Source organism: Zalophus californianus, chromosome 7, assembly GCF_009762305.2.
Source record: "Zalophus californianus isolate mZalCal1 chromosome 7, mZalCal1.pri.v2, whole genome shotgun sequence".
Classification (NCBI taxonomy): domain Eukaryota; kingdom Metazoa; phylum Chordata; class Mammalia; order Carnivora; family Otariidae; genus Zalophus; species Zalophus californianus.
In genome coordinates this window covers 40,360,302-40,504,480 of record NC_045601.1, presented here as the reverse complement: position 1 = coordinate 40,504,480, position 144,179 = coordinate 40,360,302, and the positions used below count along the sequence as shown (strand labels likewise).

At 36.5% G+C, this 144,179-nt stretch overlaps 2 protein-coding genes across 2 annotated transcripts; one reads left to right on the top strand and one right to left on the bottom strand.

Annotated features, from left to right (window-relative positions):
* Positions 1–52,272: 52,272 nt before the first annotated feature.
* LOC113927866 (translation initiation factor IF-2-like) lies at positions 52,273–53,460 on the bottom strand. The gene is made up of 2 exons (XM_027604036.1): positions 53,373–53,460; positions 52,273–52,872 (listed from the first exon to the last, which is right to left on the bottom strand). The coding sequence occupies exon 2, from the start codon at positions 52,813–52,815 to the stop codon at positions 52,273–52,275; it is 543 nt and encodes a 180-aa protein (XP_027459837.1). The 5' UTR covers positions 52,816–52,872; positions 53,373–53,460.
* Positions 52,722–121,623, top strand: CLVS2 (clavesin 2). The gene is made up of 6 exons (XM_027602874.1): positions 52,722–52,845; positions 53,332–54,257; positions 65,196–65,370; positions 100,373–100,483; positions 106,667–106,887; positions 113,962–121,623. Exons 2-6 carry the CDS (start codon positions 53,869–53,871, stop codon positions 114,047–114,049), a joined length of 984 nt encoding a protein of 327 aa, XP_027458675.1. The 5' UTR covers positions 52,722–52,845; positions 53,332–53,868; the 3' UTR covers positions 114,050–121,623.
* Positions 121,624–144,179: the final 22,556 nt, after the last annotated feature.

The window sequence follows — 144,179 nt, the reverse complement described above, 5'->3', positions numbered from 1 at the left end:
AACCCTTACTACTAAAACCAAATACTAAATTGGAGCAATAATCTAGATAATTTTCACAATATGAAACAAAGGTGGCTCCCTCTGGCCCCCAGGATTATCTGCCTGGATAATAATTTTTAATCATTTCTGAATTGTCTTTTAATCATTTAATCATTGTCTGAATAACAGGCTGCCTGCCCCTCAAGGAACATGAGTTAGCAAGAGGTAGACAGTGCTGTGCGTTTATGTAAAAAGGAACCCTTGCAGAAATTTTGGAGAATTTTGTCCTTCTAATGACACTTACAGGATTGTACACATTATTTACTGCATATTAATTTTACATTGTTATATATTTCCTAGTATATGTGTGTCTACTAGATATTTAGACAGCTGAAACATAGGGACAAAAATGAAACATAGATAGTCTCCAACTCATAAATATATTACTTTCCCAAAGCTTAGGTGTAAATTAGTTGTTTAGGAACCACTAGAGCATTTTTCCATAGAAAATAACTGGCTGGCTAATTTCCTTTTTCCTTTTTACTCTATGAGAACATATTTAGTACTACATGCAGTTAAATAAAGTATGTTGCTATGTTTTTCTGGTTTCTGGAGTTGTGAGTCTTTTGTTGTTGTTCTAAGAAGAGGGAGTAGAAGAAACCAGAAACATTGGGGCTGGGTCTATGAGAAATTCCAAGTTTCCTTGTACTTCCCTCTGTCTCTTCCTCATTCAGCTGGGCCCCTGGGCTTCTCTGCTCAGGATGCTGAGCTGTCCTGGACTTCCCTCCAGGGTGCCACGCTCGCATGAGCCCTAAGCTCTCCCAAGTACTATTCCCTAAGTGACCTACACATTATTCTCTCAATTCTCTTTACTTTCAATCAAAAGCAAGCTGATGTATATAATTAACAGCAAGCACAAATCCAGATTTCTCACACATAAGGAGAACACAGATTTTTTTTAAAGTAGATTTTCCCCATGTTGACTTTATAATTCCTATCACAATATTATTTTTAAAATCTATAAACATATTACCCAGTATAAATTTTTTATACTTATTGGTTTTAATACAACTATAAATTATAACCATGAAACATTTATAAATCAAATATAAACAAAGCCAGAAAATTCAAATAACATCAATATTATATAATGTATGATCTTGGGCTGAAATTAAATAATTGATGTTGGGTTTAGTAGTAGAAAAATGTTATTGATATATTTTTTTAATTTCACTTATTAGCTTGATCCTTCAGATTTTTGAAGATGAGACCATTAATTGTGTCACTTATATTTTTGTTAGTTTTCCTTTTCAAAAGGAACTAGTGTTTTGTTTTGTTTTGTTTTTTACCATCAATCATTATTCTGAAGAGTCAATTCACTTAATAGTGTATCTCAAAATGAAACCCTAAAAATATTTTTATGTTTTAGGGGTAATCAGCTATTATTAGTTGACGTATTAATGGGCTATTAGAAGTTAGTACTTATAACAACAGAGGCTGTACAGTATATCTACTCTTATTGGGAAGGAGGAAGGGCTGCTGTGAAGAAAGTTCTTTTGAATTTGACCATTCTGTCCCACTATGAGTCATGCAATGACTCAATTCTTTCATCAACTTTGTTCTACTTGAGCAGTAGCGAAAGTCTGTTCAGATCTTTGATAGGGATTCCCATTTCGCTCAGGAACTGTCAAGTACTTATAAGTATCTATGAGACCATTCACGATTTGCTCACCTTCTTCCACGTGTTACCCTTCTGACCCTAAGTCCCAATTTTCTTTCAAGACCTCTATGTTTCCTTTTTTCACTGTAGAATTTTACTGTCAGTCCTCTGCTATATTATGAGCTGCACAAAATCATGGATCATTGTTTTGTTCATTGATGTATTGCAATAAAGTAGTACCTGGAACATGTAGATACTCACTTTGTCAAATTAATAAAGGTAATGGACACAGTTTATTAACACATCTAGTGTTACCCCATTGCTAAAGGTAATATTTATTAACTCACCTGTTTACTTTCCCCCAAATCTAAGAATTTTTTTCTTCTTCCCAGTGTTATCTTTGAGATCTTGTGATTCAGGATTAAGCATATGGGCAGAAAGAGGACAAGAGAAGCAAAGGAAGATTGAAGAACAGAAAAAAATCACTTGCTACCCGAATGTGACAGGACTTCATGATAGCAGCAGGTAGGGAGTAGGCGCAAAAGTTTTGGAGACAAACTCAGGGTTAAAGAACAGGAGATAGGCAAAGATTGTTTTAAGAAGTGTTGCCATGAATTAAGATAGGGATTCTCTTTAAATTACTTTCAATGACTTGAGCTGGTAGGGAGTTTCTTTGAATTGTAAACTCCATCAGGATCCTTGCAGTGCCCCACCTCATATTCAGAGCATATATATATTTGTCCTTTTCTTAGACTAAATGGATAATGGATACAAATTTGTAAAACTCTGTTGTATTTGGTTATAAATTATTGAAAGTCAGGACTAAGTATAAAGGTGGGTATTTGAGTGACTATTCTAATTTTAAAAAATTATCAAGGAAATAAGGAAAAATTAGAAAAAACTTTTAAAAATACAGAACTAAAAAAATAAAAAAATTACAGAACTCTAAGAATATAATAATTCCTGAAAATGATAGATACCCTTTAATTTTACCAGGGAGAGTTTTTCAGAGAATGCAGGGTACTGTCTGGGGTGCCTCACCAGTTCAGAGAAAGCTCTCTACATTCCTTAAGGGTGATCAGGGACACCACCCCATTCTCCACACCTAACACCAACTTTGCTCTGTTCTTAACATAGGCATTTTCAAGGGCGTTTAGTTTCTAGAAACGTTGAACTCTTTAATGTCTCCTGCAAAGAGCTAATTCTATGCTTCATATCAGGCCCAGATGGAACATGTTATATTTGAGAAAGTGAATAATTCACTCAATAAAGCGCTTCCCTGAGTATTGTACATGGTTTAGAAAGTTCCTAATCTTAACTTTATTAAGTTAAGTTCAGGCATATTTCCTAGAACAGCATTCCAAGTAAAATGAATGATGGTAGAAATAGGTCTATTATGATGAAGTGATAAAACCTCAAGAATTAGCCTTAATATAGGTCAATGACGTGTCTTTCTGGGTGGCAAGCATTAACGGTGGCATCGCTGGCAAAAATCTCACCGTTACAGAAATTGTTGCTAACCTCATGGTCTCTTCTGCCCATCTGTTCTTTTGGCTTCTTCAACCTCCAATTCCCTAGTTGTATTTGTCTCTTTTCTGCTAATTTTTCAACTTGCTATACTTCATATTTTCTTAGGGGCAAACTTGCTAACACCCAAGTATCACATGTATATTATTCAGGTCCTTGGTACTACAAGATAATTGGTAATTTAAAAACCTTAGCACACTTTAGACATACATATATCATGATCCTTTTCACTAATGCAACTCTACTTTTTCATAGGCATCCTCATAGAAAATCTCGCACTGAGTAAAAACAACAGTTCTTTTTGCCTGCTTCTTATCATTTTACTTTTATATTGAACATATACTTTTATTTCATACTTATATTTACTTTTACACAAAATAAGAGCCATTACCAACCTAAAGAGATATTATAAACATGAAATACGTTTCCAATATAGGCAAAAATACATTTTAATACATATACCATATGACTTGGAATTCTATAACTTAGAGATGAAAAAATCCTGAGGGATTATTTGACCCAACCATTTACTTAATGATAGAATTTCCTCTACTCACAATACTTTTCTTGATAGATGACCACCTCACCTCTATATGAATACCTCTAACGAATAATTTTCTTGTAAATCACCTCATTCCACTTCAAAAGAGCACTGTTTGAAAGCCTTTTCTAACATAAACCTAGATCCATTTCATCATAATTCCTAATGATTAATTCCTGCAAATTCTCTTAGAGCTATGTTGAATAATTTGAATTTCTCAGTAATGTGATCACACTTCAATATTTGAAGACAGCTCACATTTCTAGATAAAGCAAAGGAAATATCAGGAAATGAAACAAGGAGTTACCTTATATTAATGGGTGGAAGGAAACAAAGGCACAAATTGACAGAACCAAAGAAAGGAAAGGAATGAGACTCAAAGCAAGACCAAAGGCATGAGATAACCTGACGCACTGGAACCAAAGAATATGTGGGAGTCCATAAGTTCACAGAATGACGCTTGACTTTTAGGAGGTGAAGCTGAATGGAGCTCTGCAGAGCTAATTGGGATGTCTAGGGAAAGCAGAATCATTTAGGTGGTTAGTGATTAGAATAGAGTGACCATAGAAAGGGCAAGCTGATGCTTTGGTAACGCAAGGTAGATCTGTCCAAAAAAAAGAGATGTTCAGTGATGGTAATCACTCCCCACAGGTCAAGGCAACTATATGATCACCTAGTGAGACCATCAGGAAGTGTTTCTTCCTCTTCTTAAAGCAGACATATGGGATGAGAAAGTGTCCTTATATAAATAAATATAATGCATTTGTATTGGGACTATAATGTCCTGTATTGATATTCATGGTTATCAAATACACACACACACACACACACACACACACACACACACACACACACACGGACTGCCAGCAGATTGAATAGAGTTTTCTTCTTTATCAAGAACACGTGGGCAAGTATATTTTGGTGATGTACACTCTTTGAGTCATAACTGAGGTGGGCAGGCAATGACGCAGATCATACCACTGTACGTCTATCTGTGTGACTGTTTTCACCTGAAGGTCTCTTCTCAAGAGCACCTTCTGTTCCCTTGATTTTGGTAGCCAGAAGTTTACTACCACTTGGGTCTTCTTAATCCCCAGAAGTAGGCTGAAGGCTAGAGGACACTGAAGACTTCTAATATAAAAAAGATCAGAAGTCCCTCAAGGACCTGGGATTACTTAATTTAGGTTATGCTTAGTAATAGGCGGTCTAGGTGTTTATGATAAACACTGGCCCCTGAGAAATATCCACATCCTAATCCCTGGAACTTGTAAATGTTACTTTCAATGGCAAAAAGGACTTTGCTAATATGATTAAGAATTTTGAGATTGGGAGCTTATTCTGGATCATCCTGGTGGGCCCTAAATGTAATTCTTTCTTATAAAAAGAATAAAAAAGATCAGAGCCAGTACTAGGAAATGTAAGGAATGAAGCCAGAGATCCAAGTGGTGTGGCCAAGAGAAAAGGAACACAGGCAGCCTCTACAAGTTGGAAGAGTCGAGAAAAAGATTCTCCCCTGGAACTTCCAGAAGAAACAAGCCTTTGCAACACCTTGATTTTAGCCTTGGAAGACTTATTTTGGATTTCTGACCTCCAGAACTATGAGAAAATAAATTTAAATGGTTGTAAGTCCCTAAGTTAATGGTAACTTGTTACAGCAGCACTAGGAATAAATACCAACACAGTATTTTGTATGTTTTCTATTGACTTAACTTCTTCCTATGATTCTAGGAGAAGAGCATTTGTTTCTACATCAGATGTTCCCAGGGTGCTGTGAGAAGAAGTAGTTTGGAGGACTATGCATTCAATCATACAATAGTACAGGAAACGAAATTCTATCAGTCAAGGTCCATTAGTTATAAGCATCACAAAGCAACTCTGACAGATTTAAGCAGAAAATGAATTTACTGAGAGGATATTGGGAACATTGTTGACTGTAGGATTTGAAAAATAAAAAGGACAGGAAATCCAGGCATCAGCTAAGACCTAAAATTTTAGTATTTCTGATGTGGAAAGTTTTCATTAGGCTTTTATTTTATTCATTTTCTTTCTGAACCCATCTTACACACTTGGTTTTGAGATAGTGTTTAGGTAAAATTTTAGCTTGGGTAATGAGACAATTACAATGATACAGTGAAATTAAATTACACTTGCATGTTTTGGTGGGGGGGAAGGGTGCTGCAAAGTCGCTTAGTGAATTCCATGACTCGTGTCTAATGAATTAAGTTACCATTGAAGACTACAGTACCTAAGAATATTTATACTAGGGTAAGGTATAGCTCATTCTTTGCCCTTCCTCCTTTCTCCTATATTCTTCGTAAAAAAAAGAAAAAAAAAAAGCCAGGCTATGCTGGTTTTATTTCTTCAACTAGCTCTAACCTCCCAGCCCATCTCTGAAAATTCCTCAGACTTTGGGGACTCAAGCCTCTATGTGTGTGTGTGTGTGTGTGTATGTGTGTGTGTGTATGTGTGTGTGTGTGTGTGTGTGTGTATTAGGGGGAGGGCTTGAGATTTCTTTTTTATTTTTTAAAACTTCGTAACTGGAAAATATAGCATACATGAACAATAGCATTGTTAAATGGCTCTACCCTTATGACCTAATCATCTCCCAAAGTCCCCACCTTCAAATACCATCACATTGAAGGTTAGGATTGTCCCTCTCCCCTCATGGGAGAGGGACACAAACATTTAATCTATAGCATACACACCCAGTCCATCAACAAAATATACTAAGCATCTACACATTTCTCATCATTTCTGCTCCTACAACCCTGTAACAAACCACCATCATCTTGCCTCTGGATTGATGGAATTACCTCTTAATTGGCTTCATTCTTTCCCATCCCTTTATACAACACAGTATAGCCAGAAGATCTCATTAGAAAGAATTTCAAACCACTCCTTGGTTGAAAACACTTCAACAGTTCCCATCTCATGCAGGGCAAATGCCAAAGTCCTTACAATGGTCTAGGAGGCCCTATTCAACATGCTACCCCATTATATCTTTGATTTTATTTCTTGCTATCTTTTCTTTGTATTGTACCTGCTGTACCTGTTGGCCTCTCTGCTGTTTTATGAACAGGCCCAAAGTGCTCCGACCATAGGGCTTTGTTATTAGAATATTTGCCCTTAAGGTAGCCTCATGATCCATCTCCTCAACTCTTTTGGGTCTTTGCACATTCCATCTTTCCAGTGAGATTCTTTCTTGACTTCCTATTTAAAATTGTACCTCCAGTTCTTAGTAGTCTCGGACTGTTTTTCCCAAAACTTCCTATAATCTTAATAAAATGTACAAACTCTTCTATCCAAGTAACCACTTCTTAAAAATAAAACTTCATTTATATAGTCAGTAAATAAACATCTACTGAATGCATACCATGTATTGTGTACTATGTTAGGCTCTGGATAAACTGAATTCATAAAATTTACTTCTTACCCTCCATCTTCTGGCATCACAATTTTTGGCTCAAACATTAGCAATATTATCACTATCATTTCATGGATGAAAAATTTAGACTTGGAGATTTTAAGTAATATTTACCAAAGTTCCCATGGTTATAAATATAGATGCAAGATTCAAATTCAGGCCTGAATCCTCAGAATCTACATCAGATTTTTATGGAAATCTTCAATGGTGTTAGATTTCCAGCTTTTCCGCCTGGTCGAGAATTATGTTCAATGGAGGCTTCTATAACTAGTTTGACTCCAAAAGTGACGAGAAAGATATTTTGTTAGATTGGTGTGTCTAAGAATCACAATGTAAATGTAAAGTTATGATTTTTTTTTTGTCTCAGATCTTGTATACAGGCAATTGCAAAAGAAGTTTCAACTATATTTCAACTACTGACAGCCTCCCTGGAATGAGTATATATATTATAGTTTTCCAAGTTGAAGTTTTCTTGGAAAGATAACTTTCAATTGTATGTGCAAGTTCTTTGGTTTCAAAAAGGTATCTTGTTACTATTATTTTTTAAGAGAGAGAGTGGGGAGGGGAGGGGAAAAGGGAGGGGAGAGAGAGAGAATCTTTTTTTTTTTTTTTTAAAGATTTTATTTATTTATTTGAGAGAGAGAATGAGAGACAGAGAGCATGAGAGGGAGGAGGGTGAGAAGGAGAAGCAGACTCTCTGCTGAGCAGGGAGCCCGATGTGGGACTCGATCCCGGGACTCCAGGATCATGACCTGAGCCGAAGGCAGTCGCTTAACCAACTGAGCCACCCAGGCGCCCGAGAGAGAGAATCTTAAGCAGGCTCCACACCCAGCATGGAGCCCAAAGCGGGGCTCAATCTCACGAGATCATGAGCCAAAATCAAGAGTCTGAAGCTTAATCGACTAAACCATCCAGGCGCCCCAGAAAGGTATCTTATTTTCTTACCATTAGTCTAGGAAGGATTTTAAGAAGAAATAACTCAACTCTATTATTCATCATTACCAACTTAGGCCAATTAGTTTATCATATTAGTTTCTGTTACTTAGGCAACCCAAGGAGAATGAAAGGACAGAGAGCTTTCAAATACTAACCAAAAAGCATTCTGAAATAACATAGGTTCTCCCATAATTTTGACATAAATGTGTGTTTGTGTAATTGGGTAGTAAAAAGATTAGGATCTATAGCATCTCAAAATTTTTTTTTTTCAATATTTTGACTTGGGCTTTGGGTCAAGCTTCTTTAGACTATAGTGTTTTTAATAGAAAGAAAATGTGCTCTTTCTTTTTGTAGCCCATAGCATTTACTTGTCTTCATTGTTTGCTCACCATGTCATTCTTAAGGTGGTTTTCCGTCCTTTCATATCTTTCTGGATCATCATTTCAAATGCAACAAATAAGTGTCCCTTCATTCTTGTTCAGAGACACAGACAAATACCCATCTGTTCCTTGAACTGTTCCAGGTACAGTGACCACCTACTGCTCTCCATCTGTCAGTTGAACATTTATCCATGGCATCTGTACTCCCTGTTCGTTCTACACTTGAAGACACTGACAATAGTTTTCTGCATCTCATTTTATGTTTGGTAAAATGCAGAATTTTCATTTACAAATAAAATATGAAACTATAGGACAGTGAATATAGTTTCCTAAGTTTCTGGGAAGGACAGTTCAAAAGAGGATTTCCAAAAATGGTTGCAGCACAATTGGCATGTTTAGCCTTTCAGAGTGAATTGTTTGGATGATGGCACTCATTGGATGTTTACTGTTCAGTAAGTTAAGCTTTAAAACAGTAACTCTTTCAATTTTATTATCACAACTCATAGAAGTAAATACTATAATGATAACTATGTTAGATAAACTTAAATAAAAGTAGGCATTTAATAACAAAAATTTAGTATTGTCCGCTCCCAATTTTAAGTAGCTCTTATTGTAACATTAAAAATGTTATTTAAGCAATATTCATATTTAAAATTTTGTCTCAAAATTTAAGTTAAATGAAAGTTAGGGGGAGTACCCTACAAATCATAGGGCATTTGACTACAGTTTTTAAGCTTTTAACAATATATTAAAATAATTCTATTTGTCTTTATAGTTGAAGTTAGTTAGAGATCTTTTAAAAATTATAAAATGTATCTTTACAGAAGGAGTTCATGAAATAAAGGGTCCCACAAAAATGGCAGAATACAAAGTCCCAGGCTTCATTGTCCACAGAAACACAATTTAACAATATATATGAACCAAATAACTTTATGAGAAGCCCAGAATCCAGTTTAAAAAGTTGCCATAGTTCAGATGAGTACAAAACTGAGAACAGCTACATTAAAATGGGTAAGAGTGATCTCTTCCTGCATCAACCTCTCCCCAACATGGCACATCTCGGTACTTGGGATAGAGAGAATAGAGCATGCCTCCAAAAGCCAAGTCTCCACCTCATTTCACCTGGAGAACTGATGGAATTAACGTAGTTCAGATGCCTCCATTCAGTTAAGAACAAAGAAAAAAGAGCAGGTAGCTTAGAGCGGCTGACATAGATCTGTGAGATTAAGAGAAGACATAGAACCTGGGGCGTCTTTCCCAGGAGGGAGGGTCTGGAGCACACCTCCACTAATCCTAACTTTTCAGTGCTTTGCCTGTGGGGATGGTTTCCGTTTCGCCTCCCCCAGAGCTGGACAGAAACTGCACAGTTTGGTAGGGTCAGCTAGGAACAAAGGAAAAGGACCCAGGTGGGGCGCCTGGGTGGCTCAGTTGGTTAGGCAACTGCCTTCGGCTCAGGTCATGATCCTGGAGTCCCGGGATCGAGCCCTGCATCGGGCTCCCTGCTCAGCAAGGAGTTTGCTTCTCCCTCTGACCCTCTTCCCTCTCGTGCTCTCTATCTCTCATTCTCTCTCGCTCAAATAAATAAATAAAATCTTAAAAAAAAAAAAAAGAAAGAAAGAAAAGGGCCAGGTGACTTGCTGCACCCAGCAGAGCTCTGTGAGATTGGGAGAAGGCACAGAATTTGAGGCTTCTCTCCACAGGGAAGGAAGGAGAAGAGTGGAATGAGTATGCCTCTCAATCCCAGCCCAGCAGAGCGGTCATACACTAGAGGGAGCAAGAGATTATGGGCTTCTGGGGGGGAAAAAAAGAAAAGAAAAAGGAACCCAGTAAATCCCCTTTAATTAGGTACATACACAAAAGAGCAGAGAGTATCTGTAGAAAAGATGGGAGGATCCCAGAGTCTCGGGTCGGCTGATCGGTGGAAGTAATTTTCTCTGGAAACTGGTTCATAAAAACGAGGAGAAGTGACTGTTCTTCAAAATGCAGGCACCAATGCCAAGCTACAGGGAACAGAAAAAAATGAGAAAAACATAACACAATCACAAGAACAGAATACATCTCCAGTAAATGACCCTGGAGATTTGGAGATCTATTCATTGCCTGACAGAGTTAAAAATAATTGTCTTAAAGAAGCTAAGTGAGTTATAAAACAAGTAGGCAACTAAATGAAATCAGGAAAATGATACATGAACAAAAGCAGAATATCAACAAATATTGAAACTATAAAAAAAAGGAACCATACAGAAGTTCTGGAGTTGAAAAATGTAATAATTGAACTGAAAAGTAAACTAGAGGGCTTCAATATTAAATATTATTCTAGATCATTAGAAGAAAGAATTAGTAAACTCAAAAGTCATTTGAAATTATCCAGCCAGAGAAGCAAAAAAAAAAAAAAAAAAAAAAAAAGAATGAAAAATGGTGAAGGAAGCATACAGGACTTTGAGACACCATCCAAAGAACCAATATATGCATTATAGAACTCTCAGAAAGAAAAAAGAGAGAGAAAAGGGGGCAGAAAGCTTATTTGAAAAAATAATGGAGAAAAATTCCCAAATCTTGGAAGGGAAATGGACATCCAGATTTGTGAAGCCCAAAAAGAACCCTGAACAGGATAATTTTAAATAAATATACCTGGATACACATTATAATCAAACTGTCACAAGTCAAAGACAAAGAGTTTTGAAAGCAGCAAAAGAAAAGTGACTTATTACATAAAAGAGAGCCCCCATAAGACTCAATGGATTCTCAAAAGAAACCTTGCAGGCTAGAAGACCATGGGATGCTATACTCAAAGTGGGATAAGAAAAAAAAAATACTGGCAAACAAGAATACTGCATCTGGAAAAACTGTCTTTCAAACATACAAGAAAGATGTTTTTTTTTTTTAAGATTTTATTTATTTATTCATGAGAGACAGAGAGAGAGAGGCAGAGGCAGAGGGAGAAGCAGGATCCCCGCAGAGTAGGGAGCCCCATGCGGGACTCGATCCCAGGACCCTGGGATCATGACCTGAGCTGAAGGCAGACGCTTAACTGACTGAGCCACCCAGGCATCCCCGAAAGATAAGTTTTACCCAGACAAACAAAAGCTGAAAGAATTCTTTAATACCAGACCTGTCATTCAAGAATTACTAAAGAGCTCTTTAAGTTGAAACAGTGGATGCTTAACAGCAACACAAATGCATATAAAAGTCTACAACTCACTGATAAAGGTAGATAGACAAATACAGAATACTAGAGTGCTGGAAAACTCTAAAGGTGGTATATAAATTATTTTTAATCTAGTATAAAAGTTAGAATACAGAAGTATTAAGAATAACTCTAACTACACAAACTTTTTAATAATTACACAATATAAAAAGATGTAAATGGGAAGGTCCAGAGGGAGAGGGAGAAGCAGACTCTGCAGGGACCCCACCCGATGTGGGGCTCAACCCAGGACTCCAGGACCATGACCTGAGCTGAAATCAGATGCTTAACTGACTGAGCCACCCACGCGCCCCTATAAGAGACTCACTTTAGATTTAAGGACACATATAGACTGAAAAAGAGGGGAATATGTACATGTATGTATACAGATATATATGTATATCAGACAAAATGACTCCAAACTGTCAAAGGGGATAAAGAAGGTCATTATATAATGATAAAGAGTCAATGCCCTGGAAGATACAGCATTATAAATACATATGCATCCGACATCAAAGCACCCAAAAAATGAAGCAAACATTGACAGAGCTGAAGGGAGAGACAGACAGCAATACAATAACAGTAGAAGGTTTCAATTCTCAAGTTTCAATAATAGGCAGAACATCCAGACAGATCAATCAGGACCCAGAGGACTTGGATGCTATAGACCAAAGGAGTGAGTATTTTGCTGTTTCAATTTTATGGCTCTCTGTCCTAGATATGCCCTTAGTTTTTGTTTTTTTTTAAATTTTTAATTGTTATGTTAATCACCATACATTACATCATTAGTTTTTGATGTAGTGTTCCATGATTTTTTGTTTGTGCATAACACCCAGTGCTCCATGCAGAATGTGCCCTCCTTAATACCCATCACCAGGCTAACCCATCCCCCCACCCCCCTCCCCCCTAGAACCCCCAGTCCGTTTCTCAGAGTCCATCGTCTCTCATGGTTCATCTCCCCCTCCAATTTACCCCCCTTCATTCTTCCCCACCTGCTATCTTTTTTTTTTCTTAACATATATTGCATTATTTGGTTCAGAGGTACAGATCTGTGATTCAACAGTCCTGCACAATTCACAGCGCTCACCATAGCACATACCCTCCCCAATGTCTATCACCCAGCCACCCCATCTCTCCCACCCCCCCGCCACTCCAGCAACCCTCAGTTTGTTTCCTGAGATTAAGAATTCCTCATATCAGTGAGGTCATGTGATACATGTCTTTCTCTGATTGACTTATTTCACTCAGCATAACACCCTCCAGTTCCATCCACGTCGTTGCAAATGGCAAGATCTCATTCCTTTTGATGGCTGCATAATATTCCATTGTGTATATATACCACATCTTCTTTATCCATTCATCTGTCGATGGACATCTTGGCTCTTTCCACAGTTTGGCTATTGTGGACATTGTTGCTATAAACATTGGGGTGCACGTACCCCTTCGGATCCCTACATTCGTATCTTTGTGGTAAATACCCAGTAGTGCAATTGCTGGATCGTATGGTAGCTCTATTTTCAACGGTTTGAGGAACCTCCATACTGCCCTTAGTTTTGTTTCCTGTTCTCTAATCTTGGTGAAGAAGAGGTAACCAACGTATAAATCATTCCAGTTCATATATTAATTGGCATACATCAATTACACCAATGCACAGATACACTTGAGAAGATGTTACTTACAAGAAGGGTGAAAGAGTACTTTTTCCATCATGTGGCTGGAAATGAAAGTTCCTAAAGCAAGGTTCTAAAAGGAATGAACTACTCTGTGTAGATTTTGCTGTCATTTTTTAAAGCTTGAAATGATCTCATTTATTTCTCCTTCATTTACTGTCACGTTCTACACTGCTCTCCATCTTTTACTGAAAAAGTTGATTCACACTCATGGTGGAAGTAAAGGGTATTATTAGGCATGTCAAATCTGGGTATACACAGTTCATCAGGGATTTTTGTTCCAAAGTCATTTACTTTATCAGAGTCAAATCAGAGAATTTATACCAAATGCTTCAATGTTAGGGCATAGATTATTCGATAAGAAACTCTACTGAACACACAACAGCCGGTGTCACAACATAAAAGACATCAGGAGTAAATACACAGTCAAATGGCACTGAGAAATGTCTTAAGTCTGCCTATGTTATGGAATTAAAAGGAAATTCTTTCTGTAATATTTCTTTTAGGCCTATGATTAAATTAGAACCCCAGGCATTTTAATTTGGTTTCAGTATCCTTCAAAATTTACTGTTATTTTTTAATTAAAAGTATATTTTTCCTTCAGGCCTTATCTTTAAGCACTAAGTAAATCCTTGTTACTTCTCCCAGAAATATTAAACTCAAATGAAAACATCTTTTTATTATGAAATCTACAAAAAAAAAAAACCTTTTTGTGGGCAGGTAATGGACACTGGCATACTTATAAATAAATTCTTTTTCTTTAAATTTCCTGTTTTCTGTAATAAATTTAAAGTCCAGATCAAGCTCTTAGTTGGCTGTGAAAGAGTAAGTCAACATTCCAGAAGATGAATCTGTTTCAGATTTGTATTCTTAAGCCCCCTTGGAAAAAGTTTTCAAGGCATAAAATACCAGCGAGGGCATTGCCTGAAGGATAAGGATTCATCCAGATATTGTATTTATTGTGTAAGAAATGAAGTTGTTGCACCGTCTTCCTCAATTTGTGATCTTTAATCTCAGCATTAAAGAAGACAGGTTTAAGTGGTTAAAAAAGTGGATTGAGGATAGTAAATGTCATCACACAGAAAACTGTAAATATAGTCTCAAACACTATGTATAAAAAAATCCATATCTGACTATTAATAATGCCTCCCCAAATGCCTTGTTAAAAGGCAACTTAATGAGTTTTAAGTCTTTTAACTGTTTCCCCTATGATTGTTTTTATATGTCTAAGGAATATCCTCATATTGATATGTTGTATGTTATCAATCTTATGTCTGATATTCTCATTTCTTGCTATGTTGGCTTATTTACACCATTTCATCCCCCTCCTTCATTTATTCATTCAAGAAATATTCACTGAGGCGTACTATGAATGAGGTCATGGGGATACAACTAATGAGACACATAGGGTCCCTATTATCAAAGAGCGTATGGTCCAGTGAGGAGAGGATTAGCATGTAAGTGAATTAATGAGAAAATTCAGATGTTAGTGAGTGAAATGAAGACAACACAGCATGGTAATGTTCAGGGAAAAAAGTGGTTGAAACCATAGTAGAGTTTTACATAGGCATGTCAGGGAAGGCTTTCTTGGTAAAAGGTCTTGGGTTAGGACCTGAGTGGAGAGGGATTCCCCTTAAGTCTGGGCAGCACATTACAGACTGTAGGGACAGCAAAGGCAAAGACCCTGTGGTGGGAATTTTCTATCAAGATTATAATTACCTATTCCATAAATTTTAGTATATTTCTATACTTAAATGATTGTTTTTGTACCATTTGGAGATAGCATATCTTCAGTTCTCAATATCTAGGGTAAGGATTTCAGTGTTTTCAAATTTCTTTTCCATCTTTTTCATTTTAGGGTCTGGGCAGCACATTACAGACTGTAGGGACAGCAAAGGCAAAGACCCTGTGGTGGGAATTTTCTATCAAGATTATAATTACCTATTCCATAAATTTTAGTATATTTCTATACTTAAATGATTGTTTTTGTACCATTTGGAGATAGCATATCTTCAGTTCTCAATATCTAGGGTAAGGATTTCAGTGTTTTCAAATTTCTTTTCCATCTTTTTCATTTTAGGGTCTGTCATTTAAACTTTTAAATTGTTAATGTTAATAATATCTGCAGTGTGCTCTGTAATCAAAATTAAGTCTTTCAGTTCTTCCATGAGTTAAGTCTAACATTCAAAAGAAAAGCTGTGCTTACATCACTGTGAATAGTAAGATCTTGTTCTTTACAGAACCAGGCATTTTCCATGAGCTTTTTTTTTTCTTGGGTGTACAGTTTTTTGCTTTCTAGCTAGTTTTTCTTGCCTTTTTTCCTGCGTACTATTTGGTGTCTCATATTTTTATTTTATTTTATTTATTTACTTTTTAAAAAAATATTTTATTTATTTATTTATTGAGAGAGAGAGAGAGAGAGAGAGAGAGAAAGAGAGAGAGAGCATGAGTGGGATGGGCAGAAGGAGAGGGAGAGAGAATCTTAAGTAGACTCCATGCTGAGTATGGAGCCTGACCTGGGGTTTGATCCCAGGACCCTGAGATCATGACCTGAGCTGAAACCTAGAGTCGGATGTTTAACTGACTGCTCCACTCAGGCACCCCTATTTTTTATTTCATTGTCAAGTGTTTTTTTTCTTCTATTTTGGTTTTTTAAATTTATTTAAATTCTAGTTAGTTAACACACAGTGTAATATTAGTTTCAGGTGTACAATAGAGTGATTCAACACTTACATGCATCACCCGATGCTCATCACAACAAGTGTACTCCTTAATCCCCATCACCTATTTAACACCCTCCCCTGGTAACCATCAGTTTGTTCTCTGTAGGTAAGAGTCTGTTTCTGGTATTTTTATTTTTTGATCTCCCTACCAATCAAGAATTCTATCAACTTCCTCTTTTCCCTAGAGGCTCTCTTCTGAATGTTTGTTGTCCTTGTTTGCTACCTAGACCTATTGCATAACTATTATTCTGAGATTTTCTTTATTTTCCATCCTTTACTCCACAATTTCCTGAATCCTATACCTTTATCTTGTATCAGTAGAATAATTTGAACAAGTAACAGGAAACCACACCCAGGTGACTTAAGTGATTATAGAAATAATCACTTGACACAAAATAAGGCCTGAGATTTGGTAATTCCATGGATGTCTACTTCAGCAATGAAATGAAAACAAGATTACAATTTACTTTCCATCTTCCTGCTCTGCCATCCTCAGCACATCTTTGTCCAACTCTCTTATTGCTGTCAGTGTGGCAACATGGTTGCCACAATTCTAAGCATCACATATAGGCCATGGACATATCCAGAGTTTCTTTTTATATTTCTCTATTTCAGGATTAAGAAAACCTTCCCTAGAAGCCATTATGCAGACTTCTGCTCTCATCTCACTCCTAAGCCAGTTATTGGCAAGGAAAATGGAATTGGTATGATGGTTTAAATAATCAAAATTTACCCATAAGGTAGGAGCTCAGATCACCATTCCAAGATCATCTGGAAGAGAGGTAGATGGCCTTCTGATCACCCCCGACCCCCACCCCCACCAAAAGCAGGAAGAACAGAAAGATTGGCTTTTGAAATGTGTCTGCTGCACTTTTTCGTGGCTGGCATCGTGGTTGATTGGACATTGCCTTAAATTATGTCCTAAAGAAAAGTGTGTGGATGTAAATTTTTTTGATTTCTGCGTGTGTGAAAATGTCTCAATTTTGTTGTCAAAAGGATTGATAATTGCCTCATTTTGGACTCCTAGAATGAAAAAGTGTTTCCTTAGATCTTTTTTTTTTTTTTTAAAAGGGATTGCACTATGTCTACCATGCTCTAGTGATGAGAATTTTCGTACACAACTTTGCAAGTGATCAACTTAATCCTCGGGAAGCTTTTAGGAAGTGCTCTTTGTTCTTGGTGTGCTACAGTTTCATAATCAGATGTCGTGTTTTGTTTTTTCTTTCAGTGCTGTCCACCTTTGTTATCCTACTTTCACTCTGGGATATTTGTTTTTTATTGCTTAAGTAATAACTTCCTCCCCCTTTTATCTTTATTGTTTCTTTCTAGAATTTCTAGTGATCACATGTTTGTGTTATGAATTGGTCTTTTTCATTTTTTTATCTTTCCTCTCACATTTTCACCTCTTTTTAATTGTTCTGGTTTCTGGGAGATAATCTCCATGTTATCATCTAATTCCTAGTTGAATTATTATTTCAGTCATTATATTTGTAAGTTTCATGAACCTTTTTTATTTATTCTCATTTTTTCTTTTCTCATTGTAGACAACCTTTTGTTTTAGTTATAGACACAGTATCTCCTCTAGCCTAAACTGCATTTATATTAAAGTCAACCTCTCTCATTATTTACTACTAATAGACAAGTAGTCTGAAAAGAAAGTTCAATGGCTCTATTTCTATACAGAGATATTGCCTTTATAAAGCTAGTACTCCTTAGCTGACAAGACTAATTCAGGCAGAGTGGAGAGTGTTGTATACAGGGTATACAACGGACAAACAGGATGTTGATTTTAAGGTGTGGTCTTGGGGACATCATCAAGATTTGCCATTGTCAACATTGCTAGGATGCTGGATTTGTGTTGAGAGTTCTTCTGGTTCTCTTTCCCATTCTGTATTGGCATTTCCCCAATTTTCTCCTCAAATTGGTTACTGCTGTCAAATTGCTTACTCTGAGACCCAACTTAGGCCTTTCATTCCCCAAAGTTCACCTAATTTACTTATTCTGTTCTTCTTTTATTAAATCTGCCAATCTGTAGCAAGAAACATATAAAAATTAACTGATTAATTCATGCATAGATGTGAATGATTGATAGTCCAAAGAGAGGTCTTGAAAACTTAATAATCTTTAATTGACATAATTGAGAAGGAAGAATATTTTTGAGAGCCTTTCCAGAACCTCTTTTTTTTTCTAGGCATACTCTCAGAAGCTCTGTCCCAGACACATTGAAACAGTACTCGGCAACTTAATGTCTTAATTCTGAAACAGCTTTATATTACCACAAGTAGTTTGTAAATGCATTCAGCTGCTCTAAATCTGTATATATATTACATAGACAATCATAGCCATCCTTTTTTTTTGAGTCAGAAGAGTATATTTGTCTTCTCATGTTTTTCAAGATCCAGATAGAATTATAGCTAATCTCTATACAATAAACTCTGCAGAGAGAAAGAGTTGACAAGAAGTTGTTATACCTGATATCTTTCCTTCTCAAAAGTATCTAACACCAGGGCTCCTGGGTGGTGCAGTTGGTTGGGCCTCTGACTCTTGGTTGCAGCTTGGGTCGTCGTCTCTGGGTCAGGTTTGGAGCCCTGCATTAGCTCCGTACTCAGTGCAGTCTGCTAGGGACTCTCTCTCCCCCTGCCTCTCTCCCCTGCCCTCTATCTCTCTAAAAATAAATAAATAAATCTTTAAAAAAAATCTAACATCATTTTGACTACAACTTGCAGTCCTCTCTAATACTGACTAAAGGAATCTATTAGCTAGATGATAAATGGGGGTGCTGCACTTTTGTCATGTACTGATGACTGACTTAGGAGTGCATTTTAGAAGCATATGCCTTGTTCAGTCTGTTTTTTGTAAACAACTTGCAATATATGGACCACAACTGCACTGAAGAAGTCATATAGCCAGAACAGAGCTACGTGAATAACATGATACATAAGTGCACAGACTCCAAAACTAAGGGGTTTCCTTTAGTTGAACGTGCCCTCAGTGTTCTCATTATCCTGGAACCTCAACATTTCCCAGTGTGGGAAATGGACTCAGGAATCTGTATCTGACAGTTGGAAACCTCTGTTATATTGATGCTGGACATGGTGCTTCAGTTGTCATATATTTTGTTAATCATCAGTGAAGTCTGGTTGCTGGATAAGACTTATGCTTTGGAACAGCCTATCTGATGTTCTCAGCCCTTGTGATTACACAGTCTGTGTATGTGCAGACATCTGCTATTTCTGGCGTCTTTAAAAGAAAAATGTATTCAGGCAAATGCACACATCCCCAACTGTATTTGAATATAAGCACAAAAGAGAGGAATTATTGTATAATTCAAAGAATAAGAACTTTGTAATTGGACTTAGGCTCAAATACCATTTTTGTGATTAACGAGTGTGTACATTGTAGCAAGCCTCTTACCTCTCTGAATGTCGGTTTCCTCATTAGCAAGAAGAGGACATACTAGTAATCTTATGGCAATTAAATGAGATAATTTATTGATGGTACTTTAGTCTCATCAGATAGTAGATTCTTAAAATGCTTAATTTTTTCCTTCTTTTTATTCCTCACAGGTTACACTTGGAAACCAGTCTTTTCTGGTATCGCTGTTATACCATCTCACACACTGGTATACACAAATATACCCAATTAGGCATATTCTGACATAAATGTATGCACTTAGATTTATTGGAGGGATTTGATGACCATAAATAATGATAATGAAATAGGTAGAAAGATAGGAAAAGAAAAGTTTCTTTAAAATGTGAGGATCAGTGATGCGCAGTGAAATCAAGTGTCAAAAGCTGAATATTAACTGAAGAATCAAGCTTTTCCATTACAATGCAGATGTCACTAGGTGTGTACTTTGAAATGATAGATCTAGGTTTTCTGTTTGGAATTATTTTTAACCATGCACTCTATCCATTTCCACACCTAACCCATTTGTAGTTTATATGTTAATGTCATGCCTCTGTCTATCACTGCATAACCTGGGACAACCCATTGCTTAGAACAGCCTTTTTGGTGCCTGTCATATAACTACAGAGTGGGAGGTTCTAAAATGAAGAAATCTGTTGGTTGCTGGTGACAATAATTAGGAAGTGTCAGCAAAAGATAGAAAGAGTATTTGTTATTGTGGTTATTGAAAGAGTATTAGTGTTATTGATGTTTCTGACAGAGTTGTCTTTTTTTTCTTTCTCCAAATTTTTATTTAAATTCCAGTTAGTTAAAATACAGTGTGATATTAGTTTCAGGTGTACAAGATGGTGACTGAACAATTCCATACAATGCTCAGTGCTCATCAAGACAAGTGCCCTCCTTAATTCCCATCACCCATTTAACCCATCTCCCCACCCACCTCCTCTCTGGTAACCATCAGTTTGTTCTCTATAGTTAAGTGTCTGTTTCTTGGTTTGCATCTCTTCCCCTCCGCCCACTGTTCATTTGCTTTGTTTTTTATTTGCTTTTTTTTTTAAAATTCCACATATGAGTGAAATCATATGGTATTTGTCTTTCTCTGACTGACTTATTTTGCTTAGCATAATACTTTTTAGCTCCATCTACATTGTTGCAAATGATAAGATTTCATTCTTTGAAAGTTTTGTCTTGACATCACTTCCAGAAAGATATGAACTTAAAAATCACAAGTATGTGTGGCATATGGTCTAGTGGTACAGGATACTTACAATTTCACATGTGTACATATTTTTAAATGCTTAATTATTTCCAATTATAATTTTAACTATAGTGTGCATTGAACTATTTCTGGTAACTCCTTTGCTAAGAAAACAAAACAACAAGAGTTTACATAACTTGATGAGGTACTGATTTTGACTGATATGGTGGGAATTCCCACTTGAGTTCAAACTACATTCTTATCTGGGAATCAGACATATATGGACATTTCTGGAGAACTGGTGGGACAATCATATGAAAGTTCAATTTTACAAATTGTAATTCATCCTAAGAAGAGGAAACAATGCATGAAAGAATTGACTTAGTATAAAAGCTTAAAGTAAGAGTGAATTCTGACCTATGGAACATCAGATTCCTATGGAACTTTGGCATTTTGAAGATAAGAGTGCAGCTCCTTTGGTGGAGACAAATTGAAGATTAGATATTTTAAGAGGAGACAAAGTGAAGGTCAGGTATTCTTAAGAGTACAAGAGAGACCTTTGGAGATCATGTCAACTTGGAAACACTTGTATAACAAAGCCCTGCATGGAGGCCAGTGAGCACAATCTGGAGTGGGATGATATGAATAATCCAGACCTTAGAAATGAATTTTAATTGGTTTTGTACGTGGAGGGAACTCAGGAGAGTACTGCTGGAAAGCAGAGGCTTTCTCCCAACACATCCACACAAACACATTCTCCAGGATCAATCCTTCCTACCCCTTTCTCAGCATTTGGAAATGATTTTATAGCTTTTCAGTCATTTTCAGATATTAAAAAATAAAACCAAGCGTAAATCAAAATTCTAATTTTACCTGCGATTTAATGCTTATCTCTTTTCCTTAGTTCTAGCTTATCCCAAGGCTTAAGAAGAGGGATGAGAAAGAGCGAGAGGGAGATTTGAGAGAGAACATGTAAGCAAATGCTTGAGGTGAGGTGACTAAGAAAGAACCACCCATGGATGCAAAAAAATTTCCCTTTAGTATGACAATAGGGTGTTTGAAAAAAAAAATAATCCAGACATTTCTGCTTAAATCATTAAAATGTAACAACTGAAATGTTTTATTCCTTCTCAAACCATTTCTCTTGTGGCATTGTGCAAAATGATTTAAATGAGTGATAATGAGAGCAGAAGGTTTTCACAGCATCCCAAATGTTTAGAATGTATATGTGAAAACATAAATAATACACCCTCACCCTGCAAAACTGAAGTGTGGAAAATGAGAGCCTGGAGTTGGTGGGTGGTGATACAGATTGAGGTTACCCTGGAGGGAAATAAGACAAGCTAATAAATATTTATGTTCTCAATAAATATGTGAAGAATTTCTACTATGGGTATATGGCTAAAATTGCTATACTGAACTAAAGTTAGAGGCAACAAGAAACAGAAACATCTGAATGTGAATGATATTCAGTTGGCAATAGCTATTTTACAAGCATCTAATTAGCATTCCTTCCAGAAAATAGAAATTAATGTTGATGTCATGATGCATACATATTTAAATGTTTGTGCTTTCCCTGTAAATGTTTGAATTAAAGTTATTTATTTTCCTGGTTTTAAAAATTATATGTAATAATGTCCATTATATACAATCAGGAAAAAAGTTTTAACAAAAAACTTGGGGGCACCTGGACGGCTCAGTCAGTTGAGCAACAGACTATTGATTTTGGCCCAGGCCACTAACTCAAGGTCGTGGGATGCAGACTCTTGTAGGGTTATGTGCTCAGCGCAGAGTCGGTTGGTCCTTCTCCCTTTGCTTCTCCCCCAACTTCTCTCTCTCAAATAAATAAATAAAGTCTTTAAAAAAATTTAAAAATTAACATCACCTGGATTCTACCTTTGAGAAATAACACATTTATAAATAGTGCTACAATAAAAATTCTTGCACATATACCTTAGGTGCTATTGTGGTCTGAATGTTTGTATCCCTCCCTCTCTCAGTTCATGTGTTGAAATCCAACACACCCAATGTGATGGTATTAGGAGGTGGCACCTTTAGTGCTTAGTCATGAAGGTGGATCTTCGTGAATAAGATTAGTATCCTTATAAAAAATACTCTATAGACCTTCTTAGCTCCATCTGCCAACTGAAAATACACAAGAAGCCCTCAGCCCGGAAGAGGGCCTTTATCCAGCCATGTTGGGCCTCTGATTTCAGATTTCCAGCCTCCAGACTGTGAGAAATAAATGTTGGTTGTTTATAAAGCACCCAGTCTGTGGTATTTTGTTATAACAGACTTAGACAGGTACATACAAGTTCATTATTGTTATATCTTTTGATGGAGTTGTACTTTTATTTTCATGTATTTCTTTATCTCTTCTAAAGCATTTTGCCTTATATTTTGTCTGAAATTAACATGCTACTTTGGCTTTCTTTTGGTTAATTTTTGCAAAATGTATTTTCTCCCATCATTTTATGTTCCATCTGTATGTATATGTATGTGTATATATGTGTGTGAGTGTTGTGGATGTTTCTTTTGTCAGTAGCATAGAGGTGGATTTCTTTCAAAAATCTGCCTTTGGCTCAGGTCATGATCCCAGGGTCCTGGGATCGAGCCCCACATCAGGCTCCCTGTTCAGTGGGAAGCCTGCTTCTCCCTCTCCCACTCCCCCTGCTTGTGTTCCTGCTCTCGCTGTCTCTCTGTCAAATAAATAAATAAAATCTTAAAAAAAAATACTAACCCAACAATCTGTTTTTTCAACAGGTGGATTTAAGCCATTTATATGTTTTGGAGCTAATGATTATAATTAATGGTTAATTATATGGATTTGTTTTTGCAACTTATTTTGTGTTTTCTGCTTTTCATATTTTCTTTTTTTCCCCTGCTTCCCTGCCTTCTGTTGGTTGTTTCTTTTTGTTCCTCTATTATTTTAGAAATTTCATTCAGTTCAACATGAATTTGGCATTTTATATGTATTATACTAAGTATATATTAACTAATCATTTCAAACAGCTCCATGAGTTATATACAGTTGGTATGCTCGTTTTATGGATAAGGGAAAATGAGTTTTAAAGAGATTAAATAGTTAACCTAAAGTCATGCAGTCAATAGTAAAAGGACCAGAATTCAACCCAGACATTTTTGCTCCAGAGTCTATTTATGCTCTTCCCAACCACTGAGCTAAATCAGGGCCATGGAGCAAAATACAGGGTTTTGGACAAGGTTGTGGGGAGGTCTCAATATCACATATCATGGTAGTAAATAACATGGTAAGAAAGGCTGATTCAGAAGGTCATATTTGAGCAGAGATTTGAAGGAGGCGAGGAAACAAGTCATACAGATATCTGGGGAAATAGAATTCTAGGTAGAAACAAGTACTAAACCTTGTGGTGGTAGCCACAAACAAGGAGTCCTTGTGTTGGTGGGCAAGCAAGGATTCAATGATGACAGCGGGCAAATAGAGGCTAGGTCCGAGAGCCTTACTGGTTACAGAAAAAACTTTTGTTGGAACACAGCCACACCCATTCATTTGTGTATTGTAGAACTAAACAGAGACTATATGGTCTCTTCAAAGCTTAAAATATGTACTATCTGGCCCTTTACAGAAAAAAATTGCCAACCTCTGTTCTACTCCACAATGGTTATTGAGTGAATGAATAAAACAACTAGATTTTGGTGCTTTATCATATAATTATATTATTATAGACAATAAATGTGTATTACATAATAAACATATATTAAATGTAAATAAGCCATGTATACATATACACATACAAATATATATGTAAATATAATACTACATGTATATTAGGCACAATTAAAAGTATGTTATATAATATAACATACTTTTATATATATAACATATATAAATAATATATAATTATGTAACTATATGCTACATAATTATATATAACTATATAATAATATATAACTCTAGCTCTATAAAACTCTCCCTATAAAATATATACACATACACATATATATATCCACAAATTTTATTCTCCTTTCTCAACTAAATTCTAAAGTAGGACCTATGCCTTATAATTTTTTTATTACTCTTTTCCCAATGTTACCTCCTTCTACAGTATTTATTTATTTATTTTTAAGATTTTATTTATTTTTTTGAGAGAGAGAGAGAGCGCGCGTGCACAAGCAGGGGGGAGGGGCAGAGGGAGGGGAAGGCTCCCCACTGAGCATGGAGCTTGATGTGGGGTTCAATCCCAGGACCCTGAGATCATGACCTGAGCCGAAGGCAGACACTTAACCACTGAGCCACCCAGGCACCCCTGGTGCTACAGGATTTAATAAATAGTTCAGTTGACATAAAATTGTTTAAGCTCTATTAATTCTTAACCTACCGACTTATTATAACCTTTTGCTCCTAAATTGAAGGCTTGTATTAGAGATCTAGAAGATAAGCATGAACAGCTATTTCCGTGCAAGGTAAGTACAAGATTCTTTGTAAATCATGATTAAGCAGTCTCAGAGTTAATGAACTTCTTAAAATGCCTTATTCACAAACAAAAGTTATACATTGGGAGGATTCAGCTGATACTCTCTATCAGACCTTTCTAGGTTAGGTTTGTATGCTTCCTTTCCACAGAGGTTTGGTCCATTTTAAAAGCTATGGACATTGATGGATTAGAAGGTAATATGATCAGTATTTGAAAGCATGCATTCCCAAACTGCGTGCTACATCGAAGCAGCTTAAGGAAGTGTAGCTCTTGTTTAAAAAGAAAATGTAGGTAGGAGAAATAAAAACAACTCTGTAGGAAGCTAAATCCATAAGTGAAGGGCAGTGATGTGCATTAAGTTGGAAAAAAATATCTTTGATAATATGTTCTGAGAGCAAAAATCTATAGTAGACTTATATTAAAGCTAGCTGTCTCTTCAATTACAATTTGTCACTAGCTGTGTGGAAGGTTTAAAGTATCATAAACACTGCCTGACAACACACAAAATTAAGACTCTTCCCTCTGTTAAAATGGGCACTATTTGTATCAATGTCACTTATCCAATGACTCTACAAACCATATAAACGATACAGTTCATAAAGGCACAAATCTTTCACAAGGGGGCATGAAATATTAAATGTTAATTGCATCAGCTTAAATCTGTTCTAGCTTATTACCTGCCATAGTGTCCATCTGATTGATGCTCCAAGGTCTCTATGAAAAGAGGTGGGAGTTTATATCAGGGTGGAAGTTACTGAACCAATTGATTCCTCAAACTACAAATGGGAATCTTCAGGGCCTCAAATCTCCCACTACTTTCACATTTTTGTAAATTATGTATATTTGGCTGACTACATCCCAGGGTTTAGTCCAGTGCCTACCATGTTAGTACATTTTCCTTTTTGCTCTTATGTAAAAACCGCTGCCCAAATAGAATCTGTCGAGTTTGCTGCAAGAACATTCTTTCTTCTCTTAGACTTGGAACACGAACTGTCAGCTTTAGATCCTCTACTACAATTTTTATAATATAATGAACAGTTCTCTCAGGCATGCAAACTTGAAATTTTGTAAAAAAAAACATGTGGGACTGAGGCATAGGGGTGGGAATTGACAAGGGATTTATACTAATCTTGTTCCTGGGAAAAAAAGAGAAAAAAAACCCACATTTTTTTTTTTCTGTCAGAGAAATTGTACTCTTTCCTTTTGGGAACCATGTGAGATTTGTTTTTATCTTAGCGAACAAGAAACGGAAAGCACTTTCCTTGATAAGTCCTTTGTATGTGGAGAAAGAAATACTGAGTTTCATTATACAAAAAATAAGAGGGTACTAATACTGAGAACTGAATGTGTGACACTGATAGAAGAATCTTTACAAACGTTATCACATTTAATCATGACAAGGACCTTATAGATCAGAGAACTGAGCTTTAGAGGTATTGACATTCTCTGATTCATCCCATATGCTTTGGTCTGCAGCAATCAGAATATATGACTCAAACTTACATAATAAGGATCCACATTGCATGAAATCCAAAGCTAAGGGTAGGCTTTAGTGTTGATGGATTCAATTAACCTAATACATTTTCAAGGGCGCTGGTGCTTTGGTTTGTCTGTGCAGTGATACACAGTTTGGATTTCGACCTAAGGCCAGTTCTTTCATGGCCCTAAGGTGCCTGCCAATAGCAACTGAGCTTCATGCCTCCTCATTCACATGAGGAAGAATGCAGGAAGAATGAGAGAGAACATCACTTCTGGAGGCTCTCTCAGAAGAAGGTGGACTTTCCTAGAACCTCCCAACAACAGCAATCTTTTCTTTGAATTTCGATGGCCTAAACCCAGCTAATCTTATCACTAGCAAAAGGAATGGGATGACCCCTGGAGTCATCCCACTCAGTTACACCCACTCCTGAGGCTGGTGGGTGGAGTTGGTTCCCTTGAGAGCCAGGGACTGAATGGGCGGAATTAAAAAATGAACAAAATTGAGTTCTGTTAGAGCAAGATGGCAGCATAGGAGGCCCCAAATCTTCCTTCTCCCACAGAGACACTGAAAAACAATACACAGATCAATACCCTTTGTGAGAAATCTAAAAACTAGTTAAGAAACTCCTGTACCCCCGGCAAGTGTGGAAACAGCTGCATGGAAGCTGGTGCTCACTCACCATGGTCCCACCCCCCTGGCACAGTGCAGCATGATTGAGAAAAAACTCCAAGCTTCTGGCTTCTCCCTGGGGAGAGAAAGACAATATTGAGACATTTCCAACATTCAGATTTTTCAGGGGCCTGCCCAAGGGACTAGCTTCTGTCTTCCCTGAATCTAAGCTCGGATAAGAAAGGGCATCAGGTTGGGAGCCTCCAAGAATAAACATGACTGGACTAGCACACTGTCACTTGCCAGAGTCCCTTCTCCCAGGTCAGTGTGAATAAGCAGGAGAAAACCCCCAACTGTTGGCTTTTTCTTGGGGAAGAAAGAGTTAGAGCATGCATACAATGTTCCAATATTTCAGGGGGCTGCCCAAGGGAGAGATTTCTGTCTTGTCTCTCTTGGAGTGTTGACAGGATGGGCATACTCAATGCCTGAGGGCTGCTGAGAATAAAAGAGACTTGTATGGCTTGTTGCTCCTCCAGAGGATAGAGGCTGATAAAGAGCTTGGTGGACTCTCCTTTGGGCTGGGGGAAGAAGACAAGAGTGGAGCATGCATCCAAATTTCCAGCTTCTCAGGAGGCTGTTCAAGGGACTAGTTTCTGTTTTGCTGACTGGGAGTGCTGACAGGATCTGGCACACTCTAAAAGCCTTGGGGCCACTGAGAACATAAGAGGGTGGCTTGTGGCAGCTCCAGAGAACTATAGTACTACACTCAGACAACAGAAGAAGCGAGAGATTATAAGCTGCTAAAAAAAAGTAAACAGAAAATCCCTATAATTGGGCATTTACATACCCAAGTCCGGGGAAGATGCATCAACAGGGAAGGTTTGAGAAGCCCCTAGAATCTATAGTTGGGCTGACTGGTGAAACTTTTTCTGTTTGAAGCCAGTTTGTAAAGACTAGGAGATCTGGCTGTTTTTTCAAATGTATGAATCCCAGCACAAAGGAAAAAAACAGTCTTTGAAAATTGACCCTAAAGGCATGGAGGCAAATGAATTACTTGACAGAGAATTCAAAATAACAAGATAACAAGCTAAACAAGCTCAAGATAATGATGCTCACACCAAATGAGAGTATCAACCAAGAAAAAGAAAACACAAAAAAGAACAAAACAGAAATTTTGGAGCTGAAGAATACAATAACTTCAATGAAAAATTCATAAGAGGATGCATTTAAAACAATCAAGTTAGAGAAGCAAAAAGAAAAAAAGAAAGAAAAAGAGTGAAGACAGTCTATGCGACTTATGAAATATCATCCAGTGAACCAATATGTACTTTATAGGCATCCCAGAAAGAGAAGAGAAAGAAAAAGGACAGAAAACTTATTTGAGGAAATAATGTTGAAAATCCCCAAATCTGCAGAAGGAAATGGACATCTAGATTAAATAAGCTGAACAGATTCTAACTAGAATGATTCAAAGATGTCTGCACTGAGGTACATTATAATCAAGTTGTCAAAAATTAAAGATAATGGTCTAATTTTAAAGGCAGCAAGATAAAAGGGATTTGCCAAGTACAAGTCAACCCCCATAAGACTATCAGATTTCTCAAAAGAAACCTTGCTGGTCAGAAGGGAACGGAATGATATATTGAAAATGCTGAAAAACAAAACCCGTCAACTAAGAATATTATATCCACTAAAACTGTCCTTCAAAAATGAAGAAATAAAGTCCTTCCCAGATAGACAAAAGTAGATGGAGTTCATTACTACTAGACCGGCCTTATAAGAAATGACACAGAGAGTCCTTCAAGTTGAAATGAAAGGATTCTAGCCAGCAACACAAAAACATGAAAGTATAAAGCTTGCTGATAAAGATAAATATGTAGACAAATACAGAATACTGTAATACCGTACTGATGGCACATAAATTTTGTAATGCATTTTGAGACACATTTCACTTAATACATCTTGTAAAAAGTGTTTTTCAATAGTTATGTGTAAGCATGTAACTGAACACATGGTCTTTTTTTAATGCTTATACATAACTTTTGAAGAACACTTCTTACAAGGTATATCTAAGCTGCCACCTGAAAGGCAAATTAAGATACACTAAGCACTATTTCATTGAGTTAAACACAGGGTATAGAATTTGAAATACAAAAGTATAAAAAATAACTATAACTCTAAAAATATGTTAATGGATACAAAATATAAAAAATGAAATTTGTGACGTCAATAACACAAAATAAGTATGGGGGGGCTAGAAGTAAAAGAGTAGAGTTTTTGTATGTGATTCAAATTGTTATCAGCTAAAAATGGATTATTATAACTATAAGATGTTTTATGTAAGCTCCATAATGCAAAAAAAAAAAAAAAATGACTGTGGAAGATGTACAAAAGAAAATGAGAAGGAATCCAAAGCATGTCACTACAAAATAATCACAAAACACTAAAACAATTAGATAGGAAAAAAAGGACAGCAAATCTACAGGACAGGAAGACAATGAATAAAATAGCAATAGTAAGTCCTTCCTTTTCTGTAATTATTTTAAACATAAACAGATTAAACATGGAGTGGCTAAATGGATTGAAAAAAAAAAAACAGATCTGACTATATGTTGCCTAGAAGACACTCACTTTAGATTTAAGGAGACACATAGGCTGAAAATGAAGGGATGGAAAACATATTCCAAGTAAATAACAACCAAAAGAGATTAAGGATTGTTATATTTGTATCAGACAAAAAAAATTAAGTCAAAAACTATCAGAAGAAACAAAGAAAAATATTATGTGATGATAAATGGGTCAAGTCAATAGGAAAATATAACAGTGATAAATATATATGCACCCAACATCAGACCACCCAAAATATGAACCAGTCATTGCCAGACCTACAGGGAGAGATAGACAGCATGCAACATAAGAATAGAAGATTTTAATACCCCACTTTCAGTAATGGATAGAACATTCAGACAGATCAAGAAGGAAACAAAAGACTTGAAAAATTGAAAAACAATAGAGATTAAATGAATCTGACAGATATATATATAATGTTCCACGTAACAGCAGAAGACTATACATTTTTCTCAAGTACACATGGATATTCTCCAGGGTAGATCACATATTCGGTCACAAAACAAGTCTTGACAAATTAATGAAGATGGAAACTTATACCAAGTATCTTTCTGACGATACTGGAATGAAACCAGAAATCAAAATAGCTGAAGGAAAAATGGAAGACATTCAAATGTGTGGAATTTAGATAATACACCCTTGAACAACAAATGGATGAAATAAAAAAAATCTAAAAGGAAATTAAAAACATATTTTGAGACAAATGAAAATGAAAACATATCAAAACTTATGGGATGTGGCAAAAATAGTACTAAGAGAAAAGCATATAGCAGTAAATGCCTATGTTCAATAAGAAGAAAGATTTCAAATAAACTAAATTTATATGGCAAGAAACTTGAAAAAGAACAATAATTGAAGCCCAGAGTTAGCAGAACAGAGGACATAATAAAGATCATAACAGAAATCAAGGAAATAGAGAATAGAAAAACAATTGAAAAAAAATCAATGAAACTGAGTTGTATTTCGAAAAGAGCAACAAAACTGCCAAACCTTTAGCTAGATTTAGAGAGAGAGAGAAAACCCAAATAAATGAAATAAAAATGAAAGAGGAGCCAGTAGATTCCACAGAAATAAAAAAGCACTACACAAACTTCAGTGAATAATTATAAACCAACCTAGAAGAAATGGATAAATAGGACCTACCAATGCTGAATTATGAAGAAATAGAAAATTTAACAGATCTTTAACTACTAAAGAGATTGAATCAGTAATCAGAAACTGTCAACAACAAAAAAAAGAGAAATTTATTTTTTTTTAAGATTTTGTTTATTTATTTGACACAGAGAGAGAGAGAGAGAGAGAAAGCAAGCACAAGCAGGGGGAGCTGCAGAGGGAAAGGAAGAAGCAGGCTTCCCACTGAGCAGGGAGCCCAAATCAGGGCTCCATCTCAGGACCCTGGGATCCTGACCTGAGCCAAAGGCAGGTGCTAACCCACTGAGCCACCCAGGTGTCCTGAAAGAAGGAAGTTTAAGTAAGGAAAAGCAAGACCAGATGGCTTCATTGGCAAATTCTACCAAAAATTTAAGGAAAAATTAACACCAGTTCTTCTCCAGCTCTTCTTTTTTTTTTTTTTGTTATGCTATGTTAATCACCATACATTACATCATTAGTTTTTGATGTAGTGTTCCATGATTCATTGTTTGCGTATAACACCCAGTGCTCCATGCAGAATGTGCCCTCTTTAATACCCATCACCAGGCTAACCCATCCCCCCACCCCCCCTCCCCCCTAGAACCCCCAGTCCGTTTCTCAGAGTCCATCATCTCTCATGGTTTGTCTCCCCCTCCGATTTCCCCCACTTCATTCTTCCCCTCCTGCTATCTTCTTCTTCTTTTTTTTTTTTTTTTAACATATAACGTATTATTTGCTTCAGATCTATCTTCTCAAGCTCTTCTAAAAAATGACAGAGGAGGCAACACTTCTTATTCTATGAGACCAACATTTCCCTAATATCAAAGCCAGACAAAAAAACTTCAAGAAAATAAAACTAAAGCCAACGACCCCAATGAATATAGATGCAAAAATCCTTAGCAAAATACTAGTAAATCAAATTCAGCTGCATATTAAAAGGATCATAGACCATGACATTTTGGGATTTATCCCTGGGAAGTAAGCATAGTTAAACCTCTGAAAATGAATCAGTGTGATACATTACATTAACAGAACAAAGGATAAAAATCACATGATCGTAGATGCAGAAAAAGCATTTGACAAGATCAACACATTTTCATGATAAAAACACCCAACAATCTAAGAATAGAAGGATTTATGTCAATATAATAAAGGTTATATATGAAGATCCCACAGCTAACATCATTTTGATGGCAAAACCTGAAAACTTTTCTTTTAACATCAAGAATAACGCAGTGATGCTCACTGTTAGAACTTCTTCTTCTTTTTTTTTTTAAAGATTTTATTTATTTATTTGAGAGAGAGAATGAGAGAGAAAGGTCAGAGGGAGAAGCAGACTCCCCGCTGAGCAGGGAGCCCGATGTGGGACTCAATCCTGGGACTCCAGGATCATGACCTGAGCCGAAGGCAGTCGCTTAACCAACTGAGCCACCCAGGCGCCCAATAAGTAAAATCTTTAAAAAAAATAAAGTGTTACAAGCCATAGTATATAGAATTTGAAAATGACATATCCAAATGGTAATTTTCTTATCATTTCCCCTTTCTGTATGGTTCTTGCCCATTGTTCTGAGAAGGAATTTTAATTTTTGTTTTTAATGCCTAATTTTACCTTGAACTGTTTGTTTGGTTAGACCATGGAATAATTTGACTACTCAGTGAACACTTTGGAAAGTGAAAATTTTATTTATTGAAAGGGAAGGAATTTCACTAGAATATTCAGGTCTAAAATTCTAAGAGTTATAATCTTGGACTTTCTCCAAACTTACTCTCCTGTCACATCAGAAGGAAACTTCCACTTGAATAATTTACCATCTATGCTCCCAAGGGGGTGTTTCAAAATCCTCTTTATTTTCTTTGACTTTTCATTATGGGGATTTTCAAACATGAACAACAATAGAGAGAAGAGCATAACAAAGTCCCAAATATCCATAACCCAGCTTCAACAATTATTATTTTTTTCCATTGCTTTTAAATTGTTCACTACTCTCAACTTTTTTTCCCAGCATGTTTCAAAGTAAATCCCAGACATCATGTCATTTCACCTGTCAATAATTTCATCTGCGTAGAGCTTTCATTAAAGGGTAAGAATTATGCAAGAAAATATTCAGATGAATATGACAATCACAGTTATTCCTCTAGATATGCTCACGTTGTAGAGAATGGAATGGAGACTTTGCAAGCTTTTGGTTCCCTTGAGTTACCAGTCCTAATTCAGGCACATATTAACAATGGGATTTCTGTCATGCACCTTAACTTCTGTGTCCTCAGTTCTTATTTCTAGGGTGAGAATTTAAAAATGTCCTTTACCTCAGAGACAAATACTGGGTTGTTACAAGGATGCAACAGGTAAAGAATGGAAATTGGCTTTGTAAACCTCAAATACAAAGGCATGTTTTATCAAGGCTTAAGTATGTAAGCACCAAATAAATATGTGTTAAGTGGAAGAACAAGCATGTAAAAAGTGAATTAAAGTCATAATCTGTACAAGGCTGTATGAAAAGTATAAAGTGAGTCACTTCAACCGACGTCAAGCAGGTAGCTATTTAGAAACAGCAATTGAATATACGGTATATATAAAATATACCTTTAGACCATTTGACATTTTAGTCTTTTGTCAATAAAACAGCATATAATTGACAAAAATTTTCATTTTTCATTTAGATGCTTATTAGTAAGTAGTAATAGCAAGAAAAAAATGCTATGTTTTTGCATTGCTGCTTACATTAAAACATCAGATCTTTGCATTTAGTTTACAACCTCTGTGTTTTGGGTGTATTGCTGCCTAACATGGTGACTAAATGAGTCTTCTCACATGGACTCTTAGAGATCATGGTGTTCATGATGAATACAATGACTGACTGTTTGCAAGAAATTATGCTTTCCCCTAAATGATTTTTAAAAAGTAAGATTATTTTAGACTAGTTAAAGTTAGTTCAATTGGACACAAAAATATTGAGGTTTTTTTCCTCTTCGGAGAGTACCATTTTTTTTGTGGTTGTAAGGGATGAAAAAGCCATGGGCACTGCCCTTTAAGAGCTTGCAATCCTGTCATAGAGAAAAACATGCCAAAAGAAAAAAAAAATGTCAGCTGCTAGAGAGTATAAAGCATGTACTTGAAGGAGGTACAGATAAGTTAGGACAAAGTAAGGAGCAATTAAATCCAGAGGAAAAGAAGAGTGGGAAAGAAAACAGAATGTTGAACTAATGGGTTGCAATTTGTATCCAGGGCCTGAAAAAATAAAATACAAAGGTAATATATTTTCTTGCCCTGAGAGACCATTAAAAAAAATTGCATGAAACAAGTGTGAGGTCTGAAGAAATATACATAGATCTTTCCTTCCTTTTTATCCACAAGCTCAAAGGAAGGTTGATTAAATAGAGTATTTGTAATTGATAATAGAAAACATTTTTTTTAAATAAAAATAAGAGAAGAGAGGATTATAATCAGCAGTTTTTCTAAATGTCCTATATCACATCATGTAATTAAACAGTTTCTGTGGGAAAAAATGGCCTAGAATCACAATAAGCTTTTTAGTCAAGGCAGCTGCTCCCATGATTCTGTGTAAGGCTTACTGAGTTCACGCTACCCCAAGCGCTTTCTCAGGCACCACAGTGGTTGTTCCTCTTTTCTCACCCTGCAATGCTCAGTTGTCTGTATAAACCATGAAAGGTTTAGAATATCTAATACATGGAGTTGATGAGATTTAAAGCTTTTGTTCTGGCCATTCTAGTGCTATATCACAAACTATGGAGAACCCGAGAACTTAGTTTTTTTCCATTTAAAAAATACATTTGGGGAATCTTTGTGTCTATGCTAGCAGCATAAGGAGGATGCATTGTGCAATTCTCGTCGCTATGAGAGATACGTCAACACCCAACCCTTTAGAGAACATGCCCTTCACGCTTTTGCCCTGAGGACTGCATACCACCTGACTAAAATGGGAGAAGGGGCCTTTTCTGCCCCTCACCCAAATGCTCCCCTTAGTGCAGTCTTCTTCCATGGAGAAGCTGGGTCTCTCCCGGGGGGCCACCACTGTACCGAGTTCCCTCTGCAGTTCCCTCTTCAGATCAGCGGCTGGCAGCTAAGTGGAGTGGAGCGTGCATGCTGGCCCGTGTCTGTTTTTAACTTGCCCATGCAGCCCACGCATTCTTTGGGACTCTCTTCAGCTTTCCTGAACTTCAGTACGGTGCTGTGTGACATACAGAGCACATCTCCTTCCCCTAGTCATCTTCATAGCTCCATTCTCCTAGACAGTGAGGGGAGGATCAAGCTTATTATACGGATAGAGTCAATTGATTTCCATTCAGTGTGAGTCATGTTTGCTTTAATGGGTACAGAATCAATGTCCGTTCTACTAAGACAGTCAGTATGCTCTTTTGATGAATTGCTTTTAATTTTGCTCTGACAGTTTGTGGATAAATTCTCAAAGGTGATATTACCTTATTCATCTAAAACTGGAAATTCTATGTCTGTAAGCCATATGGCAATGTTCTGACATTAAATCATACTGATTTGAAGAAGGATAATACTAACATTTTGAATTCTCCGTGCCAGCTTCTGTATTGCTCTAATCAAAGAAGGTAATGCATGAAAAGGTACTAATAAAACACACAGCCAGAGAACAGGATCATTCAATTGATAAGTGAATTTCTATCTAAAGTTGAATCACAGTGATTAGAATTGAATTACGAAGAGTAGATTTAAAAGTACGGTTCAAGTCACCGTTTATAGTTGAGACAAAATGTGTTCCACTTCAATTTTACTTAAAAATTAGATTTTCCATTCAGTAGCAAAAGCACAAGAAACAAAGCAATTTATAAGGAGAGTGTGAAACATATTTAGTCAAACCAGGATGGCTTATAAATATTTTTTTCCATTACTCCCATTTTACACAACTGAATAGAAGTAAATAAAGCATATTGTTAGTTTAGCAGTCTGGTAAGCATTTGTACTTAACATATATTCTACTTACATTTAATGTTATTATCTGAGTAAAGGATTTTAAATTTGAAAGAAATGTTAGAAGTCATTTAACTGAACACTCTTACTTTACAAGTGAAGAAAGCATGGTTAAGTGATCTTAAATAACCTAGCCTAATAGTACAGCAAGTAAGAGAGACATAACTGATATCTGGTCTCTTGACTCTTACTAATGCCCTTTCTACCATGTAATTTATAAAGCTATTTCTTATCTGTTTTAAATCACTGCTAGTATATTTTACTTGATATATTTATTCGAGCTTTTGTATTCCCTGAGAAACCTGGTATATTCCCTAAACCAGAAAACCAAATGATGTTATTCATTCATTCAACATGTGTTTATCATATGCCTACAAGACAAAGCCCTCACTTTACAGAACTTATGCACACTAGAGAACAAGATAAAAAAGGAGAAAGTGGACAATTGCACTAGAGCATGATATGTGATACGAGTTTATCATAGAGTGTTATGAGTACAGAAGAGGAGCACAGATCAATCTTGGATAGAGGTAGGTACATCTTATAATGAGGTTGATTTCAAGTTGAGTACTGAATGATCAGCAGTTGTTACCTTGAAAGTGAAGAAGGGTGCAAGAAATATGTTCCAGGACTGGGGAGCAGACTGTGGATCAGAGTGTGCAAAGACTCAGAAGCAAGACTGTGTAGTACTCTTGCTTTCGAGAATGTGCTGAGATTGATTTTGCTGAAGCTGAGTGAATGACAAGAGAAATGAGTAGAGAAGTAAGCCAGAATCAGACAATACCTGGACTTTAGGCTGAGGAAAGTAGAGAACTGTTGAAGAGTCTTAAAGAGGAGATACAAAGTTCATTCTAATTGAAGGGCAACAACTGGCATTCCTGTGGTCAGGGCGATCATCTTACTATGCGACTTTCCTGCTTTCAATCATGCAATAGCTCCCAACCTCCAGAGGACAGAGTTGAACTAATCTCCTCACAAAATATACAGGGATCTGCCTGTTTCTTGTACCCTGATGCTAAATTTCAGCCATACTGCAACAGAATGTTTCATGCTAAGAAGACTGGCTTCTGGGATATTGAAAATGGTGCTTCTTACCTGGGACATTTCTCCCCTTCCTCTTTGTCCAGGCAGCACCTTCTCATACTTTAGGCTTCAACTCGTGTCGCTTCCTCCAGGAAGCCTTCCGTGAGATCTCCCAGTCCAACTCTAAACTGGTTTTTAGCTACTCTATATCTTCAAGACCAACTGTACTATCACTGCCATATCATTGTCATCCTATAATATGATCACATTAAGATCCTCATGTTCTTAAAAAAAATTGAATGTGAATAATGTATATGTGATATTATATGGAATAAGAATAATAAAGCTGACACTGATGGAAACAGAAGTTGTAACTACAAATTTACTTATTTTTCTCCCTGCTGGCTATAAACTCAGCTCCATAAATGCTTGTTGAATAAATGAATTGGTGTAAAGCCGGGGCAATGAAACCAATACAAGGTGGTTACAGATGTGATGGAGGGCCTGAACAAGGGAATGGCAATGGGGTTGGTTGGAAGTGGATGAGTTCTAGAGCTGTGAAGTGGATAAAAGGGAAGATCAGACTGGACCAGAGATTAGTTGTGAAGGGTGATGGAAGAATAATGGTTGATTTTCAGGTTTCTGGCTCGTGCAATGGCTTGATAGTCGTACCAGTCCCTGAAGTAGGGGACCCAGAGGCAGAGTACTTACGGAAGGTTAAGATGAAGACTTCAGTTTTATGTATGTTGCTTTTTTAGGCCTGAAGGATCTACATGCAGAAATATGCTCGAGACTCTGGTAAGGGAGTCTGGAGCTTCTTAGGGTAATTTGCCTAGAGAGGTGTGAGTCTTTGTCATGGAAGTGGCAGGGTATGTGCATAGAGTATGAGGAAGGAGCTGAAAATGCAATCTTAAGAAACAAACATTTTAGGATTGGAGGAAGAATAATGAAACTACTACAAAGGTGCAGTGAGGTAACAATAATAGTTTATGTTTGTTGTAGGCTTTCCATATACCATAGTGCCAAGTGCTATATGATTTAATCAATCTGACAACAATGATGTGTGTTATACTCCTATTTCTCACTTTCTCTTCCATATTTTATAGCCATCAAAGTAATGTATGCTTTCACAAAATTCACAATGATATAAATACATAATTTGGAAGGTAACTCTATATTCTGTTCTATAAAAAACTTTTGGTAAAGTTTAGTGCATATCCCTCTAAATTTTCCTACACTCTGCATATTTATATTGCTATTGATCATTCTTTTAAAGAGTTGTGTTACTTTTGTGCAACTTAATTTAACCAGATGATTGCAATTGATTTGATTTATATTTTAAAATAGCTTCTTGGTATTCTATTGTATGAATACAATGAACAGTCCAAGTAATGCTACAGTGAGTAACCTTTACAGTGAAGAAAATTAGACTTAGAGGTAAAAATAGACTTAGGGTAAACTGTTAAGGGAAAATGGCTAATAAATGGTGGAAACGGGACTCAAAAGAGAGAAACTAAATAAACATCAGATTTCATAAGCCTAAAGAAGACTTGCTAATATGACAAGAAAGATGGGGTTATTAACAGTGCAAATGCTACAGAGATTAAGTGATATTTAGCAAGAATTTGTTAGTGACAACCACTAATTCCTGGTGAATACACTGTAACGGAGCAGGTCAGAGAGCATGGTCAAGGGCAGCTGGACGATGACCAGGATGAGATGGGCACTTATGCGGCTTTTTCAAAACTTTTAGAGGAGAGGAGAGGAGAGGAAAAAGATAGGGTGGTAGTTAGAGGGGTTCGTCAGGTTGAAGAACTCTGTAAGTGAAACCATTTGTTAAAATCCAAGGCCCTTTTGATAGCTCATCAAACTCTTTGATTTGTAAGTGGATGAATATGAAAACATCATAGAGGTTGGGTGAAAAGACAAAAGACAAAATACTAAATAAAATACTAAATTCTATACAAAATACTAAATACTAAATAAATGTGCATCATATACCTTGACCTGTATATAAAGGTCACCGAAGTATGTGTATGATTAAAGCAACTCCGATGTCTTCTTTCTTAAAAGCTTATTAATGAAACATTTAAGACATAGAAATAGAAAAAATATCATGAGGAAACCCGTACACCCACTAACATACTAAAAAATAAAATAGTGCCAAATTACTTAAAGCTCTATGGTATCCCTCTTTGATCTTCTCTCTCTGCCTTCATCTAAACAGTTACCAGTATTAGGAGTTTGGTGACTTCTCTGCAGAAGATAAATTTTTTTTTTTTATGTAAGAATGCATTTTCATTTTATCATTTTCATGGAAGTAGGTTGACAGCTGATAGGTATTAGCATAATATTGATCTATTATTTGACATTATAAGAAATGGTCCACTTTGAAAAAGTTTAAAATATATTCTTATATAAGTAGTAAAATGAACTTTAGAGGGTGATTTAAGCCACACCAGCTAAGTTAATTTTTATGTAAACCAGGCTGTTTGGGCATTATAATAAAAAGATAAAGCTTATGAGACAAGCTAAAGCTTTTGCTTTGACTGATGCTCCTAACTGCGTGCCATTTCCTTATTCTCATAGTGTCTAATGTAATATTTTATGCTCAAAATGATTTTGTTTCCAGGTCGAGCCTCTTAGGCTGAAGCACCAGTCTTTCCTGTGCATTATGCTGTTCATTTAGTGGAAAGGATGTGCTGTTTATAAAAGTGGCAGTCTTGCGGCGGTCAAGGCGTCTGGCTAGCGGTGCGACGTGAGTGGGGTTAAGATGGGACCTTATTCCAGAGGCACATCACCAGAAATTAATCAAGCTCATTTTACCTCTACATGGTACTCCTCATCCATCCCATAATTTAAATCCTGGTCACATTACATTGGAGTGTTGCTAACTATTTCCTATAAAACAGGAGTGTTTTGTCTTGTTCAGAGATAGCTTCAATATGTTTTCAGTGTTCAAAATGAAACAGTTCAACTTTATGTTAATAGAGATGCAATTAATTTTACCAGATTACTTGTTTCCCCCTTTTAAAAGTCTCAATTACATTTTGATTTACTGATTATTTTTGAAACAAATATATAGTCTTTGATGCTCTGAAAGACCCATTTATTTTCTTTGGAGAAAAATGATTTTTAGTCTCGTAATCACAAAACATCAAATCAATGTAAACATCCACAGTGGCTCCTTTGAGACTGGCTTGCGTCAGGTGTTGGGAAGTCAGTGTCAGGAAGATTTGTTTTTTTATTCCAAGAAGCCCAAGGATCTCCTTGAGCCTGCCGATTCCACATCCTTTAAACCATAGCACATTTCAAAGGCTGAGATCATGCTCAAAGACACATTTAACTCACTCACTGAGTTTCTTTGAACTTCGAACTCTCCAGGTTTCAGTTTCCTTTGCAGGAGATGGAGGCATGTTTTGGAGTCTGCCCTGCTTCTAAGAGTCAAGGTATTCACGTAAGTTAGACCAGACAAATCAAATAAGCAGCTTCTCAGACTGCAGACACCTTATTGACTTCCTATAGAAAGTCCCTCTCGAATCAACTGCTCACACTCTCCATCACCCCCTAAGTCCTACAGGCATTTGCTTACCTGACCCCTGGGTGCAGGGCCATCTCCATGATCTTGCTCACCAGCTTCTTCCTCTATTTCTTCCCTGTTTCCATTTCCATTTCTTATATTGGTAAAATAGGCCCCCTTTTTTTCACTCTTAGAGTTTCTTTCATTCCCTCTGTAGGCAACAGATTTTTCAACGAGGCCCGCCAAATAAAATGTAGGATATTCAGTTAGATTTGAATTTAATTTAAAAAATGTGTATGTCTCAAGTATTTCATGGGACATATTTATGCTAAAAAAAGTTTTATTTGTTGTTTATCTGAAATTTAAACGTATCTGATCATCTTTCCCCCCCCACCCCCCACAAAAACAGGCAACCCTACTTTCAACTGGCACTAGTTAGGTAGCCCAGACCCCAGGTGACCGTTGTGCCTTTGGCCCCTAGATGTTAGTCAAGCTCTAGCAAGTTTGCAGCTCCCTCTGCTGGGAAGCCAGAACACACCTGGCTCGAGCTCCTCTCTGAAGCTGGGAGCAAGGAGTAATGAATGGGTAGCCCCAGGAGGAAGGATGTAATGCTTATAGGGGGTAATGAATAAATCCATATGTGTGAAGCAATGGGTATTTTGAAGAGTTGAGCTGCTTTTTTCGCCTCAGTTCTTTTATATTTTGAGAATTCTTATAGCCTTATAAATTTATTTATTCTTTGATTATTTTTGATATCATGACATCAGTATTTTATTTCTTCTGCTCCATCATGGATATACATCAAACTCTTGTGATATTCCCCAGTAACTTGGATCCCAGAAAACTTGCAACTATCTTCGAAGTCTTGTTTTGTAGCTTCTAGAGGATTACAGGGTCAGAAGATAAAAGTAGGACATTACTTTCAGTGGTCACCGTTCTGGCAATATACAATTTGAAAACTAGCTGGATAAAATGGCTACTAACAGTCTTTTTCTTATTATGATATTACTGTCTTATTATGTTTTGCCTCATTGTGAAAGCTGTTCAAATCTTTTCCCATAGTAACTTGATAGGCACATACTGCAACGTTGCTGAGTTTCGGGAAGCATTTATCATAAATATGTCTCTTAACCCTTGTAACCAAGTAGTGTGAAAATGAACAGCTAACAGTTTGAGCCGACTGCCACGTTAAGGCCTCTTCTGGTCTACTCAAGGTATACTGCAATTTTGATAGATTCAGGAACAATGTTGGTTGAATAAAGGAAGGAAGATGGAGCCAAAAATATCTCGTCTTTGAGATGTTGCTGAGCCCCCGGTGCTTTTCTGGAGGGGCCTATATCTCTCCCACAAGTGTTGGAGGAGAAACAGGCTTTTGACTGATTCCAGAAGCAGTGGGTTCTGGGGCCTGGCCTCACGTTCAGGTAGTCAAGGTGTACCCTGCAGTCCTTAGACTGGATTGGAGAACATTCAACAGTCAGAGAGTTCATGGTCACCTTCTGGAGAAACGGCCTACTGATGACTGGTGCCTGGTATCAGATAAAAGGCAATATTCTAACCACAAGGAGAGCAACCAGAATAAGCAACCAGACAGTCAATGAATACACAGGGATCTGGGACATGCTTCATGGCTCATTCCTACGGACTGGGTACACCTGTGGGTCTAGTACAAGGCAGTTCTGAGGTCTGTGACCTGGAGAATATATGGATGCTGGCTAAGGCCAGCTTCTGGCACCACATGACCCAGGGAGTTGAGTCACTAAAGCGATGGAGGTGGTGGGGCGAGGACAGAGAGGCAGCACAACCTAAGTATGCAGAAGGCGCAGTGGTCCACAAAACCTCAGGTTGGAAGCATCATAGAGGAATAGCTTAGGCAGAATGGGTATTAAAGAGGGCACGTTCTGCATGGAGCACTGGGTATTATGCACAAACAATGAATCATGGAACACTACATCAAAAACTAATGATGTAATGTATGGTGATTAACATAACAATAAAAAATTAAAAAAAATAAGATATTAGTTAATGTCAAGGGTTGCAAATGGGCAGCGCTGAAGATGTTTCAGTGGCCCTCACAGTGTGAAAAGAAATCAGTATGCTTTCAAGTCGACCAGTTACCCACATGCTCCGGGGACTTACCCGGGCTGCTTCACATCGTCAGGTTCCCTGCTGCTGGGTCTCTCATGCCATTTGAATTTGGAACTTCCGGTTGACACTTTACTTTTGTTTTGATTGATCTGGGAATCTGAAAAGGGCCAGAATCTTTGGAAGCACCCTGTTGGGATTTGGCTGTGAGGAGCTGGGTCAACCAGAGGCAGAGACACTAAGGTAGCAGCTGACAAAGCTAAAAACTGTCATCAACAGTACTATTAGCAAACAAAGACATCTCGCCATTCAGACACAAAAACTAAATAAATTTCTATTTGATGAGGCCAAGACCAGCAGCTCTTAATTACAGAGAGTCAACAGACACATTTTGTAAAGACCAGGTGTGGGGTGTATCATATCACATGGTTACCACTAAGACTTAAAGTACTGACATTTGGAAATCATTTTTCTTCACACATACCAACTGAGAGGAGAATTCTGGGTTGGGTTTTTATAACTCCATCTTCCTTTTGGATATACTTTTTTTTGAGAGGAAGAATACTAGGTAAGGCAAACTTTCCAGGGATTGCACAAAACCTGAAGGCTTATCTTATCTATGAGTTTATGGGATGATATCGAAAATAGGCTGAGAAGAGCTGTGTGGAGTGGCTCAGAAGAATTGAACTGCTTTTAAAGGATGCTTGGGGTGCCTGGGTGGCTCAGTCGTTAAGCGTCTGCCTTTGGCTCAGGTCATGATCCCAGGGTCCTGGGATCGAGCCCCGCATCAGGCTCCCTGCTCAGCGGGAGGCCTGCTTCTCCCTCTCCCGCTCCCCCTGCTTGTGTTCCCACTCTCACACACACTCTCTCTCTGTCAAATAAATAAATAAGTAAAATCTTTAAAAAAGAAAAAATAAAGGATGCTAAAGGGGGAAATTTTTGTTATAGCATCAATTTGAAAGGCTAGACTATCACTGGTAGTGGTCATTATCCTGAAGGATTCTGTTTAAATTTATAGAACTATGCCTACTTAAACCAGAAAACACGCTCTTAGCTATATAACCCTGAAAATGAGGCTTTGGCCAAATAAGCCTCCAATAGTTCAGATAATTTATATATAGTATATCCTACCGAGCTGAAAATGAAGCAGATTTGCCTAGTACAGGGCACACATCATAATTGGTTCTCAATAAATATTTGGTGAAAGAACAAACGAATTCGTAAAGGACTGAAACTCCATTTGCATCTTTAAACAACATTTTTTTAAACTTCATGGGAGGATCAATCCATGACTTCCTAGAATGATTTTTTAAAGCATTCTTTGTATCACTAAGAATGTCACCTTAATAATCCATCAACACATAGCCGACTAGAAAGTTTCAAGGCTTTCTTCTACAGTATAATCCTCTTTAGTAAGCTAGAAGATAAACAGTTTGGGAAAGGCACGTGGCTTTCTGTAACTGCAGCTTGAGAGGAAGTGAGCCACTGAAAATCTAAGGGAAACACTTCCAAAGGATGATTTAAATGAATTGCAAAAAAAAAAATCATAGAAAAACCTATTTATAACACATTGAGTCAAATGTCAAAGACAACTGCTTTCAAGAATCTAAAATGTGTTACTTGTATATTTCGAGGACTATTTCCACTTTAAAAAAAATGGCCTACGATGAAACACATAGGGATTTTTTTTTTTAACTTTACAAGTTTTATTTTTCTTCCACTTGTTTTCACTGGTGGCCTTTTGAGTTTTAATGTGTGCTTAGTATTGGGGTTGTAAGGCAGGGCAAACATACATATGGTTTCTATGTGCCTGTTGTAGAAAACTTACTTCTAACACATGTGAAATTTCGCTAATTTTATTCCATCAAAACAAACCTAGGCCCTATCAGATGATTTTTAGTAGATATGACACAGTCATATAATTATTAATATTTTTTTAAGATTATTATTTTAGAGAGAGGGAGAGAAAGTGCACACATGCAGAGGTGCGTGCAAGAGTTGGGGGGAGGGACAGAGGGAGAGAGAGACTCTCAAACAGATTTGGGGCTGCATCTCAGGACCCTGAAATCATGACCTGAGCCAAAACCGAGTCCCCGCTTAACCAACTTAGCCACCCAGTTGCCCCAGATTGTCAATATTTTTAAGAACAAAATCATGCCTGAGAAAATGAAAGCGGTTTAAGTTTGAGCAGTTGGTATGAAAATATGTTACAACTGAAATGATATGCCTCAAAACAAGAGCAATGAGGCAGAACTGAATTTGTTCTTATCTACTGACGAGACATCACCAACAGGGTGACATTTAGTCCCTGGCATGTTCACCACTCTGACAAGCCTGGATACAACCGCATTCATTTAAGAAATGACAACTCTAGGAGATCCAGCAAAAGAGTAGTTTTCCACATGTTTATCTATTACAGTATCTTTACCCTAACAGACTCTTTAGTATTGTAAATGGGGGAAACTCATTTTAGGGAATTAGTATTTTTGATCCCAAACTGCTGCCCAGGGAGTGCACACATGTCTGCTTATTAGGATAAAAATAGCTGAGGCTTATATACATCCATCCAGAACTTCATTGCTCTTTTTTACTACACACACACACACACACACACACACACACACACACACACACACACACCTCTTAATCTTTTATAGAGTGTTTTTCCTTGAGGTGGTCCTTAATGATTATTTTAATCTAGTTTCACCTGTGCAACTATATTGGAACTATTGACACATGGAAATAAGTGACCTGGGCAAAGTATATCCATTTAGAAATCTTTATTAAAAGTAGAGAGAAACTTTGCAAAATAAAATAAAATAACTAAAAGATTAATTTAATATAGATCTGTGATATGAAATGATGTTAAAATAGTCATGTATATTATTTATTATAATTTTAAGCAAAATTTGTCGGATTAGTAAGATTTAATATAATTATCTCCTTAATTACATTTACTTCTCCAAGAGAAAGAAGAGCAATACAATCACCTCCATTGCATCTAATAGGGTTTCTGGGAAGCATTTGTATCATCAGGGGAATAGCTGGATCAATTTCCTATTACTGGTTTCTGTGAAGGTGTGATATCATTGGTAACACAATACTAAGATGAAATGAGAATTTGTCAACTACATCTGCAACACCTAGTCAATGTAATGCTTTTAAAGGCAATACCTTTGTTTTAATTTTTAACTTATCTGTAGTACTACACAGATACAAAAAAAAAGTAAAAAAGTAAAAATAAAGCTCTGGAGGAAAGAGTTTTGCCTTTTAACTACCACGATGGAGATTGTGTACTATAATTGCGACAATGGAAATTGTCACGATATTATTTCAAAGTTCTCTTGATGCTCTCTTGTGTTAGGGAGACTACTGGTTGTGAATCCTCTAATTGTGGAAGGAAGAAAATTCTAAAATCTTAGTGCATTTAGATATATTAGGGACACGGTTTTGGGGGTCTGAGAGTTAAGCAGAGCTTAGAGAAGTGGGTGTGGCTAAAAAAGAGTAACAGGAGGGATCCTTGTGGTGATTGAAATGTCTGTCTCTTGACTGTATCAACGTCAATATCCTCATTGTGATGTTACCATCGGGAAAAACTGAACTAAGAGTGCATGAGATCTCTCTGTATTATTTCATGAAACTGCATATTAATTTGAAATTATCTCAAAATAAAAATTAAATTAAAATCCCCAGCTTAATATTTTAATTTAATTAAATTTTAAACATATAAACATTTTCTTATATTTTGGGGATCAGCTGTCACTTGTCTGCAAGTGAAACTTACAGATGAAATAAATAAGCACTTGGGCGCCTGGGTGGCTCAGTCGTTAAGCATCTGCCTTCAGCTCAGGTCATGATCCCAGGGTCCTGGGATGGAGCCCCACATCAGGCTCCCTGCTCCGCCGGAAGCTTGCTTCTCCCTCTCCCACTCCCCCTGCTTGTGTTCCCTCTCTCGCTGTGTCTCTCTCTGTCAAATAAATAAATAAAATCTTTAAAAAAAAAAAAGCACTTGAGAAATAACTACTAAAGGAAAAATTTAGAAATGTGTTCTAATGTTTGAATGAATTTTTATTCTTTTCATGAACATGTGAGCTCCCAGGAGTGATTTAATAATGCAGGCATTGTTCCTACAGGTAAAATAGCTTCATATACCTCTTAAGTATCTGTTATAGATGTAGGTATAAAATTATGGTCTCCAACAAAGTCTATAAGTAACAAGAAAATCTGGAAACTGGTTTAAATTATCCTACAGTCCCTTAAGAAAAAACACTCTGGGTATTTTGGAGATTGATAGGAATACTGAGGACATCAAGAAATGACAATCAACAAAGGGAAGCCTGCTTAAAGATATCAGAGAAACTATAACAGAGGATCAGGGGGAAGTAAGAGCAGGGATGTCCAGTATTGGGGGCTACTTTTTCTTGAGGGGCATTTTAGTATTGAAGAGAGAGCTTGAGAGGTTAACCAGTACTTTTGACAGCTTCAAAAGTGTAGGGGATGTGTGTTAGATTCCAGGGTCCACCACAAGGAAGTAAACTAGAAATGCACTTGCCTTTATAGAGACTGCAGCTCGGTTGCAGATAATTTCATTCCCTGAAATAGGATTAAACTGATGTAGTTCTAGTGCCCAATTATTCATATGTATGGACATAGACCACTGATAAAAGCCACAGTAAAAATTCTCTGGACTAAGATAACATCATTCTAGATCTTAATTTATTGCTATAAGTACTTTTGTTAGTTCAATGACCAGGATGTAATTTTTTAAAATAGGCAAAAACTCAAGGAGATAATACAATAAAAAATGAGAACCAGCAGAAACAATGGAAACAATAATTAATAATGGAGTAGATCCACCAGGAACCCAGACATTGGAGTTATCAAAGAATTTAAAATCACTGTCTATTATGTCTATAGAGATAAAAACGGAGATTGCTAATTCCAACATAATTGACATACATGTGTGTATCTGTATATTAAACAGTAATCCTAGAACTAGAAAATATTAAATTAAGAACTGAATGAGAGACAGTCAAGAGATAAAACAGCAGACTAACAAGAGTTGAAGAATGATTTAATAAATTGAAAGCAGTTTAGACAGAAAATATCCAAAAGGAAAGATGAGAAAATTGATGGAAAATGCAGAAGATACATAAGAAGACAGAGAGGAAACAGTGAGGAGATATAATACCTGTATAATTGGAATTCCAAAAACAGAGGAGAAAGAAAATGGAACAGAAGCAACATATGAAGATACTCTGACTTAGATCAATCCAAAAACACATGAGATCCATCAAGATAACATCAGGAAGTCCTCTAAATCTCAAGAAGGATTTTTTAAATGTATAAAGTAATCCAAGAATTAAACGGTGGTAAAAGACCAAAGTGATAAAAAGAAACTGCTAAAAATGAGAGACAGGAAGAAAAAAATAAGATCTGCTGGAGAAAAATAGAGATTACTTTCAAAAGAATAATGAAAAGAGTCGAGAGCTAACTTCACAACAGAAATAACACAAGCCAAAAAAAAAAACTGGATTATAATATTTAAAGTGCTGAAAGAACATAGCTGCAAATCCAGACTCTCATACCTTGCCAAAATATTCTTCAACAGGTAAAGCAGGAGAACTGGCTTTCAGGCAAAGAAAACAAGTAATTTTTAAGCCCTCAGGATCTGTGCTAAGGGATATATTAAAGGGTATGCTTCAGGTAAAAGAAAAACAATTCTTTATGGAAACTCAGAGATACAAGAAGGAATAAAGAACAATGAAAAGGATAAATATTTATGTAAATCTAGGACAATGATTCTCAAACATTAATGTAAATTAGAGTCATGTGAAAGTCTGGCAACAACACCATGAGATCCCATACCAGGATTTTAATTCAGGATGTCAGAGGTGGGGATTTATATTCCTAACAAGTTCCCAGGTGATGTTAATACTGCTGATCTGAAGCTCACTTTGAGAACCACTGAGCAACACTGGTTTATAGAACAATGATGTCTTGTGGGACTTAAAATTTATATTGAATTAAATCTATACTTATATGAACAATTATTTTGTGACAATGGTAGCTCTTCTTTCAATAGGAAAAAGATCATCTTGTCAATAAACAGTCTCAAAAAATGGTGCTGAGTCATATCATATTCATTATATTCATATAAAAAATACTCCATCCCTTTCTCATGCCATGCACTAAATTCAGTCTCAGGTGGATTGTAGATTTAAATGAAAGGCAAAAACAATAAAACTTCTAGAAAGTAATATCAGAGAATATCTGAGTGACCTTGAGACTCTCTTAAACAGGGCCCAGAAAACACTATTCATTGAAGAAAAATCGAACTATATTAAAACTTAAAATTATGCTAATCAAAAGACACTATTAAGAGAGCAATGTCACTTCACAAAATGTTTATACAAATGGCCAAAAAATATGAAAACTTGCTCAACCTCATTAGCAATTGTGGAAATTACACCCAAACCAACATGCGATACACCTGTTCAAAATCAGAAGGGATAAAGTTAAAATGATGAATAAGAGTGAGATATGTGAGAACTCTTATATACTTCTGCAGGGAGGGTAAAATAGCACAACCATTTGGAAAATAGTTTGGCTTCATTTAGTAAATTTGAAGATGCTCATCCCATATGACCCAACACTTTCATTCCAACATTATGTCCATGTGCACCAAGAGATGTAGATCAGAATGTTTATACATCATGACTCATAACAGCCCTAAATAGAAAAACAACTCAAATCTCCACCAGCAGTAGAACAGATAAGTATATTGTTTATAAAATGGGATTCCATGCATCATCACTGAATATGGATGAACTAACTATATGCAACTTGGGGAAAAAGACTCCTATTTCACAAACATAATATTGAATGAAAGCAGCCAGTCACAAAATTACAATGAATGATTACATTCAATTAAGTTAAAAAAAAACAGGAAAAACTAAATTATAGTGCATAGTATTTGGTTGGAAAATTTTAAAGAAAAACAAGGAAGTGATTATTTTCAAAATGAAGATGGTGTGGCTTCCTTTGTTGGGAGGCAAGGCAAGTAGTTAGGAGGGGAGGAAGGAGGGGCTTTGTGGGTACTAACAGTGTTCTATTCCTTAACCTAGGTGGGTATTTATACAAGTGATTACTTCGTAATATGTCATAGAGCTGTACATCTTGTTTTGTGCCCCTTTCTGTATGTATATTTTATTTAACAATAGATGGGATAAAATGTTTTGAAATGTAAATTACTTATTCTGTCCACTTTAAATATGGCAGTAAACCAAACTGCTTTCAGTTTCCTTGAAAACACCGGAAGCCGTTAATTTAATTATTTTTCCAATAATACTTTAATGAATCCTTTTTTTAGTTAATGTATTCTCCTACTTAGTTCCCACATTATTTTGCATTAATTGGGCAAAGTAAATTAATATTGAATAGGAATCAAATGCTTTGAAGTCATCTGGATAAACACCTTGTTTAATTCTTAGAATACTCTGTATATTTATTTTGGTTTCGGAACTGATTTCAAATGTTAAAGTAGAGAGTGAATAGTGGTAAAATTATTGGAGTAAGGACTTAATACTTTGTTAATATAATGAAAATTTCCTATATATATATATATATATATATATATATATATATATATACACACACACACACATCTGACCTACTCCAACAAACCTACTGCATGACAGAGGTGATTTACATCATATATTGATAGATTAAAATGAACCTTATTTGAAGCAAATCTGTCATTGATAAATACTAAAAACACCATCACTAAATACAGGTCACACCATACCTAGGACCCACAAATTTTATCTTTTAACTCCTTTCTAAAATTATGGTCTACTGTTTCCATCTCAGAGAACAAAATTAAGTAATTGGTTTTTAAGCACCTGTAGGTTCTAAGATGTAACCTTACTTGCAAGCCAACAGCTCACCTAGCCAGCATTTCATGTCTGCCGTGGCAGTTGCAAAAACCTTGGATTAGAGAGAAACAACTTTATCACCTAGGCACAGAAGCAGTCTAAGCACCAACATATTTTATGCTTGTTTCCTGAGCCCTGATCCCCACAAGCCTAAGAGAAGAGGGTCAGATGTCATTGGTACACCTAGTGGGTGGCATCACAGGACAGTAGCTTTGAGATCAGGGAACCAAAATATACCTGCCTGCCCTTTGCTCAGAAGGGAGATACTACTTCTGCCTTCCCAAAGCTCAAAGCAAACCTTTCATTCAGATGGAGGTACCATCTGTAGCTTCAAATGCTCCTTCCAGGCTGTGCACCGTAGACACTGTACACACAGCCTTGAACAGAGAGTCTGGGAAAAAGGCAGTTCTTGCCTTGCTCCTAAGACATTCAGAAACACAAGAGATCAATGGAGAACTCTCGATATTGGTGAAACCTCTTTATAAAAGCTTTTCGTACAGTTCACATGACACAAATTTTCTTCACATTCTAGAATATTGGCCAAAAATAAATTTTTCAAAAATTTTTGAACTGTGAACCAAATTATTTTAATAGTTCATATTACATTCAAAATGCTTTTGAAGAGTTGTAATTATATGAAGTCCTAGAAGGACCTTATGTGTGTGTGTGTGTGTGTGTGTGTGTGTGTAATTTTCTGCCTTCCTTAAAGTGTAAATTCCGTGGGAATAATGACGCTGTGTGTGTGTATGTGTGTAACGTATTCTCTAATTCTGGTTCTTACTAAACTTTGCATTAATTTAACTAATAAAATGCTAGAGGTCTGCCATCCCTCTTCTTTTTTTCTCTTTTTGTGAACACCATTGCTAAAGAACAACAAAAAGTGTGTGCCTATAATCTGAGTGTTCCAATGGTCATCAAGGATGACAAGATTTTATTTCAAGACCGCCTATTCTATCCATAGAACCCAAGACGATGCCCCCCACACAGTGGAGCTCAGGAAATATTTGTTGCGTTGTGTTTACTTGAATTTAAGACCCCATTCTAGTTTGTAAGCCAAAGTTGCTCTTGGTGACAGGCTCAGTAATACATGCTGTGCTTTGAAAAGAGAAAACATTCCTTTTCTTCAAACCCTTAAACAGTCATGTTAAGCTCAAAGATTCCTGTTCATTTGTGATGATTCTAGTATACAGATGTATAAAACTAAAGGGAATGATTGCATGTGTCTCCAGAAATAGTTGCTTTATTATGAGAAGAGAAGTCGAAGGGTGTCTATTTTTCCTTCCTCTGGGACTGTTTGTGTTTTTGGCCCCAGTGCTCATTTCCATTCCCTTCAATAGTAATTCAGCAGCCAGACTTTATGGCTGAAATACTATTCATATAAGTTCCTCCGGTTTAGTCATCAACACAATTCTTTGAAACCACTCTGGTCTTCTTTTCTAAATTGAACATTTCTGTCAACTACAAATGCAGCAAGTACAAAATATTTCCGTACGCTTTCCACATCAAAACGATCTCCTATGGGACCTAGAAAATGTGTGTTCACGTGAATTACCATCCACAAAGGCTACTCGCCGGCCGCTCTGGGGTCTTGCACACAAAGGGTGAGAGAGGGGCGTGGGGAGACTGCCAGGCGTCGCAGCCCCGCCTGGCCAGGTGATGCCCGCTCGAGTAGCCGGCCCCGGAGTGCGGACAAGAAGGCTAAACTTGGGGCTCAGGATATTTGAATGCCGCGGAAATTGCCGTCCTACCCAGCCGAGTCAGGGCGAGAGGAGCGGGGTGCGTGCGCGAGCTGAGTGAGCGCTTACGTCGCCGCTAGATCTGTGCTGGGATAATTAGAGAGGAGTTGGGCTGAGCCGAGTCCTCTTTTAGCCGCGGCAGCCGGAGCCGCCGCAGCAGCCTCAGCCCGGAGGGGCGCGCCTGACTCCCGCCGCCCGGCGCGCACCGGGAGAGGCCCGCGCCCCGCGCCCCGCAGCAGCCGCCCCGCCGCGCGCAGCGCCCGGCCGCTGGGGCGCACAGAGGCGGCGGCCGCCCGCGTGGCCTTCTCCATCCAGGCATTGGAACCCTGCTCCCTCCCTTCTCCTCTCCCGGGGACGCGGATGGCAGGGCCAGGCGAGGACCTGGGACGCCGGTGGCCCTAGCTCCGCACCCCCACCCTCCTGCTAGGAGAGGCAGCGGGCTGCTGGCGGACGATGTGGTCACGGCTGCTCCCCAGTGCGTCTTCGGCCCGGGTCCCAGCTGCCGCCCCTCTTCTCTGCTCGTGCCATCCCACGGAGAGGAGTTGATGCTGCTGTCGCCGCCGCCGCCGCCGCCGCCGCCGCCGAAGCCGGGGCTGATGGATGCCAGGGAGTGCCGCATTGCTTAGCGTCCCCGCCTCCGGGTTTGCTGGTAGGAGCCCACTGCTCTTCTCTCTTGCTTTGGGGTTTTATAGAAAAGGTAGAGACATTTTAATTTTATTCTCCACTCCTCTTCTCTACCTTCTCCCCCTCCCCCGTCCGCCCCCAACCTCGCATTTGAAACGTATATTGTGAGAGAGATCCCCCTCCTTCCTGCGCACCCCCTCCCCCCGATAATTCCGTTGAAATAAAGGGCTAGAGGAAGGCAGAAGTTGCGGGTGGGGCTGGAGGGGGGGGGGAAGCCCACGCTGGTGCCAACGCCACCAGAAACCCTTCTGGTGCCTTCTGAGATCACGGTGTATCTAGGAGGGGAGGAGGGAAGGTGCGCTATCTGCAGAGTCTCCACCTAATTGGATCATAATCATTTTAAACAAAATCCTACAAATGTCTTTTAAAAATAGCATCTTTGAATAAGCAGAAGGAAAAATAAGCTCCTTTCCCCCCTCTTTCCCTTTCTCTCTTTTTCTTTCTGGCAAAGACGCTCTCTCCCCGCCCTGGAGCTCAGCGCTGAAGAGCCACCTTATTATTAATCAGAATTCCCATCGTTATCCCTGGCAGGCGCATCCTTCAGTAGAGACCGCAGAAGCATCACAGAGCTGGGGCTGAGATGTGCGTGGGGGTTGTTTTTGTTACATCTTGGAAGAGAAGAGGACAGTACCAAGATCAGTGCCAAGCGCGCTGGGTGGGTTTAGGGGTGTTTTGTTAGGACTGAGGAAGGACAAGGAGTGTTGGGCCCACCAGAGGTCCACATCTCTTTAAAAGAAAGGGAAGAAGGAACTAAAGTGACTCGTTGTTTTTAAGGGGTGGGAAAAGAAGTTTATACCCCCCAGAAAAAAGCTGCGGGAAAGCAGGAGCAACAGGGTACTAGTCTGGACACCAAGACAAATAATATCCTGTACAGAAGAGGAAGCAGGCTGCAGTGAGGTCCAGAGGCCAGAGCGTGGTGGTGGCAAAGGCCAGGTTTGTTGTGGGACAGTCAGCAAGAGGAAGGGAAGGTTCAGGAATAAGCAGAACAATGACTCATTTGCAAGCTGGTCTCTCTCCTGAGACCCTGGAGAAAGCTCGCTTGGAGCTCAACGAGAACCCAGACACACTGCACCAGGACATCCAGGAGGTGAGGGATATGGTCATCACCAGGCCGGACATTGGCTTTCTGCGCACAGATGATGCCTTCATCTTACGCTTCTTGCGGGCCAGGAAGTTTCATCACTTTGAGGCCTTCCGCCTCCTGGCCCAGTACTTTGAGTACCGGCAGCAGAACCTGGACATGTTCAAAAGCTTCAAGGCCACTGACCCTGGCATCAAGCAGGCACTGAAGGATGGCTTCCCTGGGGGCCTGGCCAATCTGGACCACTATGGCAGGAAGATTCTAGTCCTTTTTGCAGCCAACTGGGATCAGAGCAGGTAAATCCTAAATTCAAACTTGTCCTAGGGATTCTTTTACTCTCCCATTTTCCAGAATTTACCCTGAGTAGTGTCATGGTTTTAAAGCTTTGAAGTGTTTGTTTATTTGGCTGGGGGAAAAGAGAAACTGGAACTACAAAATGAGGTTCTGGTGGGCATCCTCAGGGGTGGTAGAAAGGCTTTTATTTCTACCTTTGAAACTCTTACTTCGTGAGCACCTAGTTTCTACTGCAGCTCTAAATGCTTCCTGAACCCTATTATTGTGCTGCGATCTAAATCATTCAACTTCTAAATAAAGCTGCTAAATTTTTCACCTCTTGAGTAAGTTTACTGCTCTGTGGAGAAATGAGGATGAGAATGGAGACAACTTTTCCTCCCTCCCCCAATGAAATTCTTAAAGTAGTTCATTATCATCATCACCATCAAAATCACCATCACCATCATCATCATCATCATCATCATCATCATCATCAACATCATCATCTGTCTCCTTAGTACTGAGGTTTTATTTTTAAACAATATCCTGGCATTCAACCAAGATCAAGTAGTTTTGTCGCTTGGGAACTTTTCTGCTTGGTGGTGTGTAGATGAAGGAATAATATGATGTGTGTCACTTCAATGAAAAGGAAGAGTTGTACCCTCTGCCGCTGAGCATGCCTACTGACACTGAAAATAAAGGCTGACTGGTATGCTTGTTCTACACCTGTCACTAATCTAAAGAATGTGTTTCCTGTCTGATGTGATTTTTCATCTTTTGTAAGGAAGTGGAAAATGTTCAGACATGTCGGTTGGTAGACTTTTGGAGTTCTATTGCTTTTTAATGGAAGAGAAATTATATTCTTATTTCATCTACATTATAACAGAAAAAGGCAGAGAAGAACTATTCCACTTCCTCAATCAAAATTATTTTCTCAGGGGCGCCTGGGTGGCTTAGTCGTTAAGCGTTTGCCTTCAGCTCATGTCATGATCCCAGGGTCCTGGGATCGAGCCCCGCATCTTGCTCCCTGCTCTGTGGGAAGCCGGATTCTCCCTCTCCCACTCCCCCTGCTTGTGTTCCCCCTCTCACTGTGTCTCTCTCTGTCAAATAAATAAATAAAATCTTTAAAAAATATTTTCTCAGACTGAAAGACATAAAAAATTATGAAAGGGTCTTGGGTAAGGTAGTTTCAATTAAGTTCAAAGCTAAATATATTTCATGGAACTTGAAAATGTTACCAGAACTATGAATCATGAGGAGCTGGTTGTTATAACATTGGTGTATTTTTAGTTCTGTGAATGGTGACTTTTGATGCATCTGGTTAGTTGAAACATCTCTGGGACAATTGTAAAAGACTTTTACAGTTACTGAGAAAGCTTATTGATCTTATGGTTTTCTAGAGAGGCTTCTCAGACTGTTGGAATCTTAGAATGTAAGTGAATATTTTTAACAAGTTTTTACTCATTAGTTACCTGTTCCCTGTAATTCTAAGTTGAGAACTACTCTGATTTCTTTTAGGTAAATAAAAAGACAAATTACTACCTAAGGAATCATAAAGCTAAGAAACGTACAGAGTTAGCTATTGAGGGGGAATGGAGGTCTATTCCTTATTTTGGTTACTTGCAAAGATCTCACTCTACTTTTTATCAGGTGCCAAAGTTTAAAGGCCCATGAAATGCCATCTTTTGACCACAATTTCTCTTTAAGTTTTTTATTTTTTTTCCCATCTGAGATGTACATTGTAAGGTCATGCAAACCAATTATTGCATATATCAAAATTGAAAAAAAAAACTATTCAAGAAGGAACATAATCCATATGTCAGTTAGATTGGCATTTTGTTTATTGAGCTACAGTGAAATGGGTGCTGTGGTAATTTTATATTTAAATATATCTCAGGGTCTGTCAAAGATATCATTAGAGAGGCAGATTGCGTTCAGAGAGACATGCATGTATATCAGAACTTTTTTCACTTATTTTTATAAGTTAACTAATATTCACACTGATTTATAAGCCTAATTAAGATGAAAGTCACTTATAGTTCTCATCTATATGGGAAGCTGATTACTCCAGATTTACTAAAGAAACTGTTTTAGTTGTCTGTCTTATTCTTTCATATAAAGGATAGGTTACTAGTAATGAAAATCTATCTCCTTGGAAATCTACAATGGGAGATGATTTACTAATAGGCATATAAAATTATTTTTATTAAAACTACACAAAAATCCTAAACATTAAAATTTCATGTATGTGAAGTTAAAAATGAGAAGCTATGTCCTGTAAAAATTATCTGGACCTACAGGCTAAAAATTATGAATTCTACTTCTACAGTTGGAAACAAACAGGTATAATCAAGAAGTTATACTATGTCAAGATCAGAAGGCATACAAGTTATTTAGAACTTGTCTAAAATTCCTCCTATATTCTTAGAAAAAAAAATCATTCTCTCCTTCTTACTCCCTCCCCCCATCTCAGATCTGCATATATCAGTAACAAGGACTAGTGGATAAGCAGCTCTATCCTCCTGACATATTCTGTAAACTTCTATCATTGGGATATGTGCATAAGAACTGCTCTGAAGCCTGTAGGATGGTTTCTGGCAGTTTCTTCCTCTAGTATCAGGATGTCACCAGCCTCTTTCCGACCTTGGGTCTGAATCCCTTTCCTTTCTACACTCTGCAGCCTCAATTCTTATCTGACTTGAATTTTAACAAAGTCTGTGCCACCTTCCCTCAATGTTTCCCATACTACCGTTCTGTTAGGTGGATCTGCCACATGCCAAATTCTCTCGGTCCCCACGCCTCTCCTGTTCTGTGAGTCGGATCCTGCTCTCATCCTGCCAGACCAAACAACCTGGGTCTCTTGAGAAGACTGCACATCTGATCATAATTCTGACCACCTTCCTTGAGTTGTTCAGTGAATTGCCTGGCTTTTAACAATCTTTTTTTTTTTTTTTTTTTTTTTAAGCAGCATTGTTTTAAGAAAGTAAAATAGCATTGTTTTAAAGAGACAATTGGTGGGAATGTCCAGGATTACACAGGGAAATTCCAGAAATGAGGTAGAAGAAAATGTTCCCTTTCTTTCAAAACAGCTTATTTCCAACTTCCCAAAAGGGAAAGCAAGATTCTTTTAATCGAATTTTGAAAAAATTTTGTAAAGACCTCTGAAATAACTAATTTGTATAACAAAAAAGACTAAGTCTTATGTTATTATATTTATAATAGCAGGTGATCTAGAGTTAATGCTAGTTGATATTTGTTGAGTTGTGTACTTTCTCTTGTGTGAAATTTGTAGGACAGTTTTCTGTGCTCCTCAGGGGACTAGCAACAGTAAATGTGTGTGAGATGGTGACTATAAATAAAATAGTGTCTCTTTATACTGCAGTGTGGTGCAGGTCAGTTTCAGGTTATTGCAAAGAATTGGACCATTTCCAAAGCTTTTATGGGAGACATGGAATCTTCAGGAAGACTAAGGTAAAATAAAAATATTTACAGTGTACCTGCCTTCTAACATACCTAAAAAATAATTGAAATAGTAGAATGTTAAAATGACTTTCAATGTGGTCTGTGGTTTTTCTAAAAAGGATAGAACAGGGTCAGATGATTTATTACATTTGTTGAGCAGGCTATACCTTGGTAAAGATTCATATAATTTTATCTCATTTCTTTCAGATTGTCTAACATAATTTCTGAAAACAAGAATAAATTCCATAAAATTAAAAACAACTGAACTGTTACACCAAATCGCTAAGATGCAGTAGTCTTCCACGCATTATATGCTGTGTTTCCTTCCTGAATGGTAGTGTCCTGCTTAGGACTCAGCAGATACCTTCAAATTGTCCACCTGATTGCAACAATAGAGTGTGAAGATAATGTAACCTGAAGCTAGAAGAGATCATACTATCTTAGGAAAAGGAAGCTTGGAATTAAAGTAGAGACTGGTTTAGACTCTGGAGCATAGGAGCAGGTATCTGAGAAGTTGAAATTCACTGGAACATACTTCCTGTGAATATTCATGAGTGGATTGGGCCCCTGAAACATAATGATGACATGCATTCTGATAGTTGGCCAGTAGGTCATCAGTAGTATTTTACTTCATTAGAATTATAAAGTAGTTCTCTATACTTTTTTGTACATCAAACAAACATTTATCTGGAATCTGGTTAATAACCAGTAGAAAACAATTAAATACAGCTAAACCAAAATGATGCCTAATATAGTGGCAATTTCAAAGCACTGACCATCTTGCACTATGTTTGGCTTGTCATGATAAACATTGATGATCGCTTATAGTATTGAAGCTGTGGAAGGGATAGAAGACCGGCCAGTCAAACATCAGACTATGATTCTCTAGCTTATCCTGGAATTTGCCTAAAAAACATATTATTGTCAGTTTGTTTATTCTTATTGTGTGGCTTTTTCATGAAAAAGAAAATAATGATATTTGCATGTTCTGATTGACTTGTGAATATGCTCCCATGTATTAAAATAATGTGGTCAGTCTCTAAATTAAAAGGTTCTGTTGATAATAAATTAACATTTTAAAACAGCCATAGACTATACAAATTTGTTTTAATCCCAGCCACAAAGTTTCGTTCTTCTCTAGAAGTGCACTAAAATAAAATAAAACAAAATAAAGTAAAAATTACTAGGAATAGTCAAGGGCAATTAACTATATAATTAAGGAGAAACACTCATACTCAATAATCTTAAAACAAACAAACAAACAAACAAAATATGGGCTTAATTTTTTTTAAAGATTTTATTTATTTGACAGAGAGACACAGCGAGAGAGGGAACACAAGCAGGGGAGGGGAAGAGGGAGAAGCAGGCTTCCCACCGAGCAGGGAGCCCAATTGTAGGCTTAATTTTGAGGCCTGATTTTTGAAGACTTCTTGTCTCAGTTTATTAAAGTTTACTTATATTTATTCAAATATGTTTCAATTTTTTGTTTTACAGTGTTTTATATTGTGTCAAGGTCAGGAATCCCTACCCTTCAAATCCTGGAGGCATCTTGTGCTGTGTTATGGGTGGATTTTGAGATTCAGTCAAAACTGGAAATGGCAAGTGTCAATTCCACAGGACTTCTGTCCTGGCAGAGCTTCTGTATTGCTTCCTTATCAGGAGGCTCTTTTCATAAATATTCTGGAAACTACAGGTTATTCCAAACTATGCCCTTGGTTCATACCGTGGAAAATGGGAACGAAAAAAAAATTGTCCTGAGAAATGTTAGTGGAATACTGGAATAAATCTCTGGAAAAAATAGGACGGTCTCTAGAAACTGGGGCAATTATACAGTAATTAGTGAAATAATCTTGAAATAACAACGAAGACCAAGAGTGCCAACCTTAAAGTAGGATGTTGATGGGGTCTGGCATGAACTGGGCTATTTTCATATTTTAGATATGCAACTTTAAACAAAGTTGAAGAGAAGCAAAGGGTTTGAAGTTACTGCACTGAAAGGATGCCTCAAAAGAAATGTTTAAAGATATTTTAAAACAGAAGCCAACAGATAGTAAATTAATGTTATCCTTAGCGAATGAATTACATTTCCTGCATTCTGGGAAAGGCTGAGCTCTTTTATATCACAGGGAGCAGGTGCATATACTTTACTAAGACAATAAACAGCACTCCTGATAGGGGGTGGGAGGAAGGATGTCCCTGTATGTCAGGTCCTTGTAACATCAAATAACAAACAGAGCCAAGAGTACTCAATTCAAATCATTTTTTTAAAAGATACGCCTGAGTCAAGCATTTGTTACATACATAGAAATTTAGTAGGTGCCAGGGGCAAATGAAGACATGTAACACATTCTTTGTACCGTCAAGGGGCATATGAGCTCTGGGAAGAAAAAACATGAGGTGCTAAATAACTACCAGAGAGGTTGTAAGTGCTTAATGTGGGTACTGTTTGCCTGTGCTCGAAGTTCAGGGCCAAGGGACAGCTGCGGGCTCCTCAGTGTTGTGCAGAGAGAACATCGCCTTCTCCGTTAACAGAATTTAACCTCTTATTGTTTCATTTTAATTCATTAATTAATTACTTCATTTATTCATTCATTTAAAACGGCTTTTATAGCATGTGTGATGTGCCAGGTATTCTTCTAAACCCTTTACAACATTAATCTATTAAATCTTTATCACAATCCTACAAGGCAGGTCCTATTGATATCCACATTTTGCAGATGAGGAAGCTGAGGCTCTGGGCAGTTGAGTGTCTCACCCATGACCATACAGCTAGTAAGTGAGTTGGTCAAACTTTTTGTGTGTGTATAGACAGTTACCGAAAGGAGTCTAGAGAAAAACAAATCTAGGGGAAAGAATTCCATCTAACGTTTAGAAAATCTTGACTGAACATCAGAATAGACCGTTAGAAAGTTCAGTTGCTGGAGTAAATCTCCGAAGACAAAGACTGCACTTAGCAGACCTTTGCTGAGAGTATTCTACCCTTAAAAGAAAAGTTCCATTTCTGATGTTAGCATTTTTTCCAGCACAGTTCTACTTTATTTTGTTTTGTTTTATTTTATTTATTCTGAGGGCAGTAGATACACACTGTTTTACCTTTTTTTTTCTCCAAAGAAAGACATTATTCCTGTAGATGTTTCATTTTCAGTGATTCACTTGTTCTCACTCACCTACATTCCCACAGCAGTAAAACAAAAGCCAGGCTCAAACAGCTAATCTTCTGTGCTCAGTGATATAAGCCAGACAGATGATTATTTCAGAGTTCATATTTTCTCTAGGGTTTGTAGACCTCTCCTCTTCCCATCAGACTCTTAGGAATGTCTTCTCGCCTTTCCTTCCTCAAAACCTGCTGCTGGGGCCAGGTTGGAGCTTGCCCTCTAACCTGGCATGGTGCCACGTTGGTATTGACTTCTGATCTGTCTTCTGACACACATGCCACGGAGACCTGAGAAAGCAGAACAGCTATTCATTAGACTGTGTTCTAGGTATGAGGTGGCATGGGGAGTGCAAAGAAGTCAAGTGTCAGAAAGACCCGGCTTCTCATCTAGTCTCCTCGCTTTACTCCCAGGATAATTCTGGGCAAACCATTCAAATTCTCTGAGATTGTGTCCTCATCTCCAAAATAATAGGAACAAAGCCAGCATAGAGACTTTGAGCTTGTTTTGAGATTAAGATAATGCATTTGAAATTGCCTTGGAAATCTTAAACGATTACACAGATAGAGGTATTATTATTATTACCACTCAGTATTATAAAACACCTAGATAGGTTCATCAGCTTTAGCGCTAATGATACCCCGAGGCATTAAGAGAGGCAATTCTTCGCCTTTGCCTTTCCCCTCAGCACCTTTCTAATAAGAAGTGCTTCAGCCATGAGAAATGTGGCTTAATGAACACTGAGAGGTGGGGGTAGCCTTAATGAAGAATTTAATAACAGCTGATTGATTTAGTGACAAAGGGAAATTGCTTGTTGTGCTGTTCAATGTGATGCCCAGATGCCAGTTTTTCCTTGTCAAGCTGAAAGAAAAGGTTGGGGAATAGGAAGGAAATGACCTGTTTGCGATTTAGGTTGCTCTTTGCAAGGATTGTAAGTTGTAGAGGATGCCACTCTGTAAGCCCCAGGACGGCACAGGTCAGTCAGCACCCCCGATCCTTGCATGGCCAGAGGCAGGAGAACAAGTTTCCCTGCTCTTGACTGTAGGAGATACAGGTGTTCGTCTTCTCCATATGGTTTTTACATATTATCACAGCTCTGCTGTCTTTCAAGAGCAATGGTCTATATAGTTGTTAGGTGTTATTATTTCTTCTTACTGCCTGCTATGCATCATCCTCTCCAAGCTGATTTCAGATGCAGGCTTTACTTAATGCTGTTTTGAGAAGCACAATCAAGAGTCGGGAGTTGCATTAATGTGCTAGTTTGTTATTTATGGCTTTCTTCCAACATATAACGGAAGACTAACAATGGTGGAGTTCCTACAGTTGGGAGATAAACCTCAAACACAAGCATACTTATTGTAGTGGCCTCAGGTTTGTAGATTATAACAGTGAAAAATAATTTCAAAGAGAAGAATGCAAGTAGGATTCCGGAAGATATAAAATTAATAAAATCCTCCATTTCTTTGGAAGATATTTGACAGACTTTGGCAAGATCTCATGTAATAATGTGTTGCTTATGAAGAGCCTGCTGAGCTGCTAATGGTAGTAATGTGACATGTTTGACAACAGAGGACTGGAGTGTCAAGAGTAGTTTTGACCTGCCCTTTGAATGCAGTTAGCTAAGATGTTTTAATGTTTCTTTTCTTCAATTTGGACATCAAAATGATTTACATAAGGATCATTTGATTCTCTTTTTGAAGAAAGATAATAAATTTAAAAACTTGGTGAAATTTGCTCTTGAAAACTTGGCAAACCTGCTTTTCTTCATTGCTGATCATGGGATTTGCCTTATTATATTTCCTTGGGAATAATGATATGTCTGTAAATTTTTCTCTTGATTTGGCCTCAGTTTTGGAAAACCATACTTAAAATGTGTTATTTAAAACAAATTGCCTCTTGATGTCTGCCTTTACTGGTGCTATGGTTTATTCTCACTGGATATAATACATCAGCCTTCCAAAGCTGATTTCAGATTCAAGTTTTACTTAATGCCATTTTGGTATTATTAATGCTATTTGGTGTTCCTATAGGTAACATAAGAATAATCATAATGGGGAGAAATTCTAAATTGGGCTTTTCTAATTAAGAATTAGAAAAATTATTATTTTGAATTTCAGGAATTAAAATGAGTATTTTTTTAAACAGGTCTCCAAATTTAAACCAGAAATATGACAAAAAGCCTATAAACCTACACAGACTGGAAAGATGGAGGAGGAAGGCTGTAACACTGTGTTAGGCTATTATATTCATAGAGGAGATAGGCCAGCCATGGAATGACAAATAAGGTATTCAACCATACATATTTTACAGATTTAAAGACAAATAGGTAATAGAACTCTACACAAAATTTTATTATCTTATGTATTCAGGAAGTATTTTGGGATGCCACATCTTTATGCCTGTAAGATAGGCTATATACCTTCCAAAGGTTTAAAAATAATCTCTTGATTCTTGCCTTTTATAAGAGTAATAAGCTATCTAAAGGTCATCATTCATTTTTAAGTATAATATACAAATAACCTTTAGTTCTGATTATATCCTGCTTGGTACACTATGTCTATGGTTACCATTACAATAACAGGTATGCTCTGTATCTATTCCAACCAACATTTACTGAGCATTTGCTGTATACCTAACACTGTGGAATTGCTTTCCCCTGAATTGTGTCTTTAACTTGCCTCCCCTGCCCCCCATGGCCAGTGAGATCGAGTAAGCTAATCATAGGTACTTCCATTTTTTTCATATAACGGAACTGAGCCTCAGAATTATAGATCAATGGCATGTCCAGGACCACACTGCTAATGAAGGACAGGGAAGAGATTCCATCTTGAAGTCTTCTGACACCGTGCCGTAGGCTTGAGTAATGCTGGGATCCCAAAGGGATTCTATTCCAAACTACTGATTTTACAGATGAGGAAACGAGACCCAGAGCAAGTGAAAAAATCACCTGAAGTTCCTTTCTGGACTCCTATGCTTTCTCCATTCGCCTCCAAATGTTTCTAGAAGTGAAAAATAGAACTACTCCCTCATATGTACTCACTGCCTCATACTATCTTCGTCGAAGGGATTTCTATCCCTAATCCACCAGCCCTTCCCGTCCCACCTGTTTCCTGAAGTCAACATTTCTTTCTCTAGCTTTTCCTAGATGTCTCCACCTGAATATCTGAGGGGGAAAAACTTGAAATGTTAGCATTTTCGTAAATTTGGTGATTCCTCTTGACATTCTGGGATTCCCTTCTTGAATAACTATTTCATTTTCTTCTCAGCTCTGACTACATTACCTCCTTCACTTACTTGAACTTGGGGTCTGTGTGTTTTTGACTTTGGAATTTCCCCCCTTGAGCTTTCTCTTCAGTTTAGGATCTACTTTTTCAGATGTTTACTTGATATTATCTTTCTGGGTGTACTACATACTTCTCACCAACACTACAATGGGCTTTATTCCAAACTCTACATTTCCAGATGCTCCAACAGTATTCTCTTCTTGCATTACTGATTTTGATGAAAGATTTTACCATTTACTCGGGCTCTGAAGCTAGAATATCTTTGTGACATCTTTTACTCTTCCTTCAATCTTAGTCTCTGTGTCTAATTATTACCTTTTAACAAATTCACCTCTAAAATACTTCTCAAATTTGGCCTTTTTTACTTTGCTCTTCATTCTGTTGCCTTCGCTGAGGCAGTATCTTACTCTGTAATCAGTGCCTTGGCGCTCTAGTCTACTCCCATTCTACAGGAACGTAAAGAGCATTCATTGCGTTCCTACAATGTGCCAGGCACTGTGCTAAGGTGCAAGGCTGAAGAAGATAAAGACTCAATCCTGTATCCTTCTTTCTTTCATTGCATCTTTATGATATTAACTCCATATGAGTGATTAAAATCTGCTGACATTTTTAACCATAGCTGTTTACCCTAGTGTTCTTGTTTATTGGTGAAACTCCTTCAAATCTCATTCTCAAGTTTTCCAAATGTGAAGGTGTGAAATGTCAGTATTACTGAGGGCATTCTTGAACTACTTCAAAAAAATACCATGCCTAATTTTCAGGATAGTTGAGATGAGATTTTAGAAAATCATAGGAAGACCTGGAGGTAAAGGAAATGGTTGTAAAATATGAAAACAAAATATTTTCAAAAGCATTTTAGTTTGTTTTGGGAGAATACATGTTAAATTCTAATATGTCCCTGGAGTGCAGCAAATAAATTTCCTCTTGGAAAAAGATTTCTAAACAAAATTATCTTCAGACTCCTGAGGTATTTTAAAAGGAATTTTCAGTATGCTAAACACTTTCTACAGCTTTGCCGAAAGTGATTGTTAGATTTAATGCGGTCCATTTCTGTTGCTGATAGGTACACACTGGTGGATATTTTGCGTGCCATCTTACTTTCTTTAGAAGCCATGATTGAAGATCCTGAGCTTCAAGTGAATGGATTTGTTTTGATCATAGACTGGAGTAACTTCACCTTCAAGCAAGCCTCCAAACTTACACCAAGCATGCTGCGATTGGCTATTGAAGGCCTTCAGGTAAAAATTGACAAATTACCCAGTTTCTCAGTCTTTCGTGTTTGACTTCTCTTATCTAATGTGTTAGAATGACAAAATGTCTTACTTAAAGAATAATAAAAACATTTTTTTAAAATAGTTTTTTAGCACTAACACTAAAACACTAACTGGACAAAGGATTATAGAAGAAAAGTTGAAAGATACGGACCTTTTAATAGATGGGGTTTGTAGTACTAGGTACAAACCTCACTATGTCTAAGCATAAATGTGGGTGATGACCTGAGGTTTTTATCATGATAATCAGAACAAAGAGCACGTTTTGGATTTTATTAGCTATTTAGGCTTTTTTGTTTTGTTTCTCTTTTTTTTCTGTGTATATTAATTATTAGCTAAATATTTGTTTTACTATTCCATTTAACCTCCTGAATTAGGGATATGATCATTAATATCTTCATGTTGCCCAAAAAGCTGTTAGGAAAGCAATCAATCAATATGCATTTTGATATCTAAGATTTGGAATCACTGTTTTGAATTACTTCTCTAGACTTAATTCAGGTTTTTGTTGTTGTTGTTTTGGTGGAAGGGCCATCACATGGAATTTACATAGGAATGGTGCTTCTTCCAGTGAATGACTCTTAACCTGGTTGGGAACTATAAAGTGGAAAATCAATTATTAATTAGTGACATGTCATAAACCCACTTTTTAAGTTTCAGGATGTCCTCCCACTTTCTGTGGTTTGCTTTACAGTACCTTGTATATAATACTTATGGAATAAATCTTAAATTCTTTAACAAATTTGCAAATTAACTCTTGAGTGGTATTAGTTACTATTCTCTGTATATTCAACATGCATCTTAGAAGCTTGCAAGTCAACAGTTAAGTTTTGTAACTTTTACCACTGAAAATATCACTTGTTTTAAAATGACTAATTATATCTTTGTCATTCATTAGGCCAGAATGCTAGACTTTAGTTTTTCATGTTGAATAACCAAAATTATCCAGATCTCTGTTCCATAGTAATTTCTGACTGTGTCTGTAGGCACTTAAATTGATGGCTGATGACTCACTAAAAATGGTCCATTTCTCCAGGCAGCAGGACATCTTAATCAAATTGAATTTACAGTTTGGATTTTGCCTCTGAAGTGAATAAGGCACACTGATCCTTTTTCTCTGCATAGCTTTTTCCTGATGCAGGTTTCCTGACTTGCTCTGGGTGAGTCAGCGGGAGTCAGCGGTGCTCCTGTCTTATCTTAAACAACATCTTTTGTAAAACTCCATAGAGACAGTTAATATGGGTTGAGAGAGGACACAGGATAAGCATGTTCGGAAATGCATTTTTCATGTGGAATCAGTCCTAATTCTGCACTATTGCCAGCAGTGTGTAAAGTGTCCTTCACTTTATAAAGAAAATTGGTTACCACAACCATGTTACTTAGCACAGAATGGTAATTTAGCCTTTCATAATTATTTTTTTCTTTTTTTTTTAAATTTAACTTGTCATCTTTTTGCAAGATGGATAGGCGAGGCCTTCAGCTACAGGAAGAACTGGAGAACTCATATTATTCATAGAAATTGAAAAAAAAAAACACCTCAAGAATAGACTCAGTATCTTGCTATTTGCCAACTTACATACTTTATGGAGTCATGCAATAGTAGCGCTGTAAGTCAGTCCAGGAGGGAGAACTGACAACCGGGACATGTTTGGGAGCTTCCCCATTAGCCATGCCACAATCCGAATTTCTTTAAGTGCTAAGTTTCAGCAAGATAGGAACTACAGTCAATTTAAATCTCTGTGTTTATGTTGGAGAGAGAGGGATCCCCTCCTCAGGTGGGGACCTGTGCTGGCTGCCTTGTTTCTTTCTATTCCCCATGAAGCTTTCAGTCCCCTTTCCTTTCTCCCAGGACCCAGACTGAGGAAGCAGGGTTGATTTCCCCTGGTTGCCAACTGGGAAGCCACTTAAAAGAAAGGAAGTCTTTATGGGGAATAAATTTGACACGTCAGTAACCTTCATTTTATTTTTAAAAAAGATTTTGTTTATTTATTTGAAAGAGAAAGAGAGAGAGACAGAGCATGAGCTGGGGGGGGGTGGGTGGGGGAGGAGGAGAAAGAAGGAGAGGGAGAAGCAGACTCCCCACTGAGCAGGGACCCCCCCCCGCTCCCGACACAGGACTCGATCCCAGGACCCTGAGACCATGACCTGAGCTGAAGGCAGATGTTTAACCAACTGAGCCACCCAGGGGCCCCTGTTATTAACCTTTAAACTCAGTTTTTCTCCAGTTTGGATTGATTTTTAAATGCTCTGTATCTATGTATCTATGTCTATATCTAGATAAAAAAATAGTAATTCCAAATAAGAAAAGAAGATGTGCTAAAAACATTCCATTCATTGAGACAAGCATGATTTCCTAGTTTGTCTTCTACTGAAGTAACATTTTGACTTTTCTAATTATTCCTCTGTTTTACTTTGCATAAGTTCTGTGAGAAACATTGTTGCCTTGATCCATGTTTAAGGCAAAGCACCAATAAACTTTTTTTGAGAACATAAGACCAAGAAAATGTTTGAAGTAAGATATGTACACAATTTTAGGTTGGGTTGCTAAACACAACTACTACCATCACCAAGACTACCAATACTACCACAATAGCAAACACCTTCCAATGAACCCAGTCAGGGAAATTAAGAGATGAAGATATCTTTAATAACTCAGTGATAATTTATATCATTCTGTAATCTGGCTATAATATGTTACTTTTATTCAGGCAAACATAAAAAAATACTCTAAGGAGTTGAAGTAAAAATAAGAAAGGTCATCAATGGGTCTAGTGCCAGGAAGAAAACTTACTTTAATGATATGTATTATTAATGGGATGATGCAACTGTGCTTTGAAGAGGCCCCATCTCTTTTCTTCTTTAGGTATAACCTATCTAAATGCACACACCAACCCCCTTTTTCTCAAGCAAAAGTATTTTGAGTGACCTGGCTAGAGATAGCACCTGAAACCTGGGAGAAAGACACATAGACCATGGCTTTTAAGACCTACTTATGATCAAAATACAAGGTCAATAGAGAGATAATGTGGAAGAGTGGAAATAGAATAGGCTTTAGAGGCTGATAGGCCTGGGTTTGGATGATAAGCCTGCTACATACTAAATACTCGGGCAAATTACTTACCTTATTTGAATCTCAGTCTATTCATTTATACCAGTTTTATAGTATTAAATTAGAAATGATACATCTTGTACCTAACAGGTGATGGCCATGCTCAAAATAATTGATGTGGATAAACTTATTTGGCAGGTGACATATTTTTCTGCATGTGTGCTGGTTTTCTCACAATTCAGTGACTACTTAGACTATTTAGACTTAAAGCCGGTCAACTTTGGGATCTGAATAACATGATCTTTTGCTTTTAGTGCTTAGGTTATCAGTACACAGATTGCATTTTTTTTTTTTTATCACTTCACTGTGTGGTTAAGGAGCATCTAGATATTTTCATGTTAGGTGCCAAATAAAATATTTTTTCATGGTGGAAACCAAATGAAAAATGAGATTGTTTCACCTAGTAAAAATTAATCTTTGTTTTCTTGGGGAGAAACTCCAGGCACGGTTGGAAAGGTGGCGACTGTGGGGACATCCTTGGTCTGGAAGGGTGAGCAAGAGTTTGCTGAGTGGACAAGGACGGGAGGAACATTTTGGACAGGAGAACTTTGGGGAGGTGCTTTGAACAAACATACAGCTGTAAAGCATTGAAGTTACATGATAAATCTGTTTTGAGGTGGCCAGACCGAGACGTGAATTGAGGCAAATGACCAGAGATGAGCCAAGAAAGGCTGGCTAAGAACTGTTTCAATAGGATGGAGGATGGCATTCTATGTGATTTGGCCTGTGTTCTCCATACATGGACAAGCAAGTGACCTGATCACGCCTTTGCTTTGGAAAGATCTCTTCAGTAGAAGAAAGGACTTGGATAGAAGGATGGAGAAGTTAGATTTAGAGAGCCCCCATACTACCATGGAGTAACTATATTGATCTCATTTTGTAGGACAGGGAATGAAACTTCAGGATGTTTAGGAGAGTTAACCAAATTTTCTCAAATGACATAAAGGCTTGAGTCCAGGTTGTCTGACTCCAAAGACCAGTGTCTCTCTTGAATCTTGTTTCTATTGTTTCCAGGGCTGTGTTTAAGAAAAAGCGGGTAGGCTCAGATTATAGTAACTTCGCTCCCCATGCCAAATCCTCACGCTATACTACAAGTGAAATTTGTTTTTGGGATAGGGAGTACAATTCTAACTAAAAAAGTCACAATGGCTGACCTATGGCAGAACGATTTTCTTCTTCCCAGTGAAAATCCTCCTTGAGTAATTGCAAGTCTCTCAGTTCCCTGTGATAAAGGCCAAGTGAAAGGCACTTTTCTGTAGCCAGAGAGAAATTTATCAACACAACCACAGATTGATAAGCCACTCATGATATTGGTCCAAGGCAATTCTGTATGCTTTCTCCATGCAGAATCTGTAAACACATTTTTAAACAAAAGGCCTCAAACATTTTTACCAACATAATGTAGTTCCTTGATAGATAGAAGGCAACAACAGATATTTTTGTGGAAATAAATTATTCAGACTTCATTGGAAAGAAACAAGAAAGAAAATTATCTTGCTACTAATAAGAAGTTAATTGATTGGGGTAGTCATAGTAACAGGAAGCATTTTAGAAAATCAATACAAGATTAAGTGGATGTGTCTTGTAGCCCTGGGAAGCCAATTAAAACATGAAATGTTTGGAAATACCTGGAACAGCTAAGACTGTTTGAATTTACAGTGAAACGATGTTCTTTTTAAATTTCTTGTCCTTGTTCTATTTTTATTTTTTTCTCATAAAATATGACCATTCTTAAAACTCTTTAGTAATGAAAAACTCAAACTCTTTTATGAATCCAGAATCTCTCATTTGTCATTTTTTTTAACTTAATACTAACGCTACCTGTGCTGTTCATTGTTCTTCGGATATATTTATCTGTTTTTCCCTCTTAGCTCTGTCCTGCTGTGTCTCAGTGCTTTTCTTTTACAATTTCACAAGAATCCCCAAACTCCATCTGCTGAAAAGTACATAATGTAGTCAAGGCGCGGCTTGCTGTCAGGGGGATTGGCTGTAACAAGGAACTGAATAGCTCTTTGAGTTGCTACATAAAACTCAGATGTCAGGGCCATCACAAAATGCCTAAATCAGTGCCAGATATTTTAAGAGCCCTTAATAAATAGGACTTGTGAAAGAATAAAGAATATGTAATCAATCCACAGTACTTAATGCCAGCCCTTTCTTCAGTCTAAAGGGTCTAATGTTAGGAGCAGCCACCGATCTGTTAGCTCTGGGAGCTCTGGTCATTCATGTGGAAGGCAGACAGCACTGCTTCTACAAATTCTGGCTCTGACTGTTTGGAAGCCCAGTCCTACCAGGGGGAGCTTGCCAAAAGCAGAAGACATGCTAATGACTTGGAACATCACTGTCCAAGACTAGCGGGTGAAGAGCCCCATTAACTTCAGTCCAGCATTAGTTTGTGCAGTCCTCTAAATCCTATCCACAATTTCTGGCAGCTTCCAAATTGTGTGTGTGTGTGTGTGTGTGTGTGTGTGTGTGTGTGATGGTTAAGAGAGAATATCAAAAAAGAACTCAGTGAGACATTGGGTAAACTAGAAATTTGTAATAAAACAAAAGGACTCTGTGCTTTGCAACAGTGTTCTTTGCAATGGTTGTTAACCTGCCAATAGTGTTCAGGCTTAAAATGCTTTGGACAGTAGCAGAAACTTCTTGTATTCAAGCTACCTTGTAAACTTAAGGCAGCATTATGGTGCATTGATGGGAGAGGGCTGAAACCATGCCTATCTTTTTAAAAAACGAACACAGATTCATGAACTGTATTCATTCAGACAGCCTGAAGGTGGGAGCGTTTATTTCCACATTTTGTATGCACAGGCAGAACCATATTGAGAAACAGTGACAAGGGTAGTGTGTAAAAAAAGTGACATTTTTTTTCATCACATGCATAGCTGTCTGAGCTAAGTGTGCTTCCTTTCAGTTGTTACTTAACCTAAAACAAATGAGTGAAACCCTTAAAGTTGCTTTATTTCATGGTGTGAGAATGTGGTGGTTTGGCTGAGAGGTTTCGTTCCCAGAAGTAGGACGTTGGAGTCTTTTTAAAAGCTGACAATAGGCATGTAAAAGCTATATATAATATTCAGTTCAGCAAGCGGGCTAAGGATTATATAACCTTTGATAGTGGGCTAGGATAATTCTGTGTATGTATATATGTACATATATACATATAAATGTATATATATTACTATTTTTTCTGGCATTACAATTGCTATTTTATGTTTTGATTAGCAGCTAAATCTGTTTAAAATGTCTAGTTGTAAGAAGTACGTGTCACCCTTGACAAAAAATGAAGAGATGGGTGCTCTAGAGTTACTTAACACATACTTGCTGACTTAAAGTATTAGTAATTGTCAATACAATTTAATACCTCTACATTTTCAATTTAATACCTCTACACTACTGAAGGAGAATGTATTTGCCTCAAATAACCAAATAATTGCAGTGACAAAAGGGAAAGAAGCAAATAGCAATCATTTGGTCTGAGTCAGTGAGATAACGATAAATGGATAGAAAATAATTATCCATAATGAAAAACTGAACGAACCACATGAGCTGCTCTGCGTTTCATTTTATTGGCTATGTTTAGATATGTCCTTAACGAGAGAACAAAAAAGATGAGTAAGTGCAAGTTCTCTTTTATTCTTTTTAGTAGCAATGCAAATGCATCTTGATATGTCCTTCTCCCCCAATGGAAATTTATTTTTTCACTCTCCTCAGTTCTAAAGTGCAAAATGTGAACAGCCACTTATCCTTTCAAAAAAATTAGTTCTGATGCAATGGAATACTATTCAACCTTATAAAAGAAGGAAATTCTGCCTTTTGCAATAGTATGCATGAACCTGGAAACATGCTAAGTGAAATAAACCAGGCACAGAAAGACAAATGACTGCATGATCTTACATGTGGAATCTAAAAAAATTCAAATTCATAGTAACAGGAGTAGAATGGTGGTTATCAGGGGCTGGGAGGTGAGGGAAATGGGAGATGCTGGTCAAAGGGTACAAACTTTCAGTTATAGATGAATAAGTCTGAGACCTAAAGTATAGTTTGGTGACTATAGTTAGTAACAATGTACTGTATTCTTGAGATTTGCAAAGAAAGTAGGTCTCAAGTGTTTTTACCACACACGCCCCGACGCACTCACCCCTCCCCCACCACACAGTCATTATGTGAGGTGGCAGATGTATTAATTAGCTTGACTGTGGCAATGATTTTACAATGTGTGTATATAACAAAACATGCTGTGTATCTTAAATATATATAATTTTTACCTGTCGATCATATCTTAATAATGTTGGGAAAAGATTAGGACCCTAATATCATCAGATTTTCGTACAGATGTTGATAAAATTGACATGCTTATTTTTCAAATGTTTAGTCATTTTGCCTTCATAAATATAACCTCAGGTACATCTAAATCAAACATTTTTGAAATCTCAAATTAAGGTGTCATTTTTGTTTTCATAAATTTTAAAATTCTGCTACCATTTTTCCAGAATCATGGAGGTGAGTGATTCTTTTGTCTCATCCATGGGTAACACTCTTGTTATATTTTCTTAAGATTGACCTGGAAGGAAGATACTCTTTATTCTTCATCATAACTGTACTGAAGATCTGTTTTTTTATTTTATTTTATTATGTTATGTTAATCACCATACATTACATCATTAGTTTTTGATGTAGTGTTTTTAATGGGCTTAGTTTTCTGCACATCTGCAACTGGAGAAACTACAACAAACTCATAGTAGGAGTGCCTCCTAGACTACTGTTTGATGCACAATTAATAACAGTGTGTGTATGTGTTTTAAAGATTTTATTTATTTATTTGAGAGAGAGAGAAAGAGGGAGATGGGGTAGGGGCAGAGAGGGGGGACAAGCAGGCTCCCCACTGACCAGGACCCTGAGATCACCGTCTGAGTTGAAGGTAGATGCTTAACTGACTGAGCCACCCAGATGCCCCAACAGTGTGTTTTTATAGCTTAAAGTCAACTACATTTTGGCAAGATCCCAATTAGTTCGAATTTTAAGATGTGGGTGAGTGTGAGGTAGTTACATAACGTAGTAATAGCTGCTATAACAAACAAACCAAAATGTGTATATTGACTCAATAATCTTTCTACGAAGTCCAATAAAGTGTTTCTCCTAGTGAGTCAATGACTATGTTCCTTCCACCTCGTTGTCCTTCCATTTTCTAGGTATAGTTTTCAGGTCACTTTGCTCAATTCCATTCCATTTTCCTATAAGGTAAAAAGTATGGAGGGTTACACATTTTTCTATGGGCCAGACCTGAAAACAGTACACATTGCTTTTTTTGAAATTTTATTGGCTAGAAAACTCAGTCAAGTAGATACCCGTAACTACAAAGGAAGTGAAGAAGTGTAGTCTAGCTGTGATCCTAGGAAGAAGAGGAATGGTGGACATCTTGTATTCTCTTTCACAAAACTGATTCCCTAAAATAACTTTTTTTTATGTTTGCTTATGTTCTGTGAAAGGAAGAGGTGATAATTAGATAGTGTTTCAAGAAAGTAAAATTGCTACATTCAAGCACACTGGATAAGTGCATCTTTCCTACAATCCATTCTCTGTACTGACTGCGGTCTCTGTATCTGACTAGTTTTGCCTAGATAAGGGGGTTGGTAATTTCTTTATACCTGGTCACTATAACTATATCTCTACAAAGGTAACACGGCTGTGATTCAATCAGTTCAACTTTCCTAAGATGAGTATTTCCAAACATCCTGAATTTAAAGGGAGAAAAAGCTAAATAATTTCTCCATAGTCTTAAGACGGTGTCCAAGACAACTATAGTGATATTGTTGCTTTAGCTTAAAGTGAGAAATCCCCTGAATTTGGGACTTCATTTTCATAAAATGAGAATATGACTTTTTTAAAAATTGAGAATGAAAATACATTTTTTAATGAGGTGACTTAACTTGAGAAACTCCTAGGAAAGATTATTAGCTACTAAAACACTGAAAGGATTCCTACTATATACAGTCTTGTAAAGATTTAGAGAATGAAATCTCTGTCAAACCAGGATGTAGAGTCCACCAGCATCCAATATTTATCAAGTGCTTTAAAAACCAGTTGGAGTTTTACTTATTGTTTAGTCACACAGGGAATACATGCAGAAGTCAGTATAATTTTAGTCAGTACAGAAATTAATAAAGTAAAAGTTACATCATTAGTACCTAGTTGTTCAATCATATTGTGTACTGTAAGGAAGCCACTTTCCTCTTGAAGGTATTCTAGGAGCTCTTTATTTCATGTTATGGTTTTTACTTATCTCAAACTGCCATCTCAGAAAATTTTAAAATTTTACTTGTGTTATGTTAACTGTTTCTTGGAGTTCATTTCTTCAAGTCTTTGCATTTTTTCTAGTTTTTGTTGTTGTTTGTTTGGTTGTTTGTTTTACCTGAAAGAGTACAGGGGGGTAAAATGTCAGAGTATTTGAATTCTTTTAAATGTGTTTATTCCATTTCCATTTTGGTTGATAGTTTTGCTAGACATAGAAATACAAATTCAAAATAATTTTCCCTCAGTGCTTTGAAATCATTACTTCATAGCTATGAAACAGCCATTATTTTTGATAAGAAGCCTGATTTCAGATAAGTCCCTGTTGCTTTGTAGGTATTTATATTTTGTAAAAGATTTTAGTATCTTTCTTCATCTTTGGCATCTGCAAGCACACACTTAGAAGCGGATCTTTTATGTGTCTACCAGACCATAATGACATATTTTTATTATTCTTTCAGTTGGAAAAACAAACATTTTTATTATTCTTTCTTCTGAATTTTTCTCTGATCCCTTTTTTCATATTCCTATACTGTGGACTTTGTATCTGTGGTCTTAATCCTTTGTATATCATAATGTCTTATGATCACATGTATTTATTTCTTAAATTTTTTAAGTTTTATTTTGAGGTCATTGTAGATTCATGTGCAGTTTTGAGAAGTAGTACAGAGAAATCTCATGTTTCCCTTGTGGTAATGTCTTATAAAAATACTGTACAAGCTCACAACTGGATGTTAACGATGATGTAGTAGAGAATGAAAGTCCTGACTGCTCACTCACTCTTCTCTGACCACCAGTGTGGGGGGTGGGGTGCCTCATAACAGTCTGGAAAAGGTACCATTCTAGACTTCCCTCTCACCCTTTGTTGGTGTGGGTGGTGATGAGGTCACATTTTTTCCTTCCCTTCCCTTCCCTTTTCTTTTCTTTTTTCTTTTTTCTTTTCTTCCCCCCACCCCCGGCCGTGGTGTATGGCAGGAGTGGCATAATTATAGCCTAAAAATTTTGTATGTTGTGAGTGTGCACCTTTCCTGGTCCTTTGCCCAGTGAAAGAAAACTTTTGTTAGGGTTTTTTTTTTTCTGTGCCCACTGGAATTTCCAGTTGTCAGTTTCCTGAGCTCTAAGTCTGAGATATATGAGGCAAAGTCAAACCCAGGGTATTTACCCAGGTCATTGTTTGGATCCTAAGGTTTCTAGCTGGTGTGATTTCACCTTTCATAGTTTTCTCATGTTTTCTTTATGTGTAATGCCCAGTTTTTTAAGTTATACTTAATGGGAAGAATAAGGAAAAGTATGATTATCCCATCTTTGAGGTAGAAGTCAAAACTACATGTATTTTTCATATTTTAAAATTTTATCAAATATCTGATTTATTAATATTGTTTTGCCTCTTTCACACTGCTTTTGTAAATTTACTATTGTTTGTACTGTTTACTGTCATTTAAATTTGTAGAGGGAGGTGAGGCCAGTGAGCTTATTCAATCTGCTGTATTGACTTGTAAGTTCCTTAATGCCTTAAAGCCAATCATTATCTAGTTTTTGATCACAGAATGATAGAAATGAAGTTCATGAGGTATCATTTTTTTACTTTAACATATGAGTCTCGAGAGAAATTATTATTCTTTCATGTGGTGATAGTTTTGTTATTATTATGTTTTTTAATCTAAATTCCCAGGGATATATTTTTTTCTGGGGTGAAATAAGGAATAAATTTATTTCCAAAATCCAAATTCTAAGGGATATACTCACAATTTTTTTTGTAGGAAATAACTATGTGCCCACATAACCTAAGACTCTGAAGCTCAGAAAACCAGATTTATTTGCAACTGGGTAATGATTCAGGCAGATAGACAACTTTATCAACTGGCTTCAAAAGAAGATCTCAAAGAGATGCCTCTGGTCATCCCATTATCTCTGCTAATATGGCTAAGGAAAGCACATTCTACTCCATTTAGGACAATAATGGATTGCTACAGAGCTAGTAAACAAACTACATTTGGTGGTAACTGTAGTCTGTTGTCTCAACCCAGGTAGATGGTCAGTGTCATAGTGGGTTACTGCTAGGTGCTAAACTGAGAGATGTAATTAAGCTAGTGAAACAAGAGTCAAAGTACTCTGCTGCAAATCGAAAGAGGCTGTTTTCTAGTTTTGTAAATATTTAGATCTGGAAAGGACCTTAACCCAAAGAAAAGCTAAGGTGACTGCTGTGCTGCATAGAAACCATCAGAGGAGGCTTAGCCTGAATTGAGCAGCACCACGGAGAGCTCCTAGAAATTCCATTGTTAGGGTCTGCAATTTTCTGCTTTCTAGTTTTGATCTTCTCTAGTCATTGCTGCCTTTAAAGGGAGCCCATCTACTTTTAGAATTCGTCACAATCCCTGATGAAGTAGGGTTTTTTTTTTTTCATTATCCTGAGTTTCATAGTTTATGTGTTTGAGTTAAGACTACGTTTTTTATGGGGATCATATCACTGGTTTTGAGTGGACTAAAGGCCTATTGTAGAACTGCAGCTCTTAAAACTTTTACCTGTGGTGAAGTAGGATAAGATATTTTTGGGAGAGCATACTTTGGATGGTGTAATATCTCAGGCATTTGAGAGATTCAGAGGAAGTGCTAATCAAAAGAACTATGGGAAAAAGAGAGCTGATACATTAGAGAAAGTCACTAAAAGGACTTCATGACCAATTGGGATTGTAGGATTCAGAAATAATACTGGCCAGGTGATGGCATTTAAACATCAGAAGTGTGTTGAGAGCAATTATTATAATGAGTGGCAAGGCTAGAGTGGCAGTCATAGGGTCTGGCCTTTGGGGGCTATGGTGTTCCTATGGGAAAGATAGATTTGAAGACAATAGGTGTTGCTTAAAATATTCAGCCAAAACAAATGAAAAGGAATGAAGACAGCTATCCCAATGTAAGGTTAGAACACCATGCCTAGTTTCCTGATCTGACCCAGTTCTCAGACTCAGAATCCAGGACCAGAAGTGGAGTACAGATCCCCATAAAGAAGGACCCCACAATACCAAGTTGTTTCTACCACAGATGATCTTTCAAGTCTTAGGAGTAATGTTTGCAAAGAGTTTATAATAATATGAGCAATGACTGTGTATAATGTTAAGTAAAATATATATGATATGAATGAATGTAAAGTATTATCACATTTATGTTAATGTGTTTGGAATGTAAACAATTATTACATGAGGGTGATTGGACTATAATAAATTTTTCTTTTTTCTTCTTTCTGCATTTTACACATTTTACCATTGGGGACATAGTATTTTAATTATAGAATATTTATTTCAAATAGCCATGATATACAGTAGAAAATAAAGCAAATTATTTAACAAATAAATATACAATATACATGTATAAAATATACAATATGCCATATTAAAAGATTCTATTTTAAAATAATATTAACATACGTTGATGAGTAAATTAATAGAATCAGGCAGCTGCAGCTGCTCATCTTAAGAAAATTGTGCAGTGCTAACATACAGAGCTATGATGGGTCACGTTTGGGGACCACAAAAAAATCTGCAGCAGGATTTCAAGGAAGCAGAGTCAGTGGAAATGTAAATATGCTTTGTAGTAAAAGATCAGACTTGCTTAAAAAAACGTGTTTTATGAAGTGACTAGGCTGGTATATAATCTGAAACATTATATTAATATACCTGGCATGTATTAACTAGTTTTTGGTAGGAAGAAGGAAGGAAATTGAATTTCAACAGCTATCAATCAGCCTTATTTTAAAAAATATTTTTATGCAAATCTGAATAAGATAGCCAGAGATGAACTGAAAGACATAAAAGTGGACAGAAATTACACCTTATAAAGACAATCATGCTTTTTAAAGAATACATGCTATTTCTGACTCTCAGTTATACCCTTATATTATTAAAATCAATTAAATAAATGGCAAAATAAATTTTACAGACAGAAATTGTTTAATAGTTCAGAGGATGAGATTATGCTGTATGACTAAAAATGTTAGAAAGGTTTTATGGAAGAGCTGAAAATTGAACTAGATAGTCAAGGATGACACAATATGGGTATGTAGGGAGATAAAAGGAAGGAAACAGCAGAGCTAAGGTTTAGAGGTGAAAATGCTTGGATCGCATTTAGAATATGTAATAAGTCTAGGCAGTCTGATGTAAAGGGTTGGTACAAGGTAGGTGAGAAAGATAAGCTGAAGGAATCTGGTAGGTGGGGGCCAAAATAGGAGGGACTTTGAATTTAAACTGTATTTTACAAAGAATGGAGAATCAATGGGTATTTTGAGAAAAACAAATCATGAAAAATGGCCAATACAAAAATTAATATGACGTCATTCATTTGTTCATGATTTCACTATACAAATATCTATTGTGTGGGATAAATTTTAAAGAAATAATCTGGAAAAGTGGGAATTTAGGAGAATTTTGTAACAGTCCAGCACAGAGATGCTGGAATTCCATAGTAGCACAGACCAAGAAATAATGGAAAAGAAGGGGAGGGTACTTTTTGTCTATGTCTTTTCCTACCCACCTTTCCTTCCTGTCCTCACTGAAATCTTCTTTCTCGCCTTGGTTATCTCAAAAGACAAATGAGTGGCCCTGAGTCCAGCTTGCGCCTATCCAGTCCCTCCTTGACATGTTGATTACAACTTTCTTCCTAAAGCATGATCTTATACAGTCTGATGTATTATTTGTATACTTTTAAATATTTAAGGGTTACAGGTACATGACTGGATTTTTTTTTCCTATAGACTGTCTAGGTTAATAACTAAGTGCAGGTGAATGGAAAACTGAGTCTTAAAATATCAGAAAGCTTCCTAATGTGATCTTTCTCATCTAATAAGGATGCTATTTCTTGGGCGTTTTATATGATCCTTTATTGGGCTGTTGGCCATTCTATACAGATCTAAATCAGTTTTAATAGGTGCACAATTCAGGAGCAAATACTATATCAGATGCTGTAATGAAAAGCTTAGTGTAGACATGTCTAGAATCTTTTTTTTTAAAAGATTTTATTTATTTATTTGAGAGAGAGAGAATGAGAGATAGCACGAGAGGGAAGAGGGTCAGAGGGAGAAGCAGACTCTCCGCCGAGCAGGGAGCCCGATGTGGGACTGAGCCACCCAGGCGCCCCGACATGTCTAGAATCTTAGAATCTTAGCATTTGAAAGAAACTTAAAAACTACCCAGACCATCTTACATAAGAATTAACTTCTGTGGTAGTCTTAAGAGAAGATTATGCAACTTTTGTTTATACACACTTAGAGCCTGCTAGTGCAGCTTCTTACAGGCAGACCTTGCTGTCTTTAAGAGTTTGGCACAAAACTTTTTCTTAAATTCAGCTAAAACCTGTCTCTAAATCTTTCACTTTATACCACCTCTTATGCCAACTCTTGAACACAGGGTAACTGCCACTCCACCTAATACACTGTCTTTTACATAAAAAATATTTCAAAAACATAGAATGTATGTTCCTTTGAACGTTAGAAACGATCTGATATTTTTCATTTTATAATTTCCTTCTCCAAATATGTATCGCTTTTTCTTCCATCCCTTTCTGTCATGACATAGTCTCTGAATAGTGTATCATTCTGGTTGACTTCTAAACGCAAAAAATGTTGTCAGTTTATCCCCAAGTAAAAGTATAATTATTCCACATGTATTTTGATCAGTTTGGCAAATATTTCCCACTATTAGAAAATATATTTTATATTTTAATATATTATTTATATATATTATTATATCATATTCTATCACATCATTTTAATATATATTATTTATTTTACTTCGTATATTACTAAATAGCCAGTGATCTGTAAAAGTGCAAAAAGAACAGGGCAATTATATCTTACTTAGGGAAAGGATTAAGAAAAGAGATATCCATAGACGGTCCTAGAAGGATTTTGAAAGGAATAAAATGCATTGTTAAAAATATTATAGGGGCACCTGCGTGGCTGGGTCGGTTAAGTGTCCGCCTTCAGTTCAGATCATGATCCCAGGGTCCTGGGATCGAGTCCTGCATCAGGCTCCCTGCTCAGCTGGGAGTCTGCTTCTCCCTCTGTCCCTCCACTCCCAGCCCCCAGCTCATGCTCTCTCTCTCACTCTCTCTTTCTGTCTGAAATAAATAAACAAAATCTTAAAAAAAAAACCCACATTATAGTCTGAGAACAGTTGGGGGAAAAACAGAGGTGAATATGTACACAATGCATTTGGATATTAGCAAGTAGGTTATTTAGTCATATCTTAACATTCATGAAGAAGTAAAATAGGGAATAAGGTCACCAAAGTTAGTAAATACCTAATAGTAGAAGGTCATGAATGCCATTCTGTAGGTGATCAGTCAAGTTTCAACTTGATAGGATAAGTATATTTTAATAGATAAGTCTAGCGGTTCTGTGATAAAGGATGGATTAAACAGAAGGAAACATTGTTAACAGTTGCAACATGTTGTTGGTTCACTCTAAGCATGCCATCAACCATAATCCTAACAAATACTGATGATGAATTCATAGGTAGTAAGGAAACAGTGTATTAAAACACAGATTGATGAGGCAGTTTTTGTCAAAAGCCCTGTGAGAATAGTTCCCATGAATCATCTTACATGGAGAATGCTATTCAACCTGAGGATGCATCACCCTCAACTAGTGAAATGCTCATAACCTCAGCACACTGGACATTTAGCAAGCCATTTGGAGAGAGCAAAGCTCTGTCAAAGCACTGCAAATGCTGACTGTCAAAAAAGTTACATTTATCACCATCACAGTGCTGTCTTATAATATACCAATGTCTCCTTTTATATTATTTTTTCTTAGTTCTTTGAAACAGGTTTTTAAATAGGCTGTTAATAAAAGTGTGTAAATTTAGTTCTTTTCTTGTTCAAGTCTATCTGTGCCTGATCTTTGATCTCATGGTCGTATGGAGCTATTATAAGAGACAGGTGAGAGACAGGATTCTTGAATCCATTGTGTAATGTTCAATCTTTAGTGGAGTCCCAGTTATCCAAGAATCTTATCTCATATTCTGTTTTAATGTTCTCAAAGCTCTAGCAGTAAGAAGTAGGAGTGAATTGCTTTGAAGTCACGCTTTATGTCACCTGAAACTATATGTTGTTCGGACTCATATATGAATGCTTGGAGATTGTTCACTTCCTGCTGGCTAAGCTGAGGGTCCCCCCTATCTTCAGTAACATTTTTTTTTCCAGAGGTGATTCACTTTGTCTCTCTCCATAGCTCCAAACTGGACTTTGTTGTCCAGGTAATACTGGAGTGGAACTAGGCTGTGCAGATCCAAATGACAGCACATACGTTCTTCTTCACATTAGTATCTGAAATTCAAACTACCTCTGCCAAACCACATGGAGTAAATCCTAGGGACTTACATGCTGCTTTATTTGCTGTGCGCTAGGATGAAGTGGAAATAATTTTGTAAGGAGCATCTTGATCCTGCCTGAAAGGTTATCATTCAGTACATCACAGAGCAGAGGAAGGATACGTTTCTGTTGCATTAGGTGTCTCTATTAGGTCATCTTTGTTTTCTCAAGCCAATGCCAGTTCGAACTCTCGCTCACATATCGGCTAAAGAATCTAATAAACTTTTAAGTGGCCATTTTCAGAAGATTGTCAGGGAGTACAACTCCAATTCTAATGCTAAAACACTCAGGGATATATTTGCCCATTTTTTGTTTCATTAGTCTCATGATTCAACCTCTTGGTCTTATTTTTCCTTCTTTTATACTTCATTTAAAAATATTGTATCGGAGGACACCTGGGTGGCTCAGCTGGTTAAGCGTTAGACTCTTGATCTCAGCTCAGGTCTTGATCTCAGGCTTGTTAGTTCAAGCCTCACACACACACACACACACACACACACACACACACACACAATTGTATTAGGTAAGATATTTACTTCTTCATAAAAAATAAAAGAGAAGAGCTTATAATAAAATTTTGTAAAAGGTCTTTTCCCACTATGTACTGCCAATATCTTATGGTTATCTTTTCATAGTGTTTACTCATGAAATTTCTTCTATTCTTTCAAAAACCATTCTTTTTTTAGCCCTTTCTCTTCTAATTTGTCTAATTGCTTTCTAGTTTTGCTGGGTGGCTATCACTTTGGATCATTTTTCACTTGACTCTTGGTTTAAATCTACCATTTCTTATTGAATATCTCTATCCCGCCACCCCTGGCTTTCATACCTATGTTGTTTCTGTTTTATTCATGAGACTTTTATCTCCTTCTCCTATTTTAAAAATGCTTTGAAATAATTTACGCAATGATGGTTTTTTCCTCCACTTCTCTCACTGTTTACAGTTTTTATTTTCTTAAAAAATATTCCTCTTCCATCACTTTCAATGAAGTCTCAGGAGTAAGGGAAAAGATATATGTGCTCAGCCATTTTAAATCAGAAAATTTTCATCTACTTTTTTAAAAAAGATTTTATTTTTAAACAATCTCTACACCCAACATGGGGCTCAAACCCACAACCCTGAGATCAAGAGTCACATGCTCCCCTGATTGAACCAGCCAGGTGCCCCAATACTCATCTCCTTCTAAATAATTTTATGTATAGTTGTAAACCATTGAAATCCTCCCTGGTAAAACAGAGTGTAAAACTTCTATTTCAACTGAGTGGCAAAATCCACGGGTGGCAGGGAGTGTCTTTTTTGGGGGGATATTTTTATTTATTTATTTGACAGAGAGAGACACAGTGAGAGAGGGAACACAAGCAGGGGGAGTGGGAGAGGGAGAAGCAGGCCTCCCACCGAGCCAGGAGCCCGATGTGGGGCTCGATCCCCGGACCCCGGGATCACGATCTGAGCCGAAGGAAAATGCTTAATGACTGAGCCACCCAGCCGCCCTGACAGGGATGGCATCTTAATATCACTAAGGGATGGTAAAAAATGGGGCTTAACACATGTTATCTCATCAATAAAACTTGATTTTCTTCTTTGCCTAAGAAAATGATAAAGGTAGATGTTGGTCATAGAATGATCAAAGCAATGTCACTGCTGTAGGAATATGTGCAGTATTTTCTTAGGATGAGAGTGCCAGTTTCATATGTAAATTTTTATCTCTTTCACACTTACTAATGAATAAAAACTTACAACAGAGTGGACTAAAAAGAAGATTTGAAACTGTGGCAAAGTCCATGCTCACCTCGAGCAGTAACAGCTTGATTAGAGCTTTAATCTTTCAAATCTTTAATCTTTCTGTGCCTCATTTTTCTCAGTTATAAAATTAAAACGGTGCAATGATAGTTTGGTCCAAGAAGCTACGGGCATTCTGTAAATCATAAATACCGAAAGTTTATTTGTTGTTTATTGTTTTTTTATCTATGTGAGATTTTTAAAAAAGATTTTATTTATTTATTTGAGAGAGAGAGAGCACGAGTGAGCCCGGGGGTCGGGGGGGATGCAGAGGAAGATGGAGAAGCAGTCTCCCCACTGAGCAGGGAGGCAACTTGGGGCTCCATCCCAGGACCCTGGGATCATGACCAGAGCTGAAGACTTAACTGACTGAGTCACACAGACACCCTGACTGAGTCACTCAGACACATAACTGACTGAATCACTCAGGCACCCCAATGTGAGACTTTTTAAAATTAATTATTCCTCAGGGTTGTGTTTTTTCCTCAATCTTGAGATATATAATTTTGACTCAAGACTGTGGTTTATCTTTTCCATGTTGGCATTATTAACTTTTTAAGAAAATTTTTTAAAGATTTATTTATTATTTGAGAGAGAGAGAGAGAGCATGCACACACAAGTGGGGGGGCAGAGGGAGAGGGAGAGAATGCTCAAGCAGACTCCCTGCTGAACACAAAGCCCAATGTGGGGCTGGATCCCAGGACCCTGAGATCATGGCCTGAGCTGAAGTCAGACGCTTAACCAACTGAGCCACCCAGATTCCCCTCTTTTTTTGTTTTAAAGGAAACATTTCAAACTAATGTTATTTGGTTCATGTGATTGAAAGATTTAAAATGACAAGCTAATTTTTTATCGTTTTCTGGGTAAGGCATTATTTCCTTAAAAATCCACTTTTATTGTGGACAACAACGGGATTATACTTAGAAAATACTTTAAATTTACATCCTTAAGAGAAATAGATTTTGTTCCTTTTTTTCGGGTCAAATCTATAAGCAATGATAACATTAAATGTGGTGATGGTTACACACAGCCACACAGGTGATAAAATTTCATAGAAGTACATACATACACACTTACAAATGAGTACTTACAAAACTGATGTCATCTAATTAGACTCTGTGGATTGTACCAATATCAAATTCCTGGTTTTGATGGTATATTTTAGTAAAGTATCCCATTGGGGTAGGCCAGGGGAGAGGTGCATGGGATCTCCCTGTTCAGTTTTGCAACTTCCTGTGAGTCTATAAATATCACAAAATTAAAAAAAAATTATTCAATAAATACTTACATATACTTTCTGAATGGTGAAAAAAGTGACCTATCCCATTGTCTGGGTCCTACCATCAGCATTGTGCCAGTATATATTAGAAACGGTAAATAGTTACTGAATGAGAATGAAGAGATAATATTTATTATCTCTTTTGGATAATATTTAGAAAAGCATTTTTATTTTGAATCATTAAAAGAAGTTGGATTGGTTTTTGCTGTTTCATATTGGTTTTGATTATATCTATACGACAGAAAGAATATTAGAGATAAAAGCAAAAGTCTTCAAAGTAAAATCCTCTGTTAACATTTATATGTAAAGGAATTTTACATATAATCATGACTTTGCGTAAATGTGGAGATTATTTCTTCAGAGTTAATACATAAACCTTCAAATGGAACTTTCCTTTGGATACGCACACACGCACACAAACACACACACATACACGAACATGAATACAGATAAGACCTGTATTGAAGGAATGGGAAGCAGATGGTAGGAAAAAAAGATTATCATCAAGATCTGATCTAATAGCAAATGATTTGGATGGGGTTGGAAGAGTATTGAAGATAAAGATGTTGGAGAAAAATGTAACTCTGTGTTTTATCTACAGACTTTCTAGAATCCACCTAAACTGTAACTCACAGGTGAACCATGGTCTATTTTAAAAAGTAGAGTGAATTTTAAAAAAAAATTATATAAATCAACATAGCAGCCTAAATATGTCACATACTTCAATGTCTAAAATGACATGCATTGTCCTAGTCAGATTCACATGTTATATAAAACAGATATTTAACAGCTTTGTCAGTAATTCAGGATTGTTGTGTTCACTTAGGTTTCAAGGATGGGTGAAGGCAAGGAATGTAATCTCTTGCTTATACTCCTGAATTGCTGGGAAGACTTCTGTCAAAGCCAGCGAGCTCTCTAAACCATGCAAGCACACATCCAAACACACAGCAATAGTTGGAAACATTTCTTTATTCAGAAAAAATCTGTGTTTCCTTGAGATCTTATGCAACTGTATGGGGCTGGCCTGGAAATTTATTTTTAATTTACATGTCATTAGTGAGATTATGAAAAGAAAGATTGCAGATGTATGTGGTTGCTCTGATGTGAATGTTTGATCAGATAGAGATGCTCGCACATCTTGTTTATACAAATTGGCAGGCCAAAGACTAACACAAACTCTCCAATTACATTGCAAGATTCCAGAATGAATGGAGACCTTGAGTGCACAGTACGGCTATGTGGAGACAGTAAAGGCAAATCATTGACATTGCTATTTCAATGAAGTGCACCATGGGTCAAGGACTTGTTGAGTATTACTTCCTAAGGAACTTTATTTTGTAGGAAGACTTTGCAGTAATGGGAAGGAAAACTTCTAAGGAATAGCTCTGGATGATTATTATTTGACAATAAAGTAACAGGGGATAGAGCAAAAGGAAAAAGAATCTTTCAGAGGCCACATGAATTTCCTTGTGGTTAATTAGAGTATTCTCAAATTAACCAAAATTGGTAAGTATCCATAGAATTTTGTGATCAACACAAGAAGAGCAAAGTGAAATCTTTGAAGCATTGCCTTTAAAGTTCTTTTTGTAGTTAGCGGTGCACTCATTAAGTATTTTTGAATTTTGGAGAGGGGATGGTGATCCCGATCTGAACACTTGCTTCCTTCCTGTTGTAAAACTAACAAATAAGAGAAGGTAAATATTCCCAGATTAGCTAAACTGAGGCATCATCTTCCTTACCCCCAGCCTTGCAGAGGTGTTCAGAGACTGAATGGGAATTCCTCATTAGCAGTCATGCAGTGGGGGACTGCCTACACCGTGCGTGAGCCCTGGTCGTGCTGTTTTTCATGTGTGCTTCTTTGAAGGACACGTGCCTGAAACATCTTTAGACTCTCTCAAGCTGTCTCTATAATCCACTGCCTCACAACCCATATGGACATCACACAATCTTGGAAGACAGTGGTAGAGCTAAAAGTGTTCTGGCAAATGATTGGAAAACATCGTTCTGGCTTCAATGACCTCTTCTCTCCAACTCTTTACTCAAGCCAGCTCCGTGATATTGGTCAAGAATTTAAATTAGGAGGAAATTGTGTATTATTATTATTTTAATAGTATGCAGATTACCATAGCTTCTCAATGTAGTCACGAATCTTTTTTATTTATTTATTTATTTATTTATTTATTTATTTATTTATTTATTTATTTTTTTGCTCTGTTTCTGCTTTTCTGTCTTGTCTTCAGTGTGAGCTATCCAAGCTTTGGGATATCTTCACATGTATGGCTACTAACACTGAAATATCAACATATCAGACCTCCTCTTAAATCTGATCCTTTTCTTATATCAGTTTCTAGTACAATTAGTGGTGAACTAACCAAGATTAGAAAGTAGCAACTTGCTTTCAGCCATTCTGTGGTAGGTCCCCTCTGCATCCAACCGTTTGTTAAGCTGTATCTTCCCCATATTTTTAACATGTGTAACTTGTTTTCCCTTTATGGTTTCAGACCCTGATAGGATTCAAATTCAGGCTGTAGTTACCTGTGTAATGCTAATAGATTTGACTGCATGTCTCCATCTTCTTGAAATCAGGTAAACTAGGACATTTTGCAAGCGTTCATCCAACAAACTGGGCAAGTCAAAGCATCAAATCACCATTTTCTATTTCAAGAAATAGGCATCAGAGACACCCATAACCCTTATTCCATCCTTATTCTAACTACGACTCCCTAGTCTAACTCCAGCCCTACTATCCCTAACCCTCACCACCTCATCCCTGCTGTCCTGTGGTGGGTAGCCATGATGAAAGACCTGGGAGATGGTGGCTTACACATTACTTGGTCATTTAAAAAATAATTAAACTAAAACTCTAGCTGTTTTTTTTTTAACCTGAGATAAAATGTCTCCACATCAAAGTGGTTGCACTAAAACATAAATATTAAAATGTCAGATTTCCATAACAAACTGCACACCACTGCTAGACTAATGTTCCGACAGCACGACTGTAACATACCACTCTGTTCTCAATAATGCCCAGTACAAACCCTTTGGCAAGACAACCTGGACGGTCCAAGGAGACTCTACAACTGTCTTCTTAGCCATGCTACCAGCGTTTCCTCACACTTACCCTCAACTCCTGACAAACACTCCTGGCAACGGTATCTTAAAGGTGGCCCAACCTTCCCATTTCTGGTCCTACTGCTCCTTCTCCCCAGGACACTCTTACACTTGCTCCATTCCCTCATCCACAACTACCAGATTCTCACTGACACCCCAAAGTCTGCTCCATAGTCTGCTTCTTTTGGGAGTACTTTCATCATCATTCTAATTTTCCTCTTCCTTCTCTGGCATTGTTTCTCTCCTTCAAACCTAAACACACCTTGTGGAAATGATTTTTCTTGGTTTATGTTACTCTCTTTACCAGTAGTATATAAATTCCTTCAAGGTAAGGCCTCTGCTTCGTTCACATCCCCCTTATATTTCCCAGGCTAGAGTACTGTTCAGTAAATATTTGCTAAATTTAATAGATGCTTAGAGGGCTATATTGTTGTCTTTATGTTGATATTTTTTTAAGTATATGATGTTTTTACCATTAGACGTATTGTGTGTGAGGGGGTGTGTGTGTGTGTGTGTGTGTGTGTGAGTGTGTGTGGTACCTGGTCATATAAGAACATTTGAAAAATATAAACTATACAAAGCATAAAATAAAAGTCACCTATTATTCAATTACACAGAATTAACCACGCTAATATTTTGATGTATATTTCTAAACCTTATATTCCTTTTTAAAATAAATTAGTGTTTTTCCTGACTCATTAACCTAATATCATATTTTGATTAGTTTCTGTCATTAAGAACTGTTTGAAAATGCCATTTTAATTGCTCTTGAATATTATATATTATAAACACATTATTCATTCATTCACTGTTTTGTTAAAGTAACTTGAAATTGATCCCAATGTTTTCCTCATTACAAAATATGTATAAAACACTATTGTACATAAATTTTTACTCTAACAATGATTTCTTTATAATTGGTTTCTAGAACTGGCATTAGGGGGACAAAAGGAGTATGTTTTGAGGTTTCTTTCAGGAATGTTTTACCAATTTATATTCCCTCAACAGAATCTGACGCCTCCTGTCTTGCCAAACCCTTGCAGCATTGAGTTTCATCATTAAAAATAATCTGGTCTAGTTTTGCATGCCTGATGTAGGCAGGAGTGTCCTGAAATATCCACTTAAGGACTTCTGCCTAATTCTTTTTATAATTTGTTCTTCTCAATTCCTCTAGCCGAAGTTCTGCAGCTTAACTCCCCTTTGGCAATTTTGAATGTGAGAATGTCAGCACTTCTGAATATGTGTTACTAAAGTAGTTTAAAAGTCTAGTGAGAGACCTAATCCGTTATTGATATACTGGCTGGGGTAATAGTAAGGTCTGCTGCAGTTGACTTATAGATTGGAGCTAGAGGCCTCAATATATAGGTCATAGAAAATTACTACATATTGTACTTTGATTAGAAATGGCACAATTATTTGTTACATTTACTATGCATTCACTTTTAACAGAAGAGCCTGACTTAGGAATTAACAATTTTATAAGTTGGTAATTTTTACTTTGGGTTCTCTCCTGCTGTTATACTTGATTGAAATTGGTATTTCATGAGTTGTGAAGAGGTGTGAGAATGGCCCTGTGTCATGTTCTCCAGGCTGTCTTGCCTCCTGCGTGTACCAGGCACACACCAGCAGCGATCAACTTAAATAAGCCTTGTGTCTTTGTGTTAAGGCTCTGTGGCTGTGATTTGCTTCAATCTGTTATCAACCTTCTCTGACAGAAAAAGTAGCTGGGGAGAATAGCACACTTATTTTGCTCATAAAAGAAAGATCTTCTTGCCCATTCAGTTATATGATGACTAAACATGTTCCAATTAGTTTTCCGTGTTGGTTTTACTTTAAGAAATAGTTTTAGCTAGGAAGAGCTCTTTTGAGGAGGAATATTTTATATAATATCCCACTAAGCTGCCTCAAGACTCAGACATTCCTCTCTCCATGCAAAGTTGATGCCCCTGAGTCACCAGTGTATTTAAGAGTTTTATTCAGGTGTAGGGATTTATCTAAACTAATAAACCAGCATTTGTGTTCCAATGACCCTTGCAGGGTGAGGAGCGTCGTGTTTGAAGCAAAGTTAGCCAGCACCAACTGATTAATGGTGGGCACAGGAAAAAAAACACAACAAAATAATGATTTGTCTAGAATTAGAATATACTGAGATTTTGAGATAAATTAGTCAGTTCTAGCTCACAAATTTCAGAGACCTGACCATATAGTCATAGTGAATTCTAGGAGGCTTTCTCTCCATAATAGCCTCTCTGTTCTATTTAGTAATTCTGTGTATGTGGCAGGGATTATTTTGTTGACAGAGACGCATTTATCTTATGGGTAAGTAGATTTATCACTGGAACCTAGAAGTCAAGAATGTATGGATTACTTCAATACATGTGTTCAAAACTAGCAGGAAAAGAAAAAAATGGAATGACATTGTGTTTTGTCTGTGGCATCAGTGTATAACAAGTTATGTTGTTATTTACAATATATTCACATGTTATTTACAAGTGATATGTTTACTTGTTATTTACAAATGATAATTATTGGTCAAAAAAGGAATTGGGGTTATTCTTTGTAGGTTGAAACAAGCCAACTATACTGTTATTTAAGACTTTTAAAACAAAATTAAAAATTTAGAAATGATGGGTCTATATTAAGATTACAGCAGTGATAAGAACATCACAAAACACTCATTTTCACTTGAGCAGATGGTAATCAGGTGCTGTCTTGGATGAGGAAAGGGTAGCTTCTTGCTTTTCTCTGCACCTGCGGCTTTATAACCTGGAGAAGCCCTTGACCACCACTGTGTTCTGAGTGATCTGAGAGGATCCCTCCTAGTCTTCTTGCATGAAAGTTAAAAGATTCTCTTAGTCCAAACAATAAATTCTGATTGTAGAATCATGAAAGCAATGCAATAAAATCCTTCCGCATTCAAAATGTTGGTGTGAGACCTGAGCTCCCTATAGCATATATCCACTCGGGTTTTCCAGTAATTTGCATCGAGAACATACAGCCCTTCTGTAAGTCCCTGGTTGCTTTCTTTTATGCACCCTGTGAAGGAGAATATCAGGCAAGCTCATTGTATATGGGCATCATTTCTAATTAACTTAAAAATTAAACCAGAGGACACCCTCAGACAAAACTGAAAAAGAACAAATCTAGCACATCTCTATAATTGGAACTGAATTTCATAAAGGGAGAGTGACAGAGCAAAAGAAAATTATTAGGAGTCACAATGTCATGAAGTCTTCATTAGCTCAATACTGATGTATATAGGATGGGGGGAAATGGCTACTTTTTAAATAGAAATGTCAGAAATGATATGTATTTGCCTTTGGGTAGAGCACATTCTGTTGACCACCCTTAAGAGAAATACATGTTGACACACATTCATGATAGACAATTTAAACAATAGCTGACATTTTGCCAAAGGTCTTAGAACAAACAGATATCATAAAGTATGCAAATGCAAATCTAGGGACATTAATTTTTGAATTTAAAAATTTAATCTAAAAAGTTATCTATATTTTAGTGCATATTTAGATTAGGATTTTAACATTTGGGAGGGAAAAATCATTTCAAAATATATTCATATCTTAAAAATTTTTAATTCTAAAAAGAATTTTTACCTACAATGCCACATATTAATGGGAAATTAATGTATACAATTAATTACTCTTTTAAATGAACTGTCATGGTTAATCCATGTTTTTTAAAACACTTATTAAAATTAAGACATTGTTTTCTGAGGAATCATTAAAATTTAAATCTGTAATTTATGTTCATTTTGTTTCGGAGATTGCTCATCAAATAGAAAATCTTGCTAAGTGCTTATTTCGAAATACTATGTGATATATCTTTGAAGGCTGACTTGTTTCCTCTAACAATAATTGACTATTCATTTTTTAGCCATTTAATTATTTTTTTCTCTTTTCTCAAACTCCCAAGTGTTAAGTAAACTTTAGAAAATGTTAATTATTGTTTCCCTACATGTCAGAGCAATTACCTATTTTGGTGAAATTTTGTTTCTACACAATTCTTTGCATCTAACCCAGTTCCTTTACTGTCTGCTTACCTGGATAGCATGAGGTTTTAACAGGCAGTTAGAAGTTAAGAGGTTGGAGGTGAAGCATCCTCCTACATTTGACAACCCCAGTTTAAAAACTTATCTCTGTGCCAGGTCAAGAGCCTTTGTTTTCAATCTGTTATTTGCATCCATTTACACATGGCTCATTACCAGTTATGAGGCAGGCATAGAAAAAGACATTCCAATTAGTTGGTCATTAAATAGTTTCCTGGCTGTTGTCTCTCAATTTGGCAAAATACACTAGTTAGAATATTTTGGTAAAAATCCTTGTTTCCCTCATGAAAGCAATGGAATGACTTGCCTAGATCTGCCTGCCCAGTATTAATGAGACTACATATATGGGATCGCAGCTATAGCCCCATTCTCTTTAGTTCCAGACACTGCACAGAATAGTAGAGGTGGGGAATGGAAGCAGAACTTTGGAACTAGGATAAATATGATTTCCTTCAGGAATCTTAATCTTTTAGAAGACAGGTGGGTTGTGTATACAAATAGCTTACACAACATTCTAAAAGATAGACATGAGTATACAAATGTTATTATACCAGCTAGAAAGAGTACCCCCAAAAGACATATTTAGGAAAATATGGTGTGGTTAGTATGTCAAGACACATCAGTTTCTTTTCTTTTCTTTTCTTTCTTCTCTTTTCTTTTCCTTTCTTTCCTTTCTTTTCTTTCTTCTTTCTTTTTTTTTTTTTTGCCATGTCCTGATTTTCTTTATTAGATTAGCTAAGAGAACTCTTTAATAACATTTTCTGAATTCTCTATTAACAGAACTCTTAATTGAGGCCTTCCTACCATCCAGAATGTTAAATCTGTATTCTCCACATTGGCAACCTTTCACTGGGGACTCTTGCATTTCCACTCCATTCTCTTCAATATTCTGGGCTGCATTTTAGATCTGTCCTTCTGAGGGATGCCTTCCCCATCTTCCCCTCCTCCTAACCTTCTTTGTAAAGCAGACCAATCTTAAGTTTAAACATATCTGAAGGAAACTAATATTGATATAATCTAAGAAACAAGTAGTACCAACTGCTGTAACAGTCATCTTCTACTTTCTATACCTAGGCACACTTTTAGAGAGAGTAATATTATCATATATGTTTTATACCTATGAAGCATTGTAAAAATTATTCTCATAATTCCAGACTTTTATATAGAATTTCATGTCATCTATATAAAACTTAACTGAAAAAAATTAGAAGCATCCCCTAAGATTGCTTTTGTCTCCGGTTGGTAAGGTTATGAGTAACTTTTTTTATTATACTTTATTTGATGTTCAGAATTTCTACAATAATCATGTCCAATAACTATATTAAAATCATCATAAAAGAATAGTGCAATATTTTTAATCTTAGTATAATTTTAGAGCTAGAGTTATGGAATTAAAAGTGTAATTTCTAGGTGTTGCATACTATGACACATCATTACATGCACTTTGCCATAGTGCATATAATAGTTGAAATTATATGCTTCATAAAAGTGCAGTAAAGGTAGAAAGGAAAAACAAACATTAAAAAAAGGCTAATGGGGGTGCCAGTGTGGTGTAGTCACTTAAGTGTCTGACTCTTGGTTTTGGCTCAGGTTGTGATCTCAGGGTCGTGAGATTGAGCCCCACATTGGGCTCTGAGCTCAGCGGGGAGTTTGCTTGGGATACTCTCTCCCTCTGTCCCCCCTTCTCTCTGAAATAAATAAATATTTTAAAAGGCTAATGAATTTAATTTTGAATGAGTGAGCTACACATTCAATTTTCTTTTCTTTTTTTTTTAGATTTTATTTATTTGAGAGAGAGAATGAGGTAGAGAGAGCATGAGAGGGGGGAGGGTCAGAGGGAGAAGCAGACTCCCTGCTGTGCAGGGAGCCCAATGCGGGACTCGATCCTGGGACTCCAGGATCATGACCTGAGCCGAAGACAGTTGCCCAACCAACTGAGCCACCCAGGCGCCCCACATACAATTTTCTTTATGTTTATGCTGAGGTCACTTCTTAACATTCTTGATCATTTTAGGAACTCTAGACAGTCCTGTGAAACAAGACCAAAGTTGTATTTTTAATTCTCATAAAAAACCTCATTTTGCTCATTTATAGCTGCAAATTTTACCTTGATTGTACCAGAAATTATACTGATTTATGTTGTTCCCAAATTTGACAATTTACTTGTAATAGTATTATCCTAACACATAATTTTTGTATTTCATCAAAATCAATTAAAGAATTGAATAATATATTAATAATGCATTCTCCAACTTTTCTTCTTGAATAACTAGACATTTGAGGCAAACATACTTTGCTAGAAGTATATGAATAACTCACTTATGTATGTTTGTGCCCATAGTGCCAATATCTATAGTGTCTATACAGTTTATATGTCAATGAGGAGAAGGTAGAGGCTTTGCTTTGATTGATACCATTTTGTAATTGTTGGCAATACCAATCAACTTTTTTATTGTGTTTTAGCCTTCCATCCCCTACCCTATTGGGTGGGGCATGAATAGGGTGGAAATGGATGTAGGCCCAGCACCAACAGACCATATAAAACACATAATCAAGCACTCCAAGAGCTCACAGTTTAACACTGGAGGCGGACAAATGAAGAGACAATATCAGGGTCATATGGCAAGTACAGTGAGAGATTTGGGCCCTGTGCTCATGATGGCAGAGAATGGGGTTTCAAGGGGAGACCAAGGCATGGAAAAGTGAGAGAAGGGATCAAAAAGAGCTTCCTGGAGGTGGTGTCACCTGAGCTAGGTCTTAAAAGATCAGCTTGAGAAGACAATATGAAAAGGGAGGGGAGGTCATGCTAGGCACAAGGGAGAGAACAAGCCAACAAGCTATAAAACTGCACATGGACATCAACAGACATGAAGAGCGTTCAGCGAAGTGAGGTGGTGCCAAGCAGGGGAGTGGACACAGAGGATTCGGTGTTTTACAGTGATTGTGAGGCTGAATATGAAAATATGAAGCTACACAGAGCTGAGGATGTAAGTATTGCAGGGCTTGGGGCATGATTGGAGGTGAGAGGATCAGACTTCTGGTTTCCAGTTCTGCTTGTAAGAAGCTTGGAAGACCCCACTTTGTCCTAACAACAAATAAACAACTGGACAGACTAAAAAAATCAACAACCCTTCTTAGATTCACAGTGAGGTAACAGGGAAAACCACTGTCACCAAGACTGGAGGGACAGACAGATGAACACAGGGAGTCTTGGCTTACTGGAGCAGAGACACATAAAGGGAAGCAAACCATGGTGGGAACTAATGTTGGGGCAGGACGTCGTGAACATTAAACGACAAATTGCTGGAGGCTCATTGGGAATGAGGCTGAGAGTTAAAAATTCCAGGGAGCCCAGTCTTAGGGGGCCCTCCACACTTTTGTGAGATTTACTTCCAGGAGCTGGACCAGGTTTTCAGGAAATATTAGGGAAAAATCCCCTTGTGTTTCTGTCAGAGGGAAAGGAAAAAAAAATTTCAAAATATGCCAGAGCACTCTGCTGTTTTTCTCCAAGATTTTTGTTTGTTTGTTTTAATTCCACTTAGTTCATATACAGTGTATGATTAGTTTCAGGTATAGAATTTAGTAATTCAACACTTACATACAACACCTGGTGCCCATCACAAGTGCCCTCCTCTATTCTTAACAGGCCTGCCCGCAGGAGAAACTAGTTAACCAGAGCCTAATCTGCTGGGGTAGTTTAGAACCTAACTGGCCTGGGGGGTAGGAAGATACCCAACTTTAGCCTTCCACATGGGAGAAGGGAAATACGTATCCAGCTCTAGGCTACCTGTCCCACTTAGGGGCAGAGAAAAAAACGGAGAAACACTTGGGTGTTCACAGTCCAGAGGCAAAGACGCACTAACAGACCAAGACCTGCTCATAGGATTGTGGAACACTTCTCTCCCACCACACCTCACCAACCGCATTATAGGCGGCCCATTTATAGCAGTTCCTTTTATCTGGTACATCATGTCTGGCTATCAAGAAAAAAATTATAAAGCATACTAAAAAAAGTCAAAAAACACAACTTGAAGAGACAGAGGAAGCATCGGAACCAGACACGGCAGGGATGTTGGAATTATCAGATTGAGGATTTTAAACAACTTTGATTGATATGCTAACCACTCTAATGGATAAAGTAGACGACATGCAAAAACAGATGGACAATATAAGCAGAGAGATGGAAAGTCTAGGAAAGAAAAAGAAGGTATCTAGAGATCAGAAACACTGTAACAGAAATGAATGCCTATGATGGACTTACTAGTAGACTGGACATGACTAAAGAAAGAATCTCTGAGCTTGAGAATATATCAATAGAAACCTCCAAAACTGAAAAGCGAAAACAAAGAACACCGAACAAAAAGCTGAAACAGAATATGCAAGGACTGGAGGACAGCTACGGAAGGCATACCATGCAAGGCATTGTAATACCACAAGGAGAAGAGAAAAGAAGGAAACATGGGCATCACAGTGAGGAGAAGGAAGGAATCAAGGATTATATTGTCCTTGTTTTGGACTTTGATGCCTGAGAGGTGGTCCTGAATCCGAATTTTAACCTAGATGAACTTCACTGCCAAGTCAGTGTTTCCCCTTCTCTTTCCTCCTGTCTCAACTGTGACTTGGTGCTGATCAAGTCCTTCTTTACGTAGAGATATATCTAAGAAAGCCCATGAACTCATGTAAGTTTTGTGTGTATGTCTGCATATTCATTTTTTAATAGAAGATGCATGGCCTCCATGTGATTGTCAGTTTAAAAATCACTGAGCTAAGACATTTAGCTTCACAACTTGGTAGCTGATGTTTATTCAGTTTTGTTCTAGAGATTAAATGCCCTTTCGGGAGTGTGTTTTAAAAGCATTCTAAATGGTTCTGCTTCAGGTAGTGCAGTAGGTTAAAAATTCTTGAAGATCTTCCTGACATGAAACACAGAAGTGTTAGATAAATCATAGCAAAAATATTTTCCGATTCTTTGCTGAACTCTAGGGAATGTGAGAGAAGTCACCACTCCTCACCCGCCCCTGAACCATGAAGCAAGAACACAAAGCCTTCTGGAAAAACAAAACAAAACAGAAAACAGGAGAATAAGTGAAGTCTAGGGGGTTCTGGAGGCAAATGTTGACTGGGGAAACCTATGGCTTTAGAGGGCCTGGGGTGGGCAGAAGCCGAGACCAGGTTTGTGTACACTGAGGACAAATGGGGGACTAAATGTGAGACTGCATTCATCCAGGTGCTACACCGTTAGGGAAGGTTTGTTCTAGGAAAATCCCTGCTGGCTAGGAAGCCTTTAAATAAACCTCTCTACCTCTCCAAAAAGTACGTGGAAAAATAATAGTAATAACAATATTGGTATTAATAATAATGGTAATAGTCTCTGATAATCTGAGACCATAATTGTCTCATATGAGTTTGAGATTTGAATACTCACTGTACAATCAGAGAAATCCTCAAATGGGAAATTAAATTAAAGCCAAACCAGGTTGATAGCTGGTAGGTGTAGGAGTAGGAGCTAGTAGGAGCTGATACAGACCTTATCTGGAAAAAGGCATCCTCAAGTCAGCTTCTTCAGGATTCCCAGTGATTAGTATTTGCCAAATATGAGTTCACCATAAACAAGGTAGCGTAAACAAGATCAGCAGAGACAGTAACCAGATTCAAGTGCTCAAGGACTAAGAACAAAATACCTATGTATTAAATGGTTATATTATTAAATAATGTTATTAATGATGGAATTAAAAGAAGGAAAGATCAAGTAACTAGGGAATTAAAGCTACATGAAAATCTGTCTCAAAAACCATAACTTGGCAAAAATGAAACAGATTGACAATACCGAGTGCAGTATGTGGAAGAGCTAGAACTTTCCTTATTGCTGGGGGAAGGAGGCATATAAATTGATATAATTGCTGTTACCAATTGTCAAGTTGAAGAATGTACACTCTCTGACTCAACAGTAACACTTTAGCGATATGCCCCACACATACACTTGAACATGCCCGAGAGACATGTCCAAGCATGAAGTCTGCAGTGCAGCAGGGCTGGTGATGACAAAACAGACAAAATATTTGGAAAACAATATGCACTGACAAGAGAAAATAAATTATGATGTACCGTACAATAGTAGTCTATACAGCTGTGACAATGAACTACAACTGCACATGTGTAAAACTCAAATATGAGGAACCTCAGAAACAATGTAATGTGACAACAGACGAATATATTCACTTTGGTGACATATTTATAAACTTTAAGTGCTTAGAAAACCCAACAGTATAAAAAATATAAAAATAAATAAAATATAAAATATAAACATAAACAAAACATACAAAATTATAAAAGAAATAGCAAGCAAAATATAATATTTATAATATTTATAAAATAAAAGCAAGAGAATTACAATATGAAATTTTAAAATGTGGGAGAGGGTCAGAGAACATGAATACAGGGAACTCTAAGGTTACCAATCATGTTCTATTCCTCCAGCTGAGTGGAGGGCACACGGATGTTTATCTTAGCATTCTCTTTATTGTATATACTTTATTTTCTTTTTATCTATAAAAATGTCATGACTTAAAAAATACTATGTCTGCATTTCTATCTGATTCATTTCTATTATTCTAATAACTTCTTGAATGAAAAGTACTTGTTTATAAAAGAAGTAAGGCACTGACATAAAAGGAGACATATTTTACTGTTATTCTAATTTATTTATTTATTTTTTTAAGTACTGTTGTCTTTTTATGGTGTGTTACTCTCAGAGATAGAAATTGTTTTGTAAAAAAAAGTGCTTATTGGCTCTGAAGATCAACACAGAAAACCATGAATTAATTATTAATGCTCCTGAGTGTCCCCCCAAAACTAAAACATTTTAATGGGGTCATGCTGTGCATGTTTTTGATTAGACAATCTTATATAAGAAAAAGTTTAAATTTAAAAAATGCATCTGTGATTATTTCAGTTCCTTTACTTTTCCTTTGTTCCCATTCATGTTCTAAATAGAACCCAGAAGAATGCCAGTTATTCTGATACCTCTTGAGAGACACTTCTAGTGGTATAGTTGTTTTTTTTTTTTAATGAGACTTTTGTAGTCAGTTCAGTGTGGGATTTTGAACTAGTAGCAAGAATCAGTCTACTTATGTGTAATCCATAGCGTATTCAAGTGATGTCAGATGTTGCAATTCATTCAGTTTAAGGATTTCCTTCATATTACGGAGTGAAGTGGGATGCACCTGTTTAATCACAGACAGGAAGAAAACACCTCTCTACATCACTTCAGATGCAAACCTTACACAAGTGAGTTCTTGCTGAAGAGGAGGCTGGCTTTACGATAGGCCTGTTTTCTTCCTGTGGGGTTCACTCAGAGGGTTTTGACTTAATTTAACCTAGCAAAATGCATCCCCACGTTTCTTACACTACAACATTAAGTTCCTATTTTGCTTATGCGTGTTTCCCTCCCCCCCTTTTTTATGGCTGAAATAAGGGAAGGAGAATGTTTATAATGAAGTCGATAAAACAAGGTAGAATAAAGTGAGTTTTGATATATGACAGTGCTCACAATGTAGATGACTATAGTGAAATTAAAAAAAATTAATTTAAATACACTTTAACAGAAATAATTTAAATAAAACACTTACCTAACATAGATTCAGTATTTGACAAATTCCTAATATCTTTTACTTCTGTTTCTTGGCCTATAATGACTGTTACCAGTTTGTAGGCTTAAAATACGGCACTTCCTAAAAATGCTAGGGTTCTTATCAACAAACTGCTTGAGAAGGATTTGCTTTATTACATATTGCTCAGTTTAGGCCTGAAAGTTACAGTGTTTCATGCAGTAAGTTTCTTCCTTCTTATTCATTTTAACTATACAAATCATCTCATTTAAGTGTGTGGAATAACATTTATATACCATATGACTTTCCTCAAGCCTTCTCAATATACTAAAGCATGTGTTGATTTTCTCCCCACTCTGTGTTCCTCTAGGATAGTTTCCCAGCACGATTTGGAGGAATTCATTTTGTCAATCAACCATGGTATATCCATGCCCTGTACACCGTGATCCGGCCTTTCCTAAAGGAGAAGACTCGGAAAAGGGTATCTGTTTGTTTCTTTTTTTTAATACTCTTTCTCCTCCCACATTCAATGAATTATGCTGCATAACGTGTATCTAATATTGGCTGTGGTCAAATGTGCCTCTACATTGCATATAAGTGTTCAACATACAAGACATTTAAAAATTCTTGAAGACCTTATGATTAATTCTGATCAATGTATGTGTGAAAGAAATACTTAAAAGCCTGCTAGTGTACTTTCCCACAAATTGGGAGAACACTTCATTACATTCATTATATATTAAAGCCTCAGTTTAAAAGCAAAAAAAAAAATTGTGCCATGTTGCTAGATTGTTATTTCTAGTACACGTAATTTCACTTAATTTCAAGTAAGATCTAGAGAAAAGTTATAACTTTATAAGTTGACATATGAAAGTTATTTCACAATATGTATCACATTGAATATAGTGAATTTTGTGATATCTAATATAATTTTGTAGTGATTGTCATGATCAGTCACACATTTCAGAAAGAATACTGATGTGTAGAAATATTAATATTTCTTTAAATGGTGAGTTACTTGAGTTCTAAGACCGATTTTCATCTAACAATGAGGATATTCAAAGTACATACAACAAAATAATCATTCATTTTTTTCTGTGAATAAGACAATTTATATAAAGTATTTAGCACAGTGCATGGTACATGGTAAATGCTGAACACATTTATTGTTATTATTAATAGTATAGATTTTAAAATGCATTTTAATGCCCCTTATTTCATTTTATCCTCCAAAAGACTCTGAAGCATAAATTTAGTAAGCCTTATCTCCTATTTCAGAGCTGAGAAAACTAAGTCTTAAGATGGTTAAGTAACTTGCTTACTCATTTACACAGCTGTAGAGTTGTAGAGCTAATATATGAATCCAAATATCTCCAGATTTAGAGCTATTTTTACCACTGTGCTGTGACCAATTTTCAGATGATTAGTTCCAGAGTAAAATATACTTTACTTCTAAATGTGTATTGAAGGTAATTTTCCATGTTTCTCAATGAATGAGAAAGCACTTCAGGTATTTCTGAGCCGTGTTGTAGAAACCTCATTGTGAGCATAGAGGACAGGTAATTGTTAAGTATGTGTTTGTATCAAACATTGAACAGAAGGTCTTCTGAATATGAATTTGTTGAAGATGTTCCGGTAGTATAGGAGGAAGCTTTCTGTAAACAATTACAATTTATATCAAGAATTGTTTCTACCAGTGAGAATCAAATTAATTTACATGTTAGAATTCAGAAAAAATGTATTGATGTGCTTCACAAATAACACTTTCAAATTTTGTTTTATGAAGAGGTGATCAGGTGATCCAAAACACCTGCTGGGACTTTTAGTACATATTATACTAGTGAATGCTTCTGTAGTATTCACTCTAGGCCACATGCTGTTCTAAGTACTTTACATATGTTAACTCATTTAATCCTTACAAGGATGGCTCTAGCGGAAGCATTGTTATTTTTCTCCTTCTATAAATGGGAAAATGAGGCACCGAAGGTCAAGCAAATTGCTCTAAATCACAGCTAGGAGGTAGTAGAGCTGAATATGTGGGTTTATTGGGAAGAGGGTTCCAGACAGAGGGCATAGCAAAGACAAAGTTCCTCAGGTTAGGGTTAGTTGGCAAACAGCAAGAAGGCGCAGAAAGCTGGAGCAGAATGAGCTACTGAGGAGGGTAGCAGACGATGGGATGGAAGGGAATATGGTATGCCACATCATAGGGGGTCTTGTATTCCATTGCAAGGGTCTGGGCTTTCAGTCAGAGTGAAATGAGAAATACTTGAAAGACTGAATACAGGGGTGATTTGTTCTGAGCACAATGTACTGCTCTGTTGAAAAAGACTAAGGAGGATCAAGTCTAACCCCAAGCTCCAGGTTTGGGGTTATTTGATTGAATTGAATAATTTTGACAATGCCTGGAAAAATTCATGGCTAACATTATTCTAGATGGAAGTGAGATATCTGAGCTTTACCATTTTAATTAAAACTATATGACTTGTAAACCTTCATAAGAGAAAACAGTTATAGGTTAAAACACTTCTGATTTCTACTTATATAATCAATATAACGTGCAAAGGTATTATATTTCTTTATGGGTATTCCAAGTGATTCAGCATCATAATATTACTCAAACACTGTATACCTTAGATGCTATAAATCTGTGCTCTGAAAAACTGGCAAAAGAAAACCCAAAGAATAATTGTGCATCTTTTGTCACAAAAAGAAAACTCCTGGTTCTTTGTTTTTTTTTTAATTAAATGAAATCTGACTTTGAGTCTCCAACATACCGACCAATGGGAATAGCAACCCTAGGTGGTAGGGGTGTCCCTTCTCAAAATCTCATCAATGTCTGGAATCTTTCATGCGGAACGAAATTTTCCATCCAGGATGGCTACTTCTGACATCCTCATTATTCAAGCCAGTATTAGTTCCTTGAATTAAGGTCTCCTTCTGCTCCTAAGTTGTCTGTGAAAAAGAAAAATAGCTTCTTCACTAAAGCTGGAACCCAATGCCTAGGATTCAACCTCCATGCACTCTTCAGCTATTCCAGGGTTGTGGTCTTGCCACTCCCAAGAGCTGACAGGAAACAGGCTTCCATACTGATTGGTGCAACTTTCTACCTGTTCCTCAGTATGGGGGACTCTCTCTTCTATTCCTTGCTAATTCCCAAACGTATTTCACTTTTCTCCCTTCCACTCAGGTCACCTACCATAACCTCTTTAATGGCACAGTGTAGGGAGGTAAAGTAAAAGTATTATTTAGGCTAACTCTTAGAATAGTAAGCTACTCTGAGGCAAGGGAGCCCACAAGGACAAGATTTCTTGCATGAAATGGTGGAAGACAGAAGAAACATCCACTGCAAATGTCCTGAGACAAATGTGTACATGGTGTGTTTCAGCAGGGAGGAAGTAGTATATGTGTTCAAAGAAGGAGTTTATGGAGGGCCTTACAGGATTTATTCTAAGAGAAAGGAGAAGTCAGCAGGGAATTGTGAGCAGAATAACATGATCTGACTAACGTTGTGACATGGTCATTCTGGCTGCTGTGTCGAGAACAGAGTGTAGGTGGCAAGAGTGAAAGAGGGGAGAGCAATTAGGAGGTTAGTGCAATAATATAGCTTGAAGGATGTTGGTAGTTTAACTTGGGGTTGTAGGGGTAGAATTGGTCAGATGTTCAGATTTGTGATATATTTTGAATGAAGAACCAAAAGGATTTACTGACAACTTAGAGAGGAATTAAGGATGAGTTGACGGTTTTAGCCTGAGGAACTAGAAGCAGTCATACCACTAACTGACATTAAAAACAGGGAGGAGCTGATTTGGGGAAGAAAGCTGTGAGTTCAGTTTTGGACATATGAGGTGCCCATTGACCTCTTAAGTGGAGATGTCAACTGGGGAGGGGAAATAGCAATCTGAACCTCAAAGGAATGGTCTGGATGCAATAGATCTATGTTCAATGTGTGAACGATATTTAGGGCCCTAGACTGAATGAAATCACCAAGGAGTAAGTGTACTTAGAGAAGAGAATCAATCCAAGAACTGAAGCCTGGAGCTCTGTGACATTAAGATGTTGGGGTGATGGGGAATAATCAAAAGAGACTGAAATGAAGCATCTGTCAAAGTAGGAGAAAATCAAGAGATGCTGGAAATAAATGTTGCAATGACGAGAGTCATTTATATCCAATGCTACTGAGAGTTGAAGAAAAATAAGGGCTGAGAATTGGACATTGAGTTTAGCAATGAGAGGGAGCCTGACGAGAACCATCTTCATGCAATAGTGGGAAGCAAAGCCTGGATTTGTTCCTATGCTTTGCCTCTGAGCCTAGTACAATGGAAAGATAAACTCTACAAAGGCCAACCTCTCCACCTGTGCACTAGAAGCCATCCTCTCTCCTCTACTCAGTTATATTGCATATATATATAAGCAATTCTCTTCTGTCTTTCTCACATCATCAAATTTCCTCTGTCTGGGAGATCTTTCCCATCAGAGGACAAACAACCCACCTCTCTTCCCATCCCCCAGGAAAAATGGGACTAGAGAATTTGGACAGTGAAACAACTCCTTTGATGAGTTTTGTAACAAAGGGAAGGGGAGAAATAGGTTAATAACTGGAAGTAGAAGTCTGGCCAAGAGAGGTTTTGTGCCTCTGTTTGAGAGCGGATGGACTTTGTAGAGTTTATCTTTCCATTGTACTAGGCTCAGAGGCAAAGTATAGGGACACAGATGCTGGTGGGTGGGTCTCATCTGGTTGCCCTATTTTTTCAGTGAAGAGGAAATAAGGCCAAAGCTGAAAGTGATGTTGAGGGAGGATGTAACAGAATGTTAGCAAAGAGAGAGGAAGTAGTGTGCTAGGATTTCATTGACTTCTCTAAGGATTTATTAAGATAACTCATGCATGACTTGAAGAGATTTCTTACATGAAAAAACATCTAATGAAATAAGATTGTATAACTAATAAAATAAGAATTTCAGGTGCTCGAACTTAACTCCCCCCCAAATTATTTTGATTTCTTATGAGAAGAACCTAAGTGTGTGTGTGTGTGTTTGTGTGTGTGTGTGTGGTAGGGGGGCTGTTGTGCTCTGCAAAGAGGAGTTGGAAGGTGTAAAGTTTGCAATTAACCTAATGTGCTTTGGAGCAGATGTCATCTTCCACCTCTGTAGGCTCCGTATCAAGTATTTCAGGCAGCCGTTTGCTCTGCCTATTTTGGCCAGTGATCTGCTCTCATCTGTTTTTACTGGTCCATAATCTGTTGAAATTACTTGTTGATTTATAATTCTCATCCCCATCATTTTGTTGGATGTTGTAGTCTAGTTTTTCTTTGTTTTCCAATATATTTACTTCAGTGGACTCTAAAATTACAGAAAGCAAAGGTAATTATGTTAGCCTGTTCATCATAAACCTGAAGTATGAGTCACTTAGAAACCATGAGTGACTATTTCTAAGTTACTTATAAACTATAATCCTTAAACAAATATTATATAAATTATACGAGATGACACGAATGCTTTTTCAGAGAAGACCGATCTACAGTTTTGAGATTGAAATGAAAGAAAAGAGATAGTAATTTATGGAGAAACAAATCTTGAGTATGTACCTTGAGTAATTTTTCAGCTTAAAGATTTATTTATTGTGAATTGGTAAGACTGATGAATCACAGACCTGTACCGCTGAAACAAACAATACATTATATGTTAATAAAAAAGTAAGAAAAAAAGATTTATTTATTTATGAGAGAGAAAGAGAAAGAGAGAGAGAGAGAGCAAGGGGAGAGGCAGAGGGAGATGGAGAGAGTGAATGCCAAGCAGACTCCAGGCTGAGCGAGGACCCCGATGTGTGGCTCAACCACACAACCTTGAGATCACGACCTGAGCCAAAACCAAAGGTCCAACGCTCAACTCACTGAGCTACCCAGGTGCCCCAATAATGTTTTAGTTTAAAAAAAAGCTCTAGGTAATACCAATTATTAATGTATACATACAGCTTTACATTTTCACTCCATTATTGCATTTTTATTTGAACAATAAGCATGGAGACCTCTAGTAGAGAAGATACTGGCAACATTATAGAATATAAGTCCTTTGGGATGTGAACTTTCACTCATCCTTTCATTATGATGATGCTAATCTACTTTTATTTACATCACACACTTTGCATTATGAAGCAGTAATTTAGTGGTTACAGTATTCTTATTTTTATTGATGATAAAAGAGAAAGCCATACTGGTAACAGCTTTTGGGCTTAATAACTTGGATGGGCTCTATAGTTGATGAGTCCCTTATGAGAATGGTCTATTTTAACAGCATTCGTTATGCACATCATTAGCTTTGCACAACTAACATCAAGATGATGTACAGATCAACATGCCCATTGGATTCTGCTCATGTCCTCAACTATAAAGTAGGAAACCAAATTTCAGGTTCCAGCTCTTTAAGGCAACCACTATCTGACTTTCTACAAACTACTTAAGATGCCTATGCCTCAGGATTTTTATATGAAATATTAGAATAACAGTACCATCCCTGTATGTTTCACAGAGTGGATGAAGGATTTAACTATTTTAACAGACTTGGAAAACTCTTGTTTTTGCTTTTCCTAGCCTCACTCCCTTCTCCTAGCATTTGGATGGTATTTATTCTCCTGTGTGTGTTTCTCCTCACCCTTTTCTTGCATTTGTAGATATTTCTGCATGGTAACAACCTGAACAGTCTACATCAACTAATTCATCCCGAGATCCTGCCTTCTGAGTTTGGAGGAATGCTGCCCCCTTATGACATGGGAACATGGGCAAGAACACTGCTAGACCACGAGTATGATGATGACAGTGAATACAATGTAGATTCCTACACCATGCCCATGAAGGAGGTGGAAAAGGAACTCTCCCCCAAGTCCATGAAGAGGTATGCTGGAGGTGGCTGGGAAGTGGGCTGTAGCCAGTGTGGGAATGCCCCAAGTGAACTCCTGGGTTTATACTTTTGGGGAGTATATATTCAGTGGGATTTTAAATCCTTTTATGCCCCCATGATTAGACGTCTAGGAATTCTGAGTCAAAGATAAAGTCATTCAAGGCAGTGTCAACTCAGTTTTGTTCCATGTTCACAGACAGTCTAACAAGGCTGTTAGGGATCACTAAATCCAGTGGTTTTTCAAACTGTACCCTCAGAGTTCTGGGGGAGTACCTGAGGCCTAGCAGGTGGGGTGGGAACAGTGCCCATCTCCACAACGAGAACAACTCTCCTTCTATCCAAGCAGTTTCCTAGACTTTTGTATAAGATTTCATTTGAAGAAAGGGATCCATGGCAAACACACACACACACACACACACACACACACACACACGCACGCACACACATTTCAAACTTATATTCTCTTTTTAGTATCTCTGCTCTGTTTCTGATTTAAAGGTCTAGCCATTCCTGAGGCAAAACATTCTATTTTCCTACAGCTTTACTCTTTATAAAGTTCATTTTTGAGTGAGGTTCTGATTCCTTGCTTTGACTCTCGTGGTACTTTTATGCCTGTTTTCTTTCAGTCAATGCAGGTTTATTGAACACATACTCTGTAATAGGCACTTCCCTAGGTGTTTTGGATTCACTGTGAACATACACACATCCAGCCACAGCTTAGTGGTGATGGAGGGCGGGGGAGTTGCTGAACATGCCCAAATGTATAGCTGCCTCTGACTTTGCATTCTGTAGCAAACCAGAAGATACCTAATTCTCAGGCTCCCCCAGGCCATAGAAACCCAGAGTTCACTTGGATAATAGTAACGAATATTATTTCTCTGTTCATTTCCCATCACAGAAATATAAGAACCACAGCCCCTGCAAGTCTCTTTTCACCTGGCTCAGGGAGGACCAAGGCATCGCCCCTGTCATCCCTCACACTATCTTGCATCTTTCTCTGATGAAAACCAAGGGTCCTTTGGTCACAGTTGTGTTCATGCTGGGGCGCCGCTGTTCTCAGAGTGGGCCTCCTCGTGCAGCTGCTGCTGTTGTTGCTACTGTTGTTGGTGTGTGTGATGTCCTCCTCTCCCCAGGCTGCTCCACGATGCCTTGGAGAGAAGGGAAAGGCTGGAGACATCTCCAGCTTTAATTTCTCCACCAATCAATAAGCAGGGGGAGGGGCAGAGGGAGAAGCAGGCTCCCCACCGAGCAAGGAGCCCAATGTGGGACTTGATCCCAGGACCCTAGGATCATGACCTGAGCCGAAAGCGGATGCTTAGCCGACTGAGCCACCAGGTGCCCCAGAATAACTTCCTTCTAATAAAAATAATAATCCTAGTTGTTGTTAGAATTTGCCATTTACTATGTACTTATCATGAGTCAGGCCCTATCTAGGTATCTTTTTCGTAACATTAATTTATTTTATCCTCACAGCAACCCTGTTAAACAGATGTTGTATCCTCAAAGTCACACAGTCTATGTGTAGTGGACTGGGGTTCCAACCCATGAGGTATAGAGTCTAATGCGTTGCTGACGTAAGCCTTCCTTGTCTACCCTCTGAGATAGGACGTAGGCTGTCACTCTGGAACTGAGCTACATGAGGATTTGGAAACCGCTATCACTGGTGATCCCTGGTTTTTGCCTTTACCAGCTAACAATGCTTATGTCCTTCAACCACTTCTGTGATGTGTTTGCTAACGTGGTTCCTTCCTCAGAGCACGTATCTCTCCGTATCCTCCACATCCTGGCTGTATCCTATCACCTGCGGTCTGCATGCCCACACTCCTCCCAAACTTCTACCTGGGTATTTGCCTCTACCCCCACCCTGCTCCCCTGGCCCTCATATATTATCCACATGGCAATCTAAAGCATCTTTTAAAATCTAAGTCAGATCATTTCACTTCTCTGCTTTAAATTTTTTAATGACTGCTGATCATACAGTGAATAAAATAAATTCTGTAACATGGCTTACAAAGTGCTATATGATCTGATCCTGCCCCCACACCCTTCTAAGTGTATCCCGCCATCTCTTTCCTCCCTTGTCTTTCAGCCATAATATCCTTCATTCTGCTCCTGCAGCCTCCCTCTCCAGCTTGTTCCTCTCTAACGGCCTTTCCACGTGTCACGGCTGCATAGGATGCTCTTTTCCTGCATCTCCCAACCCGAGGTCACCTCCCTAAGAGAGTGGTTAAGTCTTTATCAACCATTAGGTCTTTTCTTTTAAATTTTTAATGTTATGTTAATCACCATACATTACATCATTAGTTTTTTTTTTTTTTTTTAATTTTTTATTGTTATGTTAATCACCATATATTACATCATTAGTTTTTGGTGCAGTGTTCCATGATTCATTGTTTGTTCATAACACCCAGTGCTCTACGCAGAACGTGCCCTCTTTAATACCCATCACCAGGCTAACCCATCCCCCCACCCCCTCCCCTCTAGAACCCTCAGTTTGTTTTTCGGAGTCCATCGTCTCTCATGGTTTGTCTCCCCCTCCGATTTACCCCCCTTCATTCTTCTCCTCCTGCTATCTTCCTCTGCTTTTTTTTCTTAACATATATTGCATTATTTGTTTCAGAGGTCAACCATTAAGTCTTAATCTCTACTTCCTCCTTATTCTGGTCACTCCCTATCAGTCACCTCTTTTATTTTCTGCCTGCCAAATGACTCATTTTATTTAACGTTATGTTCCCTCCCCAAATTTAGGCTTCATGAAGACTTCAATGACTTTGTCTATCCCATTTTCTGAATCTCCAGTGCCTGGAGTAGGGCCTGAAACACAAAGGGTGCCCACTGGGGATTAGTGGAGTGAATGAAGGAGCGCTCTGCTGTCTGTCAGTGGCCCCTTTTAAGTCCAGTGTTCAGAACTGAGTAGGTGACATCTGTTGCTATCACTACTTGCATCTAAGTTCCAGAACCCTAGCTTTGCCCTCACTGGCTTCTGTTGTTGCCTCTGTTGCTGTGGTTCAGGTAGCCACAGCACATTGCTAACTCATATTGAGCTTCCTAGCACTAGAAGATTCTTTACTTATAGATCCATGTCCTCATAATTCTCTCTTTCTGTGTTTAGCTTTTTCCTCTAAGCAGATAATTTTAATTGATTAACACCATCTTGTTAGATTTGGCTCGGTCTGTCCACCTTTTGAAGTCTTTCTGGATCCTGATTTTCTTCTCCAATTAATTAGGCCATTCTGTCCTCTGCAGACTTGGCTCACAGCACGTTGACCTCCCCAACCCTGAGTTTCTTGCTTCTGACGTGGATTGATTAGAATTTCAGAAATCCTTTGTTTGGTGTAGGTTTTGTATCTTACTAAGCTTTTAGGGTTCTATCTGAAAACTTGTGAAGAATGACCTTAAGAAAGTTATTTCATTTGATTCTCACCTTCTGTGTGTCAGGGAGTGGCAGCTCCCCATCAAGGATGGGACAGAATTGTTCCCAGGTTCCCCCCTGCTCTCCTTTCCTCCACTTTTTTCCCCAGTTTTGTAATATTGTTAGGTTGAGAGGAAAAAAAAAATCATTCCTTCACCAGAGACTTGTAGATATTTCCTCCTTTCGGGGGAATTTATCTAGATGTGTAGGAAGAGGACTTTGTTTTCCTGTGTTAATTTGTGGAGGAATAGCATGGTCACGTGAAAAGATACAAAGTTGTCGATTGTGGGGCCTTATACTAGGGGAACATCTTTTACCTTACATCTCCAGTACCTAGGATAGTGCCTAGGATAGTGCAGTGAACAGCAATATTAACATTGCCATGGTAATATGAGCTCCGATTTTACTGAATAATATTCAACATTTATTGTTCCTACCTGTCAAACTCCATCTAATGCTTTGTATATGTTGACTCCTTTGCTTCTGTAAACAACTAATCAGGTAGTGCTATCTCCCTTTCATTGGTGAGGAGACCCAGATACAGAGAAGGTAAGTAACTTCCACATGGCACATAGGGGCAAAGTAGCGCGGCTAATACTGGAAAACAGGCCCTAGGATTCTGTAAGTCATCTCCCTAACTGCTACCATTTGCTATCTGCCAGAATTTGTGCTGCGATTTATGCATGCATTATTGAATTTGAGCCTTAGTGTATCTGTATGATGTAGGTGTCATTTTTCTCCATCTTACAGTTAAAAGAACAAAATCTAGGAAGTTTAAATAGTCTCCTCCTGGTCACAAGAGCCAGCAAATAGCAGAACTGGAATCGGAATCCCCTTCTGTCCAAAAATCTATCCTCTTAAACACAAAGGTATAGCACCATATTGTGGATGCACAATGAATGAATAAATGATACCTGAATAATTAAACTTAAATGATTGGGTTTCATGAAAAGAAAATATAGGTTATTCATTGTAAAAACAGCAGAGGCTATGTGGAGACCGCTCAGATATGCTGTGAGTTAATGATAAACAACTCCTTCTATTGCAGCAGAAGCAGACCAATGCATTGACAAGTCGTGGTCCTGTACAAATAGCCCTGTTGTTTTAGATAAAACAGAAAAAAAAAATCTGGACTAAAATAACAGTACATTTGGGACAATTAAATACAAAAAAAAAAAATCTTAATCGGAAATCATTTCTGCCTGGCTTGTTTTATTGAGGAATTATTCTACATATGGAGCCAGTATTCATCATCCAACAATTCTGAGACTGGTCGTGCATGATAAAAGTGAACTAGGAATTTAATCACAGGTTGATAGTGCACTGTAATTTAAAATATTTCATTAAAATCACCATACCCTCTAATCATTTTTTTAATAGTCAAGGAACATAAGGATTTAAAAGATTGTGTGTGGGTGTGCGTGCCCATGTGTGTGTGTGTGTGTGTGTGTATACAAAATATATATAAATAATATATAAATATTATATAAATATATATTACATATATAATATATAAATATAAAAATAAATATATAAATATATATATAATATTATATAAATATATATATATATTTTGCAAATGCTTAAATTGTGTACTTTGTGCTGCCTGAAGAGTTTGATGTGTACTGATTGATATTAATAGGATATGCATCAACATTTATAGAATAAATCTAACTTTGTGAGAATTTTAAAACATGTTTTCTGTTAAGAGTTTCTTTTTTTATAGGATAAATTGCTTTATCTTTATTATTCTTGGTTTTAAATGCTTGATACCAAACTTCTTTCAGTATGGAAACTATTTCTTGGGTAGAATTAAGATATCTAGATTCAGTTGTGTAACAGACTCTGTGATATGCGTTGTGCTCACTGTAAGGAGAGAAACTGATGAAGTCCCTGCTCATGGAACTTGGAGTTAAGTGGGGACCAGTTGTCAACTTAATATTTCGGTACAGGACATTAACTGAACTTTTTTTGTATTTTAGCATGGATTTTTCTTGGGAAACAATTTTCTTTAGTTGAACCTAAGTAAAATGGTGGTAAAGGTCTAATTCCTAAGTGTTTTGTACAACTGTCTGCTGTGTTAAAATGCATTTTATTCATGAGATAAATGATTTTTCCTAAGATAAATGATCATTGCATTTAAAAATGGTACACAATCTTTTATTCCTCCTTCTTTTCTCCCTCCCTCAACTTCTCTCTCTCTCTCTCTTTCGCTCGCTTTCACTCATCTGCTAATTCAACTGTAGTCGATCTCCTTTCTGATAGAGACATACATAACCTATTATTGAGATAAAATAGTGAAAATGACTCAGGAAGTAAAACGTTCCTGTTTTAATGTCCTTGCCTTCTTTCGTGTTCCCTCTCTAGAACCGAATTTAAGTTTATTTAAATGAATGAGTCAATTAATCAGTTAATCCTATAATTATTTTTGCTTTGATAATTAGTTCCATTGCTGTTCTTTTTCATTAGCATGTGCAGTTGTATTTTAGCTTATAGTCTTTCTTTTTGAGAGTTAATGAGGTTTGCTAAGAGGCATATTGCCACAGCAATAGCCAATTGGCTGGAATGCAGCAGCAGGGGGAAAATTCATTACCGAGGAGAATTTTAAAAGGGCAGCTGCTTCTTTAATGCCATAGCTATTAAGAAAGCAGTTTCCTGCCATAACAGTAGAATGTTCCATTGACTTTCCTCCTTCCCAGTTTCATGTTGTTTCTTAATGATGAATTGAGATATAATTCCCACCTACTATCAAAAGTGGGTATAAGGAGTCCAAATCACTTGCTCTCCTAATCAGAAAGTGCCACTACCTATATAAGAGGGTTTTTTTTTAAGTCTTAAATTGTTTCATGAAACTTTCCAGAGTAAGACTGATTTTATTCAGATGTTGTGGTGGGAAATTTAACAAAAATTCTCAAATTTTGATTTTTTTTCTAATGTGGCCATTGGAAATAAAAAATGATGGTTAAAAAATGCACATTCATGTTGAATGTGTTTCATCGAGATCTTTTTTAAAAGATGTATTTATTTGTATTTATTTGAAAGAGAGCTTGTACTTGAACTGGGGGAGGGGCAGAGGGAGAGGGAGAGAGACAGAATCTCAGGCAGGCTCCATACCCAGCGTGGAATCCAGCACAGGGCTCTATTTCATCACCCTGCGATCATGACCTGGAGCCAAAATCAAGAGTCCTGGCTTAACAGATTGGGTCACCCAGGCGCAGATCATAGAGCTCTTTAAGATAGGAATTGAGACTCCTATAATTTCTATTTCATTTCTCATAACAATAATTTCATTGTAATAATTTCCCACTTGGAGATGTTCTGTTATCATCCATCTGTCCTCTACTATAAATTCTCACTCTCAAAAAAAAGACTTCTGATCAATTGTGAAGAAGAGAACTTAAGCTTATTATGGTGCATTTAGAGTCCTTTGCTGCTCATTATTCTATTTAGAGCTCAAAGGGGATTGTTTTCTCCCTCTGATACAAAACCCACTGTAAGCATGTCCCTCTCGAAATGTGCAGCATTCTCAGTTCATAAATCCCTTGATGTAGGGAAGATAATCCACATCTATGAGAAAAGTAATAACGGACAATAGACAGAGAAAGGAACGTAATTATTTGGTAATAACTAACTGACACTGGCCTTGTCATTTCCAGATCCCAATCGGTAGTGGATCCTACAGTATTAAAACGCATGGATAAAAATGAGGAAGAAAACATGCAACCTTTACTATCTCTGGACTGATAACTTCTCTGCACTCCCCATGGATTAGAAATGGAAGGTACTTGTTTTCAGCAACAGGGACAGCACTGTGGAGGAATGACCAGCTGGAAACTTATTTATTCATGTTAATGTAGCATAATATATAATAAGGCACTGGGTTTCCCATTTGCTTGAACCATGGGTGCCCTGGTCTGGAGTTAAAGAAAAAAGTCAATAATTTATTCTGTAAGTGCCAAGTTCTTTGTAAATATAATCTAATCTTCACATCAAGTTTGTAAACTTTGGTAGTAACTGAAATTGAAGAAGTTTGGCTCATGAGTCCATGCCAGTGATATGAACTATAACAAAAAACAGAAAAGACACATACACGATGGAAGCTAATTTAATGTAGCCCTGTTTCCTATGAAGCCATATTTTAGCTCTCATAGTGATTGTTTCAATGTTTTTCTCTGAAATTGTCATATTCCAATGTACTTTTAATGAACACAGGTAACTAGATGATTCTAGGAAATTAGTATGATAAATGTATTTCCTGTCTAGTAATTTTCATTTCACAGAAAATGTGTCCTAGTGACTATCACTGGCCTTGAATTTTGGAGACAAGGAATGGCAAAAGAGCTGGTAAACTAAACACTTGAACTCTTCTATGTTGTTTAATTCCTGGAGTCTTGTGAAATGATATGTTCCCCAAATTAAGATGTGGAATTCTAAGAGAGTGGATTTTTTTAAACTGCTGTCTTCATAATGTGTCTTTTATTTGAGATCCTATTGTATCCATGTCTGATGTACTTTAAGAATATTGTCCCCCCAAAACTCTTTGACCAAGAGAAAGAGAACTCATACGTGAATAGTGTTTTGACAACTAACTTTGGACATAAAAGTTGCCATGTACAGATAAGGGGCTAATTTCTAATTCTTGTGCACTGGTTGGAAATATATATATATATATATATATATATATATATATGTATGTATATATATGTATATATTCACATGCACATATATATTTTTATTGAGTTCTAATAAATCCTTGATGTGACAGGCTTATAAAATAAATCATACATACTCAATGGTCTTAGAGATGTTATAAATAATTACATGAGATGCTAACTCTGGAAAACTACTTCCACTAAAGTTAAGGAAGATGAGGTATAGTAAAACAGACTTTCAGTGAACCTGTTTTAAGGGAATTCTAATTTAATTTGTAATGCAATCTTGAATCTGTGTCATTTTAGTGAAATATATTTTTCCTTCACAAAACAACAGGTCTCAACATAATGTAGGCAGTATCAGGTGACCAAGAGTAATATAATTTCTCACAAATTCAAGGTAATTATCTTAATGATCCTATAAGTACAGATTTTCTTTTCTGAAAAGATTGAAAGAACATATTGCATCCATAAGACATAGTGAAAGCATCTGAGGGCATCTGAGATAGCATGTTATAGTTTAAATCTAGATGTGGAATCCTTATGTTAGTTTTCATTTCATAAAAATTCTGCAATTATAGCACATTTTAAAAATCTTACTTTAAATTTCAAATTCCAGTGTGAAAAAGCAAGATTTTTACCACCTTTTCAGAGTGGTAATTTTTGAGATTGAAAATTTACCACTAAAATATTCTTTTGAAAGAAAAATATCTCAAGGAACTCTCGGAAACCAACAGAAATAAAGGCATGTAGCAGCCTTTATATACTTTTTAGCCAAAAGCTTCAAAAATTCCACTTACAATTCTATACCAAAACTCTTAATATCAAGAGCAGTACACCAATCTGCAGTATCACGAACGGACTACCAGTGTTTGTAAAAATACATAAATATACATAAATAATATGATTGAAATATACCTTAAAAATGCCAACCTCAAATCAAGTCTGGAAGAATAACTGTCAGGCCCTCTGCTCTACCCATAAATATTATAGACCTTGGCATGAATTGGGGATAAAAAGCTACAGCAACTCTTACCTTTGTAAGAACCCTAACCACAGGATTCTTATATTTTGGCCTACCTGACATATATTTGATAGTCTTGGACTTTATATACTATAGAAGCAAGTGTTAGGCAATATGATGCATTAAGATAAAACAGAAACAATGTACAGAAGGATGGTCAACTTTTCATTCTCATGTGTTTCTCTTGATATACACCGTTTATTGCCAATTTTTAGAATTCTACCGGCTTCAGATGTCAACCAGCATAGCCAGCTTCTTTCCCTCTCATAAGGCTAGTGTCATATATAAAAATAACCAGAGGGGCATATTGTATGTGTATACCTATCTAATTATAAGTATGATTCCCACTATCTCCCTTACCCAACATTTGGAAACTTTGCATCCTATTGCTGTGCGTCTGCTCTTCTTCAAATGAGCAATTGAGAGTTGGCTGCATTGTGTAAAATATTTTTAAATGAATGAACAAATTACAACAATGATGCCTTTTGAAATTGCTTTATCTAGCTCAATCTGTGAGCTCAATCTAGCTCAATTGTCCAGGAATGTTTTTGGAGCTACTTAGTCAAAGGATATTTGGTCAATTTTATAAATCTTCCTTTCACCATCAGCTAACTAGCACCATTTAGGGATTTTTTTTCCCTAATGTAATTTCCTGTTATGTAGCTATGTCTATTGTCACATAACTTAGTAAACAAGCACTCCTATATGTCAATTTAATTGTGATAGTGCTCTCTCTTTCGCTTTCTCTTTTGTGCATACATATGCGTGCACGCACATGGCTGTTTGCCCTAATGAATTTGCCTATTTTGAGATCTATGCTTTCCTTTTGCAGCTGTCTTGTTACCGAAAACATGTAGACATCAAAGGATTACCACATTTGATTTAGAACAGACCAGTAGTTCCTGCTTCTCTCACCCTGCCTGTTCTGCTCTTTCTTATATCCTTTTTATCTTCCGTTGTTTCAGGGGCAGCTGCTTCCAAAGCTGGTTTAAAAATAAATAACTTTCCTTTTATTGTCAGTGATATTTGCACACATTTTTGCTTGATATCTTAAAAGGAAGAGATTATCGTGAAAATACACTCTAAGAAAATTGAAGAAGTGCCTCTTTAAGAATGAGATAAGCAGTGATGCTAGAATATGGATTCTATTTGTAGTCTCTTCAGAAAAGTAAATACATGCATCCAAATCATGAGTGAAATATGAGTATCATTTGAAGAAGGGTAGTTAAGGCCTTGCTTTGAATATTCCCGTACAGCATTGTCTTTATTGTGTCAGTTCAATACCATAACTTGAACACATTTATAAATCTGGCATTATGCTAAAACAATATACAGGTGTTTGCAAGGAAGTTTTTGAAGTGGGCATACATGATCTCTTTTATTTCAATAATAGTTTGCGTAGTATAGGCAGACATTCCTTAAGTCTTTTCACAGAGAAAGCTTGTTTACTTGACAGGACTGAAAATTCATACATTCATAAGCAGGAAAGCCAAGCAGCTAGGTTCTCTTTAACATTGTTAACTGGGTCACATTGTTAAATTAAACATTTGAAGTTTCTGTAATATTCCTGAGGGAGCGGAGTTCCCTCTGATGCATCAAGAAAATGAAGCACTGTTTTAGACCTCGGGGAACATGTTTATCACTCACAAAAAGAAACCCTTAGAGCCATGGCAGTGTATCTTCAGAAACCGACTTCCTTTTCTTCTCCAAACAACTTAAAGGTTTATAGATATGTCTCTGGTCCTTTAGAGAAATTCTATCAAGAAAACCTGCTGTGAGGCTATGTACTCTTCTGTTGTTTTATCTAAATGTCTAACTGGTCTGGTTAATACCTCTTTTGGTTATTTTGTGTGTATTTATTAATGGTTACTTGAAAAGTTGCCATCAGCCATGAGGACTTTTTAGAATGATTATCAACACACAAAATAAAAAGAGCAGAGCTCTGGCATAATATTTGAATTTTCAGATACAGTATCCATATTTTTTACATCACAAAGCTCGTAGGCCTATATTCCATTTAAATATGCTATATAGATATATGGCCTAAAAATAGTGGTGCATTTTAAATTTATGAGGCCATTAGATCATGTAAGAATCAGCAAGTTGTATAAAATATACTGGCACAAAAGTAGAAGATTGGCTAAATATTCAGGATGTAAGATTATCTACAGCAGTGAAGAGGATTTGTTTTCTTCTTTGTTTTAGTTGAAAATAAACTGATTTTTCAATATGCAGTTGGAACTATTTAGCACTACTTACTATTTGAAAGGTGACAAATAAGTAAGAATACAAAAGGAGGCTTGACTTTGAAACATTATTATATCATGACCTTAATGGCTTAGAGAACATAATTTTTCACAAATTCAAGTTTTAATTTGATAAATATCCATAGGTTAACCTCACACATGGAGATACTGTTATGAAGTCTATTCTGTGATGAGTGTGGAAATTTATTCCTTTGGATTGTGGAGAAAAAATGTACAAGAGCAATTCTGTGGATTGAAATAGCCAAATTGTACTATTTTTCAAAGATGGAGGATGCAAATGATACTGTTGAAATTAAAACAAAAAAATAAGCATAGATTATGCACTTTTATAGTAGATAGTGGACATTGTTAAAATGAAGAAGGTTGTTTGGTCAGTATTAGACTTAGTTTCAAGTTTCAATACAAATATTTGTGTCCTTAATGATATCAATATCAATGCATTTATTCTGTCAAAATAATTTTTTTGGTGGATGAGAGGGACCTAGATGAAATCAAAATAAATGTTAATGGAACTTTTAAGAGTGAACCAATCCTCAATAATTTTAAAAAATTGCAATGGGTGAAAGCTGGTTTACATACAACAGAGATTCAAAGCATTGTTTTATTTCTAATCCAGTGTTCAGTTTTCAACTTATTTAAAAGATAAATAAAATTCCAAAACCAAGTAGTTTTTGTTTTCAAAACTGTTCAGAAAAAAAAAAAAAAAACAAGATGTCTAAGAGGTAATTATACAAGTCCTTGATAAGAATACTAAGCACACTGTTTACTATTTGAGGGAGCTATTTATTCCAATACAATAATATAACTGGCGTAATATAATTTTTGAATAAGTATACATTTCTGCTTTTAAGAAAGCATTCATTTTGCACATGGGGAATGCTGAATTTGGTAGTATTGGATCTGTTGCACCTGTAAAATGTAAATTTCTACAATGTGATCTAAAAATGAACAATAACTTTATTTTTTAAAGAAATTTTAGTGAGCTATTTAGGTTAGAATATCTGAGATTTTTCTGACACTTCTATGTTTGGAGCTTACAGGGGAAAAGGAATTCATTCAATCAAAATGTCATTTTTAATATTGTATGACTTTTAGACAAGATTTCAAAGGATAGTTTGAATGAAGAAGTAAATCAATGTTTAAGTTGCATATAGCAATGGGAATGATCAGTAAATAACAATTCACTCTTTGTGTGGAGTGGCATTAAAAAAATAATATAAAGTTATGGCATTAGACATAAATTCAAAATTATAAAAAAGCATTGATTTAAATAAATTCTATTAAAATACCCCATTTCAAAATGTTAAATAAAATAAAATTATTCAGCCTGATTTGAAAAACATGATTAAGAAGATACATTTGTATCTTCTGTGAGTTTCCCTCATTTAACTTACCTGTAGATGAAAAGTCATCTAATGAGGGAAAAGAGACATTTACCTAGAACCCGTTTGGTAGACTTTATGACTTTCTCTGGCTCGAATGCAGATGACTTCCCTGTATACGGCTTTTGAGGTTATCAAGAATAATTATTGCCGCCTCTTTGTGAAACCATGTCAGGAGGAGGCTATGTTTCTAGTAGCTACTGAAGAAGTATGTTGAGTGGGAATAAACCCAGGGCAATCAGAGCATGTATAAAAAACCAGAGATATGGAATTCACTCCTCACTAAAAAGTGCATTAAAGTGTATTAAAGTGTACATGCAGAAAATGATTTCAAAATTCAAGGATTTCTGATATCAAGAGTTAAATACTTGGCCAATAAAAAGAGTCCATGAGGACATGATGGTCAGGGCTCTGATGTGTATTCTATCCTCACACTGCAACAACATCAGAAACCCTGTCTCTGAATATCACTTCTCTCGGAAAATAAAAATGACTATGCTCTCTTCTTCCCCTTTTTTGTCTAACAGGAATCATAAAAATTATCAGACAGAAACCATAAACACTTTGTTGCCTTTTAAGAAAAAATGTGACATTATACACATATAAACATAATTCACTCACTTGCATAGGATTGAATGCTTGCTTATTGATTTATAAATTTTTACCCAAAATTTTTTCAAAAATATATAAGATTTTAGTGCTGGAAAATTATGAATTTTTTTTGGATCTGCCATTCATGGAGAAGACCAGTAATATCTTTCCTCTGAATTCATGTGTCTAAACATTGCTCTGTGGATGACTAATGAACATAACCCTTACAAAAAACCAAACTTGCCTTCTTTAACCCTGAACATGCTTCTCCTTTAACCTTTCCATCTCCCTAAGTGTCAACTCAACCTTCCGGGCTCCAGGGCTCAAAACTTTCCAATCATCCTCTTTCCTCTCTCTCTCTCTCTCTCAAAAACCACATCCAAAATCAGCCAACTCATACTGTGGGATCTCCTTCAAAATGTAATATCCACACTCTGACCACTTCTCTAACCATGACATCATTACCCTGTTCCAAGACTTCAACATTTTCCACCTGGAATATTTTAATAATCCAAAAACTAATCTCTTTGCTTCTGTCCTTGGCCGCTAGAGTGGATTTATAACACATTAGCAAGAGTGAGCTCAGATCAGGTCCCTCTTCTCAAAGCCTGCTGGAATAAAAACCAATGTCCTTATAGTAGAGAATGAGGAGGGTTGATAGGAAGTCTGTAAGCGCCAGCAGAGCAGAATAGCATATTTTCTGATTGGGTTGGACTTTTCACCTGTATGATGCAAAAGTAATTGTTAAATACTTTAATTTCTTGCTTCTAAAGTTCTACATAATATACCCTCTCACCCCGACCTTGGCTTTTCTTAGAGATTTCATAAGAATGTTTCTTCTACTCTTTATTCTCTTGCCAAATTGTCATCCTTGCTGTGCCAAGAGTTTGCCAACCTTTCCTCCAGCTCAGAACCTTTGCATTTTTGTTCCTTCTGCCTCTTTCCATCTCCCATATCCACATAGTTTATTCCCTCATTTCTTTCATCTTTGCTAAAATGTCACCTTCTTAGAGAGAACTCTTTAAATTTTCCTATTTAAAATTACAAGGCCCTATGGTTCTTCATACTTCCCCTTTCTGCTCTATTTCTTCCCCATAGCTTTTGTCACCTTCTAATATGCCATATAGCTTATATATTTTGTTTATTTTACACTTTTTCCTAATAGAATATGAACACACAAGCAGGGATTTTGTCTGTCTTGTTTACTGTTGCATTACTGGTGCCTTAATAGTGCCTGGAATTTAGTAGCAAATCCAAAAAGATTGCATGAAGATCTTCATTTGTTTCAGCATGCTGTGTTATGTAGTAGCCAGTAGTATGCACTTAAGGAGAGGTGGTTTTTTGTTTTTTGTTTTAAATTTATTTGACAGAGAGAGACACAGCGAGAGAGGGAACACAAGCAGGGGGAGTGGGAGAGGGAGAAGCAGGCTCTCTGCCGAGCAGGGAGCCCGATCCAGGGCTCCATCCCAGAACCCAGGGATCATGACCTGTACTGAAGACAGACGCTTAAGGACAGAGCCACCCAGGCGCCACTTTTTTTCCTTAATAAGAAACATTTTTTTGTTATTCATCTTCAAAGGGGAAGTTTTCCCCTCCCTGATGATGATGGAAACATGAACCAATAATTATATCCCACGCTCCCTCAAATCTGGTCTCTACCCCAGGGCCCAAGTTTTATATTAGTGTTTGAGCTTGGTCTTTGGAAGTTACTCTAAGATCATCGGACCCTTTATCTATAATATGCATGGCTTACCCTTACTTTTGGAGAGACTACAAGATAGCTCAGATGAAAAGTCATTTTGAGCTCAAAACCATAGTAAATTGTTCTTTGTTGATTATCCTAGTTAGTTCCAATTTAAAATCTGCAGGAAGTTGAAAGACTATAACTCTTCCAATATTGGAAACCAGAGTAAGGGAAAATGCCAAGATAGTTACCTTAGCTGGAAAGGAGAAAGAAGAGGAGAGGAAAAAGAAATTATGATCACTTTTTCTCTGAAACAATTACAACATAAATGAAGTTTTTTGGTGTTTCTAAAATCTTCCCATGATCTTAGAAATATATATTCCAACCATTTCGTCTGGGAACACTTTAACAGAAGTCATATCAGTTGCATTTTATATTTGATATCTTTGTATATTTTTTTACTTTGGAGGTTTATAGTTCTGTTACCAACATGACAGGGACTGCTCATGTTCATCTATTCCAACTGGTTCTCTCCCTTCTCCTCTGCATTTTAATAGCAGCTATTATTTTCTGAACCTTACAATCACATTTATTTTCCTTGACTATCCCCATACTTTTTCCCCCTACAATTAGGACTGACTGCTTCATAATTTTAGTAACCAAATATCTTAGATATTTGTTCTTGGTGTGATGGGTTGCTGATTTTTATCCTTTGCAGTTTATCTTCTCATTCTTACCAAACCTATGTTATTCCCTTCCCTCCACGACCCTGTGTGCCTTTCTTTACATTATAATAATTCAAGCTTCCAGTTTTACCATCTCCTACCAGGTCTTCTATTAAGAAGATACTAAAAATAAGTGTGGTGTTGAAGGTGAAATTGAAGAAGGAACTATAACCTGAAGAATAAGAATAGACGTTTGAAAATGTTTTCAGAAGACAATCAGTCTTTTAGTGGCTTTATAATGGGTACTGTGTAGCATATCGGTAATCAATGTAGATTATGTTTCTTGCCAATTACATAAATATATGGCAGTCAGGGTTAATGGGTAATTTGGAAAAACTTCTATAGAGAAGAGACTAAATGGCCCATGTTCGGGAAAAAGGCAGAATTTTCTTGTGTTTCTTACTTTTTGATCTTTAGCCATCTGGACGGTAGAAGGCATTTGCCTCTGTGACATCCTTTTTTGCCAATCTTCAAGTATGTGTTTAGTATCACTTCAGAAATAAAGAGTTCAAGTTCAAGCACACACAGTGCGTGGAAGGTACTGTAGTTCATGTCATCTTCTACCAAATTTTGTTGTTTTTTTAATGCATTATTTTTATGATTGAATCATAAGAATATATTCATTGGTAAATTTTATTAATTCTATCCACTTTTAAATGGATTTAGGAATTTTACAAGTCCTCTATTATATTCTTAAAACCATAGTATTAATGTTCCACTTCACGTCGAGGTTATTTCATGTCCCTCTTGATCTCTGAGGATGAATGAAGTTCTGTTAAATAAAATGTCACTAAATGAAATTTTGGATTCAAAAATGTGAATGTGCATATATCCCTTTCAATCTTTTTATCAAAAACTAAATTTCTGTAAATTTAGAAAATATATCATATTAAGTAGCTATGAATAAATTTGTCATTAAAATATGGAGACATGACATTGGTGTTAGTATTTGGAAGTATATAATGCTTTCAAATGGATTTTTTTTAAAGATTTTATTTATTTATTTGACAGAGAGACAGCAAGAGAGGAAACACAAGCAGGGGGAGTGGGAGAGGGAGAAGCAGGCTTCCCGCTGAGAAGGGAGCTCAATGCAAGGCTTGATCCCAGGACTTGGGATCATGACCTGAGCCGAAGGCAGAAGCTTAATGACTGAGCCACACAGGCGCCCCTTTCAGATGGATTTTAAACACGTGTGGGCATATTGTAATGTCATTTTGATTTATTGTTGATTTGATCCAATGTGTTTGATAAAACTGGTATAACTTCAAATCACTATAAAGTCACTTCTTGACTTCTAGAATGACAAGGTGGAGATACAAGCCAGTGTCAGTTATAAAGTCTACCCCTTGAAGCAGTGGAGTGGATTGAATGATGATTTCAGTTTATTTCATTTCAACATTAACAAATATTTATTGAGCACTTGTCCTGCTGCAGATACTGTTCTAAGTTCCAGGGATTTGCAGTAAAACAAAGCCCCTGCTCTTTTGAAAGTCATATTCTAGTGGAGAAGACATACAAACAGCAGATAAGCAAAGTTATATACTGTCACGTGGTGTTTTCAATGTGATGAAAACTTGCCTAGCTTACTTTGTGTGACTGCTGGCACTCTGTTTCCTCATCTGTGAAATGGGGCAATAATTGTATCAACAGTGTGAGTTCAGTTTTGATACCTGGCCCCTTCCTTTTCATGGAAAAATGCAATATCATATTCTCGTATCCATGCTGTTTTGGGGATAACTATTAGAGTTTTTTAGTTCCTTCCTTCTTCTGGGGCTGGGGGTAAGGCTGTTGACACTCAGGGGTAATGCAGCTCACAGTCTGCCTTTCAGGGTGGTCCAGAGGTGGCAGCTCCTCTGCAATTTTTTCCCTTTTAAGGTAGATTCCTTACTGCTCTAACTCATTATAACTGAAAAACAAACATTGATTTTCATCAGAAAATAAGACAACGAGGACCCAAAGATCAGCAAATTCTGATACAATTTAATCTTTCCATTTCATCTGTTATTTTCCCTTATCCACAGAGAACCACAAACCCATTGTTTTTCTGGATAGGTTTGGGTATATTCTATGTACCACAGTTAAAGGAAGCTCTGACCATTGTAGTTCCAAAGGTACTAATTTAGGTAGTATTAAAAGGATTACTTTTGGTAATCCTGGTATGTGAAACTTAATGAGAAGTTTTGCTTTTTAAAAAGCAAAGTCATATTATAAAATACTTAGAGAAACTCATCATGGGAAAGGTTCAAAATATGGGTAGAGTAGAAGACACCATGAATATTGATTATAATTCATCTAGGAGGAGCCATGAGTAAATAAAAGTTTCTCTTATGAAATATAGCAAAAAAACAGCAAATGACTTCCATCTTAGGGAAATGAGGAGCTTCTCTATTTCTGTTCATATAGAAAATCACTAAAGGAAAGTGTATATGTTAGGGCAGCCTAGATGGCATGTTAATCAATACACAGAAAAACAGAGTTATTTCACATACTGACTTTTATAAAAATATTTAAGAACATCAACAACTGACTCATTACATTTATGAAGAAAAGACATAATTTATTATGGTCATAATCAAACATCTTGATTCTAGAAGCAGGAAGATATAGACACCCTTCAGATGGCCTACTTTTGTGAACTTATTTGTTTATAAAATCTCTATAAATTTATTTCCCTCATTGATTATATACTGAAGATTTTAGCTGGTCTTAGAAAAAAATAGTGATTTTTTACACAACTTATTTATTAAAGGGTAATTGAAAGCATTCTTCTAGAACAAAGAATTTTAAACCTTATTTTGCCACAATTGGCCTTTTGTCATTTAATGGGCATTACAAACATGTTTTAACAAACTTTTCTCAAGAGAAGTAAAGGAAACTATACTTCAAGACAAACAAAAACCTAAAAATATTTTAACTTGCAATAATTATGAGAATATTTACTAATTATAAATATATTTGATTAATGGAGACTGACAGATTTTTATTAACACTTCAGTAAAAAAAAAGCAAGAGAAGTTTTATTATTATCCCTCAGGTATAGCCCCCTCACCTCAACCAAAAACTACCTCTGTTCTTACATTCCTCGAGAATAATAGATGCCACTACTGGAAGATCTTTTAGAGATTAGATAATCCAAATTGCTTATTTTATTAGTATATAAATGGAGACCTATAAATAGTCTGTCTTGCTAGAGGTCATATAACAAATTGAGGGTAGAACCAAGGCTCAACCAGTCCAGTGATATTGTTGTTGCTTTTAATAATTTTCCCCTTGTTCTCCTTACCCTTTTCCTGTTTAACTCTATTCTGCCTGCGTATGAACCTGTTTCATTTTCTCCATTGCTTGGGATTATCCACCAGTATTGCATTAGGTGAAATCTACTCATTCAAAGAGGGCAGTACTCAGGGATTTTCAAATTAGAGACAGACTGTATATATCCACTATTCCCAGCCTTTCAGGATCTTAGCAATCAATAGCTTCAGGATAAGCCCCGTTCTACAGGAAGATGAAACTTTATCAGGCTTATCTCTAAATGAAATAGTTATTTAGTAAAGCCATCTATCGTGTTTAGAATCATGTGTTCCTTGATTTCAAGAAGAAAATGGGATGTGAAGCATCTCAGCACAGCTACTCCATCTAGCTCTTGACCATCTTCTCTACACTTGTCAGTGAGTTAAGGCAAGTAGGTCAGAATGTTACTTCCATGATGGCTGCCACACCACTGTGCAGATACATAGGAGAGCTGTGGTCACTGTCCTCATGAGTCGATTCAGGTGTTTCCCCTACTGTATTTATTTTTGATGTGCAGTTCTCATAGGACTTACTACAGGAATTTTGTGGACTGGAGTATTTAACAGATTGGATTTTCTGAAATCCTTAAAAAAATGGAGACAAGTGTGGATCTTAATAAATTGGCTAATGTAAGCATAAACATATTTAAGTCAGTTCACTAAAAGGGAGCAAAAAGGCTCTGCATCAGATTTTACTGGAGATTACTTCAGCATTGCTATTGTTGAGTTTGGAAAGCGTGGCTTTGGAATTACTTGGCCACTATCATTTTATGTGACTTTTTGACTGCTTTTTTATGACTTTTAAAATAATGTGTGAAGACATTGTATTAGATGCACATTAGATGCACACTGAGAATATAAATGATACACAGAGTCATGCTCTTTTAAAATAAAGCATTTTAAAAAGATGTACTTATGATACTATTGTATTCTAAGTTGAGAGTGATCTATTTTAGATATGATTTCTCTTTGGGAAAAGAAATTATGATTAAAAACAACATAGCTCCATACATCATATCATATATCATTTCAAATATATTAAAAATTTCAAATTAAAAAAAGGGAACCACAGAGCTATAGGTAGAAAGCATGAAAGAAAGCTTTGATAATCTTGGAATAGAGGCCTTTATACTATGATTCAAATTCCAAAAAGTTAAAAAAAATACATTTGACTAAATGAAAAAATGAAATTCAAATATTTTTGTATGGAAAAAAATCTTAAGCAAAGTCAAAAGGCAAATAAGAAACTGGGAAAATTTTCAACTTATGTCACAGACATAGAGTCAAGCTTTCTATTATAGTAAGAGGTTTCTAGAAATTGATAAGAAAAGGAAAAACCCAATAGAAAAATGGACAGTTGATATGAACAGATGGTTTTACAGAAAAGAAAATATAGTATCTTTAAAAATATGAAAAAATGCTATGCCGTACTCAAAATGAGAGAAATACAAATTCAAACTGTGGAGTAGTCTGATAACATACTCTTTCTCAAGGAAGCTATGAAGAAATAAGCTCTCCTTATATTGCTTTTAGGAAGGATTGCAATTTGGCAATATTTATCAAAATTACAAATGGGACTATACTTTGATCCAGCTACTCTTTTGGGAATTTATCCTTCAGACATACTTGCACACATGAGAAATAGTTCAGAGGATATATTCAAATATATTTCCAAGGATAAATATTTCCAAAGATATTTATAGAATAATTGTTTGCAGGGAAAAATATTTGGGAAGAAAAAACTTAAAAATATATGGTATATCCATGGATATATGCAGATCTGATATAATCTGCTTAAATAAACAAGAACACTATACAAATCTAAAAAAATGACAAAACACTTTATGTGCTGAAATAGATCTCTAAATATATTGTTGAGAAAAACAGCGAGGGACAGAATATTGTAAAGAATATGTTACGGTTAATGTAAAAAAGTGGGGTGGAAATAAAACATTCATATTTGTATGTTAAGGAAATGTAGAAGAGCCTAAGGGATTAATAACATTTGTTGTATGTTGGGAGAGGTGGAAATTGGGTAGATTAAGACAAGGGCGAGAAGGAAATTTTCATTTTTCAGCTTTCTACATTTTTTTATTGTTGAATTTTGTGAATGTATTATTTATTGAAAAATCAAATAAAAAAAGCTTAAGAATTTTTTATTGTCTTAAAGCATTTTGACATTACTGGTAGTTAAAAAGTTTGTAGTACAGTATACATACAGAAGGAGCACCCATGTGCCAACCACTCAGCCTAAGATAAAGACCATTACCAATAGTTTAAATCCTCCTTTATGTCTCTACATGATGCCCTCTGATTTATGCTTAAAGGTAACTATCTCAAATTATGTTAACTATTAATTTTACTTTCTCTATAATTTACCATTTATGTGTACATCTCTGAAAAACATCATTTTGCAAATAGTTCTGTAATACTGGGTTATCTTTTATTTGAATGTCTGGCAGAATTTAGTCAAAATGATTTGGGACTAGTATTTTCCTCATGTAAATATTTAAACTCTTAATCCTATATCCTCAATGATTTTAGGACTATGGAAGTTTCCAGTTTATAGTTGAGTCAGTTTCAGTTACTGTATTTCTTTTTCTAGGCATTTGACCATTTTCAATGAAGTTTTCAAATTGATTTGCATAGATTTTATAATAATCTCTACTTTTTAACATACATATGCAGTGTTTGTATTCATCTCCCCTTTCTACTCCTCAGATTATTCATATATGTCTTTATTAATACTGTAATAAACCTTCTTTATATAGCTTTATGAGTTTATGTAGCTCAGTTGAAACTCTATTGTACCTTTGCTTCCTGTTTTATTAATTTCACTATATTCTTTTTTTTATTTGCCTTGTCCTTTGTGTTAAATTTTGTGAATCTTGTCTATTTAATATAAATTTTTAATTTGGGTTTTAAACTATTAATCTTTCCTATTTTGTAATAAAAATTGTTAAAGCTATGGATTTTTTCCTATAGGAAATGATTTTTTTCCTCTTTTTTTTTTCAAAATGTTTTACATGTTTGCCTTTGACATTTAATCCTTGACTTCAGTGGAATTGATGATTCCATGTAGTGAATGATGGAGATCAAATGTTGTTCTCCCCCATCAGGTGTCTAACAGTCTTAGGAAGTCCTGCCTTCATTCATTGTTCTGTGTTTCAAATGCTCCAGCCTTGTAAGGGCCCCCTTATTTATTTCCTGTACCTTCAGTAACTATTCAAACCAAAATCTTTGGTGAAATAGGGTTTGTAAAAGATCCCAAGTCAATGGTTATCATCAATCTTTGAAAGATATTTTTATTTTTAAGTAATCTCTGTCATCAGTCTTTGATATCCTTCCTTGGATTCTCACACCTGTCTTATATTTATCATCTGAGGATTTCCCTTATTTTATTGCCAATTTAACATTATTTAAATAGTTTTTTTAATATGGCATTTCTATTTGTTCTCTAGAGGGAGGAATTGCCAGAGTATTTACAAATCAATAGTACAAAGAGTTTTTTAAATTGATTGCCATTTTAAGAACTTTGAACTTTAACAGAATAAGATCATTGGAATAAAAGCCTAATCTAGGTTTCAAAGAAATGTAAATTGTAGGAACTTTACCCCTGGTGTTTATTCCCTTTGTGATATTTTTTTTATCATGAACACTTTTGATGTGTGCTTCAATGCAATGTGTTCCAATATTACAAATTAAAGAAAGAAAAGAAAATATTATGGGCGTAGGAAGCTAAGTACTAATCTAATAATAAATGTTCTAGACATTATTGATGTACATTAAGTAAGGTATTCCATATTGGTTGGAAGTGACAGTAAATTTTCTTATAATAACAATTGCTTTGTCATTTATTTTTCTCTTGCAGATAATTTATGTATTAGCCTAGGCAAAAAGCTCTCAGATTTTACCTGCTGCCTATGCACTCTTCCATAATGCTTGGCAGGATTTTCTGAGGTCATGGATACACAGAAAGTGTTCAACAAGCAGTCATTTCCCTTGGATTCCTTCTCTTTAAATAATCATATAGCAAAGACGAAATCCTTGCAAGATTATTTGGGGAAATGTTATGGTAACCAAGATATCAAGTGGGATTCTTTCTATCTCTAAATTTTTTAGTGCTCAGAAAGCTCCAAATAGTCTTTAAAACAGTTTTTAACAAAATCATTTTATACCTTTCAGAATGGGTGATCCAGAATCAAGGGCAGTTTCTTATAAGATTCATCATTTGTGAACTGACATGAAACCTGAAGTTTCTGAAGTTACTCAGAATCTAAGGTGACTTTTATTCCTAAATAGCTCTCTACAATTATTTGGAGAAAAAGGTTCAAAACAACTATTAATAATATGTATAGATTAGACTAACATATACATATTTAGAAATTGGGAACAAAGAAAAATAACCATGTAAGCCACGATACTCTAGAGTAGTGGTTAGCATTGTGGTCTCTCAGGTCAGACTCTGAGTTTAAGCCCTTTTTATTAGTTTACTAAGGCTGCCTTAACAAAATACCATAGATTGGATAGCTTAAACAACACATTTATTTTTTTTTGCCATTCTGGAGGCAGAAGTCCAAGATCAAGATGTTGGCATGTTTTGTTTCTTTATGAGGCCTCTCTCCTTGACTTGCAGATGGCTGTCTTCTTGCTGGGTCCTCACATGGTCTTTCCTTTGTGCACACATGCCCCTGGTGTTTCTCCATGTCCAAACTTCCTCCTCTTATAAGACAGGAGTCAGATTGGATTAGAACTCACCTTAAGAGCCTCTTTTTCACCTAATTACTACTTGAAAGGCACTATCTCCAAGTGCAGTCACATTCTTTGGTCCTGGGGATTAGGGTTTCAATATAAAAAATTGGGAGTAGGGGGACATAATTCACACTATAACATCCTTGCTTATCATTCATCAGCTATGAAACATTAGGATAATTTTTAAAATCTTCATTGTACTTATTAGGATTGTTGTGACTATTAAAAATAAGAAACATGCAAAACACTTAGGATAGTGCCTGGTATATACATAACAAATGTTAACTATTAGTGTTAATTATTGTACAATGGAAACTTTCCATTTTTATATTTAGATAAAACATTATAAAATATGAAGTGTTCTGAAGATGTCAATTAAATATAGTGGGTTTCTAGTGTTTGTGTATTCCATTTCCGGATTGATCTTCTGTTTAGTTGTTTTATTCATTATTGAAAATGTAATATTGAAGACTCCAATGATTATTGTTGAATTGTCTATTCTATTACTTCCTTCAGTCCTGTCAGTTTTTACTTCCTGTATTTTGACACTCTACTCTTAGGTACTTAAAGGTTTATAATTGGCATGTCCTCTTGAAAGATTGACCCTGTTAATCATTGTAAACTGATCTTAGTATAAAGGAGAACATCTATAAGAGGAAATCATAAACTCAGTGCCTCTTCTGCTCCAAATACTTTTTTATCTTTTATATTTCTATATGTAGTAGCCCTTTTCCAGTCCTCCAGACCCCCTTTGAAGAAAGAGGAAGCTACTACAGTGCTTTTGACCAATGTTTCCTGCCTTATAGACCAACCATCCTTATGTGCTCTTACCACTATAAACTCATGCCCTATCAATGGAGAATGCAACTTACCAAGGGTGAATGGGGAGTTGGGAAATAGCAACAGTGTCATGAAACTGAACTAGAAGCCAGAGAACATCAAGGCTTTTCTGTTTGAGATGAATATTATTAAGCAACATTGAAAATTCTGACAAAGTCTCAAAATACAAATGAATGTTAATATTGGTTAATCTGTTCACTATCAATATATATTTTTAAGTTTTTATTTAGATTCCAGTTAGTTAGCACACAATGCAATATTAGTTTTGGCTGTACAATATAGTGATTCAAAATTTCCATACATCACCTGGTGCTCATCACAAGTGCCCTCCTTAATACCCATCACCTATTCAACCAATCCCCTAACTCATCTCCCTTCTGGTAACCATCAGTTTGTTCTTTACAGTTAAGAGTCTGTTTTTTGGTCTGTCTCTCTTTCTTTTTCCCCTTTGCTCATTTTATTTCTGAAATTCCATATGTGAGTGGAATCATATGGTATTTCTCTTTCTCTGATTTATTTCACTTAGCATAATACTGTCTAGCTCCATCCATGTTGTTGTAAATGGCAAGATTTCATTCTTTCTTAAGGCTGAGTAATATTCCATTGTGTGTATATATATATATATATATATATGTATATATATATATATATATACCAACTCTTTTTTATCCATTCATCAACTGGTGGACACTGGGCAGTTTCCGTAATTTGGCTATTATAGATAATGTTGCTATAAACATCAGAGTGCATGTATCCCTTTGAATCAGTATTTTTTTTTCCTTTGGGTAAATACCTAGTAGTGTGATTGCTGGATCATAGTTCTATTTTTAACTTTTTGATGAACCTCCATACTGTTTTCCAGAGTGGCAGCACCAGTTTGCATTCCCACCAACAGTGCAAAAGGGTTCCCCTTTCTCCACATTCTTGCTGACACCTCTTGTTTCTTGTGTTGTTGATTTTAGCCATCCTGAGAGGTGTGAGGTGATACCTCACGATGACAAGTGATATTGAGCATGTTTTCATGTGTGTGTTGGCCATCTGTATGCCTTCTTTAGAAAAAAATGTTAATTCATGTTTTCTCCCCACTTTTAATTGAATTATTTGTTTTTTGGGTGTTTAGTTTTATAAGTTCTTTATATATTTTGGATACTAATACTTTATCAGATATGTCATTTGCAAATATCTTCTCCCATTCTGTAGGTTGCCTTTTAGTTTTGTTGATTGCTTCCTTCACTGTGCAGAAGCTTTTTGTTTTGTTGTAGTCCCAATAGTTTATTTTTGTTTTCAATATTATCAGCAGTACAGAAAATGAAATTAGACTAGACAGAATTATATTACTTTACCTTAACTATTATTTAATACATAGCTTAATCTACTTTTTAAATGTCCTTAATAAACATGGAAGAAAAGAACATATTATGTGCCAAGTAGATTTTTAGTGGAAAGAAGGTATTTTTAACTCATGCTTCACTTTGATGAAAGTAAAGATTTTTGTGACGATGAGTTCAGAGTAATAAGTGGAAGGAGCAGGATTTCTAAAACGTGGTTATCTAGTGCTGAAGTTATTTCTACTACAATTTTCTGCTACTTAAAGATATCTTGAAATTATCAGAAATTAATCAGGATACTCTGCTTTTTAAAGAGTTCTAATTAATAGAGATTTTGTAACATAACATATGCTATAATGTACAGTTTATCAGGCATGTCATATATAACATGTATAATACAACAACTAGATGAATTGTTTAATTGCTACTGAAATTGATTTTTGTCATTTTGTAGTAATAAAAGAACCCCATCTCTGTTATGTTTATTTAATGCAATGTGGTTTTCACTATTGGCATATTAGCAAAATTCCAATAAAAGGAAGATCTAAGATATACAGAACATCTTATAAAACAAATTTGTGTATGTATATTGAAGTAGTTTCCATGCAATGTAGTGACTAATGATGTGAAATTTCGGGAGGGCAAATGTCACTATTTCTATGCCAAAGACAAAAACTAAAGGAAAAATATAAGTTGAAAATAAGAATGAACATTCTCCAAAAGATTCATATTGGAAACATATTATCTAAAGCTACTTGGAAATGATCATCAGAAGTGGCTTCTAATGTTCCTGACAACTGAGAAAAAATGCAGCATGTATTACATGTGTTAGAGTTTTTTAAAGACTTATTTTTAGTCAAAAGCATTTTATAAGAGAAGAAAAATGTGAGAAACCTACTTTCTGATGACTTATTCTTCATGAACAAGTACACTTGCTTATGATACATTATGATCTCCTTTGAGTAGAAAATGGGGACACTGGAAGGGTCTCTTGCTCTCTTCCTTCACAGGACAGGTTTGTTGAATGAACATGAGAAGCACTTAAATGCTTACTCTTATGTTTTTTAATTTTGGAAAATCTGTTATATTGGCTCTATTAGTCTGATCCTACCATATTACTCCTTAAAATGACATAGAATAAAGAAAAGATATTGAACAGATTTCTGGGAATACTAACAATCAAAGCAGATCTTTACTTTGTTGATTATATTAACCATATGGCATCTACCAGTCTTCCAAGAGCAAACAAGAACAGGAGTTTTGAAAAGAAAAAGCAGCAAAAATAAATGAGATGAGTAAAATAATTTGGGTTGATTTTTAATTTTTTTCCTGAATGGCCTCTCTCCAGACTGAGAAAGTGAGAAATTACATAGACTGAATCCTTTGATTCTGGGTATAGCTAGATAAGTGGTATTAGGAGCAGATCATCTGGAAAAGTACCTAAAGAGATGTTCTGCATGGGACAACAAAACATTACTGACATAAATTGGAAACATTTAAATTGTCCCTGTTCCCAGTTTTAAGTGGTGGAGATAAGGAACATTTCTTGTTACACAATATGTCAGTTGGGCTTTATTTATTTTATTTATTTTGGAATTTGCATGACAGCAGAAATTTGGCAATCAGGCATAGCCAGTTGAAATTCTGAAAATAAATAATTCATGATGCCGTACTGTTTATGGGAAATTAATCTGAATTTTAAACCCTTTGCTATACCTCCCAAATGATTTCTGAATAGAAAAAAAATGTATTAAAATGCTGAAAAGAAAATGGAAACTATAAAAGTTATTTGTTAATTTTTTTAGACTATAAATCCTGGGGTGCCTGGGGGGCTCAGTTGTTAAACATCTGCCTTCGGCTCAAGTCATGATCCCAGGGTCCTGGTATCGAGCCCTGCATCGGGCTCTCTGCTCCTCGGGAAGCCTGCTTCTCCCTCTCCCACTCCCCCTGCTTGTGTTCCCTCTCTTGCTGTGTCTCTCTCTGTCAAATAAATAAATAAAATCTTAAAAAAAAGAATATAAATCCTGCTTTGCCCACTTAAGTGAACCATTAAGTAAATCTATTTGATATACAATATTTATAAATAGAAAAGCAGAACATCAACTTATAACAATACTTAACAGCAACAATATAACTAGAATGATCATAATATTTTAAAAATCCTTTTAAATGCATAGCTGAACATGTAAGAAAACAAGGGAAATAAGATAAGAAAGTAAAAGTACTGAAGCTCTAGAATCATATTAGGTGGCGGGTTTGTGGAATGGGAGAGGGGGTAAGAAGTGGGTGGAGGAGATTTTTATTTTATTTGCTTAGGTTTTAAAAGTTGAATGAGTGTTGGGTCCAAGAAAGAGATGGTAAATCCGAAATAAGATCCTACACTCAACAGGCCCCCTAGAGGGATATACCCTCATTAAAAGAATAGAATAGTTACTTTACTAAGTAAAGTTACCCTCATAAAGAAACTTGTAAGTATTACTCTGGGCACAGGTGGCCAATAAGTGTCTCTGCTGAAAATTTATAACTGTGTGGAATTAGGGTTCCAATTTAAACTATATGGGTAGTCTAGAAAACCATAATCAGAAATAACATTTAAAAAGAAATCTTAGATATGGTACCTCTGAAATGCCTGGCAGAAGCAAAAGCACAACCACTCTGGATGGGACATGCCAAACCTATGTTTCCCAGGACTTCCACATACAAAAGAATCTTGAAAACAAGTTAATAATACACAATTTAAAATCCACAAAGAACAAATTTACCATGAGCAAGAATCATCAGATATAACAAACAGTAGCAAGGATATCACTTCCCTTAAAATTTCAGATATTAGAACTATCAGATAAAAAGTATAAGTATGCATGCCTACTTTATTTATTTGTTATTTAGTATTCTTAGTAGATTCACACACAGTTTTTTTAAATTAATGGATTAAGAATTTAAATGTGAAAATAAAACTTTAAAATTTTAGAAGAAAAATACAAATGAATATCTTGATGCTAAGGTCAGGAAGGATTTCTTAGCCCCCTCCCCCCAAATTTTAAAGAAAGACATATATCTGATTATATGAAAATTCAAATTCTCTGTATAGCAAAATATAAACTTATTCAATCATAAACCATAAATGAATTTATTTATGATGAGCTGGAGACTAGCAAAATCTATTTGCAATGAATATATCCAACAAAGGATTCGAATCTAGAATATATAAACTCCTGAAAATCAATATGAAAAGGCAGATAATGCCATTGAAAAACAAGCAAAAGGTTTAAGAGAAAAAGAAGAAACCTGGGAACCTAGAAACCTGGGAAAACTTTTTCCTCCCTTACAGTTTCTAGAGAAACTTTTGAACATGCACACAAGATTAGATACAAATATTGTCCTTCAAGTGTTACTTGTAACAACCAATAAATTGAAAACAATGTAAATGTCCATCAAGAGAAGAATAAATAGTTACATTGTGACATATTCTACCCTGGAATGTCATACAACAATTAAGATAGCTGTAGCTCCATATATAAAAGGAATTTTGAGATTGATACCTATATTATGATGCCACTTATATGAAATTTAATAATGAAAAAAACAACAGTCTATTCATATGAAGCAAAAGTATAAAAATATCATACCTAAGGGTGAAAACCACCAAATTCAAAATAATGATTATCTCTAAGAAGAAAAGAAGGGAGTCTGATCAAGTAGGGATTCACAGGGGCTTCAAATACATCTGTAATATATTTCTTTTAAAAGAACTATGTTTCTTTTAAAAGAATTATCTTAAAGTTTCTTCTAAGTTTTAATTAAGTTGGATGAGTGCCTAAGTTCCATTTTATTATTCTTTACATTTCCTCTATGTTTGAAATATTATTTCAGTATGAAAAAAAAAGGTTTTTTTTTTTAAATCCAACTCACTAAATAAATATTGGTTTTATAATCAACTGATGTGTCTCAGTGTTTTCCAGGCCCTGTGTAATTTGATTACATTGGGCCCAGGTGTACCTTTGGGATGAACATCATACTTCTTGGAAGCTACCTACAGAATAATGTCTAGCTATTTCAGTGTTCCACTAGCAAGGTCAGGGACGTTGATCTTTATCAAATGAATAATCTGCAAGGCTGTTAAGGACTGAAATGTATTCCCCCTCCAGATTTCTTATGTTGAAACCTTAGCCCCTGATATAACTATTTGGAGATAGGGGCTTTAAAGAAGTAATTAAGGTTAATAAATGAGATTGTAAGTATGGGCCTTGTTAGTACTGGTATCCTTATAAGAAGAGGAATGAGCACCAAAGAAGAGGCCACGTGAGGACACTGTAAGAAGGAGGCTGTTTGCAAGCCAAGGGGAGAGGCCTTAGGAAAAACCAAACCTACTAGCACTTTGTTAAAACATGGGAATATATGAGATTGTAAACCCAGAAATTGATTGAAGACCAGAGGTAGAAAAGTTAGTTAATCTAAGAAACTTAAAAGGCCAAAAGAACAGGGCACCTGGGTGGTTCAGATGGTTAAGTGGCTGCCTTCGGCTCAGGTCATGATCCCAGGGTCCTGGGATCGAGTCCCGCATCGGGCTCCCTGCTCCTTGGGAGCCTGCTTCTCCCTCTGCTTCTCTCTCTCTCTCCCTCTCTCTCTCCCTCTGTCTCTCATGAATAAATAAATGAAATATTAAAAAGAAAGAATTAAAAAAAAAAAAAAGAACCTCAAGTGGCCACTCCAGCAAAGTTGTTAGCAGTATTGGATTGACTAAAATAGAGATCGACAGAGACATCCAAGTGGGCCATGGCCTTATTTAAACATCAAGTGAACATGGCAGAAAACCCAAGTGTACAGGTAGAAATAGATTTTGTTTCAGCTATTGTATGAATAGGGGCTTTCTTTGACTTTTGCACTGTATTTGTATTATTTCTAACATAATGCCCTATGAATTTTGGCATATTAGTAAATATTCTGTGGTTTAGTACTCAATGACCTAATTGGAAGCCCATTCATATTTTTAGAAATCACAAGAGCAAAAGACAAACGGATAACAAAAGCAAACACCACACCCAGGTTTTAGGTAAGACTTGGGTCCAGTTAACGTCAAAGAAGTTAGTGTTTGAGTTTTAAAGTATTATTTGTATTTTTCATTTACTGCCTCTTCTTAGACATGAATAGTTTCTTGTGTTTATTCCTTTGGAAGAAGCTAGCAATAGCTAAAAGAACATTGGATTATTATAGAAACAGACAATGTATAGAGTACCCTTAATAATATTACTGGTTTTTGAACTCTCATCCTATACCTGGTTCTATGTCCTGCCTTTTATATACTATATTCCATTTAATTCTTAAAACCACTCTATAGGGTAGATACTAAGATCAGACAAAATTCTCAGATGAAGAATCTGATTTTGTGACATCAATTAATGTGCCCAAGGACACTTACCTAGTAAGTGTCAGGATCTGAATCCAGTTCTGTCTGATACATAACCCTAGGTATTTAATTGCCACAAAACTGCTTCACAAAGGGCAGATATTATTTTAAGGAATTACAGTGTGAACCTTTATATTCTGAATCTCTTGTGCACTGTCAGCAGTCGGGACAGAATGAACCTGAAGCCTGACTCTGTTCTGCCCTGCATCATTGCAGGACACTTTGTACTCCAACTTAACGGCTGCTGATGACTCAGAGTGGATGACATCTCCAAAACACACCAATTAGAGCAGAGCAGCAGGCTTCTCCCCAGCTGAATCTGGTCCTCAAGGTAGTGTACACCAATCAGACCTATCCTCAGGGAACTCCAGAATCAGATTTGGGAAGTCTGGAAGGAGGCCAGGCCTTCTATTCAATAGCAGTGGGCTGAGATTCAGATGTAAATAGGAGAGAAAGTCTGCTGGAGCAGTGGAAAATAACTATGTTACCCTGGATTGTCGATTTAGCATAAATGCTGCAATGATTCATCTCTGAGTTGATAAACATGTTTTCCAAAGTGAGAGGCAGACAGACAGGTTGCAGTTCCCAGCTAGAAGGGCTTCATTACTGGAAGGTTTGTAGAGAGAAGCCACTCTGCCCACGCCTCCACCATGCTGGAAATGGATTGGTGCTAGGGGCACAGTTTTTTCTTTTCAATGAAACACAGACAAGAGGAACTCTAGCAGGTTATTTTTCATAGACTAGATTGAGGTGGGTCCTTAGACTTACTTTTCTTGTAGTGCATATAGTGACTTAGCTTCAGTGTCATAATTAGGGCCTGCACTGATGATAGGCATTCAGGAAATGTTCATCGACTCACTGGCATGGTCACCAATGTATTCTCAATTCTCAAAGGAAAAAAAAGGACCACAGATTCTGAATTTGAAAATATGGCTGGCATTGTTTACTCATGATCTACATGCACAAAGAAAATAGGCACCTAGCCACCAGGTAGATATAGGGAAACTACCATACCAGAGTTGTTAACACACCAAGTTTACTTTACAGGTTCTTATTTATATGTTAGTGCAACCCAAGTTCACCACCATTACCACCCCCAGGCTTTCAAGAATTGTTTTATAATTCATGGGGGCGAATGAACCCTGTGCTCACAAGTAAATAAACTTACAAAGTCTCTTTGAAAGGGAAAGCTAGCAGTATGCATTTGAAAGGAGGTCAATTACATTTGAAAATAATGAAAAGCAGAGCATTTTTCAGAAGAAAGAAGAACAAAGAGTAGTATACACTGAAGAACTCTACAGGGGGCCTAGTGGTGGTTTAGGGAAACAAAACAAATATTAAGAATATTTTGTTCATGTAGTTTTTAACTTTTGAATTTGTGACATGAAATTCTATTGATTATGCATGAGCTAATTACTTTTTCATTACCTAACAGCAACAGGCAGATTGAGGTCAAGTGTTAAGTTAATTAAATAAATAAACAATTTAATTGTGAAATATCCAAATTTCACATATCACATTCACATATCATTTAGGCATTCGGCTATAGGTAAGGCTTAGAAGAGAGGTCAAGATAAAAGGTGCTTTATATTCATGATATACCTGGGATCCAGCCCCACATTGGGTTCCCTGCTCAGCAGGGGAGGCTGCTTCTACCTCTCCCTCTGCAGCTCCCCGACTCATGCTCTCTTTCTCGAAATAAATAAAATCTTAAAAAAAATAGGAGGAGATATAAACACTTAAGGAATGATGATAAATTCAAATATGTACATAGCCTCGATCTGAGCCTACAAAATTCTGACATTTAAAAGGTCTTGCAGCAGAGAAGGAGTGGATGAGTGCCACTAGAAGGGGCTGTCTGAGAAATAAGAGGAAAACTAGGAGAATGTTCTGTTAAGGAAGAAAAGAAAAAGGGGTTTTAAGAACTGGAAGTTGGTGGTCAGCTTGTAGAATCCTAGAAAAGTCAAATAAGTTTTCCCGTGATTTAGCCATTTGGTGGCATTAGTAAATTCCTTTACAAGAGCAAATTTTTTCAAGTGGTGGGGCCAGAAACCAGACTAAACTGAAGAGTGAGGTGAAGGTGAATAACTAAAGAAACATTTGCAGAAAGCTTTTGTAAGAGAAAGTTTATAGTGAGATTCATCTGGAAATGTGGTTCGCTATACACCGAAGATGTGTAGCAGAAGACATTAAGACAGAAAGGCTGCCAGATATGGTAAAAAATGGGTTACTGGGTTGGTGATCTAAGAGTTATACAAATAAAAAAAAAAAAGAGTTATACAAATAACTGTTTCAGGGGATAGAGGGAGTGCTTGGCAAGTAACTGGAAGAATGGAAGAACGGAATGTTTTGGTCAGAGTTGGATATTTGAAATGGGTAGTTTGAGAGTAATTTGAGTTTCTTGAGGTGGCAGAATTCAAGTTGTGATTGAGGGAATTGGTGACTTAGGTGAAGTGGAGGAGATCTTAGGAAGCTCAGTGAACACAGTCAAGATTGGTGAGTGGTTCATCCAGGTAGCTATTAGATTCACTGGGATGGTTATAGCAGCTAAGGTGAAGATGGAGATTGTGCACAGGGGTTGAAGTCTTTTTTTTTTTTTTTAAGATTTTTATTTATTTATTTGACAGAGCGAGAGACAGAGAGCGAGAGAGGGAACACAAGCAGGGGGGAGTGGGAGAGGGAGAAGCAGACTCCCCGTCGAGAAGGGAGCCTGATGTGGGGCTCTATCCCAGGACCCTGGGATCATGACCTGAGCCGAAGGCAGATGCTTAATGACTGAGCCATGCAGGCGCCCCAGGTGTTGAAGTCTTTAAGAAGGACCTGGAGTTTGGAGTTGGGGAGAGTGGTGAAGCTGGGTGATACAAATCACAAAGTTCTAAAACTTTGGATTTGGATGTTTCCTGATGAAAACCTGGAGGACACTAAACCCACTTAGCCCAACACTTAAACAGCAGGGGCGTGGGAGGGAAACCAACAAAAACACCTTGCCTGAGAAAGATAAAGAGGACATTTTGTTTTCTGGGAATACCTAGGTTTCAGTTAAAGTAATTTTAAATAACAAATAATTTAGGGGAATATCAGTGGTAAATGTGAAAGGTTTAGGAAAGAATGTTAGAATGAGATATTGGGTTAAGAGAAAATATGTTGACAGCATTGTGGAAATGAGAATTGAGGAATGATTGAATGATCTGAGAGGTTTGAACTCTGGGCAATGACTCATATAAACAGGGAAGGGAGAGATCATATGCTTGGTTCTGATCTTGATCTTATGAACTGATGGACTCAGCTGCAGTCTAGAAGCAAGGCCTTACAATCACTATATAGGATTAGGGTTCCTAGTGCTGGCTGTTTCAGTGCACTGGGGATATCAGTGCTGGCAACAGCGGACAATAATGCTGGAATCAAGTGAGTCTTCACTGGGGGAAGGCTTGGGGTTACATGTTGGCAGCAGGTCTAAGTGGGTCCAGCTAAATTTCTGCATTGTGTGGACATCCTCAAGGATTGGTCAGAATTTTCCATGGCCTTCAAATGACTAGGGCCAAATACTCTTGAGACAGCCTGAGGGGTCCCACCTCATCTCGTTGTGGTGACTGTTTTCTGGCATCTCCAGCAGTGTGAGGGTCAATGAACATAGGCTTAGAACTATGATAAAATATACCTTTAATTTTATATGCTGCAAAACATGATTTTTATTATATACTGAGTAGAGATTGGATGGATTTTGTTTAATACCTAGAACATAAATTTTGTTTGAGTTTGAAATCTAGCTGCATTACTTATTTAGAGAATGACATGGAGAAAGTTACTTTCTTTTCTCAGGTTCACTCTCCCTATCTTAAAATGAGAAAAAAAGAATTAACCTGTAGGGATGATCTAAGAAATCTACACATTTCTGTGTGTGTACACATAAATATATATACACATACATATGGATGCATAACCTTGTATAGCTTGTGATAAATATGGGACAAGTATAAGTCTTATTTTAATAGGATGCTATTCAGAGGTAATATTCTAATTATTCAACAATTATGTGAGGCAGAGGGAGAGAGGCTGCCTGACCAATGAGAATGCATATTGGCTGGTTTGTGGGGTTGAAGCATATCATGATGAGTATTGGTTCTGACACTAAGTACGTTGAAATAGCAAGTGCAGCAGACAGCAGTCCATTCTTTCTTGGCCACATGGTCTTGTGACTTTACCCAAAATGATCTGGCTCCTCATTTTCACCCAATGAATTAGTAATGACATAAAATGCAAGAGGCAGTTTTCTCTATTGAAAATTAGAGTCATTATTTCAAATGTATGTCATAGTAGTATTTAAACAGTACTTTTTACTAGTCTTTATAAATGAAGATAGAGTACTTTGCTTTCTACTAACAAGTTAGAATTACCTAAAACAAGTAATGATTAAAAGCAATTGCTTTTCGATATCTTCTTTGGAGAGGTCAATATTTTGAAGAGGGGACATTTCTTTTCCTAAGATCTCTTTTAAAAATATGCTTATTTCAATTTATAACAATTTAGCTTTTTTTGATGAGTTAATATTTGAACAGTGGGTCTGTCAAACTACTGTTATTAAACTGAGGAGATAGTCCTTATTAAAAATTCAAATGTTATTGTGTTATGTTGTATTTATGTTATATTAAAGTAAGGAATTTAGACAGTAAAAAAAAATCTAGGCTTTCCATTTGCCCTATCTTATCCAAGGAAAAGTACATAGACAATTGAATTCAAAGGTCAGATTTAGACTTAGGTAAATCATTGGTTCTCCATAGCAGTTTGAGTATAAAAACAACACACATCTATATTATCCCTGGAAATATTAGAAGACTTTGAAAGAGTTTCTCTCCAGACTTTGATAAAAATTTGTTAGGATTTATCCAGAGCATTATTTAATCAGAACATGATTTTCCTTTATATTGTTCAAATAATTTGTCAGGAATGCCAGAGAGAGATATGTTGGTTTATCCTTTTGTATATGAATCCATAGAGTTCATGATCCTTGACCTTGAAATATAGGAATTTTTTGTCTCCACCTCCCAAACTAAGAAAGTATTTATTTTTTTCTAGCATCTAGAATGCCACTCTAAATTTTGACTGAAACCATTTTTATTTGATATGATAAATCTAAAAAACTTTTTACATATGACATTATAATAAAAATGATTCTTTGCTGGTATCTATCAGGTTACCGCAAATAATTTATTGCCATGATTTCAACAATTTAGTCCATGAGAAATAAAAGAGAGCAAGGCTGTACCTCAGCTACTGTAAATCTATACTCAATAAATATTTATTAAGTAAAGAAATAGTTTTTAGTAATAGCTTTCATTATTTTTAAATCTTTTATTTAATTGTAAATACCCTTTAAAAAGTTATTTTATACAAATTATGGGGAAATCACAATACTAAACATGTAAAACCAAACCAATGTAGGTAACTTGCACATCAACTCTTGCTCTTACTTCTATCGAATGATAAGACTACTGTAAGGTTGGACACCTTTGGCCTTCTTTATGATTCTTACAAATTGTTACAAGATTGATTGCTCTGTAGGTTACCTAGATAAATAAAAACAATGGGCATGGAAAACCCAATTCACTGTTTCCTCTGTGACAAGCTTTTATTTGATTTCAACTTAACAAATATGTCTTGGGCATCTAATATTTGGTGGGCCCCATCTAGCTGCTAAGAATATGAATAAGAAATAGTTTGTATCCTTTAGGGCCTTACAACCCAGTAAGTGAGACAGATGTACAAGCACAAGTGTGTGTCAAGCTTCAGTGTCATGCAGAAAAGTGGTAGAGTTATAACATTATAACGTGAATTGGTGGACTGATGAAGAAATGATTTTTTCTGAATAAGATTAAATAGTTGGGAGTAAAAACATAATTACAGAAAAGGTGCAGATATGAGGTCATGTTTGCAC

Coding starts and splice junctions, on each gene's coding strand:
- CLVS2 (XM_027602874.1), top strand. CDS start 53,869: ATGACTCATTTGCAAGCTGGTCTCTCTCCTGAGACCCTGGAGAAAGCT. Junction 65,371..100,372: donor TGGCTATTGAAGGCCTTCAG/GTAAAAATTGAC, acceptor GTGTTCCTCTAG/GATAGTTTCCCAGCACGATT. Junction 106,888..113,961: donor TCCCCCAAGTCCATGAAGAG/GTATGCTGGAGG, acceptor TGTCATTTCCAG/ATCCCAATCGGTAGTGGATC.
- LOC113927866 (XM_027604036.1), bottom strand. CDS start 52,815: ATGCGGCACTCCCTGGCATCCATCAGCCCCGGCTTCGGCGGCGGCGGC.